The sequence below is a fragment of the Furipterus horrens genome, unplaced genomic scaffold (genome assembly GCF_987537825.1).
Source record: "Furipterus horrens unplaced genomic scaffold, mFurHor1.1.pri manual_scaffold_5, whole genome shotgun sequence".
In the NCBI taxonomy this organism is placed as follows: domain Eukaryota; kingdom Metazoa; phylum Chordata; class Mammalia; order Chiroptera; family Furipteridae; genus Furipterus; species Furipterus horrens.
The window spans coordinates 51,034,271-51,167,296 of NW_028327175.1; the positions used below are offsets into that span (position 1 = coordinate 51,034,271).

The window sequence follows — 133,026 nt, forward strand, 5'->3', positions numbered from 1 at the left end:
TAAATAAGTCAGACAGATCTACTGCATAGTGCAGTGGACATAGACAAAGTATTGGACAACAATCATCAAACTTGCTAACAGACTAAAAATTATCCCAACCAACGAAAAATAAAGGATAATTAAGCAATGTGGTAGAGGAGCTAAACAGAGATACAATAGCCATCATATTACAATATGCAGGATTGGACAAAAGTAGATTTACAACTAAAAAAGCAGAGACATAGAATAAATTGTGAAAGTTACGAAGCACCTGAGAGAGTCTAGCCAGATATACACTGTGGAAATGGACTAGCAGGTGCGGTGCCCTCTCTTGCAAGTCAGAGCCTGGGATTTTTTAATGTTTATACTCAACTTTAGCATAGTGACTCCAGTCCCTATTAGAGGTCCATTCAGGTTAGTAAGGTCCTCATTTGAATCATGTTAACGTCCTAGGAGTCTGAGCCATCAGTCACTAACTGGGATGGATTCCATTGCCTGTCCTCCTCCTGACTTCTTTCTGAGATCACGGTTCCTCAGGGGATGTAAAGTGTGATTGAGAAACAGATATGTGACTGTAGGGGAAAGGTTGTGCCTAGGTAGAACCCCAGAGGATGTGGGGAGAGATCTTGGGACACTGCGGTATCAGGAGAAGGCCCCAGGGCACAGGAGCAGGTGCAGAGAAGGGAGTGGAGCACCTTTTGCCTACACCCAAGAAATTAATGGAAGCTCTTCTTTCTCCCTGCCTAAGATATATTCCTATATTTCAGAATTATTATAGGTAATAGTCCTTAGCTTAATTTTGGTGCTGGGCTATAGAATCAAAGAGAATGAGAAAGATGCAGAATCCAGTCACCTATTACTCAAATATCTATAAGCACTTTTTATGGCCCAGAACAGGAAGATAACTCAGAATATACTCAAGTAACAAAAAAAAGAATCTGATCTGCAAGTGAGGAAACCTAATAACTAGGTCATTTATCACATGAATCTAGGGGCGTGAGACACAAGGTGCTCCTGTTTGGAGGGGATACACTTGGGGTCCCTGACAACAGTGGAACAAGGAAGAAGGGCTTGATCTTTCCTTTGGTTTCATGAGAAAAAATACCCTTCAGTGTCCACAGCTCCAAACCTTACACCCTTGCCCAAATCTTTGATTAATAAATGACCTCGGTACACTGAGAAATTCTCCCCAAATTTCTTGAGTCGGTATAGTTTCCTTAGTGGACAAGGGTCTTTTATTCCTGAGAAAACTTTAGAATTAATATAGAGATGCTGAATTCATTGTGATTCTAATTAAAAATGTATAATTGAGTACTTGATTTTAGATTTGTGATTTTAAGATAAAAAATGGAGAATTTGATTGAACATATAAATAATTGTGAGGTGGTTAAGATAACTTATAATCCACAATATTATGTTTGTTATATTTACTTAAGTACCTCAGTAGGTTTTGTCAAACAAATGACAGAAAAATTAAATTTATAAATGAGAGTTAAACATTTGTAATATATTACAAAGTAACATAGTATTTTATTGTTATAGATTAATATATTAAGTTTATAAATGTAATTTTAAATGCTTAAGGAAACTGAATTAAGTTTTCAAAAAGGACTAAACATTAATCTAAAGCTAAAAAGCAATTATAAACTTTGTTATAGAGTATACTCTATATTTATAGAGTATAGTAGACTAATAATATTTTAAGTTGAGTTTATAAACGTAAGGTTTTGCAATATGTGTTTTTAATTAATCAAATACTCGTCGGCAGCCGTCCGTCTCGAGAGACGATGGTGTAGCTTCTTAAGAGTCTATCTGCACCGCCGAGAATGGCCGTGCAGTCCGACTCGGGAGTGACACGGTATCTGTCTCCTCCCATGTTGAATCGACATCTTGTGATGACGCTGGAGTGTCCTCTCCAGTGAAGCTGAAACTACAGAGCCTGGGCAGGGTGATATGGAGGGTCTGCTGTTGCCCATGCAGCAGACCCCCCCTCTCTTCGCAGCTGAAGGGTCCAAGGGAAAGATGGAGTCAATACAGCTTGGCTTCAGGTGCGCCGCAGGAGTTGCCGGTGTTGACTACAATGTCAAACCGCCTTAGGGACTCCGGCTCTGGATTTTCTGTTGGGGTTTACTCCCTTAGCCTTTCCCCTGAAGAGGTATGCCACAAGGCAGCGGAGGTTTTTTGGAGTCAGAGTTTTCCTTCTCTGATGTGCCCTGACTGGAAGATCGAACCAGCGACACTTAGCTCGCAGGCCGACGCTCAATCCACTGAGCCAAACCAGCCAGGGGCTAATCAAATACTAATTTTAAAAAATCTAAGGTAGCCATAAGTTGTTTTCTGTATACCAAACTACCCTCATAAGCAAAAAACAAAGCCAGCCAAAAACAGTCCAGTGACGGACAGGTGACACTGATAGGATGACCTCATTTTTGAGGAGCCAGGGAAACATATCTTCAATTCCAAATAAGCGGCTGACAGTTGTTCCAGAGCACAGTGACCACACAGAGGGGAAAGGACCTGGGTGCCGCTCTCCTCCCTGCAGGGGCATCACCAAGCGGCCAGCTGCCACCTCACCTGGGTAGTCCTGCTCTCAGCCCTCAGACTCCCCATTTGCTGGCACAGGCCCCAGGATTGCACTAGTCCCAATGTGGGCCCTGTGCAGGGACATGGCAAGGAGCACCTCCCCTTCCTCCCCGCCTGTGTTAACCTTACATGCCTTGTTTCTGGAGGCCGGAGGTGACTGAGGCCAACTGGATGCCTGGCTGAGGAGTGATTACAGCCCATTCCTTAGCTCATCATAAAAAGGAATGAAAAGTATTTTCCTCACACGGCCCACCTCCTCAGCCATGTAGTGGACATGAATCAGGCCTTGAACTCAGGTTTGCGAGAAAACACCATTATTTCCCAAATTTCAACTTGTTTTTCTTTTGAGAGCTCATTCTGCCAGACTCAAAAGAAACCTGGCTCCAGTCTTTCTTGGGGTTTTCCTCCTTCTCCCAGGATCGAGACTCTGGGATGCCTTCTCAGTATGAAGTCAGGGGGCGGGGGAGAGGGCATGTCTATCCACACAGATTGCTCCGACATGACCAGGGTCAGCACCCACCTCCCATTCTCTGAGGCTGAAAGACCACAATTGCGCCCCCAAATCCACCTGCACCTGTGCAGCCAATTCTTGACTGGCCCCCACCTGAGGCGCTGCAGGAGCCCTTAGGCCTCCCCTCCCTTTTCTCAGTCTCCCTCTGGGAGTGGGAGAATCTTTTCCTGGTCTAAGGAGGGCAGCTGCCTCCTCCTCCTCCTTGCTTTTGGCCAAGAAATTACATCTGTTTCCAGTCTTTCTTCACTCACCCCCCAAGCTCCACACATCCCCTAAGACTGAGTTTTCAGGAACCTGCTACATCCCCTCTGAGGCAATGAGCTCAGAGTCCACTCTCTGCCTGAATGGGAGGGCTGGGGAAAAGGAATTATGACAGGACAGGGAAATGGGTGTCTCAAGGAACTGCCCCCCACCCCACCCCACATGCTAACCGACCTCAAATGTAGGTGATCGAAGGTGTAGGATCATGTCTGGGTGTGGAGTGTTACCTGAAAAATTAAAATGGCCAGCAGGGATCCTGTGTGGGAAAGTCAGACTTAATCAAGATGAAACTGGAGTTGCTCTAGAAACAGAAAGAGAAAGGAGAGAGCGGAGCAGAAGGGTGACAGCATCTGGTGTTGTCCCACATGCTGTGAGAAAGTAGGAGGGGCCTCTAATGCAGCACCTGTTGGCAGCTGCAGACACTTAGCCCTTGCTCTGGAGCACAGGCCAGGGCTCCCAGGAGTCAAGTCTGCAATGGCAAGCAGGCCCATCTTGAGGTGCACCAATGTGTCCATCCTGAAAAAGCCCCCCTCCCCTGTGCTCTGGAGGACCAATCCCCACAGAAACATCCAGTAGCCGAAGAGCAATGATAGAGGTGGTCACTGCCAAAGATAGGGCCTAGTCTCATCTTCTGAAGCCATGCAAGCCCAGAGATTCTGAATAAGGATGTGGAGCCAAAGAAGTTCCCCCAGTAAGGGCTGACCTAGGAGGCTGGCTGAGTGTGAGGGCAGGAGGACAGAGTGACAGCAGAGGGGAGCAGACGGAAGAAAAGTCAAGAAAGGGAGATCATTAGGGCCAAGGCTAAAGGGACCTGCACTCAAGGAAGCAAAGTGGACCACAGGGGAGCGAGGTCCTGCACCCCTAACTCCAGAAGGTGTCTCCGGTGACACTGCTCATCCAACTACTAGTCCCCAGAGGCAGAAGCAGGCAGCCTCAGATCCACATGCAGAAACAGGGGGGCATACAGACACTGCCCTACAACTTCTGTACTTGTGTTGTTTCTATAAGAAAGAATATAATAGTCTCAGAATTAAGAAAGTGTCAAAGAAACCAATGAGCAATTTAAATAGGTTCAGCAGAATATTAGCTAAAAGAAGTATGGGTGATTACATGATGTAAGTGGGAAAAACTAAAATGGAAATAAAACAAGCAGCCTTGGCTTTGTCTCCCAACTCACACCACTAAGGCTGGGCCACAGCTCAGCTCCCTGAGCCACTACAAATCGGACCTGGACTATCCAGCTCCTACTGTTTGGATTTATTCTTAAAACTTAAAGATGCCACATCCTTCCCTCTGGAAATTCCATAAACAGCTCTGAAGAGGCAATGAAAGTTAAGAAAGAATGAAGTGGGAGATATCATGCTCCAAAATTTGAAAGCAGTATGGTATTGACATAAAAAAGACATATATAGATCAATGGAATAGAATAAAGAGCCAGAAATAAACCCTCCTTCATATGGCCAATTAATCTATGACAAAGGAAGCAAGTTTATACAATGGGGTAAAGACAGTCTCTTCAGTAAATGCTGGGAAAACTGGACAGACAGAAAAAAAAAGAAAAGTAATTTGACCACTTTCTTACACCATACACAAATATAAATTCAAAATGGATTAAAGACTTAAATGTAAGACCTGAAGCCATAAAATTTCTAGAAGGAAACGTAGGCAGTAAACACTTTGACATCAGCCTTAGCAATATCTCTTTGGATACGTTTCTTCAGACAAGGGCAACAAAATAAACAAATGGGACTACATCAAACTAAAGTTTTTGCATAGTGAGGGAAACCATCAGAAAAACAAAAAGCCTACAGAATAGGATAAAATATTTGCAAACAATATATCCAACAAAAGGCTAATATCCAAAATATACAAGGAATTCATACAACTTAACAATGAAAACAACAAACAATCCAATATAAAAAAAAATGATGGTCAACATGTATATGAAAAGACACCCAATTTCTCTAATTTGCCAGAGAGATGCAAATAAAACCACAGTAAAATACCACGTCACACCTGTCAGCATGGCCATCATAAAAAAATCAACAGACAACAAGTACTGGTGAGGACATGGAGAAAATGGAACACTAGTGCACTATTGTTGGGATTATAATTTGGTACAGCCACTGTGGAAAACACTGTAGAGATTCTTCAAAAAGTTAAAAATAGAGCTACCAAATGACCCAAAAATGCCACTTCTGTGTATTTACTCTCCCTGGGGGGAAAAAAACACTAACTCAAAAAGACATATGCATGCCTCATTCATTGCAGCATTATTCACAATAGCCAAGATATGGAAGCAACCTCAGTATCCATTAATTGATAAATGGATAAAGAAGATATGGTACATATATACAATGGAATATTACTCAGCTGTAAAAAAGAATGAAATCTTCCTGTTAGGGTATTGTGCTAACTGAAATAAGTTAGAGAAAGACAAATATCATATTACACTTACATGTGGAATTTTTTCTTTAACAAAACAGAAATAGACCTATAGATATAAAGAACAAGCTAATGGTTGTTGGGGGGTGGAGGATATATGAAAAAAAAAGTTAAAAATGATTTTTAAAAAACTAAACAAGAAATTCCACAGCTGAATGCTCCAGATGGGCAGCAGAGTGTGGGTTCCAACTCTGCCCTGCAAAGTCTGAGCTTCAGTTCAAAAGATCCTGAAAAAAGGGTACTCTTTTATCCAGGCTGTGACCAAGCATACAATTCTCCCCTTCACTAAACTTAATTTGCTAAGTAATATGAAATGTATACATCATAAACACAATAGGGCCCTGACCAGGTAGCTCATCTGGTTAAGAGTATTGCCCCCATACACCAAGGTTGCAGGTTTGATCTCAGGTCAGGGCACATATAAAAATACAAAAAGCAACCAATGAATGCATAAATAAGTGGACCAACAAATCGATGCCTCTTTCTCTTAATAACTGCCCTTCTTCCTCTCTCTCTCTCTCAAATCAATAAATAAAAATTTAAAAAACATAATAAGAAATCACTGTCAGGAGCCTATGTGTCCAAAAAAAAAAGGAGTTGTCCAAGTGGGTACATCTCTTGACACATTTTGGGTTTTTTCTAAATAGTCATTTATTAATTACTTATTTATAGCACCCATTAGAGTAAACATTAGCAGATAGCTAATGTCTAAGAAAAATGTATGAGAAGAAAATTGTCATTGAAAACTTTTTCTACTAGGTTGTTTATAATGAGTGATCCACTCACAAGTCCATGCCACTCCCACCGAAATTCTGAGGATCAGTGGTTGAGAACTAACATTTCGAAAGCCCCTCTATGCTTGTGGTTTCTATGAGATCCTAGAAGATGAGGATTAAACAATATTCATCTCCATACCCCACCTTCAGCCTCTCAATCACATCAAGTATTTGTTGAATTGGAAAAACCAAACTGTGCAAGACCGATAGAAAGCTTCAAATTCTCCAAAGAACCCACTAGGAGGCAGAAATCCCTTAAAAATGGCCCATTTCTCAAAGTCACCAAGTCAGCCCAGAAAGACTGAAGGTTAAATGAATGTTATTTCCAATACCTTCTACCCCAATCTTAATCAGTAATGGAAGAACAGTTTCAAAACTGTTCATCTCAATTAGCTGTTTAAAAGCAAAAAGCTGGTTAATGGTCACAATGCACTGTAAAACCTTTCAAAGGAAAGGAGAATGTTTTGTGGACCATTTAGGTCTTTTTTGTGTGTGTGGCAGTTTTTAAGTTATTAGTTATTTAAATTAGTACTTTTATTTACTTGTTTGTTTATTAATTTTAGGGAGAGGGGAAGGGAGAAACATCGAATTGTTGGTCCACATATTTATGCATTCATTGCTTTATTCTTTTTTCTTTAAGATTTTATTTATTTATTTTTTTAAAGCTGTTATTTATTTTTCGAGAGAGGAAGGGAGGGAGAAAGAGAAGGAGAGAAACATCAATGTGTGGCTGCCTTTTGCACGCCCCCAACTGGGGACCCAGCCCACAACCCAGGCATGTGCCCTAACTGGGAATCGAACCAGTGACCCTTTGGTTCACAGGCCAGCCCTCAATCCACTGAGCCACACCAGCCAGGGCTATTTATTTATTTTTAGAAAGAGGGGAAAGGAAGGGAGAAAGAGGGAGAGAAACATCAACAAGCAAGAGAAACATAGATTGGTTGCCCCTCGCACGCCCCTAACTGGGGCCCTGGCTCACAACCCAGGCATGTGCCCTGTCTAGGAATCGAACCAGTGACCTTTCAGTTTACAGGCCAGTGCTCAATCCACTGAGCCACACCAGCCAGGGCCATTGGTTGATTCTTGTGTGTGTCCTGAACCCGCAGACTTGGCATTTGGGGACAACACTCTGACCAACTGAGTTACCCGGCCAGGGCAAAATCAGTACTTTTTAATGGAAACAACTTAACCAAAAACCTGTCACAGAATTTTGAGACCCATTAAAACAAAGTTTAATGAGAAAAAAGAAAAAAAAACCTATTCCAAACAAGCTGCTCTTTTTTAAGCTGACATGATTACTAAAGTTTATTAAAAGTAAAATAACAAGTACAATTTATTAAACACTTACTCTACTCCTAGTACTATGTTAACAGCTAATTGTCCAGTGCTTAAGAACTCTTATTTACCAAAACATGCAATGAAACAAAAACACATCACCACCCACAAGACAACCTAAGTTTGAATTATTGTGAATTATTTTCTAAATGAACACTGAACCCTCATTTTCTTTATTTTCTTTCAGGAAATGCCTAGAGAATTCTTCTTGCTTGTCCTACAACCTAGATTCACTGGATGATCTTCTCTGTGAGCCAAGCAAAGAGCTATTCATCATTCACTCACTCGCTCATTCATTCATTCATCAAACACCCACTTACAATCACTGTGTGCCAGGCACTGTGCTGGGCACTGTGAGGGATGCAAAAGGGTACACAGATCCAGTGGACTTAGGTCAGGCTGCTGTGTGAGTGAAAGCATTTTTTATTTTAATACTGGTCATAATTGCAAAGGTATCATTTGTTTCAGAATTGGGTCTCTAGACACCCTGCTCTCTGACTCTATTCATAAAGCATATGTCTATTGGGAAAAAAACCCACTTATTTAATCCCAAGAGTTTTTAGCTGGGTCAAAAGAGCCCCTTCTAATGTCCCACCAGGAAGAATGATTTTCCAAGGAGCAGAGGGCAGCTTCTCAGGCCAACATAAGTGCTTGCCAGAAAACCGTTCAGCCTGTACAATGTTTTCCTTGTTGCTGGGCTTTTGTTGTTGTTTGTTTGTTTTGCTAAGTTGAACAAACTTTTTTTTAAATCTGGATTTCCAGCTTCTGTTTAAAAATCAAAAGCTCTGGCTCCACTATCTACATTCCTGCACAGGGACCTTGAAGAGAACTATGTCACTTATGTGCCCAAGTCCCCTTTCAACCTTCCTCAGTCATTAAGCTCCTGCCTGGCCCTTCTAGGTGACTGAGTCTGAGACCCTGTACTCGGGATGTCCAAGGCTTTCTGCAGGGAGCACCCCTCTGACTGGCAGCCTGTCAGGGAACTTGTCCCTAGTCCCACAGCTAATGAATGGCAGGGCCTGGACTCTAATCCAGCTGTCCTAACTCCACAAGAAAGAGATGGTGTGCTCAAATGGGGTAACTGAGAAGAGTTTAACAAAGGGGCCATTTAAGGAGGTGAAGGGAGCACAAGAGGGAAGCCGTCCCCACCCCTCCCTGCCACCCTTGACTGAGAAAGTGGAAAGAGAAGTAGGGGTTCCGTGAGGGCCAGCCAGCAAAGCTGTGGCCGTGTGTAGAGGGGCACCGCCACCCTGCAAAACCCCGTGGAGAAGAAGCCCAACCTCAATCCCCTCCCCTCCCCAATTACTCAAACTCAGCTAGAGCTGGGGTGCAGGCGAGTCCACTAAGGCACAACCTTCATGCCAGCCCCTCCCAACAGAAAGCAGAGCAGAAGCAGGCGAGGAGTGGGCCCCACTTTTGCCCCAGCACAAAGGGACAGACCGGTGCAGCTTAATTAGGCTCCACCACAGTGCTCTCCGCCTCAGGGCTCTCTGCCTCAGATACCAGACCAAAAAAATCATCATCATCATCATCATCATACTGCCAACCAAGACCAGGAGGAAAAAGACTAACAGTAACAGTAATGGCCCAGACACTTTGCACACATCACCTCTAACCCTGACATCGATCCTGTAAGGGCAGGGAAGGGGGTGGGGGGCTGCGGAATGAGGGAAGAGAAAGAGGATTCCCTGTTTGTAACTGAAGAAACTGAGGGACTTGCCAAATAACACCGGCTTTATAAACTGCAGAGGCAAGACTCAAACCCATGTCACTGGCTCTGAAATTATCCTCTAGTTATAGAAAATATTCATCCATTGTGCCAAAAAGAGTTAACATGGCAGGCCTGGACTTCTAGCTCTTGCAAAGCCCCCTTGGCCAGCTGCCTGATGAAGCTCACAGAGCCAACAGCTTGACACAGAGGCCCTGGTTAACCTCAGGCCTGGAAGAGAGCTCACTGAGCTCCATCTTGCTTCCCAACGCACACGTGGCCTTGCTCACACCAAGGAGACTTTTGTTTCTGCTGCAAAACACTGTGACAAACGCTTCCGGTGGCCCGTCCTTTTCTCGTACCACTAGTCAGTCACTGCCGTCAAACGGCCAGCACCTGCAGCGCTTTGTTTCAGAGCATCCTCAGGTACTGACGCCACTTGCTCTGCCCCAGTGCCAAGCTGGCAGCGCAAGGGAAATGAAAGCCCTAGAAACGTTCCCAGCTGGCCCCTCGCCTTGTGGGGTAATGCCTGAGTCATGTACTGCACATCACCCCAGCACAGTGGCCTCAGTGGTGATTACCTCCCCATCCTGCCTCACTCCCCACTCCCCTACCGAGGGTTCCTTCTAAGTAAGCAAGTTATACTCATATCCTTGTCTCAGGGTCTCCTTCTGGGTAGGCCAAGCAGAAGTCAACCTCCCTCAGCACTAGCCCACTCAGATTTTATTTACTCCAGAGCTATGGAATCTGAGATTTGCATGGATACCCTATCCTCGTGAGTGCGCGCACACACATAGAACAGACATTTCCAACTTCTCTCTGAACCAACCACCCCGAAGGCATTCATATCCCTCAGTCACTTAGCTGGGCTTTACTGCTCCTTCAGGAATAGCCCACAAGTCCAATAAGTAAAATAAAAAATGAGAACAATGAGGAAATAGTGGCAGAAAAGCCCATGGGGCTTGGTAGGTACTCATTAAATATCTGTTAATCAGAGAAGCAGGCAGCCTCTGCTCCACGATGCCCCATCCCCAACCCCTACTGTGTTACCTTCCTGAGCACCAAAGATGACTCCTTCACCCCTACTCTCTCCATGCATAGTGGTGCAGAAACTGCACTTGGTTTTCTCAAACTATTCCTCTGCATCTTCAGGAAAGTGTGCCAGGAACACACTCTTGAAACAGCCTGCTTGTTTATAAGAACAGCTCCATTTAGCAAGCACAGCTGTCACTCCTGCTGGTGGCCTGCTGGCTCCTTAAGGGCAGCTGGTCTCACCCCTGCCACCTGCCCAACGGGAAAATTTAATTCACAGAAACGTCCTCCCAATTCAGGGATCCTCTCAGGAGTCTCCCTCACAGTTGGCATCCATTTCATGAACAAGTAACAGGGAACTCACTACTACATAAGGTAGCCTGTCCTGTGGTTGGAAGGTTCTAATTATTAAGTTTTTTAATAAGACATTTATTAAACATTTACTATGTGCCAGGCCCTGTAAATAGTCCTTTAGCTGTGTAAACTCATTCAATCCCCACAGCAACCCCATGAAATAGCTGCTGTTATCATCCCCAGCACAGAGACGTGAACAGTCATTTGCCCCAGATCACAGAGCTGACAAGTGGCAGAATGAGATTTCAAACAAAGGCAGTCTCACTCCTGAGTCTTCTTATATTACCCTCTTCTCCTTTAGGGTGGAAATCTCCTACCATATAACTTAGCCTTTTTAGATGCAGATTCTTGTGAGACTGTGAAGAAAGCCAAGGACCCTCCCCTTACTAATGTGCATATGGACACAAAATTTTGCATCTAATTTCAGGGAGTCAACCAACTGGCAAAATGACACAAAGGTTAAGAACCAAACAGAATATGCTGCTTTTGCATCTGTCTGGCAGTCCCTTCCTATATCCTCATGTTCCCCCAGGCTAAATTTTTTACAGTTCCACATGAAGGAATGTTCAACCTCACCAGCAACCCAAGAAAAAGAAAATTAAACCATAATGAGATTCAAGCCATAATGAGTGTTATTTTGTACTTTTGAAGCTAGCAACCATAAAGACCCAAAAATCCCTTGCTGGACGGGTTGTACTCATTTGTTGCTGCTGACATTGGACCTATATTCGCTGACTTTAGAAAGAAGTTTGGCAACACACAGGAAAGAGTGATGAAAGTACCCACAAGCTTTTGACCTGATAATTCCATTCCCAGATTCCAAGTCAATGGATGGATGGAAATAAAAGCCATATGTGGAAAGATACTATGGCAAACTTACCTCTAAGGGAAAAAATGCAGTGCCCCAAAAAACAATTGGGAAGTTAGAAGTAAATATGATCATTAAGATAATGGAACATATCAAACAATGGAAAGTGTTACAATAATATTCAGAGGAAAAATGGGGACAGAGAAGACAATATCAGGACTGTTGCTAATTAAGGGGTGATAAGGTAGGAATGACCAGGAAGCTTCAACTTGCTTTCTAGTGCCTCGTTCTGACAGGCAAGCTCCTCACAAGACTGGGCACCCTAATGGGGCTCTGAGGTGGGTCATTAAATGGCTGTGAGAGCCTAAGCAGAGCTGTGTGCTAGGAGCACATCACTCAGCACACCACCTCAGGGAACCTGACACCCCTGGTCACCCACAGGAGGGCCATTAGCACCCCTTGTTGTTATTTTTTGACATATAAGATAATATTAATTTCAGGTGTAAACCCTGATTCAATATTTGTATATATTGTGAAATGATCACCACAAAAACTCTAGTTACCATCCATCACTACATATGGTTTACAAGTGTTTCTGTTTCATTGTGAGGACTTTTAAGACTTCCTACACACTTAAGAACTTTCAAACATGCGATCCAGTGTTGTTAGCTATAGTCACCAGGCAGTACCTTACACCCCATGACCTATAGCATGGAAGTTTCTGTCTTTTGACCCCCTTCACCGATTTTTGTCCAACTCCCACCCTCACCCAATCCGCACCTGTGGCAAATACCAGTCATCTATCCTTCTCTTCTCACCTGGCACACAGGGGCTGCAGGCAGGTTTGATCAGGCTGTGGAAGAGGAACACACTCTTTCCCAGCTGGGAAGCCAGACAAAGCAGAAGTTTATGCAGTTTTTTTCTTTGTTTATCTGGTTTCTGTTGTAGTTTTTTTTTAAGTCTATTTTATTGATTATGTTGTTACAGTAGTCCCAGTTTCTTTTCCCTTTGCTCCCTACTTCCCAGGAACCCCCTTCCCTCCAGCAATCCCACCCCCCTTAGTTCATGTCCATGGGTTGTGCATATAAGTTCTTTGGTTTCACCCTTTCCTATATTATTCTTAACATCCCCCTATTTTGTACCAAACAATTATGCTTCTTAATTCCTGCACAATTTCCCCATTTCTCCCCCTTTCCCCTCCCAGATGATGGCCCTCCAAATGATCCCCATACCTAGGATTCTATTCCTATTCTAGCTGTTTGCTTAATTTATTTTGTTTTTATTTATTTTTTAGATTCAGTTGTTGATAGTTGTGAGTTTGTTGTCATTTTTTCATAGTATTTATCTTCTTTTTCTTAAGTAGTCCCTTGGACATTTCATATAATAACTCGGTGATGATGAGCTTCTTTACTTTTACTTTGTCTGGGAAGCACTTCATCTGCCCTTCCATTCTAAATGATAGCTTTGCTGAATAGAGTAGTCTTGGTTGTAAGTCCTTGCTTTTCATCACCTTGAATACTCTTGTCAGTCCCTTCTTGCCCGCAAAGTTTCTTTTGAGAAATCAGCTGATAGTCTTACAGGCACCCCTTTGTAGGTAACTCTCTGCTTTTCTCTTGCTGCTTTTAAGATGCTCTCTTTATCTTTAGCCTTTGGCATTTTAATTATGATGTGGCTTGGAGTGGTCCCCTTTGGGTCTAGCTTCTTTGGGACTCTCTGTGCTTCCTGGACTTGTATGTCTATTTCCTTCACCAAATTTGAGAAGATTTTCTTCATTATTTTTTCAAATAAGCTTTCGATTTCTTGCTCTTCCTCTTTTCCTTCTGGCACCCCTGTGATTTTGATGTTGGCACGTTTAACATCCTAAGCCTCTCCTCATTTTTTTCAATTCTTGTTTCCTCATTTTGTACTGGTTGACTTTTTTTCTTATGTTCCAAATCATTGATTTGAACCCCGGTTTCCTTCCCTTCACCATTGGTTTTGTGTGAATTTTCCTTCGTTTCATTTAGCATAGCCTTCACTTCTTCCCTTATGCATCTGGCATACTTAAGCATATCTGTCAAGCATACGAGCATCTTTATCACCAGTGTTTTGAATTCTGAGTCTGTTAGGTTGGCTATCTCCCGTCACTTAGTTCTCCAACTGGAACCTTGATTTGTTCCCCCTTTTGGGCCATTATTTCTCTGTCTCCTCATCTTAACAGGCTCCTGTGTTTGTTTGCCTCTGTGTATTAGGTAGAGCTGTCACACCTGTTATGTTGTAAGGGGCAGAACCTTAGGGATTCTTGAGTACAGGGCAACCCATTTCACCACAGTTGTGGAGCTGTATGTCAGGGAGGGGTCTCAGAGGAAACAATGCTGCTTGCTTAGCACTTGCTCCTTTTCCAGGCACTTCTCCCACTTCCTTATGGGACTGGTGCCCCTCTAGCTGATGCCCTGGCTGTTGTTTCCAGAGTGGGTGAGTCTGTGGACATTCTAGGACTGTGGGGGCCCTTTAAACAAGTGGAGTCTGGTGAGAGACTGGCAGTTTCTGCCTCTGCCCCAACCCCTACTGGTTTGCACAGTCAGAAGCAATGAGGCTTTATTTTCCCCTGTGCTGGAACCATGAGCTGTACAGTCTGGATTGGTGCTGAGAGTGCTCCCCAGGTGTCCCTCCTGACTGTTTTAAATGTTTGACTGCACTTTCTGCCCACCTGCTGCTGCTGCCGCCACCACCACCACCACACCATGTCCTCTCCGCCCCTCCTACCTGTCTGGATGAGTATTTCTTCTTTATAGCCTTGTTTGTTGGACTTCCATGCAGCTCAAGTTTCTGGAACTTCTGGTTGTCTCTAGTTTTGAGGTAGTTGTATTCCTTCTTAGTTGTGGAGGGAGATTCAGTGTGTCTATCTAGAAGCTCGTGCAGTTTTGAGAGTCCTAAACAACTGATACTTTGTGGGGAGCAGCAACAGACAAGACCCCAGTGTGTCCCCAGGATGAGAGCAGTTATATTGCATTGGCCAAAAAATCCATTATGCTTTTTTCCATACGATGGCTCTAGTAGTGCTCAGTTGTCTTCATTTTAAACAATTTTGTTAGATTGTATCATGACAACTGTCATATCAGCATACATTTTTAAAAAGTTATCAGAATTGGTGAATTTTTGTGCAGCCATTTCAATACTGAAGATGGAAGAAAATATGCAACATTTTTGGTGTATTATGTTTTATTACTTCAAGAAATGTAAAAACAACTGAAACGCAAAAAATATATATTTGTGCAGTGTATGGAGAAGGTGCTCTGACTGATCAAATATGTCAAAAGTTGTTTGTGAAGTTTCTTGGTACTATTGACATTTTGGCCAAATAAGTCTTTGCTCTGGGGCTGTCTCACGCATTGGAAGATGTTTAGCAGCACCCCTGGCCTCTGCCCACTAGAAGCCAATAGCAGGAGATAGCTGACATACTCAAAATATCCAAATCAATAAAGGTATTGGTGAAAATGAAAAAAAGTGTCTTTTTTTTACAGAAAAAAAGTAACAGACTTTTTGGCCGTACCAGTACAGAGTACGTGGACTGCTGGGAGGTTCCGCCACATGGGCTGTGGCTGGCAACGCCTGGAAGTGCCCACCTGTCTTTTATGTCTCTTTCTCCCTTACTCCTTTCTTTTAAAACGCTGACCTGGACAGAGAAGTTTTCAGCACTTAGGAAACATTCATTGCAACTCCATCAAATGTGAGATCTCTATAAAAGTTCCTGAAGTGGGTCCCAGTTTCAGGTCACAACTTTGGGTGCTCAGAAGACTAACATTTTCTATCACTGAATTTAATTTGTTTTGATCCGTATACCTGTGACTTAGCAGAAATGTAATCTTAGTTTGGAATGTACCCACCCCCTGAACCGTTCCCCAAGCTTTGAGAGATGGGGTCTTCAATGTCTCCTGGTTGTCCATATGTCTGGAGGGTGTCACCATTGTCACTTACTTTGTGCCCTGTACAACCTCAGGTGCACCATCCAAAGAGTTGCTGTTGTTGCCGTAGCAGATTACCAAATGTAGCTGTCTAAAACAATACAACTAAATTCGCTCACCGTTTCTTTAGGTCATAAATCCAACCCGGGTTGCACAGGACTGAAATCAGGTGCTGGCCCAGCAGGACTTCTATCGTCTTCCAAGAGCATTCAGGCTTTTCGTCCAATTCAGTTCAGTTCAGTTCTCAGGGACAGAGGTCCCCATTCTCTTGCTGGCTGTCTGCCCAGGTCACTCTCTGCCATTAGAGCTCTCTCTCTCTGGGCCTTGCCCACAAAAGGGCCTCTCAGCTCCAGCAGCGAGGCAGCAAATCCTTCCCACACTTGGAAGACCTCCGGCTGCTCCTTCTGCTGCACCACTGAGGGACTTCTGCCTGCCTCTTCTGCAGGTTCCACTGGGCTCACCTGGATATTCAGCCGATGTCCCTATTTTAGGTCAGCTGACCAGTGACCTTAATTCCACCTGCAAAGTTCCTTCCCAGCTGTCCTAAATTGGTGTTTCATTGAATAACCAGGGGATGGGAGAAGGGTGCAAGGAGGGGAAGGGATTTTAAAGTTCAGCCTACCACATAGACCCTGCTATGAACATTCCCCCTGGGGGTGCAGCGCAGCTGCCCGGCACGACCAATGCTTCAAGGTCATGGTCCTCTTAAGGGTGAAGCTTGGCTGCCACTACTGTGGCTGCCTCTGGAAGGACCTCCCTCTGCTCTGAATCACACTCGGATGAGAACCACTAGAGGCCAAGGAGTCATCTCTGCCTGAACACACCACACAAACTGTTTGCTCCTGGGGTCTCCCAGGCTCTTTCCAGTCTCAGAGCATGGTATACTTGCCCCTCACCCTAGGAACCAGCATTTCTGTATTGTCTTGGTTTTTCTTCTTCCCTTTCCCTACCCCAGAGGAATCATTCGTGTATCCCAGGGAAATCACTGTCTCATCAAATCCTGCCTGTCCCAAAAATGTTGGCTGGATCCAGAGATCTGACCATGGGGTTGGGGGACAGAGGTGTTAGGCTTTTAGTGTCTGAGGCCAGGTCCTCCTTTCCTACCACATTCCTCACCTGGGCAAAGGACCTGGGAGTCAGCTGCTTTACCGTTTAAGGGTGGGTGTGGGAGGCAAAAGCAGGAAATTTTTGAGTTACTATTTCAAACATGTTTTCCTGCCGCTCTCCTGACCTGGCCTGGTCTTTAAAATGCCCTTGGTGCTTAATCCATCGCAGGCTTCTGTTCTTGGTGGCTAAGCTAGCACTGGCATCGCCCTGCCCCAGGCTTTACCTTCCAGGGCCGGACCTAGAGGGGCTGTGGGCAGCCTGCACCAAACTTGTGAGTCTCTTCTGTTCACTCTTCCCAGCCTAGCTCAGAGATCACCTCTCTCCGTGGACTCTCTTACCTTCGCTCGCTACCAAATCTTGGTACTCTGTTATGGCAGCTCTAGCAAACTAATACAATGTTAAATTTATACCCACATTGTATGTGTTTTTAAACATTAATTTTAAATGCAGATATGTACATAGACAACAACATTTCAGCCTGTTTTAGCATTTCTGCATTTTTAAGCTATTGGAAATGACCACCATCCCTCAGAAAGTGGCCAGGGTGTCTCTATATGTGTGAGCATCCCCAGTGAAGAGCCGTGGCCACGAGGAAATCCAGCGGCCCAACTGACAGCCCTCTGGAGAGCTGGAGTGATGGTGCCGGGACACAGCCTTCGGATCAGCCCGAAAGCCAGCTGGCACCATTAGACAAAGAAGGCTCTGAGCTTTCTCATTAGGCTGGCAGCATCCCAGCTTCCCTCCTCCCAACCCCCATAAAACCATCTGGAAAATGAAAATAATACCTTCTGCGTCCTACCAAGCTCCAGGGACCCTGTGAGGAACAGGGAGAGATTATCAGCTAAGCTCCCCACATTCCTAGGGAAGGTTGCCCTGGAATACGCTATAGTTGGGCCTCATGTGACCTACATAGCAGAAGTAAGACATTAATCAATGAATGCTCTCTACAGCTGCCCTGGCCTCCGGTGGTGCTTCTGCATTTTACCCACCTGATTGAAGGTGAGTCGCCCATGAGGCTCCGACGCAGCCTGAGGTTCATCCACCTGAGAGGTGAGTTGGCAGTACTATGCAGACTCAGTGAGCTCTTGAGTCACTTGGGGATTTGTTAGCATTCAGATTCTGATTCAGCCAATCTGGCCCAAGGTCCTGGGCTTCTGCGCTTCCCCCTGGAGATGCAAATATTACTGGTCAGAGTGGAAAAGCGCTAGACATACAGCAGGAGGGAACTCTGTCTCAAATGCGTTTTGGCAGAAACCTGGACTCCCAAGCAAGCAGCTTGATGGTTGTTTGGAGGGAAGTGTGATGCTCTTCCTGTGGGCTCAGATGGGGATATAGATGCCCGGAGCTCTGTCAGCCCAGCCACATTTCCTCACATTTCAAAGCCGGTACACAGCCCCAGAGTCAAGGAACAGGTTAGCAGGCTTTCAGTCCAGCACCAGCAATTAACCTTTAAGTTAGGGCCCTGAGAATCCAGGGATGTGCACAGCTCAATGTTGGATTGTCCCTGAAAAACAATGCTGCCCCTCTCCACAGGGGACTCTTCTCATCTTCCCTCACTGCAGCCCTGGCTGGCCAGGCCCCAGGGCAGATTCATTCTGGTTAATTGCACTTTTCCTGGCAGGGCTTTCAGGTTCATGAAATCCATCTCTGGCCAAAGGCAGAGAGGATCAGCAGGCAAAGGGGGCAGGGGGGAGGGGGGAGAGGGGGCTGCAGCTAATCGGGTGCAATCACCTCTCAATGACATCTTTCCCCGCCCCCCCCAATCATCAAAGTCATGCAACTCACTTTAGAAAATCAAGAAAATGTTGAAAAGTATGAAGAAGGAAAAGGTCCTGCATTTCTACAACTCAGAAATAATCTGTTTTAACACTTTGAAGAATATTCTTCTGATCTTTTATATGCTGAGTGCAATTGGTATACCGTTCCACACTGGGCCCCTCAAATTCTTTGCAAGCATGATTTTCGGTAGCTGCATGACAGTATTCCTAAATAGACTGAACAAGTTGAAGGCAGGATCTGATCCTTTTTATATTTCTAGAATTTGACAAACAGTAGGTGCTCAACAATATTTTGTTGAATAAATAACAATTTCCTACGTTTACTGTTTAGTTCATAAAAGACTATACATTTTTGCTATTTTACATTTACTTCTAAGGTATCAATATGCTGAAATTTGATAAACATCATTTTAATCACAGCTGAATCTCTGAAGGTTTGGTAAGGGTCTAACAAAAAATATCAGTAGAGGTCAGGTGCAGTTGCTCCCTGCAAGCAAGGCCGTGGGTAACTCTTTGATGGCTCTTTACAACCTTCAGGGGAGTCCTGCCCCTGCTGACAAATGGGGAATATTCTTTTTATAAAAAGGAAATTCTTGATTAGGGTGCTTAACGGGATGGTCACAACATTAATTCAACATTAGAAGGGACAGAAGATGTCAATCCCACACAAATGCAGCAGACATCAACAATCTGGCCTCATCTGGGAAACCTGTGCTGGGGGAGACTAGGGCCAAGAGGTGCAGGGTGTGGGGAAGAGCAGAAAGCCCCCTCTTTATTGCAGCAACACCACATCAGCTCCTTGCTTTTGGCCCCTCTGGCACTTGGGCTGTCTCTCTCCTTCTTAGACAAAGCAAATTCAATTCCATTACCTTTACAAACTTCAAAATCAGGCTTTCTTGTCAGAGTGAGGGCCAGAGATTTTCCATTCCCCCTTGTGCCGAGGATGTTTTCTCTGGGCCTTCCATCTGTAACATTGATAGTTTCTGGGAAACGGAGAGAAATGGGTTATCCAGCCTGCATACCCCTCCTCTAACTGAATGGAGGTGAACAGGCCCAGTCAGTCCAGATGACTACAAATGTCATAAGCAACTCCAGGGCAATTTCCCCATTTCTGTCTCTGGGACTGGCGTGCCATATCTCCATGCTCTGTGGGTGAAGCAGGGAGGGCAGGGGGCTACTCACCTGCTTTCTCTAATACCGTGTGCAGAAGCTCAGCAACAGAACTCAGAAACGGGTGGCTTACCTCCAAGAGGATGTCGTATACTCCCCAGTGGCCCTGAATTAGCCAGAGCTCAGCTGGCATCCCCTCCCAGCTATTAACGCACTGGTTAACAAACATCGCAGAGCCAGGCTTCCTCTGGCCTGGTGGGGGCTACCATCTACTAGAGCAGCGATTTTCAACCATTTTCATCTCGTGGCACACATAAGCTAATTACTAAAATTATGCAGCACACCAAAACATATACTTTTTGCCAATCTGACAAAAATAATTAGGTATAATTTTGATTTATTTACACAGACTGGGAAAGGCTAAGGGAGTAAACCCCGACAGAAAATCCGGAGCCGGAGTCCCTAAGGCGGTTTGACGTTGTTGTCAACACCGGCAACTCCTGCGGCGCACCTGAAGCCAAGCTGTATTGACTCCGTCGTCTTTCCCTTGGATCCTTCAGCTGCGAAGAGAGGGGGGGTCTGCTGCATGGGCAACAGCAGACCCTCCATATCACCCTGCCCAGGCTCTGTAGCTTCAGCTTCACTGGAGAGGACACTCCAGCGTCATAGCAAGATGTCGATTCAACACGGGAGGAGACAGATACCGTGTCACTCCCGAGTCAGACTGCACAGCCATTCTCGGTGGTGCAGATAGACTCTTAAGAAGCTACACCATCGTCTCTCGAGACGGACGGCTGCCGACGACGACACAGACTGCTATTGTTTGGTTGACTGTTGTCATTTTTTTATTTGACAATCTAAGTAAGGAAAAGAAGGTCAGTGCCCTTGACTAAATAGCCAGGTATTGCGTGTTTTAAAATTCCTCTGGGCCCTGTCCAGTGTTGCTCAGTAGGTTGAGCATCGTCCTGCAACGCAAGAGGTTGCCAGTTCAATTCCTGGTCAGTGCAGATGCCTGGGTTGTGGGCATGGTCCCCGGTTGGGGCCATATGAAAGGCAACCAATGTTTCTCTTACACATTGATGTTCCTCTCCTTCTGTTTCTCCCTCCCTTCTCCTCTCTCTACAAATAAACAAATAAAATAAATAAAAACCTTTTTAAAAATAAAAATTCTTGCGGCACACCAGTTGAAAATCACGTTCTAGAGGACTCAGGTTCATAGAGACCATTACTCATTCCCCCCACACTGGCTCTGGCCACCTGAAACAGCGGAGCCCTTAACTACAATGACTAAGCATGAGTGTGACTACTAACTGAGTGAGAAGGTGACATAGGGAACTGCTGAAGCTGAGACTCAGGAGTAAGACAGACCTTGTTCCCAGACCACTTCCACTCTGAGGGCCAGCCCTACCGCGCCTTTTGAGTGTCAGGCGACCTCCAGATCCTTGACTTGGCCAGGAAAGATTTCGACGATGAATCGGAATGAGAATAAAGCAAGTTTTATTCGAGTAGAGGAAAAGATAGAAGCCACAGTGCAGGCACCACTGTGAAAAAAGTGAAAAGTATGCATCTGAATGGACATGGGCCACCTCTAGAGTGAGCTGGGCACATGGTCAACTACTTCTTAGGATTTTATGTGTTTCTAAGGTGTGAAAATCAGCTGTCTCAGCAGTGGTCTGAAGCCTGCCTCAGCTATACCCTTGAGGGTCTTGTACTCCACCATTCTGAGTCTCTTAACAAGTGTCTTGAGACCATTGGTAAGTTGTTGGGGAATTCCCAGTGGTCTTATCCTGGGGTATTCCACCTCTACAGACATCTCTGTTCAGGTCCCATGTACAGATATCTTGAACACTCCACCCTGCCAGGCATGACTTAAGTAGTTTCCTTCTTGAACCGAAGTGTCAACTGTCTTGGCTGACATGAGTGACACCATTTTGTTTCATATACTTTATCCTATCTTTTATTGGTCCTGTTCTCCACCAAAGGGTGGTGGGCGGTTGTCTCCAAGCTTTGTGGCACCAAATTTTGACTCTGCCTTCTAGTTAGGAGTGGGACCTTGTTGTTGTGACTTCCAAGACCACCGCAGGGGTTTTCTGCCATTAACTGTTTCCCTTTGATCATGCCCAGAGGTGGAGTTTCTGGTGAGAGGATGTGAGCTCTGCCTTCCTCACTCCGCTGGTCAGGATCTTTCCCTATCTTCTTTTATCCTGCCTCAACCTGAGTTCCAGTTCTCATTCTGCCACATATTTGCTGTACAACCACAGGTGGGAAATCACCTCTGAGCCTCAGTTTCCCCATTTGTAAAATAGGGTAATAATGCTAGTACAGTGGAACCTCAGTTCTTGAACTTAATTCATCCCAGAAGGCTGTTTGAGAACTGAATTGTTCAAGATGGGAGATGTTCGAGATCCAAGGAATGACTGTACTGACCTCATAGAACTGGTGGGAGGCTTAACAGAGGTGATGCAGGTGAAGCACTGAGTATGGCACCTGGCACATATCAGGTGCTTGGCAATGTTAGAAACAATAAAGGTGATGGTGATGTAAGTCTGACACAAACAAGAGAAAGGAAAAGTTACTGATAATTGCATAGGGCCAGCTGACCGTCCTTCCTTAACCAGGCAATTTAAGTTTTTTAAAAGCTCCCAGTAACGGAGGGAGATACAGGCATCACTATGAGCTATGGAATATACAAATGGATAATGGCCAGCCTATACATACAAACAGAACTTTGGTCCACAACCTGCAGCAGTGAGTCCAGGAAGCCAAATAATAACTTCTGTAGCAATCAACCTAAAATGGCCAGGACTTGATTAATAACTGACAGCTTTCCTAATTTTTGCCGCCTTAGGACTAACTGGATAAAGCTAAATATACATTCTAACCAATAATGTGGGATGTTCCACTGCTATTTAACCCCTCTATAGCTACCCTGTGCCACCAACATCCAATCAGAATATGGCTGAAGTTTTCCTTTTTTCCTACTATAAAGCTTTTCCATGTCTCTGCCTGCCTTTGAGTCTGCCAAGTGAAAGTGATGGTGGCTGATCCCTTGCCATATAGAAAGCTCTGGATAGCCTTTATTGTCCTCATTTACATAGTCTTCATTTCCTTCCACATACGCATTTTTCAAAGAGGAAGAAAAGAATGCTTTGGGTTCATTATTATGAAAATCCAGTTGAATATCTTGAAAAGCCAAAATGGTGGGGGTGTGGAGAGAACTGAAAATCTGAGTTAATCTTGACCACCAAGTAGAATTGGGGCAGAAAAACTAACTAGGCAGAGATCCAATATGGATTATAAAATGCTAATTTATCAGTAAGATCAGTACTGACTATAAAATCAGAAGCAAATGAAAAGTCAATTAAGCACAAAAGTTTTGCTGTAACAATATGCAATGAGATCCAAAATGTATTAAATATGAATTTTCCTGCCAAGGAGAAATACAATCTTCCCTATTGGCAAAAGTCAGGATTTCATGACATCAGCCAGATAACCACAAAAGAATGCATCTTGTAATATAGGCTGTTGTTAAGCTATCATGAGACCATGCTCTCCTGAGCCAACTAACCAACATTCATCATTTACTGATTTAACAAACACATTCCATTTCATAGCTACATTTCTTAAAACAGACAGGTTTAATAGAGATATACCTAAAAGACAAGCTCAGTGATGTGGCTCAGTCGGTTGGGCATAGTCCCACAAAGTGAAAGGCGGCTGGTTCAATTCCCGATCACGGCACATGCCTAGGTTTTGGGTTCAGTTCCCAGTCCAGGCTGGTCTGGACAGGAGGCAGCCAATTGATGTCTCTCTCCCTCTCTCTCTCCCTTCCCCCTCTCTAAAAAATAAATTAAAATTTTAAAACAAAAAGAAAAACAAACAAAAGTTTATTAACATGTGTACCTCATATACACAAGAGAAATACCCAGGAAAAAGAGTAACTCTTAGGAGTGGTTTAGGACTCAGGCTTATATATCATCTTTAGCTGAAGACAAAAGTTGTGAGGGGCCAGTTTTGGGGAGGTAACCAGGGAGTGAGGTAAACAAGAATAAAGTTTATTTTGCAGATTTGAGGTAGTGCCTTCTACCTTGATAAGGGTTTAAAGTTGCCTCCAGGGATTAACTTTTTAAAAAATACTTTATTTATTCTTAGCGAAAGGGAAAGGGAGGGAGAAAGAGAGGAAGAGAAACATCAATGTGCAGTTGCCTCTCTCACACCCCCAGCTGGGGACCTGGCCCACAACTCAGGCATGTGCCCTGACTGGGAATTAAACCAGCAACCCTTTGGTTAGCAGGCCGGCACCCAATCCACTGAGCCACACCAGCCAGGGCCAGGGATTAACTTTTGTCCTTCCCATAGAAAGAATAGGAGGGTCCACCTTTGTAAACTTATGCTATTTCTGCTTCCAGTCAAAATAGGGGGAAAGCAGAGAGCTTTTATTGTATCTGTTCCTTCTTAATTGCCTCAGTTCAAAATAATCCCTCTTCCAAGTGGCCTCTATGGCAACACTTTATCAGCATCAGTCTGGCTCTCAAAGGGAAGGAAACTCAGAGCAGAGCTACAGACAGACTACAACAGACATGTGACATGAGTAGGAAGTGAACTTTAGTCACTGTAAATCACTGAGGCTTTGGGAGTTGCTTGTAACATAGCATAACTATAACTTAGCTGATACTGACTCATATACCTGAGTGTCAACTGAGTTTTCCTTATGTCTGAAGAGCACTTTCACATACTGAAATAAGTTGTCTCAACTTATATTTTATATATTTAAATTTCATCTTTTCAAACATAGTTTCAAAGCCTGTAAACATGTTATTTTATTTACAAATTGAATAAATTTTTTGTTACTACTTCATTCAACTTTATGTTATATTGATTAATGCCTTGTTGGCTTATAAATTTGATAAAGTATACCCAAATGTTTATCAAATTTTTTAAATTAAAATTTGGAAATTTTACCATGTGATCTTGTTACCAGACAGGGGCCTGGCCCTGAGTGGGTCTGCCTAGGGCCAGCTGTAGTGTATGGGGTTCTTGACTTCATGTAGGAAAGATTTCACAACATGAGTCCAGGTGACTATGAGGCTATATTTATTAAAGCTGGGGACAGTGAAACAAGGAAGGGCTTAACATAGATGAAGGAACAGCAGAGCCTTGGCTGGGCTGCCTTAGCTCACTTGGAAGTCAGAGAAAGGGGGACTTTTGGGACAGGTTCAGGGGATTACCCTAAGACAAGCTGCCAGCTGCCCATTGCCTTAAGAGTTTAGGAGAGGCCTGCCTGTGCGGAAAGAAGTGGGGGGAAGAAGGAAAGGGAGAACACGTGCACTGGATCCTTTGTCTTGAGACTTTTATCTCTTTCTTGCAGGCAGGAATCTTAGGGAAGGTCTTGGGGGAGAGTTGCATTAGAATATTCATCAGTTCTCCAGATGTGCCCTTTCAGGGTCATGGTCTCCACTGATTGGTCAGTGGGAGGGCAGGGGGGTCTTTAGTCATTGCAATTGGTCCTGGCTTTGCCCACCTGGTTTTGCTGGCTTTCTGGACCTGGAGCTGAGCACAACTGAGGCCTAGATGTTATCTCCAGGGAGGAAAGGCCAGGGGAGAAATGGTTACCTTGGCGTGAGGTCCTTGCTTTCCCAGCTTTCCCCTCTCCCAGGCCTTCCACAGCCCCAGTGACCAGCTGCACCTGGCTGTAAATTGCTCACCATTGTGTTCGACTATTTGTCTCAGTTTCCCCATTCAATTTGCCAAGGAATTTTCCTAACTTCTCACTATCCTGACTCAATCTCACTTATAAGGGGAATCTAATGAACAAAATAAACTAACAAGCAAAATAGAATCAGAGGCATAGAAACAAGGAACAGACTGACAGTAGCCAGAGAGGAGGGGTTGTGGGGGAGTGGTTGAAAGAAGGTGAAGGGATTAGTCATAGAACATATATGCATGACCCAGGTGTTACTGAACCCTGCCAGTGGTGTTCTGGAACAGCCATGGGGTTCAACTGCCTGCTGCCAAGAAGCATGACTCCCAATGCAAAAGTTTGGTGAAAAAGGAAAGGGGTTATTTAAAGGTTATATGGGTTTAGAATACTGGCAGAAGTCTGATGTTAAGTCCTGTTCTCTTTAAAAAACACATAGTCCTGCCTGCCTCTGCCAAAACAGGCCAGTTTCAGAATACGCCACTCAGAAGTATCATCTTTCAGAAAAGCAGAAGTCGGCAGCTCAGCATTCCCGGTCACGGTTCAGCTCCAAGCATCTCTCACAAGTATGGGTAGCTAGGCAGGTCCCTGCAGCACTGTCAGCTCTGCCGCCATCTTTTCCAGGCAGACTTCCAGCAGACCTCCCAACCTCCAGGCTCCCCTTTGATCTCCAGCCTGCACTAATTTAAATGCTCAACTCTGGAACCTTCTGTGTGACCTCATCTCTGGCCCTCCCTATGGTGCATTAGTGTCTTCGAGCTCTGCAGTGTCTTTGACCCTCTTTTGACTGCCGTCTTTAGTCAGGGCAGGTGCTCCCAGTGACTCACAGGCTTTCTGTGAGGGCATCCACCCCCCTGGCTATGTCTCAAGTCATTTTGCATTCTCACAGTCAGGTACACAATTCTGCAGCTTCCAAAATCTTCCTTTCAGAAAGGCACAGCTATTAACTTGCCTTTGTTATGCAATATGTCTTAAAGGCTGTGCCATCCACTCTCCCTGCCTCCAATCCTGCGTGTAGCCAGGATTGTGAGGGTGCTATCCTACTACCCGGGGAACCATGCTCTGTACCCCTTTACACTGGGACATGGACAATGGTGTGGGGATTGACCGTGGGAAGCGGGTGACTGAATGGAAAGGGGCAAAGGCAGAAAAACTGGGACAACAGTAATAGCATAAACAATAAAATATTTTTTTAAATAATAAATTTTGGAGATTTTAAAATACAATCTAATTTTAATACATCTGATTTTCTCAAGCCCTTCAAACACCCAAGAACTCACATTTCTGTAGACAAAATCTTTTTCAACAGTTACATCACACTAAGTCTAAAGTTTAATCTTATAACTGTAGTCAATTATAACTTAAACATTAAACATTGATTTCAAATTTAATTACCTTATCTTCTTTTGAATTTTTATTAATATTATGACATAGTCATCAGTCTCTTCACTCACTCCAAAAGGCAGAAAAACACACATGAAATACTGTAACTATGACAAACCTTATTTCTAGATGATATTCATTAGTAGACATAATTTAGCTTGTCATCAAAGGGGCTTTGAAAGTATTCTTATTTTCTGGCAATAACAAGACACTCCAGACTCTCCTATTTCCTGCCTTAAAATATGCAGCGTGCTTCTCTCCAGGGAGCCCTTGGTCCTTCCTTGGTCTTCTGCCCGGAATGTAAATCAGATGGGTCTGCAAAGCAGCCCCTAGAGGCCAAGAGAGAAAAGCCCGTAATTCACAGTAAATGTTGGTTCATATCCTTGAGATGTGAACCAAAATCCCAGGTGTTTAAGTTACTGAGGTCCAGTTTCTGTTACTCAAATGCAATTCCTTACTGATATAAGTTGTTATCCAAATAGAGAACCAATAGAAAGCTCTACATAGGAAGAGGAATTATTGACCGAAAGGGGAAGATCTTGAGAGGGGGTGAGTGGGTGGAGGGTAGAGGTGGTAAAGAAAGGAGATGGGAAAGGGGTAGAACGGTGAGACTTGGCAACCTCTGTGAAAACAATTACATTCAAGTCAGGATTTTAACAAATTTGCTTTTCTCCTTCATGTAAAAATGAAAATCAGAAAGGACAGTAACATCTATAGAATCACTGTGAGAATTATGCCAGATATGCATCAAGTGCTCAATAAAGTATCATCACTATTTAAGTTGGGCCACTGAAATGGAATAGAACTGGGTGTTACAGGATGGGGTCCCCAAAATTCCTCAGAGACTGCAGTTGGGGAATGGAGGAGGTGACAGTTTTCAAGATACCTTTGCATATCTATGGCTGGTAGCTAGTGTCTTAGTTATGCAAGTGATTTGGTTCTTCCAAAGCCCCAGGAGATGGGAGGGGTTTTGACCAAGGAATGGTGAGGAAAGAGCATAGGGGCCTGCGCAAGGTTCTGTGAATGGTCTGAACTGGTTATCATGCCCAGTGAGTCACAGACTGTGCTCAGGATTTAAAAATAAGGAGGCAGCCATTTGCAGGAGAGAGCCATGTGGCTTTGAAAGGAAAGGGAGAACTCCATGTGGTTTGCAAAGAGGTAGAGGGGAGAACCATGCGGTTTTGGAAGGATGCAGAGCCATGCAGTCTGAAAGAAGGGAAGAGGCCGTGCAGCCTGGGCTAGTAAGAAAGCTGGCCTGCTGCTGCTGCTTTAATCATGCCGACTGCAGCGTACTCCAAAGCCTGGACTTTTAAGACTTTCGAAACTTGGGACAGGCAGAAAGAACTATTAAAACTGGGACTTCACTATGATCCTGTGCAACATGGCACATGCTTTCCTGCACTATTATACGGAGGCTGATGACATCGTACCCCAGATCCTGAAGGAGAGAGCCGACAGATAAGGGATGGGGAACTTCTGGGCATGGTTTTGGCTTCTAGCCTTTTGGGGAGCAAGGGAAATGCTGGGTCCCATGGGAGGACAGGGCTCTGAGTAGGAATGTTCACAGCCCTCCCCAGGTTGGAATATTGTAAATAAAGACCTGTTTTCCTCAACATGAGTTGTTGGGTTTTACACCAAGGCGCCATTTGAAAGAACCCTCTTTCCATTAAGTAACATGGGGACTAGAACACCTTAAGAAATTCTCTCTCTCTGCCCCCCTTTTCTCTTTCACAGCTATTCTGCACAACCGCTTTAATCCGATGTCTTCATGTAAATTGGCTTTTCCTGTGCCCATAACACCTAAAATAGTCACTACAACGTCTTTTGTTTCCCAACTCCTTGGTGCAAGACAACAGCCAGTCTAAAGCTGTGCTTTCAGTTCCAAGTCCAAAGTTCCAGAGAGGTTGAATGCCCAGCTTAGACACCTGAATCAATTACTGTAGCTATGACAATTCTGGGGAAAGAACTCAGCTGCTCCTGCTGTAACCATGAGAAAGATTCCAAGAATATGGAGGGAGAAAAGCAGGGTGGGATGCTGCTATGCAAAACAGTAGGCGAACACTTCGGTATATGTTCTGAGTGGGCAAGTGTGCATGTGTTCCGACCAAGACCCTCACCTTGACCAAGCTTCAGTAACGCTCCTCTGATTACTCATCTTGAATAGGCCTGGACCTCAACCCTTCCATGTCCATTCTGCCCTTATTGTTATGGTGGCCAGCGATGCAGGCTATGAAAGAATTCACAAAGAGAAGAAAATGTAGACAAAGTTTTTATTCACTCTCCAAGAAAGGGGAGGGGCATGGTGTGAAGAGATACACCAGCATTGAGGGGTGGGGACTTCGAGCTTTTTTGGATTATAATTGGATTAAGAAAGGTGGGGGGGGGGGGCGTTGCTGTTGTGTGGCCCCTGGGCTGTTGCGGTGTTGTAACAAGAGGCTGCAGTTTGTTCCAATGTCATCTTCTGCCTGTGGCTTAGAGAGCAGTTAGTTCTGTTCTTGCTTTCTATAATTTCTAGTCCTGGGGACATAAGCTCAGAAGAGTAAAATGGCAGTCATGTTTAACAAGGCCATAGGCCTGCTCAGCAAATAGTGCCACCTTTATCCTTTCACTTACCATGCCTGCACAGTCCGGTCTTTGCAAGATTCCCCCTATTTTACCCTTGAAATCTGATCAAGTTCTTCATTCCCCACCTTTGATGTAAAAATTCTTGACTTACCTTTAGCAAGAATCCCCTTACACTGATGTCTCCTAATTTTCCATCTATTGGACCCCCTCCCTCTGCTTGTCAGCTATAAATTCCCACTTGCCCTTGAATTCAGTGTTGAAACTGAGCTCTCTGCCCTATTACAAACCCCCAACTGAAAATAGTCTTGAATAGTCTTACTATTAAAACAACTGTCAGAATAACTTGAATAGTCCAAACACACAGGATTTGGATCACACTGTATAGTTTTCTAAATTATTTATTTAACAATACATATGAAATATTCAGTGAAGTATTTTTCAACACTTATTAACTATAATACTTATCATTTCTAAGATGCCACGGGTAAAATGTGACCTGAGGTTAAAATAATAATTTGGATATATTATTTACATTTTTTTTAAAATGTAACCTTGGGGTCAAGATAAAGCCCCTTGTTAAGATCTCAGAAAATTTTAAGGAAATGCTTCTCAAATACTCCTGGCTAGAAAAAAAGTTTCTAAGAATCTTAAAAGTATGCCTTATCTTCTCAGCCAGACAAAAGAGCTTATGCAAGAACCAAGGTATGATCACACTCTGACCTGTAGGTCAAAGTAGAGGGGGCTGTATCTGGAAAAGACTGGTGGGGTGGTTTTTATCTAACAAAGTGAAGAGTCACAGAAAACACAATGTTTTTAAGGGAACTGAACTAACAAAAACACAATCAGCTCACACTAAAATGGACAGTTCAAAGGGAAGTCACTGGGCTCCCAACCACTTATGGCTGAGAAGCAGGCTAAGCAAGCTATTCAGCTGCAAACCAGGCCTTTTAATATGGAACAAGTTAGGATGACTGAAAAGGTGGAACTAAGAACCAAGTCAGGTCTAGTAATGGGTAGATGATGTTTCCAGGGATGGTACCTTGGGTGTGGTTCTGGGCTGCAGAGATTTGATAAGAAGTTATCTGCCTGCCATGACTTTAAGTGTGACGTGAACAAAAACAGAATTACAATAATCACTTTCAAAATGTCAGGATGACTTACTCTAAACTTGGCTGGTGTGGCTCAGTGGATTGAGTGCTGGCCTACAAACCAAAGCATTGCCAGTTCAATATCCAGGGCACACGCCTGGGTTGTGGGCCAGGTCCCTAGCTACTGAGGATGTTGGAGCAACAAATTGTTTCTCTCTCTTTCTTCCTCCCTTTCCCTCTCTTTATAAATAAAAATCTTTAAAAACAAACAAAAAACTTTAAATTTAAAAAAGAGAAAAAGACTCTAATTCTCATATTTAAGACAGTGTGTCACGAGCATAAGAAAAAGGAAGCGGAACACAGGGCTTTCAGCCAGAGAAGCTAAAAAGCCTGGGTTTTCATGTTTGTACTTTTGTTCTCAAGAACTACAAGAAGACTCTAAGAAGCTGTCGGGAGAGCTGATAAACATGTGAAGGTAATATCTTGGAAAAGATAACCTGGAAGACTTTAATTACAAATGTATCCAATAGAAAAAAGAAAAAAACAACACAGTTTTCAATTTTAAATTTTATTATAGTACAGAGTTAACAAGTTTTGAGTTTTCTACATAGGGAAAGACTGGTCAACTCAGACACTTCATAGAAAAATTAGCATTCAAAAACAAGTATGAATCCATAGTTGCTTCTGTGACTAAAGAGGAAAAAACTATTTAAAAAGTTACCAAAACACTAACCATATCTGAGACCATTATAAATTTCAAACAGTAGATTTACCACACATATTACATCTTCAAAATTCTAATATTGCAAACCATAACCACATAATTTGGCTACAGCTAATTGTTTCAGAAAAGTTTTAAAAATTGACAAAGTTATGACTATAAAATTTTTGTAAAGATCTTTTTTGTAAAGTAAAAAAAACAAAACCCTTAAATCTTTAATTATGGAGAACAAAACAATCCTCTTAAATTTCTTATAAATAGCTCTCAAGACATATATTACACATCTGCTACAATTCTTTACCTGAGAGAATTTCCCAGGATCCTTCACGCCAAAGGATTACCTTCAAGAATTCTTCCATCATTTTACTCACATAAATATGATTAAACTCCTATAGAAGTGAATTTAGACATATGCATTCTTAATCTACCCTTCCCCAATTAAGTTTTTGCTGAAAAAATTTTACAAAACAAACAAACAAAAAAAAACCTCTTTGGTAAAAATCACATATTCTCCCCTTTCGAAATGAACACCTCTGCAAATGATTTACTAAAGAAGAAAAGAAAGATCTTGAGAATGTCTAGCATTAGTCGGAGGAATTGTGTAAATAGCTGTCTAGTCCTGTAAAGTAGGTCTAACTTTGGAGAGTCCATCTCTGCCTGAAATGCAACACTGTATTAAAATATCTGAGTCCTTACAATTATATTAAAAGTGGCAGGAAACATGGTGGCCTTAAGAACAAAGCCACAGGGAGTTAGTGCTATTGGCAAATTAAGAATGCCCTACAGAGAAGTCCGTAAACCAAGTGGCTGCTGTACTTTCCCTGGTTTAAGAAGGCCCAGTGTTCTCTCTGGGCCTACAGGTCCTCAGCCCAAGGTCACACCCTTCTTACAGGATAAACCCTCTTTCATTACGAAGAGGGGTACAACAGGGATGCATGGCAAAATGAGAGGCTATTTAGAAAGGCAGTCAAGGGAGGAAAAAACCCAGGCATCTTAAATACAGGCTCTGGAATTCCCTTTTTTGCAGATAAATGAAGCACCAATGGTAGTAAACGTCTGGCCCAAATTAAGCACATAATTTTAAAAGGCAGAGGGTGACAACTGGGATGGGTGGAATCAGCATGACACACAGGTCATCCATACTGAAGGAACCTCTGAAAGCTGGAAATAAACAATTCTGTGTGGGAGACCCTGCTGGCCACTTCTAATGGGCACCAGAACCTCAAGCCCCCAGTAACCCACCCTCCCACAGCTCATAAGAACACAGTTCATTAGATTACAGAAGAGCTCCCAGTACTTCCTGCGACCAAGACCTTCAAGCCCTTTCCCAAGAAACTGTGAGGACAAAAGCAAAACCAACAAAAGCAAGACCCAGTAAGGACAAAGCAGGGTGTCAGGAAGCTCTGACAGAAAAGTGTCTGGTCTTCAGTCAGGAGATGCGTCTAGGTATATACAGCAGCACTCTCAAAAGAACCCCTTCCCCCACCTAAGTCTTTTTCCTCATGGAAATGAAAGGGGAAATATTTTCCACATCAGATGAATAGCCCAGAGGAAACATACACACAGAATTTTTAAACTTTTTCAGCTTTCACTGCTACAGGAATCTGACCAGCAGCTTCTTGGAACGCATTTTTTAAAAAGTCATGTACAAAAAGTTGTAGGAGGCCGAAGTCTATTATTTAACAAAAATTTATCAAATGAACAGTATCATTATAGCAACTCAAAACAATTGGCACAATTTTTCCAGTCTCTTAAATCACAATAGCACAAAAATGTAGGTTCTTTAAACCTACAGCTGAATGTTGACTCATCACCTGAGTGTTGTTTATTACAATTAATAATAACTAAAGTCAACTTATGTATATGCCCACAGTCCTCAGAGTATGTCCACATCTCTATTGATCACTCAGATGAACCTTGTGTAAATTCTCAGTTGAGAATAAAAACCAGGTGACTGTAACTAGTCCTCTTGTGTTAGACCAAATTTTAGAAAGGAATTTCAGGCCACAAACCAAGTCTTAAGCACCTGGAAACCATGGGCTGGCTGGGCAGGCTAAGGAAGGAAGCTCCCAGGGCCCTGCCACTGGCAATAGCCTTTCTTTTGTGTTTCCCTGAGCTTCTTTCTGCAGTGAAGGGGGTCAACAAAGACCAGCCAAAGAACACCCAGCCTTGTCAGCTTGACCTTGACCTGCTGTGAGGACAAGTTCTAAAGTCACACAGCTGGCCACCAGACCCAGCTCACAGGAAGAAAATATAACAAAACTAGTTGCTGATACAAGCCAAGTTCTTGATCTGCCTCCCCTTGTGGTCTTTCCTGAAGCCGATCTCACTTACTCAGAGCCCTTTGTCACTGCACCTGGTAGCCACTGCAGGGGCCTCTGCCAGGGAGCTGCTGCTGCCCAGACAGTCCCACTCCCGCAGCCTGTTCCCACCCAGAGCTCACTCCCACTGGCTCACTGAGCACGAAGAACTCCTGGCCTAAAAAGAGACTCCTTTTCTCACCAGTACCTTTAAAGATGGAATCTCAAGACACCATCATTAAGGCACATTCCTAGAGGGTTCAGAAATTGCATTTGTTTTCTTTCCTTGTTTTCTTAGGAAGAGGGCAAAAAAGTAGACACAATAAATTTGAATAATTTCCAAAGCCAGCATTTTGGCACATGGGAGCCCAGCTTACATGGAACCCAGTTCTGCCCAACTCATACATACAGTAGGGCACAAGACAGTCTTTCAGTCACAGGCCTTCTCTGCCAGGGAGATTGAGGAGTCCTTCCATCCCACATGAAATACTAACACGGGTGTCCCCATTAGTATTTAGAGCCTCCACTGGAGTCTCTAAAGGACTTTCCACTGTGTCAACACTTTCCTGACTGAGAACAACAGCATCGCAAATGGACATCTTGTGGGGCAGCTGCCCAAAGTCCAATATCTCATGAGTATTACTCTATAAGTATGTATTTTAAAAATATCGGTGGATGTTATTTATGACTTAATTAAATACCCCCACAGTCCGCCTTTCCTTCTAGGTGTATTTGGTCACTTCTACAACTGGTATGACAGGTCTTATCTGGTCAGCCCTGTTTCAGGTGCTGCCCGTGATCCTCACCTCAGCAAATCTACTCCAAGAAACCACAATAGACATTAACAGGATGGTCCCATTACAGATCCAGAGATCCAAAGCCCTCTGCCTCTACCATTCTGAAGGCCTCATGGTGGAAGAGAAGCTGGGGGGCTAACCTTAGCTGAAAGAGGGTGCGGCAGGTCTCAGCCAGAAAGCAATTTTTCAAGTAAGGACCTGAAGTATTATTACTACTAACAGCACAAACAAGTAAGAACTATGGCTCCCCATCATTTAGACAAAGAAAACAATTTGGAAATTGTTCTATGATCCTGTGAATAACTCCACAAATAGGTCATAATTATTGCATTAACTTGGATCAGGTGGTGACAATACAGTGGGGGATCACAGGGGTGGTGGTACCAAATTCTGCTTTTTCACATTATAACAAAGAAGCTGAACCCAGAAAGGAAGAGGGAACCTCTGGGAAGGGGCACAGGAAGACCACGGCAGATGTGATTCCCAGCATTGGGACGTCAGCGGGGGCCAGGAGGAAGCAGCACACCGGGAGCTAACAGTAGGTGCCTTCCTCTTGTGCCCTGTACCTACCAGGGGGCTGTGAGCAGGCTCCTGCCGCAGGGGTGTGGCAAGGGGTCTGCATTCTGCCAGGAGCTGAGGGCTCAAGATTCGGGCATGTTTTCTATTCCAAGGATAGGAATGATAGGCCACACAAGGTAAATTTCTATCCCTGTGAGAAGATGTCGTACTCCAAACTCTGTTTTGGTAAAAACATGCAGAAGAAAAATACTAGCCTAACTACTATCCCAGTTTTTAAGGGCAAGACACATACAAAATATATTATCACTCAGGATCAGCCTAGTAGAATATTTCAATTCTTTTGGGATAATCTGGTAGTTTCTTTTCAATTTTTAGAATTAAAAAGCTAATCGGGTAAAAATTTTTTTAAGCCGTTTCAAGCACACTCCAGCCAGGGGATGCCAGCTTTTCGAAAAGCACCAGTCACTGCTCAAAACTCTGGGACACTTGTTCAAAGGACGTCGCTTCCAGCCTGCAGGCCCGCTGAACCACAGGAACTGCTCAGATGCTCACACATAGAACTGTCGAGTAGGACAGCAGAGGGGTGCGACCAGCGTCCACAGGAACAAGAGCACACATATCCAGCAGGAGGCCATCTTGACCCAGAAGATGGACCAGCTCCCGCTGAAGAAGGTTTCAATGTTGGCGCTTTCGTAACTGTGAAAACAAGAGAGTCATCTGTGGTCAGAGCCGGGAGAGAACAGGCGAGGAGAAGGTCTCTTCTACCAAGTGTTTCCCTGCTTCTGCCCCCTCCAGCTTTTCCCTTTTGCCTAACAACTGAATTCATCTATAATTCACACCTGTTTGATGTGCACAACCCAATGGCTTTTGTTATGGGCATAGACTTGTGTAGCCATCACCACAATCCATTTTACAACATTCCCATCACCCCAAAAAGAAATCCTGCACCCTCAGCCACCCTCCAATTTCCAGCCCTCACCCTAGCCCCCAGCATTCACTCATCCACTTTTGGTCTCCATGGATTTGCCTATTTGGGACATTTTCATTTTCATATGGAATCATGTGGCTTCTTGGGACTGGCACTTTTCACTCAGCGTAATTTTTTCAAGGTTTACCCATGCTATAGCTCTTGTCAGTACCATACTATTCCTTTTTATTGCCGAGTAACATTCCGTTGTCTGGATACCACACATTTTGTTTATCCATCATCAGTTGATGGTCATTTGGGTTGCTTCCACTTTTTTGGCTACTATCAATAATGCTGCTGTGCACATTGTGTACAAGTTTTTGTGTGAACACAAACATGCTTTCTCTTGACTTGCGTATACACTTAGGAGAATTGTTGGATCATATCATAACTTTATGTTTGACATTTTGAGGAACTGCCAGACTGTTTTCCAAAGTGGCAGCACCATTTTACAATCCTACCAGGCTTCTCCCATTAGAATGTAAGCCCTTCCACCCAGAACAGACTGGCACATAGAGGCCACTCAAATATCTGTTGAATGAGTGAAAAACAGAAAGCACCGTGAGCCAAAATGTCTATCCTATGTATATCCTAATTTATAACAAACTATGATCTAACAGAAACTTTGGACCAAAGAATGAACCAAAAAGAATCCATATGATTCAAAAAGAATCTCTTATGTTTTCACTGCCAAGTTAAACAAAAACAAAACAAAAACTCAAAGGAGGGATATGTAATCATTTATGTTAAAATAATTACATAGATTTGTCAATGCATAGAAGAGGAATAAAAGGATATACACCATATTTTCACAGTGGTTATGCGAGAGAAGTCACTGTTCCTTTTTATATTTGCATATTAATTTTTTGTCAAAGGTGTTTTAAACTTCTATAATGAAAGTGTAAAGAATAAAGACAAAATACAAAGTAGAAAAGGGGTATTTTCTCTTTCTTAAAAGCAGATGGGGTAGAGAACACATAAGGCAATATACAGATGAAGTATTATAGAATTGTACACTGAAACCTATATAATCTTATTAAGCAATGTCACCCCAATACATTCAACAAAAATTTTACAAGCAGATGATTACTTAAGAATTCCAAGTGCTTCCTCCATTACTATTATTAATACTATGTTCTATAAGACTGCTCATATGAAGTTAACCCTCCTTTTTTTCAAACTTGCAGTAAGCCTTGGCAGTGCCAGGGTTAAAGCGTGCCGCTAGACTGTTAGTAACCTGAACCATTTCTGTAGAGTTGAGTACTGCCTGACGTGGAAAACAGTTTAGCTGACTCCAGATTTGATCTGTGTCTCAGCACATTAAAGAATAGGATCGATATTGCTTTTTCAAAAACTGCCCCTCCTGAAACATCTAAGAAAATGAGCCACTCACTTGAACCAGTTGGTAACGGTCATCATCACATAGAGGGAAGCCAAAAAGAACACACAGTGGAAATAGGAATAGCTATAGACGGTGCTTTTCTTTTCGTCATAAATGACACCCGGTCCCTCTTTCATGTTCTGCTGCTCTTCAGCGTCTGTGAACCATAAAGCCAGTACAGGCCCAGTGAGCGACCACATGCACAGTGACCACTTTAGCAAAGACACACTCACTTCATCCCAGGGGCTGTTCAGTAGAAAAGATGTCAGATGCCACTTGTACCCTCAGGCAACGCACCCCCCCCCCAACCCCAGAGCCTTCCTGCACAGGATTAGTTGCCTAACATCCCACTTAGTTTAACAGAGACAGAAGAGAGCCATTAAAACCACAAAACTTATTACAAGTTCAGAAGAAAGTGAGAGAGAGCAGACCAGGAGTTCTCAAGCCCCTGGGATCCTCCAACCCAAGAAGAAAAGTTAAGTTAAGGGAAAGAAATAGTCCAAAGAAGGTGTCAGGATCTCCTGGTATTTTCCAAATTTTCATTCCTTTAAAAAAATGTATTTTCTGCTTCTTTAAATCTCACTGCACAACTTAACTCAAGCTCAAGCATGAGTCAATATATGAGACTGATTTCTCACCTGCTAGAATACCAAACAAACAAACAGAACCCAACCACCCTCTTGGGGAAGAATGTGAAAAGTATACACACAGTAAACTGGCTTTGGAATAAAAGTTTCCCCTCACCATTCAGTTATTTGTACCTGAATCCCCAATGCCTACAGACTAGAGCTACAGGTGTGTAGGGCCACACAGATACACAGGGACAAGTTCTCTACTTACCTTCTCCATAGGGACCGAAGCAAAAGCAACACCGAGCTACCTGGGAGAGCAAAAGCAACAGTCAGGTGGCTTGCTTTCTGCTTTTCTCTCCGTATCAGGAAAGCACTAACAGCCACCACATGCCAAGCCCTCCCCGTCTGAGTTACATCCCAGATCCTGAACTGTACACTTTACCCCTTCAGAGGGTTTTATCTAAGCATCTGTTCTTCCCAGATGCTCTGTGTGCTGGTGATAGAAAATACAACGGACATGGAGGCGAGCCGCCAGATCCCCTTCACACGTACACACTCAGTTACTACGACTGCTGTGAGCCAACAGACCCTAAATCGCAGCTCCCAGGCTTTGCCAAGTGGCAGAGTCACCATGCCAGGGAGCAAGCCCTTCCTGGGCAACCTGCAGGAATGAATGCTCACAGCAGAGGTGTAAGGGAGCAGCCACTGACCCCTGTATTATCCTGTTTACAGCTGAGGAAACTGAGGTCAGGCATGTTAAAGAACTGGCCTGAAGTCACACCACTAGCTTAGTGATGGAGCTGGGACATGAATGCAGGACAGGAACTTCGAGGTCCATAATTCCCAAGAGGCGGCAGGTAGCATGTGATATCTGGGAGCTGCTGGAGCCGGCAGCACCAGAAATGGTGAAGCTAAGGAATCTGGAGTAAGAGGCCTACCCACAGTTCCTGTAAAAGTCAGGCTGCTCCCCTGGCTGTCTCTATGCACTGGGGTGCCGGGACAGGCATGGGTGCGACGCTTCCTTTGAAGAGTCTGCTATCATTTCAAGTTTCATACCATGTTTCTAACCTGCTCAAAATAATACACATAATTTAACAAATATCAGATTATAAAAAATAACGACATGATTCCAGAAGGACTCTCATAAACAAATAAGAAACCCTACATGTACCAAGACGGTCTGGGAAGGGCTGGGTCCTTGGCACTTTCTGGCTGATAATATTTTTACTACAAAGAACAGTGAGTCAGGGACAAGGACCTGGGAGGCTGACCCTTCTCCCCATTTATACACTTCAAGGGCACATCCTTGTTTCCCTCCTACATTAAGGGGACTTGTGATAGAGAGACTGGCCTTGACAGAATCTTGGAACAAGTGACACAAAGCCTCACAAATTCCTTCAGGGGGCCCAAGACATGATGTGCTGGGGTCCTAGTTCTTTTGCAGCTTAGGTTACCACAAGAAATTCTCTTTCAAAGGTGTATTCTGTGAAACGTGATGCAAAAAGAGCAAACCAACTTCCATCCTGCACACACTCCATTTCCGAAGGAAACACTGGGACTTTTTCCTTAGAATAAGAAAAACATCCTCTCTTAAATCTTCCTTAGAGACTCGCTGTTTTTTGCACTTTAACTCTGTGCACAATAGGGACATTGAGGTACCACCTCAGCAGGTGGGCACCCAGTCGGTGGTGACAACAAACATTGCCTTCTAGAGACCATTCTCTTCTGCATAATAGGCAGTAACCTATTCAGACTCAGCACAGTTTTCTCCTTTTTTAAAAAAGTGACAGAAAGAACTGGTGAATGACGCTGGCAGACTGACAACCCTTCACAGCGGTTCACTCTCCAGGTCAGGTGCAGGAAAGACCATCCCCAGAGAGGCAGCTGCAGAAAGAAGCGCCCATCGGATATACCAGGGCTCTTAAACCCAGGAAAAGCCATTGGGATGCAGGCAGGATGCGACACCAGGCAGGGTCAGCAGCCCAGCCCGGCCAGGAGACAGTAGTGGAGCTCCTGGGTAGCTGTGGTTAGGAACACGAGCTCTGGAGCCAGAGTGCATGGTTTACATGCGGGCAAATCAAAAGTTTCAATGACTTTACAAAACAGAGATAAAACTCTCACTGGGCTTTTATGAGGATTCAATGAAATGACATATGTGGTGCCTAGAACAGTGCCTGGAACACAGCATGTGCCACAAGTCTTGGCCATCACTGGGACTTCCCATTCTCTCCATTCTTGGGGTCAGAGCTGAGTCTTCTGGCTGTCTCCATCTGGTTAGCCTTTTTAGACCTTGGTGGATGTTCCACGGAGGGTCCCAGAAAAACACTTTTGCAAAAGGAATAAAATAAGACACTCTTCTGAGCGACTGGCATCTGCCAACCACCATGATTCTTTGGACACCTAGTCACAATTCTTTACCTGATAAAATGCCCACCTGAGGGAACTGATGCACTTAAACGAGCATTTAATGTACAGACAGTGCTCAGCCGTGCGGCACACAGCAGATGCTGCTTCCTGCCCTTCTCCAGCATCTTCTCCTCCTTCAGAGCAGCTATTATATGACCTCACAGTTGTACTACATATGGAGGGCACAGACAGGTATAAAACAGAGGAATGGACTAGAAGTTAAAGCCACACACGTGCATTCCATTAGGACAGAAGGAAAGAGCAAAGCACCCTGGGCTGCCTCTGCTAGGGGGGCAGCAGGAAGCCACACAAGAGGCCCATTTTATGGGAGGAAAATCAAGGATTTTAATTCCATAGTAAATACAGGACATTTCTTTCTCTGTACAAAATTTGTATTCTTGAGATCATGAAACACAGATCAATAAAGATGCAAATAAACATAAAAAGCCTTCCCCAAAAATGGGACTTCTGAGATAAAGCAGGACAAGAGAAGGAAATGAACTTACCTCCTGTTCAGGAGCTGCGTATCGCCCCTGCAGAGCATCAGAACTCGATCTTGTTGTCGATGTCAAACTAGGAAACAAACGAAAAGGTCAGCAGAGCACAGTCCCGTGTGTTACAGGGCCTCACTAAACCAACAGTCCTCACTGCTTCGATAAACGCAGTCTACTTCAACATCCACTTTAGTCTCGAACTGGCTTGCCGATTCGATAGGTGATGTCGTTTTACATGAATTGCGTTAGACCATTTTGTGCAAAGTGAAGTTTGTACAGGAATAAGATGTCTTATGGTCCACCATCTTGGTTTCCACTCTTAGTTTTTGCCTTTCCTCCCTTAAAGGCCAAAACAACATTCTGATGTCACTTTTCAGGTTCCCCGCCCTTTGACTAGTCTCACCAAGCAGGGATCGAAAGCAATTAAAGAGCACTGAGGTGACAATAAAAAGCAAGGGCATGAAAAGCATAGGTCACAGTTACTTACTGCAATAATTAGCCTATAGCAGAATAAAGTTTTCTGTTTAGCAATTTAATATAGAGTAGCTGTCAGAGTGATTTTAAAAAAATTCTTCCAGCCACTTTCCTCGTATCTTGAGAGGCAAAATGTTAGAAAATTTGACTTGCGGGGGTACAAAGGGTATTTGTTTTTCCCGGGAAAAAGGAGGGAACATTTTAAGCAAATAGAAATATATGCAATAATTAGGGTTCCATCTAACTGTATAAATTTGTTTAGCTAATATTTACTGAAGGCCTATCACGCATCAGGTTGTGTTCTAAGCACTAAAGTCTCAGTGAAGGCAATCCCTGCCCTCACATAGCTTCTGTGCCAGCACGGAGACAGGTGTGTGCGTGTGTGGGGGGGGTGGGGAGGGGGGTGTTGGCTAGTGGAGAGGCAGGAATTAACAGGCTCTTTTGAACCAACTAAACCATATGAGGCAACACTGCCTCCCTTTTTCATTCTCAAACTCTTTCCCAAGGAGGGATCAATGAGATGCAAACAAACAATAAAAAGCTTTAGCCATAAACAGGTCCTCTGGGATCCAAGCACATTGCTTCTTTTGTGGTCTACTCAAGTCCAATAGCATTACTTTCATCTCTGCTTTGAACTGATGGATGCTAATCGAGGCCCATTCCACTCCCACTTCCTGACTCTGAGCTTGGTCAGGGGAATGACAAAAACATTTCAATGGCTGTACTCCCAAGAAAACACATACACCTTGCTCCTGCATCTAAGAGTGTGCTGTATTTTGCCCTGACCAGTGTGGCTCAGTTAGATGGGTGTCGTCCTGCAAAGCAAAAGATCGCTGGTTCAGTTCCCAGTCAGGGCATGTGCCTAGATTGCTGGTTCAGTATCTGGGCAGGGCGCATGTAAGAGGCATCGATGTTTCTCTCCCTGCCTTCTCCCGTCTCTCTCTCTCAAAAAAGAAACCAACCTGTATATACTCATAAGTGTCCTATATTTTGTGCCTACGAATTATGATGCAATACAATATACATTTTCCATGGGGGGAAATACAACTTTCAATTTTAGGGAGAGATCATTACCTGAAATTTTCATCTAAAAGATGATATTCATACTTTAAAGGGAGTAGGATAAACATTCCATTTCATAAATTCTTTGTAATAAACAGTTTCAGAAAAACAAAGCTTATGATTCCGGCACTTTTACAGCTTCACTGCCACCATCAGAGTACAAAACAGGGAAACTTTTATCCTTCTAAAAATACCCATGTTCAGTTCACTAGTGACATGTGACCTCTACGAGCAGATGTTACTGTAAAATAAGGTCTTTATTCAGTCGTGGCCTTTTTCTGCAAAACACTCTTCTTGGAATTATGAAGAAAATACTGTTTTTAAAGCTCCTAAAAACACATAGGAAATTTTTACTGTCAGCACTCTGGCTATAATTGACCCATCAGCACAAGACAAGTTGTATAATAATTCCTGGATTATCCATAACCTCTTGTCACCTAGACCTATGGTATGAGTGATGTTAAGCAGGACTTCCCGTCAGGGTGAAAGAGACTAAAAGTAGTTGGTTGGGACAAGGCTCGACTATACAGAGAATGTCCAATACACTGTAGCATTATTGCTATACCTGGTCCCCAGTCACGAAAAGCCGGCAGTGGATTACAGTCCCTGTGACAGCCAGAAAGAAAGACCCCTCCCATACTCCTGCCCAGGAACCCCTGCCATGCCCACAGCCTCTTCCACATTGGCAGAGGGATTCCAAACACAGGTGCCTTCTGCACCCACTTCAGTTGCTTTTGGAACTGCCCAAACGTCCCCAGATGACACAAAGTCTAAAAACCATGTCCAGACTTCCCTACTGCAGACCATAGATTCTGCTTCCCTGACCAACTTACAGGGCAGGCCTGTGAGAGATCCCTACTACTCCCCAGCCTCTGTGTGACGTTCCCACTGTGCCGTATGACTGGTGGCCCACAGCTCCCAAAGGAGACCAGAGTCCTGCGTGACCGGGGGGCAGGCCTCCCATGCCCCTGATACAGAGACGTGAAAATTTCTAGCTGGTAGGTAAGAAAGTGGCAGGATTTCCAAAATAAAGATACAGGAACCAACTCCCCTTTTTTGTTAAATTGGAGTATCAGGCATAGAACACACCACAAGAACAGATACCCCTCCTTGACTTACCAACTTTTTTCTTTTTAAGCCCATCTCTCTCTACTGCCAACACACCAGACTTGTACATACCTATTTTCACATAGTATACCTTACACATTGCTGTGAATGTCCCATTTTGAACTAGCAAGTTTGATATTTTATAAAATTCTTAACTTTTCCAATTTTGTATTCAGTTTTAGTTATGCTTAAGGGAAAATATAATTATATTTTTATGTACACTGTCTAGGAACTTGAAGTAGCCAGGGGAGGTTTCCTAGCACAAGTGCCTCCTGATAAGATAGGATAAACTAGTCATCTAGCTTATCTTTCTACCTCAGTGAAGAACGGACCTATTATTCCAAGCCAACACAGGGGGAAAAAAATCACCTGCCTCTCCAAATACCCCAGCAAGAGATTCAAGGAAAAGGATCCCCAGATTGGGGGTGGAGAGCTACAGGAATAGGCTCCATGCCTCAGTTTCCTTTTATGTACAATGAGGGGACTGAACTTGATTGACTCCGGGCTCCTCCTGTCCAGTCTGACAGCTTGAACTTGAAACAAACAGAACAATAATCTCAAAATCCAGAGGCCAAGGAGGGAATTAAGGAATAGCTGGGAGAAGCTGGAGCCTGTCACAGCAAGAACTCCTGCATGGGGTCCCAGCTGTGACACTTCTTCACCACAATAAAGCTGGGGTGCAGCAGAATGGGGTTCTGGTGAAAGCGTGGCCTCAGTCAGAAAGCTGGGGGGTGAGTTGTGGCTGAGCCCGTCTTCCAAGTTGAGACAACAGAAAAGAAACAACAAACCCCTGGTGAGTGTGTCAGAGCAGGACTGGGAACAGAAACTGAGGGTGGAGGTCATCATGAGAGCCCTTAAAGTGGTGTGGGGGGGGGGGGTGCAGGGGGTGTCCTATACATGCAAAGGTGGGAAGAAAGCACACTGAACCTTCTATGACCTTACAGAAAAGTCAGCCCCAGCAATCTTGGACTGTCATTGAAAATGGGTGATCTCTTCTCCCTTTAATGTACACGCGACCCAGCCTTTTGGCTTCCTACAATTTCTATCAAGAATTCTAGAAATCCTTGCAATTGTGTTCAAATGACAGTTTCTACCTAGCCTCTTTTTGTTACATCTTCCAAACTTTCATTCCTCTGAGTCTGGGAGGAAAACATAAACTCTAGAAGCCAAGATTTGAAAACCTCCTGATTGGACCACCTCCCACCCCTGGCAGAATTCCTCTTTTTCAAGGCCTTGCTTGGCCTGAACTCACTTCCCAATGAGCTGACTGCCCACCGGCTGCAGTGGATAATCACAGCAAACATCAATCACCCAGCCCCCGCCCTGGGGTTGTGCTTCACACAGCGTTACCCGTGTTACCCAAATACCCAGGCACCCCTCCGTTACACTGGGGGTGTGGCTGCTGTTTCCCATCTCCTCCTCCACTGGGCACTATGGTTTTGCAATTTAAGTACTAGCATTTGATAACATTTACTACTGGCATTTATACAGATTTCAAGTAGCAGCTGTCAGCTTTGAAACCTGTTATCTTTGGGGAACTATCAGCCTAGACCATACCAACTTCCACTACAGTGCCTCTAAGGTCCGGGAGCGGTGAAGTTTTATTTATCAGCACTCACTCAAGGGGGGTGGTGAAAACCTGATAGGGTAAAAATTCCATGCTGCAAAACAACGTCACTTGCAGCAATTCTATCAGCACACTAAGTAGTTTTTGCCAACTTTCCACTGGTAGGTTTAGAGCAAATCCAAGCCCTGTTTTATTCCTTTTAGGCATCTAGCCACCCACAAAAACATATGATTTTACTCTTTCAAACATCTTTACAGTTTTTTATTTTTCTTAAAATTGATTTCAGAGAGAGATGAAGGGAGAGAAAGAGAGCAACATTGATTTGTTGTTCTACTTGTTTATGCATTCATTGTTTGATTCTTGTCTGTGCCCTGACTGGGGATCGAACTAGCAACCTTGGCATATCAGGACAACACTCTAACCAGCTGAACTACCCAGCCAGGGTAGTTTGTTTCCGATGATGATGATGATGATGATGATGATGATAATTTAAAAAATGCTAGCTCACTGTAAAAATATATCATTTTTAAAGGAAACAGAAGAACAAGAAAAAAAATACGTCACCACTATTACAAGTTCGGTTTATTTCCTTCTATGATTTTTCTATATATGTAAACACAACTATATTTACCTTTTAAATGGAATACTCTATATTTACAGTTTAGTAATCTACTTTATCCTCTCTTGACTTACCAGTATTCTTTGTACGCTAATTCAGAAAAAAAACTGAGTAAGAAATGAAATTAGCCATGTTGCTGCCATTTTCCCCTAAAGCCCAACAATAACAGACTCAGGAAGAAAAAGCTTGCTCCAAAAAGGAAGAGTTGAGAATCAGGATTCAAAGCTTGGGTGCCTTTATGTTTTTTCCTGAAAACACTCATTGACTTGGGCCCAAATTCTATTTCTTTTTATATAGTAGGTACTCAGTGAACAATTATGGAATCAATAAAAATCAAAGGCCAGAAAGTGGCCACCATGTGTGGAGGAGATGCTGTTCCATGATGTGGAAAACTTTCTGTTTCGCAAGCTGGACCCAGGCCAGAATGGAGTTTGCTTTCTGCAAATCCCTCTTAGAGACCGCTGATTATAATTAATCTTCATTCTGGCGTAAGGCAGCAACCCTCCCTTGACTCCTGCTACGAGCTTGGTTCCTGGAGCAGGTTGCTGTCTTGACCTGATCGAGCATGTAAAATCACTGCCACCCCCGGCAGCGTTCACGCACTGTCCCGTCCTTTACCACAGAGAACGCTTTGGCACCTGCCAAGAGACGCAGGGATCCGTTCTGTCGTACAACCATCCAACACATGCACCGTATGTACGTTTCCCTCAATAAACTCGACTAATTAACAGACTCGAGTGGCCAGTCTTTCTTTAGTCTTGCCCTGCCCTCCATTTATGGAAGTCGAGTTTCAGTCTAGGGGCTTCTCCCTGGGTCTTTGTGTGCTAACACCATGGTCCCTGTGGCTGCAACAAGGAGACTCTGTCACTACGTCAGAAACAGAGTGAGCATCAAAGTCATACATCCTTCACTGTAACACCACTTTGAACACAAGTAAGCATTTGAGGGCTGGATGTGCGGTTCTGAACAAGTACCTGGTACCCTGCTAGGGTTAGGGGCTGTCAGAAGCTATAAGAGAAAATGCCAACTTGCTCAGAAAGACATTTTATTTATACAAAGCAGCACCATCAGCATTGTTTCACTTCAGCCAGAGGAAGATTATAATGTGCTTAGGACAAGCTGGAATTTTTATACACTGAACCATAACAAATAAAAATAAAACACAGAGGTAAAACCTAAACATGGACAGGTTACTGTCAAAGACAAACTTAATAACCGGTGAGCTATCTACCCAAAATAAGAAACAAACCATTTCTATCATTTACTTTTCTCTCTCTGGCAATCTTTTAAACATTTTAAAGGTGGAATAAAACCCACCATAAGCATCTGAAATGCAGCCTGCTTATGTATCACACCTACTTTTAACGGCTTTGTGCGTTTTAGCATAAAAAGAAAAGGGGCATTTCCTGTCTTTCCTAGACCAAGCACGAAACGAAATCACCCTGTATGTAGTGCTTTGCACTTTGCATCAGCAGAAGAACAAATGTTATATCCCTTGGATTAGAAAGTTTCCCAAACATACTGACACAAACCATCTCTTCCTCACTTTGTGTTCCCTTGCCCTCCAATAATGCTTTAGCAAGTAATAGTCAACCGTCTTTTAAAGGGTTGCAACACACCACATACTTATGTACCTCATATAAATACAAGTAACGTAAATGAAGTCCAAAAATCTATTATTTCTATTTCCCTTCTTCCTCAGAAGGTATTTGTTTTGTTGCCTTAGAGCTGCTAAACCTTATTTAAATTCTTCTCCTGCATATTTAAAGTCTGCAAAGATGGCCTCCAGTAACTCCTAACACTTACCATGAGTATAAGATGCATAGAACCAAGAGAGTGGTACCCAGTCCAGTAACCAAGTTTTCGTCTCTGTACAGTTCCTGACCCAAGTCAGGCGCACAGATTGTAATGTTCTTGCCGTGTTTATCCAGAACTAAAAAACAAAATAACCACAGTTAAATTAGAAAAACCTGTTGTAACTCAAGACTCATGCATTTTGGGAAAATTCAGGTAGCTTAGAAGAGTGAAGACTTATCCCTGAGAGCTTATGCTCTATAGTCTTATTCGACTCAGACTAACCTGTTGCTATTTCAAGGCACGCCCTCCCACCTCAGCACCCTCTGAGAACAAGACCCTCAAATTCTAGCTCAGTGCTACAGGGTTCTTCAGTCCAGGACCTTGTAAGAGTCTTGCTCTTTTTCAGTACTATTCAAATAGTAAAGAGTAAACTTAGATTCATTTTTCAGCTGATTTGGTGGCCTCTGAACGGAGATAGTGTGCGGACAGTGGAGTGCTCCTGTTACAGAAACAGGGGAGTCCAAAAAACCCCAGAGTTTGCAGCTGGGGGATGGGGAGAAGGAAGCAACTTTCAGAATGCCTCCACATGCCTGAGGCCGGTGGCTAGTGTCTTTTTTTATGCAAAATGGCTTTAATGCATCCAAAGCCTCAGGTAGATGGGAGGAGTCTTGAACCAGGGGATGGTATGGAGAAAGCACACAGAACCTGCGTAAGGTTCTGTGAATGGTCAGAACTGGTTACCGCACCCACTGCATCAGAGGATGTAGTCAGGGATTTAAAAATAAGCGGCAGACATTTTAGGCGGACTGTGCGGATTTAACTAAGGTTAAGGCGGACTGTGCGGATTACAAAAGGACTAACTATACAGTTTACAAGGAGGCTGAGAATCCATGAGGTTCTGGATTAAAAGCTGGTGGACCCCATAACACAGACGAGGTCTCCCCAATCAGGATTGAATGATTGGCAGCTACTGGTAAAGCTGAACTGTGTTTGGAAAGTAGGGAAAGGGTTTCTCTGACTTTCCTAAAACTAGCCTGGTTTGGTAGGGGGGAGGCAAGGATATGTGTTTATGGGTGTTTTAAAGAACATAAGACTTAACAACAGAAATCCGCAAATAACTAAATCTATATAACTGTTAAATAAACTATTCTTTTTCTTTTCACTAAACTCTGGTATTGAGAGTTATAATTTTGGCGGCGGGCAATCGGGCCCCTAACTAAAGAGCCCGCGGGTTTGTTTTCAACTGGAGCAGCCCAGGGGTTCTGTAACACTCCCTCTACGTCCACCCTCTCTGGAGGTGTGGTGAGAGTGCTCACCCACCAACTGTGCACCAGCAACATAACAGCCATCTGCCCACAGCCTCCACCCCGCTGAGAAGCCATTTTACTGCCGGTGATGGGATGGTCATGACATCTTTCGGGCTGTAACCTGGGAACTTCCTGAGGTGGCTCTATTTTTAAAATATTTTGAGAGGCTACATAACAAAGATTTCTGTAGTATTATCATCGGTGGTATTTGTTGTTGTTATTTTTAATTTATTGATTTGAGAGAGAGAAACACTGATTTTTTGTTGGACTTATTCAGGCATTCATTGGTTGCTTCTCATATGTGCCCTGACCTGAGACTGAATCTGCAACCTTGGAGTATCGAGGTGACACTAACCAACTGAGCTGCCCAGCCGGGCCCAAGGGTAGTTTATTTTTGGTCTAACACAGAGCTTTCAATTTTGAACACCCATGTTAAGTCTGATTGCCGACTCTGCCCAAAAATAAGGGAAACAAGAAAAATAAACCATTTTACAAACATGTGCATTCTAAGTGTTTGAAGTTGGACTAAAATTATTACTGGTACTCGCACTTGAAACAGTAAAACATAACTGTGTCTGCTGTGGTTAATGGAATCTTTATTCTTAGGCCAATGAAAAATGTTTTTCTTTAAAGTGACCAAATATGAATTTTGCTATTTAAGTAGTACCACCTAAACTTAAAAATAAGTATTTTTTGTTTTTAAGTGATACCTGCCATTAAAAAGAAAATTACTGTTAACCAAAACCCCCATTAAGTTAAAACCAGAGATTAATACATAAAGTCTTAGAGACTAGATTTAAATAAATTTAGAGTCAAGATAGAGCTTTTTAAAAAAAAACAAAAACAATTATATCCAGGAGAGACTATACTTTATATAAGACTAACAATTATATCAGTTTGCCCTATAAATAACTATAAAAATAAGACCCATATACAGTATGCACATATATTAAACCTTTCAAATTAATCTTTGCCTTTGCTTCCTAAATTTAAAAAAAAAGGAAAACGACTTCAAAAAAAATTTTTTGGTAGATGAACAACAAGTTTAATATCATGATAATCATAATGCTTACTTAAAATTTATAAATAGTCTCATATACGAATGAGCTGTAAAAATTAGATCACATATTCACTCTGCAAAGTATTAATAATTCCCATGGTTTAAGAGAAATTCTAATCATATCTAGGTGAAAACAGTACTAGTTTTTAGAAACATAAGTTTTTTTAAAAACAATTTAAATTTTTTATTCTTGAGAAAATGGTACATTTAATTTGTATGCGATCAAATGTACCCAAACATATACAAATATATATACACTTTCATATAGCACAAAGTGATCAAAATAATAAATTTGGTGTTTTACTGGCAAGGCCCCGGTTCTCACAGAACACCGTATAATAAAATACAATATAACATAATACTTTTATAGTTCTCAAATAATCATTGCGACTATTCTACAATAATAATAGGTCACACTTATATAGCACCTACTATGTGCGAAGAACTGGGAATTCTTAAAAACCACCTTATAGGCCTCTCAGTCCAACTTTTTACTGCGGGAGGCGCTGTGTCAAGTGCAACCACCCAAAGCAACGTCCTGTACTAAGATTTCCGATTAAGATGGCGGCACAGGTAAACACAGTTCACCTCCTCGCACAACCACATCAAAATTACCACTAAATTATAGAACCACCATCACTCAGAACTGATAGAAATCAAGTAGCATGGAAGTCTGACAACTATGGAATTAAAGAAATGACATCCATCCAGACTGGTAGGAGGGGCTGGTCCCACATCCACATGTGGTGTATAAAAATTCAGGAGGGATATCTTGGGAGAGGAGTCCAGGGTTCCAATCCCCCCCGCCCCCCCACAGTCCAGGGTTCCAGTGCCAGGGAGATAAGTCCCCATAACTTCTGGCTGCAAAAACCAGCAGGGATTGAGTCAGTGGAAGAAACTTCTGGAGTCCCAAGCAGTTCCTCTTAAAGGACCCACACACAAAGAACTTACTCAAACTCAGTCCCTCTGAGCTCCAGTACCGAAGTAGCGACTTGAAAGAGACCAGTAGCAAATAGGGAGGAACTAAAGTGTCTGGCATCAAGGTGAGAGCTAGGGGACAGCTTTCTCCCAGAGAGAAAGGTGGGCAGAGCCACAGAGCCAGCAGGCAGGTGCCATATCTGAGGCTCCATCAATCTAGCTAACACTGTTTGCCTTGCCCTGGAGATCTTCTGAGGCTCAGTCCAACACAATTTAAAGCTGTTAACAGTGGCTTTTCCAGATGTATGGCTGGTCTTGGCTAATATGTTACAACTTCCTATATCCTTTCAAACCAGCAACAATTGGCTTCAGTGAGCCCCCAGCTCCTGTACTCTTTGCTAAGTGGCCCCAGGCACAGGACAAGCAGCAGCCAGCCTAGATTCACAGCTTGGCTTCCCTTGGGAATCTCCAAGCCTAGCACAAGTAGCAGCCATCTCAGATTGCTTTACAGCTCAGGCAGGGTGGCCCCAGGCAAAATACAGGCAGGGGGCTGACCTTGGCCTGCACTACCTGGGAAACCCCAGGGCCTGTGCAACCAGTGGACAGCTACAGACCATGTCAGAGCACCACCACCCTGCCCATGCACAGGTAATCCTCCACGGAAGGCAGAGGTTGGCAGTCAGTGGTCACGGTCAATCCTTGCAACTGACTGGCCTGAGTAAATCCCTCCCAAGGGATTTACTTGGTTGTAGCAACCAAGGCTCAACTACAAAAGAAGGGTGTTTTCATCCCACATGAAAGGCACACCTTGAGTACCCAGCTTGGATAATAGGGGAGGCTGTGCCACTGGATCCTACTGGACACCTACTACTTTGGCCACACTACCAAGACAGGGAGTCATAGCAGCTCTACCTAATACATAGAAACAAACACAGGGAGGCTGCCAAATTGAGGAGACAAACAGACATGGCCCAAATGAAAGAACAGATCAAGACTCCAGAAAAATAACTAAAGAAAATGGAAATAAGCAATCTATGAGATACAGAGTTTAAAGCACTGGTTACAAGGATGCTCAAAAAACTTAGTGAGGACGTCAGCACCATAAAAAAAGATGCAGTCAGAAATTAAGGATACACAAATTGAAATAAAGAACAATTTGCAGGGAAACAACAGGGGGGTGAATGAAGCTAATAATCAAATAAATTATCTGGAACATAAGGAAGCAAAAAACAACCACCCAAAACAAGAAGAAGAAAAAAGACCCCCCCCCCAAAACAAGGATAGTATAAGCAGCCTCTGGGACAGCTTCAAGAGGCCCAACATTCGCATCATAGGGGTACCAGAAGGAGAAGAGGAAGAGCAAGAAATTGGAAATCTATTTGAAAAAATAATAAAAGAAAACTTCCCTAATTTAATGAAGGAAACAGACATAAAAGTCCAGGAAGCACAGGGAATCCCAAAAAAGATGGATGCAAAGAGGCCCACTCCAAGACACATCATAATTAAAATGCCAAAGGTTAAAGATAAAGGAACAATCTTAAAAGCACCAAGAGCAAAGCAATTAGTTACCTACAAGGTAGTTCCCATAAGACTATAAGCTGATTTCTCAAAAGAAACTCTGCAGGCTAGAAGGGACTGGGAAGAAATATTCAGTCATGAAAAGCAGAATCCTGCAGCCAAGATTGCTCTACCCAGCAAAGTTATCATTTAGAATCAAAGGGCAGATAAGGAGCTTTCCAGACAAGAAAAAACTAAAGGAGTTCATCATCACCAAACCATTATACAAAATGTTAAAGAAACTTATTTAAGAAAAAGAAGATCAAAACTATGTACACTAAAATAGCAATAAATACATATCTATCAACAATTGAATCTAAAAACCAAAGTAAATAAGAAGAACAGAGACAGAATCATGGACACAGAAAGGGTTTTGATGATTGCCAGATTGGAGGGAGGTGTGCGGTAATGGGTGAAGAGGTGAGGGGATTAAGAAGTACATTTCAATAGTTACAGAATAGCCTTGGGGATGTGAAGTACAGTAGTAGAAATGGAGAAGCCAAAGAACTTATACCCATGACCCATGGACATGAACAATTATGTGGGGATTTCCTAAAGGAGTGAGGGGTGTTGAGTGAGAGGTGTTCAGTGGAAGGAGTCAAGGGGGGGAAAATTGGGACAACTGTAAAAGCATAATCCATAAAATATAACTTAAAAAAAAAACCACCTTATAAAACAGTAATATTATTTAATTCATCTTGTTAAATTAAGAATTAAAATTCTTGTTTTAAAGTCAAGATGTCTAGGCAGAGAAAGGTAAGTAACTTTGTACAAGTTACTTAAATATCAAAACCAGGCTACCCCGGCATTCCAACTCTAAAGCTCATGCACACTGTGTTGTCTCTGTAAGTAAATGTTATTTAAGATGAGGGTTTCAAGGTCACACAGCCAGCAAAGGGTACCGCTGGGCTCAAATCTCTTCTTGTTTCCCACTCCCAAGTGTTTTCCACTCTCTCTGTTTCAGTCAGAGAAATGACCACCTGAAGAAAAGGAAATTAATATCCAACTAAAAAAACAAAGCAAAATAAAATCATTCCTTGAAAACAGAGTGGGAAAACTGCAGATTAGGCCTAAAAGCAAATTTAACAGTCCTCTTTTGTTCAGGTCTTTCCTACACAGCAGGAAGACTAGAGAGAAGGAATTTTCGCTTTCATATTCCACCTTAAGAACTTTATTTAATGAAAAGTCTAAATCATTTCTCTGTTTTGATTTATGTCAAGTGAGGGGCATAGCTCAGTGGAAGAGCACATGCTTGGCACGTACGAGAAACTCCCAGCACCTCCACCTGCAACTCAGCCTTCAACAGCACTCCTGAAGAAACACAGACTCAGCTTGATTTACTGAATCCCTGATACTTAAACAATAGCTCACAGAGACATATTTCTTCCTCCACAAATAAAAATATTCATACCACAAACACGTGCTCCCTAACGAGGCCAGCTTACCTACTTCTTCAGGTTTGCTGGAGAGAGCTGAGAAAGTGAGGTATGTGACATAGCAGCTTATGACACCCGACTGCAGTAGCCCGGAGTGCGGCTGTCCTGGAGAACGACAAGAGATGGGTTTTACGACAGTGTTTTAAATTTCAACAGTAATAATGCATGTGCTTAAAAAAAGAAATAGAACTCCCCATCCCCCAAATGATATTCCTCAAACCTGGACTTCCGCCTTTAAAGGAAAGAAGAGGTACATAATGTGTTTCTCAGATAACACTAACAAGATTTGGGGGCGGAGAGGAATGAGGTTAGACACTGAGCCTAACTGCTATTTTAGAGATGCCAAGTTCTGTCAAGTTCTCTACCAACACCTTATTTTGATAATAACTACAACTGTACTTAAACATACTGCCTGGTCCCTCTGAGGTTCATAACATTAGTTCTTAAATCACAAGGTCTCAGAAGCACATTTACCATTGTTATTTGGGAGATCACATGGCTTAGTGGAGTAAACAACAGACAGACCATGGACGGACTCCTGAAGGCCAGCAGACACTTACAGTTGTTGTAGCCTTTAAATTAAACTCAGTGTATGGATCACTGAGAGTAATCAGGATATAATAAAAGTGATTTATATTTTTTTGGTAAAATTTTCAACTATCTGTTGGCATGAAAGGATTAAGTTTTAACCCATTCTTCTCTCTGGTTGAATTTGTTTCCAGAATTATATTTATTAAATTACAATGACCAATAAAGGTACAGAAATAGGTACTTTTATAATGTTGTTCTTTTGGTATAGGAATAAGATTTACCTTAACAACTAACAGCACTAAGCTAAATACTTCAAAATATTATAACTATCTCAAAAGTAGGATTTAACCTCAAAAATGTTTTAATCTGAATACTAGTAATGCTTTAGGAAATTCTTAACTGACCAATTAAAGATTTTAATCTGAATACTAACAATGTTTTAGAAAATTCTTTAAAAAAAAAAAAAGATTTAATCTATTTTTTAGAGAGAGGAGAAAGGAGAAAGAGAGGGAGAGATACATCAATGTGAGAAGAGAAACATAGTTTGGTTTCCTATCGAATGCCGCCCACTGGGGTCCTAGCCCATAACCCAAACATGTGCCCTGCCTGGGAATTGAACCAGTGACCTTTTGGTTTGCAGGCTGGCACTGAATCCACTAAGCCACACCAACCAGAGCTAGGAAATTCTTAACTGGCCAATTAAAGAAATATGAAGACTACTACTCTCAATTTCTATAACAGATTTGAAATTTTTAGTACAGAAAGCCTTTTAAATTATTTGATTCCAGCTCCTTTTTAAATCACCATTTTAGAAAGGATTCAAGGAGCTATAAATTTACTGGCCATATTTTCCTTTTCCTATCTAGAAACCCGAATGTCATGCGCTTTTTAAAAATCACCTGTAGAGTAAGATACCTACAAGAAACATGAAACCAGGGACAATTCTCTCTATGACCAAAGAGAGAGCATGCTGGCTTAAGATATCAGAAGTTACTTACAAAAGACAGTACTTTCCAAAGCACTGTCAAAACCCATGTCTCTTCCTTTTGGCTTTGAAACAACCACAAGAAAGGCCAGGCTCACATGTTTCTGTTGGCTTTGCTGAAGGACTTGGGTCTGGGGAAGGTAGCCCATGGGGCCAGCTGCTGGCTGAGCGGAGATCGGATTTTCTGCTTCCTCACTGCCAGGCCACACTGTCCCCACCGTCCCTGATTTCTGGTCCACAGGCCTTGAGTTAAAGAAGAGCCCAGAAACTGCTCCTCCTGGAGCCTTCTCTTTGACTTTTACACAGAGAATATAGGTTAGAGCTCAATATACACTAAGGGCATTTCCATTTAAAGACTCCTTGTGGTATATTATTTAATAATGACAAAATCTATCTCCTTATTTTATTGATGTCAGAATGTTCAGTTCTTCCTTGACATGAGGCATGCTTGACAGTCACATTCAGCCCGAGTGTGGGATATGAACAGGAGACTGGAGCCCCACCTTTCCTATTGTTGACTCCTCCCTGGGAACTAAGAAATGACCCTAATTTTTTAAAATTAGGTTTTCTCAAAGACACTTATACTATAAATAAGGCAGGACAACAACAACAACAAAAAAAATCCACTGTGCTTACGATTTTGGACCCAGGGCGAGATGGCTACCAGTGAAATAAGCAGACACAGGCCTCCGTTCACACCGAGAAGAATTTTGTTCTCCGTGCAACCATCTTTCTGTGTGTAAAACACTGCCATCAGAATGAAGCCTCCAGCGGCAATGGAGTACATGGTGAGGGTCACCAGGGCCAGGGCGGCGTACCACAGCTTGTTGTGAGCTGTGCCTGCAGTCCTGGTTCCCAGGGAGTGGGTGAGAGGGAAGGGAGAGAAGAGAGGTCAGTAACGGCCACGACTGATTCTGACATTTACCGTCTCTGAGGCATTAGCTGCCGCTGTCAAGCTCCAGGTTCATCACAGCCTGGTTGTCCAGGAGACATCATTTTACCAATGATCATGCTTCTCCAAAGATAGAAGGTACAGGTAAATATGAAAAAAACTTACAGGGTCAAGCTTAGAATTTTTTCTAAATACTGAAAAGAATTGTTTTTGACTCAAGTGTATCCATCACCGTAGTGAATATCCACAGACTTAACTGTAGCTTCCCCACTCTGAGTGTGCATGACCCTAAGACAGGCTTTGGCAGTCATGAAAGCGGCTCTTTGCTGGAGCTCACTTCCAGTTGTTCCTATACAGACACTGGAGGTGCCACAGTTTCTACTCCAGGTGCTGCCAGCAGCTCCTGCTGAAGCTCATCTTGTCTTTAAGGAAAGAAACAAATTAACTTCACTCAGAGAAAGAGGGGCCGGCCTCAGCCCTTTTATCCCAGCACTGAAAGGGAGCATCTGTAATAGTTCTGCTTCTCCAAAGCAGTGCCAAGTATGATGAAGGGAAAATATGACATTAAATAAAAGTGGAGAATAAAATCAGCCAGGGAAAGAGTAAACATTTTAAGGGGATTTACAGTGAAGAATGTAAAAGAGGAGATTAATGAGCTTTCTAGTTTATATAACTAGTAATGAAGGGATGGGAGACATAGTGGTGGTTTAACAATCTATAGAAATTGTTCAGAACAAAGAAAAGAGTGCTTATAAACGCTAAATGAAGAGGACAGAACAACGGAAGAATGGCTTGAATCACTGTCATCTGCCTCCTGGTTACAATGCCCTTTGTAACCACATTCTCACAAACCTTCAGAGAAAGCATCTTGCTTCAAGTTTTCACGAAACTGGAAAGTGTTCAAGCAACCCAGCTACAATGTTTTAATAATGAAAAACTTAATGCAACCAGAAACAAAGAAAATAGGGAGGGAAAGGCCAAAATGACAATGACCATTATATTCCTGAAACAGAGCCAGGCACTCCAATGACCACGGAATTATTCTAAAGTAAAAGGCATGCACAGGAAATGAAGAGAAAAATGAGACTTGAGAAAGGGGGGACCAAATCTAACAGCCAATTAGTAATTCATGACATACAGAGAATGAATTATGTAGAAAAGAGGAAAACATCACTGCCAATGTGTGGGTGGGGTCCAAGTGTCTCTCCAATAGTCTTTTGGAGGATCTTATTAATATAAAAAGGACTTTCTTGCAGCTAATTTATGTTTATACTCCCACAGTTAAATCTTCAACCCTAACTGCTCCTCAACCCCAGACTCATAATATCCAACTGTTCCGCATCCTCACGTGGAGGTCTAATCAGCATGTCCGACTTAACAAGTCCAGAAGAACGTCCCAACAGTCAAACCTCCATCCCCTAAACCTGCTCTTCCTTGATCTTCCCAGCCTCAGAAAATGACAGTTCCATTCCAGCCTGGGAGGGGCAGGGGGTGGCAGGAATAAAGGCCCGACCTGTAGCGGCTCTTCATTGTTCTCTCCGCTCCCCTACTGCTGTGCCAGCACCATCAGCAAATGCTACTCATTCCAAGTTCAAAATATACCCAAATCTGACCGCTGCCAACATCTGGCTCTAAGCTACCTCATCTCTCACCTAGATTATCTCCCACTGGCCTCCTTACTTGTACCTCCAACTCCATCTAATTTTTTCTCAACTTAAAAATATATACTAGATTATGTCCCTCTAGTGCCCTTCTATTTCATACAATAGCCCCAGAAGCCCTACACGATCTGGCCCAGCACCATCTCTGACTTCATCTCCTGCACCCTTCCCTTGCTGCTGGGGTCCAGCCTCAGTGGGCACCCCTTTGCCCCTCCAACAATCACAGCAAGGGCAGAGCAGTCCTGCCTCAGTCTCTCCCTGCTCCCTCACACCTTAGAGCAAAGCCTGTTCCTTCCCTGCTCTCTCCAGCTCCCACGCCCCATTTTCTTTTTCTCCAGAGCACTCTCCACCATTGAATCTATTACTTATTTGCTTGATCAATAAACTGAATTATCTCCCCTACCCTCCCCGTAGAATTTAGCTCCCCAGAGCAGGATGCAGTTGTGGTCACAGCTGTTCCCCTGTTGGAGGGGCTGGCAATAATAGGCACTTCCTAAACACTGGTGCAGGGGCTGTCAACTGCTAAATAAGAACAGAGTGACTACTATTCTGCTGCTCCAGATTCAGCTGGTCTTCCAAATACGTGCCATGATTTATCTTTACAGTCCTGATGCCTGCCACACAGGAATACTCCACTGTGAGTAAATGCTAAATGAGAAGCACTTGCACGGAGATTAGAAAAGGACCAGAGTGCCTGGATGCAGCAGCAAGCAAATCCCAGGATGGGAGTAGCTGGGCCCAGGCTTGGGCGTCAGGGTGGGGTCAATAAACAAAACCCCAAAACAACATAAATTGAAAATGGGTGCTCATTAGAAATACCTGAATATACTATCTACTCGTTATTTCAGTTTTGATACAAAACTGACCCTTCAAATCACAAAATTTCAACTAGAAAGTATTAAAAACAAGGCAACAGGCCCCAAATGGAGAGCTTTATGCTATGACACCAAATCAAGACAACCTAATTACAGTTTCAGCTCTTCTAGAAATAGAATCTTAAAACAGTCAATCAGGAATCATCTGATTAGCACTATTAGGGAATCTGCCCGATAGACCCCTGCCACCCTCTTAAAGGAGAGTAAACCTTGTAATAACCAATGCACTTTTTCCCTAGTATAACTTCCTTGTCCCCACTCCCTTCTGCCTATAAGTCTCATTCTGTACAGCTCCTTGGAGATCCTTTTTCTCTGCTAGATTGGATGCTGCCCAATTCAAATTGACTTTTTGCTCAAATAAACTCTAAAAATGTTTAATATGCCTCAGTTTATCTTAAAAAACAAACAAACAAACCAGCAACACATTAAACATCTAGTCCAAACAGAGCACTTCACAGGTGTGAAAACTGTCAGAGAAGGCAAGCGATGCGCCTGAAGTGAACAGCAAACTAGAGAGTGAGGGGCATTAAAATCTGCACTCTCTTGGCCCTTGATCTTTCTATCCCATTGCCTTTGGGATCTTCTCCTTCTCAAGATCTTTATGAAAAGAAAAAAGAAAGGAAAAGTACTTTGGTTGTTCCATGAAGACTGACAGAAATATTATATTTTCTAGACTAATCTTATAAGCAAGAGACTGTTTAAAGACAACGAAACTCTAAATTAGATGAATTTACATTAAAAAAACAATATTCGTGTCCTGGACGGGTGGCTCAGTTGGTTGAAGCCTCATCCCACACACAAAAGGTTAAGGATTTGATCCCTAGTCAGGGCACATACCTAGGTTGCGGGTTTGATCATTGGTCTGGGTACATATAGGAGGCAACCAATCAATATTTCTCACATCAATGTTTCTTTCTTCTCTCTCTCAAATCAGTAAACATATGCTTGGGTGAGGATTTTAAAAAATAAGAAGAAGAATATTAGTGAGCTTCCTAGCTTAATCCTAATTCTAGGCAAACCAACCAACCAACTATAAATATGTTGACAAAAAGGATTTTGTTGGGATATTGGCCTCAAAGCCAGGACAACAGCAGCACTGTTTGTTGCAAAGCTCTTAAGCCATTCTTATTGAGTGGTTTCTGGAAAGTTTTTAAAGGAACCAAACTCTTCCAAAATGCCTGCTGAAAGTTGGCATCAATAATTAGTCCCAGAAAATGGCTTCAGAATCAATCGAAACATTAAAATCAGAGTGAAGAAGCACAAGTATTCTCAAGAGAACATACAATTTAATGGACAAATCAGGCACTCAGTGTCAAAAACATTAATATTTTACCAGGAAATTTCTTATCTGAAGTATATTTGTGAAAACATTAGGGAAAATTTAGGATGATGTATTTACTTTGTCTAATAAAAAATTCAGAGTGAATGTACAGTAAGAATTATGGAAAGAGTGACATGTAATTAAATTAAAATGCATTTCCAATTTATTGTGCACAACTGAGAAAATTGGATCACATTAAACTATAGTTGCCTATTTAACTTATCTTCAGGAAAATTTTGCTGCCTAAAAATAAGGTATAGTGGAGACCCCAAACATAAATAACTAGGTTTCAGAGATGACTTAAAAAAGCAGGACAGCATGCATGAACCTGTATATGAGCACTTCTCAGACCTAGAAATCTGTACTATTGCAGCGATTAAGACTTGATATAATACCAAAACATATCTGTAGTGCTGCTTATATGGCTATCCAATGTGCTGTAAACATTTTAGAAACTGGCCATAAGTGTTTGCATGCTTATTCCAGTATTTACCAAATAATAAAATGATTAACACCATCTTTTCACTCATGCATCTCATGATTGATCTTTAAAAAAAATACCAAAATAAAACAGCAATGACTACTATTAAGCTACGAAATATAATCAGAATGAAAGGTATTTGGGGAGAATTTGGACAGTATATTTTGTTTTGTCCAAAAAAGAAAATAAAATTCACATTCACCTAAAACTTTCTAAATGCCCCCCCAACACACACACACAAAAAAACAATATAAAATAACCTGATGCCTACAAAATCTATAAAATAACAAAACCTTACTGGGTACAGAAAGCAATAATCTTCATTCATATTTTATAGGTAAGACAGAGAGCAGCTAAGTGCTTTGTCTAGAGTCACAAAGGGAGTCAACTTGGCCTCAGGACTCAGGGGGTTGGATCCTTGTCTGGCTGTCATTTTTTCCCTGTAGCTCAGCAAAAATAAAGACTAGCTATTAATAGTTCAGCAGTTCCCACTTATCCTGGGATATGAATTCTACTTTCAAGGCACTTAGAAAGAGTCTATGCTTTTAAAATGCAGGACAGTTTTCTAAGGTAGCACAACAGATCATCCTAATGAAGGCATCCTTCCAATCTTAAGCAGTTGAGAACAAACAGATTTCTTTTAAAGGAGAGAACTATTCCATTGCATATTCTTTGCAGAAAGTGAACCTCCTGTTCCAAAGTATTGATATTTTTTATATAAAATATATAAATAATATATATATATATATATATATATATATATATATAAATTTAAATCTCCTAAGGTTGGAAGCATAAGATAAAGCCTGCGCAAGTTCTCAACCACCAACACAATCACACAGCCAGGGCCTAAAGGTGCCAGCAATGGAGTTGGGTGTGGTCAAGTCACACCATCAGTTGACTGAAGACCAAATGAGAGAACACAGGGAAAAAGAGAGCCAAAAGGTGAAAAGAAATGCAGCGACAGAAGGAAAGATAGAAAGGATCAAAAAATAGTATGAGGGAGAAGTAAATGCCGAGGTCCAAAGAGCAAGGGAGAAGGGAGAAAGCCAGCAACCACCGCTGCTGTAAGCAGGCTGCTGACCCTGGCTAGTACATCTCAGTGTGGAGCCTTTAGCACCACTGTGCTGTGGGCAGTGTCTCTGTGTCACTGAGTAGGTTCACTCGGAAGCTTTCCATAAAGGCACATACCAGTTCTTGTTCCATTTATGTGCGCATTCCACAAGCAGGATGAGCTGGATGCCTATAAAGAGGAAGGCTCCAACGGCTCCCACATAGCGCCAGGCTGAAAAAAGATACCACCCCAAAGGAGATGACATGATTATTTCAAGTGTTAGCTCCAAAGAGAGCAATGACTACAGTCCATTTTTGCTGCATGTTCACTGTACCTGCAACACACTTAATTCCCACACAATTGTACCACTATGAGACCCACTTTATAGATGAAAAAAGCTGAGAGTCTACATAAGTAGACATAGTCCCTTAGTCAGTAACAGATGCAGCTGAGATGTGAACACAGACAGTCTGGCTTGGGAGCATCCAAGCTTAACTTCCATGCTGCAACTGCCAGATATTCTAACAGACGTAGTAATTCATAGTCAACATGGCCCACAATTTAAAGTAAAAACACACACTGCCAGAAAAATCAAGGGCTCTAATTTTATTCGATAGGGAGCCACCAGTGTCTAGTAAGGAAATGAGGTTCAGACTTGGGGGCCAAGGACTCAGATTTTACCCCTGGCTCCGTCACAAAGAAGCTCTAACACTGGATGAGCTGTGTCACATCCTTGGGTTTCAGCTTGTCTAAAAAAGTGACTGGGCTAGACTAGAGGACTGCTATATCCCTTCCTGTTCTAAAGATATTATTCCAATACATAAAAGTATGTCTGTGGGGAGAAGAAAACCAGTTAATAAAATTTTAGGTAAAAACAAGACTTGGATATAACTTCTTTAAGGAGTACATAAAATTAGTATGATCTTAAAAAACCAGCAGGACCTTTATACGTGACTATTTGAGGGTCTATTGCTGTTCCTTATGGATAATGTGAATACTCTTACCATCTTATTTAGGAAAGTGAATTCATTTGGGTTGAACAGTGTTTTGAACCACTGAAATTTGGACATTTTTTCCTCCCTAGCTTATATGAAGGGCCCCTAGTTTCAGCTAGGATGAAAGGCTTCATATTAAATTAATTCCGATAGGTTCCATCAATAAGGAACATAATTCAATGTTATGCAGTTTCATGTAAGGTAAGTTTAGATGCAGACTGGAGGATACCTCTTTCACCCCATTATAGCTTCAGTGGATTAAAAGCTTCTGAGAAGCCCTGTGTTGTGCAGTACTCAGAAAGAACAAGGTCTCTAGGGTCTCTTCAAACATGGCTGATAGTGTCAAGCTGATACGCTAAACTGATTTTCAAACAAATTTTAAGTGCTTCATTTTCCCTTCAGGCCAATAACCTGATTGAAAACTATTTCAATTCTTCAGCCTTCTGAGTAACTAAAGGTCCTCCCATAGCCTGCCAAGAAGGGTAAGGAGGAAGAGCACTGAGGGGGAGAGGGAGTAGAGAGTGGATAAAGTGTGGGCAGGTGAGGAATTTTTTTTAAGCCACAAGGAAGTCAGTAATTCAAAATATCCAAGGCAGTCTGGACTATGCTTTTGAACAATTTTAGAAATGAGTAAAAATGAAATAATGGGAACCCATATGTACCATTCAGAAAGGTCTCCTGGTCTGGAATGAAGAAAGCTCCTGAGCACATGGCCCCCAACAGCAGAAGCTTGAAGAACCAAAAGCTAGAAAGGGGGAAAAAAAAAGAGAGGAAATGTATTTAAATGATATTCAAGGAAGGACAAAGGACCCCTTAGAAGGGAAGCATGTCACTCCATGATTCTGCCATGGGTACTGTTCTCTCCAAATCGAGGGGAAGTAATTAAGTGACTGGAGACTGCCTTTTCCCATAATTAGACAGACTCAGAATAGCCTCTGATTGTGCAAAACACCATTTTATTGCAGGGGTGGAAATGACCTGGGGTTTAAAGGTCTTGGTACATGAAATTAACTCTTGTCTTCATTGCCTTTCTCATTATGGTACCAGTGTTACCACCAGGATTCTTCTAGTTCTTCAGCCACTGTGTGGCGACAAATATTAAGTCCCACCTTCCCTAAAATCAGTGTCAGCAATTTCAACCAGAGGAAGAGCAGTTAGAGGGTCTGATGATTAGAAGTGATCCTGGATTACTGTTCTCAATATAAGGCAAGGGGAAATGAAGACTAAAGACTCACCCATTGTGAATATAGGCTCTGCAGCTTTTGCTGTTGTTGATATTGAAGGTCAGGAGGCAGAAGACAAAGAAGAAACAGGCCATTCCAAAACAGACTCTATAGACCGCAGAATACCCCACCAGCTTCTCACAGGTGTCACCAGCTTTAATGCCTTTACAAATGTCTTCATAAAAAGGAATCTGAGGAAAAAGCGAAAAAAGTCATCTGTCAAAACTGGGCAAAGAGGGATTGTCGTGAAGCGCTCCTTCAGCCTACAAGTCCCAGCCACATGTTGAAATGCACCACGTGTGCAGAGGAACAAGTACTGAGAAGAGAGGTCCTCTTCCACAGGCCTTTTCTCCATGTCCTCTGAGTCTTCTGTAAAGATATAGTGCTCAGAATGCACCACTCAGCCTTTACTTTCCCCAAATGAATTTTGAAATCCAGCATCAGAATTTTAATTACACTTGCAATTCATGGGTACAGTTTTCTTGAAATGCACAAATATATAGAATAAAAAGTGAGAGACTTTCTTCACTCCCACCCCAAAATGTCCACTGACCTCTCTTCAGGAGAGTTAACAGTTTGGTGAATCTTTTTATTCGTTTACATGTATCAATGTGTGTGTGTATGTGTATGTATGTATACATAGCCCCATACTTATATACAACACACATGTACATACACTTGTATAGTACCATATACATTACACGTACACAAACAGCTTTATTAAGTTAAAGAGTATATATATTGTTCTAAAATACTTTTTTTCCCTGATTAACAATAAGCTGTGAAGATTTTTCCCTATTAATACATAAAATCCTACCCCACCCTTTTTAACCACTATATATTTTATAGTAAGGCTAGATTAAAATTGATGAGCATCCCCACACTGGTCTTGTAGGGAAAGGCTTTTGTTTTGTGTGTTTATTTTTTCGTATTACAAACGCTGATGCAGTAACAGTGCTGTGCATGCCTTGTTGTACATGTGCCATTATTGATGTAGAACAGATTCCAGACCCAGAAATGGGATCAGTGAGTAAAGCAGTATCTACATTTTAAAGTTCCAAGAGATAAAATCAAACCTCACGTTCAAAGGCTGTACCAATTTATATCTCACCAGAATTTCCAACACTGCTCATGTTCCCAACCTGAACACCCAATTTAAAGATTAGAAACATCATTTTGTTTCAATGTCCACCTTCCTCATTACTAGTAAGGTTCACTTCTTTTCTTAAATATATGGCTACCTGTATTTTTCTTTGTGAATTGGCTATTAAGTTTTTTCTTGATCCACTGGAGTTCCTTATATATATATGCATCTTAATCTTCTGATAAAAGTTGACAATGGTTTATTCTAGTTCAACTAGAAGGTTTCGATGTAAAACCTATTTATATTATCAGAATAATTAAAATCTTACATAATGAGGAAACGCAGTACATTTCTGTGAGCACAGAAAATAAGGATTTAGTCAGTGATTTAAAAACTTGCTTATCCACATCAAAGCTGCCCATTCTTCAGAACAAAAAAAAACGTTGACAACCACATTATAACTATAATTCACACGACAAAAAAAAGGTAACACAGAGGGGAAAAAATTGACACAAAGCTGGAGATAAAAATGAAGCATGATAATTTAGTTTCTTCTCCAGAACAGATATTAAAGAAATAGTAATAACTGAGACTATTAAGATTTCCATAAACAAAAGGAAGACTCTACTTAATTGGAGTTCATCTTCCTAAATGAGGATTCCTTCTCAGAAAAGGTCTGCAGTCATTATTACACCTGGATCTCAAACAGGGTTTTCCTAAACAAGTATGTTTTTCAAAATTACTGCCTTGGGCAAAAATACATTGTTACTGAGATCCTATTAATATAGCTCCATTTTCATAAACAGAAACGAAAGAGTTCATAAATGTCAAATGTTTTTGTAGTCAGCACATTCTGTAACTGTTTTTTTTTTTTTAGGTCAGGGCAAGATGTCAGTGCATAGAGACACTACTGTACTTTTGGCCAGGCTACCAAACAAAGTAACACATGTGTGGGGTTGCCAGATAAAATACAGAATGTCTAGTTAAATTTAAATTTCAGATAAACGATGACTAATTTTTTAGAATAAGTATGTCCCATACAGTATTTGGAGCATACTTGGACTAAACGTTACATGGGACATAGTTTTACTAAAAATGTATTCCCTCACAGGAGCTGAAACTCAGAAGAAGGCAGGGTCTTATCGGGAGGGGTCAGATGTATGTCATGCTAAGAACTCTGGCCCTGTCTGTGGGCAAGAGGAAACAACTACTTAATCTGGAATGCCTTTTTTTTTCCCTTTTCTTTTTTTCTTATATTTATTGTTTATTTTTGGTTTTTTAAGCTCGAATACCTCTGGCTGCAAAGTGGAGGACGTTGCAAAGGGGACAGGTCTGAGCCAGGGGAAAGCTAGTCGGGAAACTGGTTTAACAGCCGAGGTAATGCATGAAGGTAAACCAGTTGCAGGGATAATAAAAATCCTATAGGTAGAGTCATAGTTGGTTGGACTGTGTAGACAATAAGAATTAAGTCAAGGATTGGGGGAGGGTTCTCTTCTGCTTTAATTCGTTGCTGTTTGGGGTGGAGGAGAAGTCAGGTCAGCAGAAGGCGAAGAGTGGACCTGGAAGAACAGATCAGCAGTTTGTTTTTAACAAACAGAATTCAGGGCATCCTGGATCTTCCCAGTGAGGATGCCTGGTCCAGAAACTGCTTCAGAACAACAGCGAGGACTAAACACACAGATACAGGAAGTGGCCCCAGGCAGGTATTGAGAGAAGTCAACAAGTGCTTTCTCTTCAGAAAATTTTTTCACAGTTAAAAATCTTCAGATATTGAAGCATGCAGGACCGCACACAAAGTGAATGTTTCAGACCCTCTCACTGGAAACCAAAGCTACACCCATCAGTAATGCCAGTAACAAGGAGGTAATACTGCTTTAAATCTCTAAGAACTAGTCACTCCGCCTCACTGAACAGGCGGTTTTATTTATATGAGATTTATTGCTCTATAGTATTCATTCAAGTCTTTTCTACCCGCCCTTTTCTCTTCCACTCATCAGCAAAGCTAATTTCTCACACGCACCCCCCAACCCCTGCGACGCTTTCATCTACCCCCGCCCATCTTTCACCCTCAGGCTCTGCTCCACCTCCTGCCCCAAACCCACTTCCCTCCTGCTTCTAAAATCCAGTTTATGACCAATGCTAATGCCAGCTAGGCCTGCGCTCCTAGCCAATCACCCCGCACAAATGCCGTCCTCTGTTGACTCCCAGGGGCCCTTTGACTCATTAAAGGGTGAGTACGTGGCATGGCATATTTCACCCAAAATAAAAGTAGGCCAACAACCCTCTGCTCCCAATACTAAGGCCTGCTTTATGCTCTGCGGGTGACTTAGTCATCTATCAATGGCTTTCAGAAGGAAGGGAGTATTTTTAGGCAAGAACCTAAAGTTGAACAAGCTGGCAGGATTTAGCAAAGGGAATTTGCTCTGATTAAATATTTGCTGTTCCAAACTCCATCCCAGTTTAGGAAAAAGAAAATATACATCACACACAGGTTCCACACTGTGGGGTGAAGGGGACTGGCCTGCTAAGGGTGTTGCCTCTAAAGCCTGGCTCTGGGCATCCAAGGACACTGCATCTGTGTTGTTTCCGTACAGACCTGAGGGCCAGGGGCTTCCTCCCTACCCTTAAGGCAATCAAGCTCAAAGCCACAAACTACCAGTAAGAATAAACAGCTCACTTCCAACCCTAACTCCACCACTAAGTTGGGCAAATGACATACCCTCCCTGAGCCTCAATGACCCTTCTCATACAATGAAACAATACTGCCACCCTGTACACCCAAAACTAATATAAAATATTGCACTTGAACTGTATTTGAAAAATAATTTTATTTTTAATTTTTAAAGAATACAGCCACCCACCTCATGAAGTTGTCCTAAGAATTAAATCAGTTAATCCTTGTAAAGTACCTGGCATAGCTCCTAATCCATAATATCCATTCAGTAAACTTCCTTAATTCTGAGGTACCATAGTCCCTCACTATATCGCGGTTCACTTATCGCAGCCTCACTGTATCGCGGGATTTTTAAAAAATATTGTATTTAATTATTTATCGCGGATTTTTCGCTATATCGCAAGATTTTGTGGTACTGTACGGTAAATACTAAGATAAATGTAAGGTTCCTACTTTGCAGATTTTCACCTATCGCTGGCGGGGCGGGGGGCCAAAATGTAATACCCGCGATAAGTGAGGGATCACTGTATTATCTTTTGTTTTTTAAGATTTTCTTTATTTATTTTCAAAGAGATGGGAAGGGAGGGAGAAAGTGAAGGAGAGAAACACCAATGTGTGGTTGCCTGTCGCTCGCCCCCAGCTGGGGACCTGGACTGCAACCCAGACATATGCCCCGACCAGGAACCAAACCAGCAACCCTTTGGTCCACAGGCTGGCGCTCAATCCACTGAGCCACACCAGCCAGGGCAGTACTATCTTTTTTATAGAAAGAACTTTTGGGGAAGGGAGTCGGGCACAGGGCATGAACCACTGACTGGTTGATGCATTCTGATTTAAACGTGGTGGGCAATGGGCATCTTAGAACACACAGATGCTCTCTGTTCACCTTACCAAAGGATTCATTGTGAAAGATACAGTATTCACTTACTTATCTTTCAAAGAGCTAGTCACCACCCAAAAGAATATATCTCAACTTCCAAATCCTGGAAGAGATGTTCAAAACATCCATGCAAGTATTAAAATTCAAAAGGATGGGGACTAAGAGAAAATCGCATAATTTTCTCATAGAGGAGAAATGCTAGTTATGCCTCCAAACAACTTCCATCAGAGGCGAACAAATATACAGAAATAATAAATACACAGAGCTACAGAAAGACCTACAGATCTACTTGGCCAGGAGCCTCGATGCTGTGAACCAAGAAATAAAGTATAGACTTTGGGAGTGATTCTTATGGAAATGGAGAGGAGAAAGATGAGAGTCATGTTCCTATAATATCAAAGTATTATTTGGGAGAGATGAGAACTTGGCATATTACCAAAGCTAATGATTTTACATTATATCAAATATCTAGGGCACTGATGAAATTAAGATGCGAAGAAAGCTTTGGGCAGCTCAGCATGAGTAATGTCATGAAAACAAGAAGAACTAGATCTGCACATTCTGTTTAATAACCCTTACTTGAAAATGAATTTCAGTAGTGAGAGCCTTTCTCAGTCTGCCTCTCCCCTTTCTGATATTCTAACTTGTCCTCCAACTTTCTAGGACAATTCCTTTTTCTCTGTGGGTCCATGTCAGCGATGTCTGTCGGTTACCCACCAATGGACAGAAGCTGAGAAATGGAGATCGCTAAAATCAGCTTCCATACGCGGCAAACAGCCTCTAGGGAAACAAGGCTCATTTCTCACTAAGTTATTATCTTCGAGGCCCTTTGAGGGAAACAACCAGCACTTGATTCTCTTTTGTTTGGGTTTCTAAACATTTTTAAGAAGAAGTCTACATTGTGTCATTATTAAAAGCCACAAGAGGAACAAAAATTCCTCAGGTTGGTTTCATTTGACCCTGCTACCTCCGAAATCAGGAACTTAATGCTCCCAAACAGTCCCCACAGTCTTGAAAGCAGACTCGTAGCTCCTCCACCACGAGCATTTTATCACGATCCAGCAGCCACAAATATGATGAGACAGTCAGAAAACAATTCTAATCAAACTTTAAATAACAACGTTTCATTCTGAAGACAACTCAGAGGACTGACTCATTATGGTGGAATGAAGGACTCTCCCACAGAAGGGGACCAGGGATCAGCTAATGTCAATCTGTTTACAGAATCAAGTAACATCGAGGGCGGAATGTACAAACAAGAGCCACGCCACTTACTGATCTTGAAGGAGATCTTGAAGAGTTAAGTTCAGTGAAAACATACGGAACTCTTCAATGAGGCAACAGCAATGGGGTTTGGGGGCCGTGGAATGGATAGATCCTGCCTGCTGATTTGATGTGGCCTATGGAGGTATAGACTTCGTTTTAGCTAGAAAATACGGTTTTTCCACTCCCCTACCCCCTCCCACAGAACATAGGGTCTGATGAAGGACTGACTCTGTGCTGCTCTGAAAGGAAGAAGGCCAACTAAAAGATACCCCTTAAACACAGAGATGTTGAGGTTTCTATAACAAGAGGACTAAAAGTATAAACAGGCAAAGCTTTCTATTTGGATCACTTAATCAGGCAGAAGACAGTGAGCCCCAAATCAGCTTTCTTCTTGAATGTCTAAATCTGGCATACAGTGGTGACGTGTTAATATGCAAATTCAACTATGTGCATGACTGTCTTCTATAAATAATTTTTAAAAACCCAGTGAAATTAGTTTGCATGTACATTCTTCATTCCATACTATACATTATCTGATAACACTTAAACATATATTATAGCACAGATTTTGATCATTCACCCCACTCACTCACATCAACTATGTACAGGTATTGTTCTAGGTTATGGGGATATAAGCAGTGAATAAAACAGGTTAAGAAAATCCATGCTAACAAGGAGTTTTTTAGTGAAATGCTATAGCCAGAAAACCATGTGTGCTCTATCTACTTCATGGATATTTCAAGCATTTTCATGGTTAATTTTGACTATGCATGATTTTTATCTTAGGTGGAACATGAGAATCTAAAATCGCCTAAAAGACTGTACCCTACCGTACCTATAATCTCATTATTCCGAGGGTCCCCACTTATTTGTTCCCCAATCCTAGTACTGAAGACCACGGTATGCCAGGCATTTAGGTTTCTGGCCCAGCATCTTTCCCATTTTACCATCTATTGAACTTGGAATAGAAGGTCCCCAGCAGCAAGAAAACTAGGGTACACACACATTTTTCTCCATTCCTACTTCTTCCCAATTACAAAATGCTTGGTTTGGTTACATAAATAGAATACTAATTATCTTCACCTGAGAATGATCTCAAACGGCCACACGGAACAAGACATATGCTCAATTTATCCTTCTCTAATCAACCCAGTATGTGATTCACACAGCCCCGTGATCTGCAGCGTAAGCAAGTGGTCTCTTATCCTCAGCACAAAGTTTAGGCCACTGAAGTTTTCCCTTTAGAGAGAAGGGGAGAACTTAATGGCATATGACACACACAGAGCCATGAAGGTCTAACACGGCAGTCAGCAAATGACAGCCTGTGGGTCATATCCTGCTTATGTAAATAAAGTTTTATTGGAACACAGCCATGCTCATTTGCTGGCATATTGTCTTGGCTGTTTATGTGCTACAATGGCAGAGTTGAGCAGTTGCTAGAGACCACATGGTCCTCAAAGCCGAAAATGTTTTCTTAGCTGGCTCTTCACAGGACAGGCTTGCCCACCACGGGACCACCAGGATGAATAGCTGAGAACTTGTGCAGAACTGCTGAAGTATAAATTAACATCTCAAAGGCAAATGACAACCGGTGATAACTTACTCTACAGATCAAAAGCCAAAGGACCAGCGGAGAGCACAGCAGCTCCTTTGGACAACTTGGGAGTGTCCCAGCACTGAGTTCCACCTTCTTGTCTCTCAGACTCCTTCCCATCTCAGCAGGGCTCACTGCTGTCCCCAAATCGAATCTGTGCTTTAAATGAATCCAATTGTATTATACATTTCCCATGTCACTGCGAGTGCAGCAAATAAACTATTTTATTTATCTAGCTACACAAGGAATTTCTTGGAGGGGTAGTGGAGGGACGGGGGGAGGACATCCCTGTGAGTGTCAATGCTTTTTTTTGTGGGTTGCAACCCTCAACAGCCCTAACAGAAAAAAGTCCTCATGTCTGTTATGCAAACAGCCTGTGGAACCAAAAATAAAATCACACTGATGAAAGCGGTATGTCAAAAGATAATTTTAGACTTATTTTAAGACTGTAGAAACAGCCTCACTGAAATTTAACAACCACACCCCCAAAATAACCACCAAAAGTGACAGCTGAGCTGACACCCCCATTTCCTGTAGTGGCTAATGAAGTTTTTAGTTTTCACGCAAACTGTGTACACACCCAGTCTAATGGTGGGGGCTCCTTCTGTATACATAGGTTGGGGCAAAAGTATGTTTACAGTTGTGAGTACATGAAATACAGTTTATTCTTATATTATTATTTATTAATTATTGTATTATTGTCTGTACAAACAGTGGTAAACCTACTTTTGCTCCACCCTGTAGTTACCATACTGTTCTCATTTTCCCCTACCTGACATAAAAGCTCTCTAAGAACAAAGATTTTATCCTACTCGTACCACATCCCTGTTGTCCACCCAGAAGTGGGATCCATTCGCCCAGCACCTTCACAGCCAAATAAACTGACATCAGGTTGTAGTAAAAAAAAAAAAACAGAGCATATACTTCAAAGGTACCGATGAAAAGAGAATGAGCAGCTGATGCTAAAAGACCTGAAGTCCCCGATAATTTGCATATGGGGTCTTTAACTGGTAAAAGTCACCAGTAAGGGATTTAGGGTCCTGGGCTACGCTGATTGGTCAATTCTGATGTAAGTTGCCATGGTTTTCCTAATCTATTTCTCCCCTGGTGTCATCTTTGTCATCCTGTTTGGGGTCTTCATTACTGGGGTCAAGAGGTCTTCCTGTTTCCAAACAAACCAGAGTTCTGCAGCCCATATTGGGAGTGTAAGTCAGTTATGTTACCTTAAGAGCAGAACAACAGATCCATCCCTCTTGGGCTTTACAGGACACATCCTTTCCTTATGTCAAGCAGTATATTGCCGGAAACCTGCTTCACAGGCAGATCTCCAGGTTCCCGGACATGGCTGTACTCTTTCGTAATCTTTAAACAGAAATCATGACAGCCAGCTGTGGGGGCAAAAGCTCTTTTTCCTCTCATGTGTTAAGTTCTTCTAGCTGGGCTAATAATCAAATCAGCAGAGGCAAATTAACAGGATAACGAGTACAATGTCTATTACATGAATGTCTATTCGGGAGCATTAAGAATAGTGACCCAAAGAAGTATTGGGCAGCTGAGGTTTATATGCCATTTCCAAGCTAAGAAGACAACTAGGTAGTGATGGGACTTCAAAGGGCAGGAAAGGCATACCCATGGTGATGGAAACGCAAATGTTTGGTAAACAAATGTTTGCTGACATCTGGCCCTCCTGGAACAGATCCTCCATCTTAATTCCTTTTAGGCAGTTAAAGGGGGGTGGAGAGAGGGAGATGAAAGGGTTTTTCTGAGTCTTTTGTTTCCCAATAATCAAACAGCTTGAAATCAATATCCTAAAAGGCATATTTTGGGAGTGGCAAAAGCTGCTTCCCTTCACAGTAGAGTTACGACTCTTCAGAGAGCTAGTTTAACATGTTTAACTAAAAGTTAAATTTGAGTAATTTTTATAATTTGCTATGGGTTCCATCCTCAGCACCTCACAGGGTCTTGGCACCTACCAAGGAAGGAAGGAAGGGAAGGAGGGAGGAAGGAATTACATGACTTAGAAGATTTTTTTAAACATGAACTCAGATTACAGTTCACCCAAGTAACACTATCACCTACTTTTAAACTCTGCGTAAAGTATCAAGATTCAGCTATTCACAATATTTATGTCTCCTGCTACCAAGCTTTCTGAGGCTACTGTCTCTTAGTTCATTTGTGTTGTGCCATTTGTCTGTTCCCTCTGGCCCCATGTTTATAACGACAAAACTTGTTCACTTCTAACTGTAAGCTCCTGTCTGTCCTATTTATCTGCAGAGCACTCCAAGGCCCTGTCTGTGGACAGTTGTTTAACAGATGCTTTTGATGGTGACAGAAGAAAAGGGCAAGGAAAACGTCAGTTCTCATATCTTATCTTTCTCCCTCTCCCACAACCAAAGCCATCCTGAAACAGAGATCCTGTTAATGTCTGATGCCCCCATCCTCATCCCCAAAAAGCTTCTGGGTAATGGATCCTGCAGACCAAGGACAATAACTATTGTTTCTTGTTTTCTGGTTCCTGGAAACCTCACTATTGCTGGACAAAGATCAAACCTCTGTCTTCGGTTCAGACTCAAAAAAAAAAAAAAAAAAAGACTCTCAGCAGGATATCCATTAGTTCAAACCCCTGCCTTTAGTACAAAACTATTTCCCACCATCATTTCCCAGCATTCACTTGTGTGGAGGGTGAGGCCCAGCAATGAAAGAAGCCAAGGACAGGAGGGTTGCAGGAGCTCCGTCTTCTCCCACACTGTGTTATTCACCAAAGATAAAACTGTTTGGAAACCCAGGAGGATTTAAGAGGTGGAACCTCCACACAGGGAAACTCCGATTAGGCCACAATGAGAACTTCTCCTCCATGTCCTACAAAGGCCTTCAAGTTTAATGGCCCGAACCCCCTCCAACCTCAGAAATGTACTCATTGATAAATCTGGCACATGTAAGGAACAACCAGTGCAATGAACTCAGCTGCTGCTCAGAAAGAGAACTTTTGAAAAGTACTCTATCTCCGCTGACTTTTAAAACAATGCATTAGAATCAAGGAACTCAGTGAGGCACTATATATATTTGCTAATGCGACACTTGCTGTAACACAAAAACATAAGACACCAGCTAAGAATGGAGTTCTACTCTAGAGTTCAACACTTTATAGTAACACCTGATGCTAAGTCTCGGGTATACACTTCTCTTAACATTCGACCAGTAAATACCAAAATCAAAACAAGAGCCTGACTTTCCAGCTTCAGCCTAAATACCTGCCAGTCTATGCTGGGACAAACTACACAGTATTTTGGATTAAAGAGGAATATTTTTCATTGCTGACGTTTGTTTACTTTAAGAAGGTGGTTGTTATACCAAACACAGTTTGAAGGCAGGTTCTATTTTACATGCAAAGCCAAATAAATAAACCGCAGATCTGTGGTTGCCCCTATTTTCTACCAGACTATCAGCAGTCCCTTAAGCCCAGCTTTTGGCCTTCACAACAAGAAGGAAGCAGATGGGAAAGATAAGCTAAGAAAGTGCCCAAAGGTGTCAGGTGGTGCCGTTACCAGAAGAAATACTTCTCCTTCACCACAAACTCCAGAAGAAAGATTAGCAATCAGGCGGAAGGATAAGCTTGCTAATAAGCCTTTTCCTGTTACGTCTATAAATGTCTGCACAACCAAACTTAGTCACACAGGCAGAAAAAGCACCTGTCAGGCAGCCGGCAGTCCTGGTTCTAGTGCCACATCCAGCTACTGTCAGAGCCTTAGCCAAGCCACATCTCCATCACCTGTCCAATAAGAGGGTTGTTCAGATTATGAGTTAAGATCGTTCCACTTAAAACAAAATTCTACCATTTATTCAAATTATACTCTAAAAGGGATCATTACTTTCTCTGTTTAACACTGCGTGATATTTGCCATCTTTTCACAGGGCAGAACACAGAGCATAAATGTGAGCTCCATCCTTTTTCCCATTTCTTATCTCTTAACTAGATCCTTTAACTAGTAACTCTGTCCCATGTGTTTTGGTTGTTTTTGTTTTTGTTTTGTTTTGTTTAGTCCTCCTTGATTAGCACAGGGAGGGCTTTCCCACAAACAATACTTACTCTAATGCAGATATACATACAAACAGAACAATCAAAGCCAGAAACAAGGGGAAAGCCCTAGAATGAGAAGAGCATTTGTTCTGACAGATGGATAACAAGATGAGGGTGTGGCCTTGAGATTAGACTGGCTACAAATAATCCTTTGACTTTCACTTTCATTTGCTTGCACATAATCTTACATTAATACTGTAATACACACGAATCTCCAATCACTGCATCTCCTCCTTCCTCCTCCTGATGAAGACAATGAACAGTGAAAATGCCTGAGCAATACAGACCAAAAAGAAGTTGATATATCACCTCTAGGGAATGTGTTGTGTCAGACCAGGTTTTCTGAATAAATAGAGAAAAATCCTTTAAGCCCATCTGCTACATTTGTTCAAAGAGCCTAAACCCAGTTAGCCGCCTCTACAGCAATCCTTTTCCTACTTCCCAGGAAAATGTTGGACTTCATGATATGTGCAGATTAGAATTTGTACTTAAGATTTTAAAGAGAAGAGGGGTAAGTGATGAGTTTAACTTGGGGAAAGAGGAGCCTGGTTTAGATCCAAGTTGGGGTCCCACCTCTACCCTACATTACTGTAGTCCTGAAACTGAGTGATCCACAGAGCCTAGTGGACCACAGTGATTAGAACAATTCCTAAATAGTTACCAGGGTAAAAATGCCAGAGGGGTAATAGACTGGTTACAGTAGAGACGGGTTTCTGAGGTCTCAGCCTGGGGCTCTGCAGGTAGATTTATACAGACCACTCTAGCACACTCAGCAACTTCCACACTGCCCACCAGAATGAGTGAGGTAAGAGAGCCCTCTGTTCATTTTGACATTTACAGCCCTTTCAGAAGCTTGTGAACTCAAAGGAGTTAAACTGTTTTGGGAGTTGCAAATCCAAATGCCTTGGGGAAGGGTTGTCTGGTGAGGGAAAAGGTGTGAGAGAGGCTATAAGTAAGCATCCAGAAATGGGGCATGCTAGCCCTTCCAACGGCAGCCAAATTTAATTTTTTTTAATTGCCCAGACAAAAGCCTGCAGGCCCACTTATAACTCCCTAAAGGAGAGTCCGGGTGTGGCACTGGCTAATGGGTGGGTCCTGGGGCCGGACCACCTGCTTTCATCAAGTCCAGGGAGAAAATGGAATTCAGGAGCTGCTTTCAAGACGGAGGAAACTGCAGCCATGAGTCAGTCCCCCTCCTGTCCTGATCCTGTTAGATCTTGTCCCATGTCCCTTTGAAGCCCACTCTACTCTGCAATGTTAGCACCCTGTGCTGAAAAGAACCAGAAAGCTCTTTCATCCAGGGAGAGAATAACCATCAGAGGGGGGCAGTTTCCACACTACTACTCACTCAAAGGAAATCTGACCCAGACCCAGCAGAGCAGAAAATAGTGTCAAATGAAACGTTTCCTAAAGAGATCAAGTAAGATTAGCAACAAAACATAAAGCTCTCTAAAACAAGTGAGGGAACAAGAAAGAGCCCGCTACCCAGTTAAACATCTTGGTCGCCTCTTTTCCTAATACAAGGAATCATTCTTCAAAATTTAAACTTAAAACAAACATACAATACACACACAAAAAGCAGTCTTCCACATTGTGGAACATGTACTTTGGGTCTGAAAAAATTAAAATGTGAAGATTCAGCCCTCTCAGGTACTACCCACTACCCATATCAATGAATTAGAGCAGCCCAGGGACCAAGGAACATGGATGACAAAAATGGATTTAAGATGCTTCAGGTTAGGAACATGTAAGGCTCTTCCCACCTTGGCCTGGAATACTGAGCTCACAGGGAAGAAGGCCTCAGGGCCGTAAGTCACCTTTCCTCCCTTTTCCAAAGCAGGCTTGGTTTTAGAGGCCCCTCTTCCACAGAAAACAAAAAGTCCTTTCTTCTCCCTCCTCAAATGCCCCTGTAGCTTCCCAGGGTGCCCAAAACTCAATGTGTCACCTGCCTCCAAACCTAGAAGTGACATCCTGATTTAGTGGTGTAGGTCAGGAGGCCTAAATCTCTCACTCTTCTTTTTTTTGTATTCTACATTCTAAAATGGATTTTGAATCCCCCAGGCATCAAATATCTCAAGACTATATGACTTGAATGAGTTGGTTACAGGCACAAATGACTTGCAATCAAATGGCTCCTACACATTTTGAGATGGGAAAATGCTCCAGAAGACAAAAACCACACCATATTCAAGCAGCACAGTGGAGCTTTCTCTGAGCCAAAGCTCTCATGGAAAAGAGGAGTGTCCCTAGTGAAAAAAAAAAAAAAAGCAGGGTGAAGTTTGGTCCAGCAGCTCCTTGCAGTTACCTCTTATTCAAACTTAAACACAGGGCGCATTCTGCAACCAAGGAAAAAACTGAAAATAAGTGAAAGGACTGCTTCCCTCGTGTTCTTAACCCACACAGCAAAGGCCCATGTGGCTCTGGACAGAACCCCGTCCACTGCACATGAATGCTGGGTGGGAGTCAATTACACACTCTGGTCCGTGCCGTTACAAGCATACATGTTCTCTCCTCTTCCCATGACAACCTCCAGCACTTCCACAGGCCAACAATGAGGGGGCGAGGACTGCAGCAGAGCCCAGTGTGCCTCCCTATAAGGGGACCTTTCAACACCCACCCTCGAGCTCCGCCTGAGGATGAGATCAGACTCTATTCTATAGGCCACGAAACAAGCTGACTTTGTGACCAGCTGGCCAGCCCTCCTGTGAGGCCCTAAAGATGGAAAAGGATTGATTTCGCCCACAGGGACCTCATTCCCTATGCAGGAAGCCTAGCCAAACCATTTAAATAAGTACATTCAGGGAATAGGCAAAGCAACATTTGTAAGAGCCTCTCTGAGGCTCCCATTGATAAGAACCCTTTCTCTCTCCCCTCCCTCCCTCTTTCTGCTCTGACCCCAAATTACACTGTGCACACACCATTGCTGGGCTCACCTCCCTAAATATCCCTGTTCCTCTGATGACAGCCTCCTAACCCAAGAATCTATAAGGGCTTCCCATTTGCCATCAGACTATAGCCAAATGACTCACCTTAGCACTGCAATTCCTGCAATACCCAACAGAGAGCTTCAAAGGACAATGGATAAGAACGTAACAAGTGTGTTTAAGAAAATGGTTGTTTTGACACACTTGATTGTACTTAAAACAGTCTGTAGTTCCAGAATAAGGTTGGGGAGAAGGAACACTCCCTGGTAGTTGCTCCTGGGAATGCCATCTCCCTTAGGGGAGGGGTTCCAGGAGCACAGAGCACTTAAGTCTGTAAGGGCAAATGGGGCTTGCAAAGCTCACCTTCCTGTCCCCCTTTCCCTTAGAAGGAAGCTGCCCCAGGAAGCAAGACTGTTCCTCTTCCCAGCAAAGTCTTCCCCTGTTGATGAAGGCTGCCCTGACCCAGGTGCACATTCCAGGTGGGTAAGCCTGACTCATTTTGGGGATCAGGAGTAGGAAACCTACTTCCTTGCAGATACAAGACAATGTGACGTGAGCCACATTGTCTCACGTCAGCTCTGTGAGGGACAGAGGTGATGTTTGACATGTACCTGCTGACACTTTAGTCTTTTTGTCAATTTGTTTAGAACCTGGGAGCGGAAAGATGGTGTTATTTATTGGACTCCCTCAAAAACTCCAAGAGTTCCTCCCCCCATAACCTGGCTGATTAAGAGGCCTACTATGGGGAAATTTCAGAAAGGTCCTATATGTGTCTCTACCAGCATCACATACCATGCCTACTTTTACAGACTCTTCCCGTGCAATGGCTGGAAATCCATGCTCACCTCTGTTGACACTCACCCTACAAATCACCCTATAAGTAACATATCCAGAAAAGTAAAAATCACCCTGATTATCTACAGAATTATCACAGGCCTTATCATACAGGGCAATTTAAGTGTTCATAACAGCTGCTTCCTGAGATATTGACAACCATCATTACAACAAGGGGAAGATACGAAAGTCTACAAGAAAAACCTATACATCTAATCAGAAACAGCCATAAACAAAGCTAAGAAAAAGCACACAATCCTCTCCACCAAAAGCACTGATTGCTTCCGTACTACTACTAAAGTTCAAGACGTTAAATGGTTCGCCTGCTCAGCAGAAAAGCATGAAGGGGCTTCCCTGAGGGATCAGAGAGTGAGTGCACCCGAAACCACACTGGGGTGGGAGGATCTAACCACTAAACTGGGTGTTTCCCACACACACTCATCAACCCTCAGAAATGAGGAGAGTTGAAATGGGGCCTACTTACGTGTTCTTTCATCTTGTTAGCCACAGTTGGTGACATCATGACGCAGCAGAGGACAACGACGAGAATAAAGTACAGTGCATACATGAAGCGGGTACTCCGGGACTGTCGGATCTTGGGGCAGCAGCCACAGCAGAGGGAGCAGCCAGCAGACCCACAGCAGCAGGCCAACTAGGAAAGGAACACACAGCATCCTCTTAGAGCCACGGCTTTACACATCTGCTATCCCAACCCCATCTTTCCGCAGATCAATCTTTCAGGCTACCATGTTTCTGAGGCATCCTGCCCACAGAGCATGCTGGAACAGTTCAGTAGTGAACAAAGCTTTCAGGTGAATTGGTCTAATATTGTCCTCAATGATAAGCATTAAGACTTGGTTGATGCCCAATACTTAAACATAAAAGGTACAATTCACCTGAAGCATGACTCTTAGGCAACATAAAGATTTCTGGGATCAGCTAAAAGCTAAAGAAGCCAAGAACTAGAAAAAGGCCAAAGTGAGGTGAGGAGCACATGAAAAACAGGGAATCGGGCCTAAGAAAAGGACTTGTTAAAATCTGAGAGCAAAAGAATGCACTCAGTGTATGAACAGCTGGGGACATGTAGGTATGCTGGCATCCATCCTCCTTCACAGGAAATAATGGGAGCGTGCGGCTTGAATCTCAAAAGGAATAAATGCCTCTTACCCTGGCATTGTTTACTACAGCTTCATGCCACTAATGGTAGGCTTTTAGGCTCATGAGTGGGGCCTGGGCGCAGAGGAAAGCACAGTTCCTGCTGTACCACTGAGAGATAGCACACGCACCTTTTATTTGGGAAAACCAGCTCTTTCGGGGATGGGGGGGGGTGCTTTAGTGGTCAATGCAGCTAGACATAATTTGAGGATATTGAATAAATAGGGACTAGGTTTCCAGGTTTGGGTCTGGTGTTATTTTATTTTATTTTTCTTTGTAAAGACTACCTTTTAGAGTAGTTTTAGGTTTACAGTAAAATTGAGAAGGCAGCAGAGATTTCCCACATATTCTTACTCTCACACATGCATAGCCTCCCCCATTTATCAATATTACTCACAAGAATGGTACTTTTTTTAAACCATGGATGAGCCTACGTTGTTATATCACAATCACCCAAAGACCATGGTCCATCTAAGGGTTCACTGTATATTTCATGGGTTTGGACAAATGAATAATGGCATAAATCCATCATTATAAAATCATATAGTATACTTCCACTGTCCTAAAAAGAAACTAGATCTTTATTAAAGCATAGGGAATAGAGTGTAGGGTTAAAAGTTCAAGCTCAAAGTCACATTGCCTGAGTTTGGGAATTGGGTCTGCCACCTACTAGCTATGAACCGTGAGCAAGTTACTAACCCTTTTAAGACTCCTCATTCATAACATGGGGGTGGTAACAGTATTTATGAATATGCTGTAGTCTCTTTGACCTAATCAGACACACCTAGCGTCACAGAGGGATTTCTACAAGAGATTACCATAAACTGCAAATAACAACTAAACCTACATGTATTACACTATATGCTATATAAAACCTACAACCTAACAATTCTGTCTCTTAATTATGATTCGGAAGCTCAAGACCTTGCATAACTGCAAATCAAGCTTTAATTAGAATGCCACACTGTAAACATCACTTAGAATGAGATCATAGGACAACAGGTAGTAGACAGGCTGTTATCACAAGGATGTTATGACTGATCTTGGAAATATAATAATTTCCCAAGCTGTTCCGTCTACTTCATGAAACTGCCATTGTTTGAGGCCGTGGTATTCTGTACTATTTCATGACTTTAAATTTTTACTAATTGTTAGAAGGTATTTTTCAGATGTTCAGCCAGTAGGATAATTAGCTGGACTTGGGTCCCGGGAACCAGACCCCCACGGCTACATACTCCAACCAAGCAGAACAAGGAACTTAACCTGTTATTCCTTTGAGCAGTGACCTATTCCTTTGAGCAATGACCTGGGAAATAGTGGAAAATTTTTGTCTATACAAGCTGTATTACTGTCCAAGTTCCTGCACCTGCAGGAACAGGAACGCACCTGAAACGCTTTATAAGCTCCCCAATCCCTAGGGTCGGGGCTGTTCACCTAAGTCCGGCTTGTGGATGGGTGGACAGTCGCTGGCCAGCTAAAATAAATGCCACAATTTGAAATTCAAATTGTCTCGGACTCTCTATTCTCGTGAATGCACCGTAACACTAACATACTTTCTCCACCTTCCCTCAGTTTTCTTTTCTTTTCTTTAAATTATTTGTTTGTTTGTTTGTTTGTTTGTAGAGAGGGGAAAGGAGAAAGAGAGGGAGAGAAATATCACTGTGTGGCTGCCTCTCACTCGCGCCCCCAACTGGGGACCTGACGTGCAACCTAGTCGTGTGCCCTGACTGGGAATCGAACCAGTGACACTTGGCTCGCAGGCTGACGCTCAATCCACTGAGCCACAGCAGCCAGGGCATTCCCTCAGTTTTCTAAGCCATTACCCCCCGCCCCCCCCGCCAAAAACTCCTCTTGCTTCATAAGGGTAGGCCACTGCTTTGTAGGATTAGTTATTTTACTTGGGCTGAGCTAACAGATCACACAAGTGGGACCCTATGTGGTGTTCTTATGGGTCACCTTCCTTTACAATTCACTGACTCATATTTTCTATCCCCAATTTTGTGCTTCCCACTCACATTCCACTCCCCCTCTGGCCCTGCCTCCCTCCTCCTTAGCCTTCCAAATTCTTTTGAGACCGCCTCCTTCACTGGTGGCTAACTCTTTAGTTCTATGGTCTTACGTAACCAATCTTACTGTATTTCAAATTCAAATGTGTTAAACAAAATATCTTATTTGGGAAAATAAATATTTTAAAGCAGTTAGATAGAACTTTCCCACAGTAGAATCAACACGAAAACTTATTATCTCCACAGAAGGAAAAAAATGAACAAACATGTGCATAATGTGAGCCTCACTGGTCATTAAAAGACAGATAAAACAGTGATAGAAGAGTGATTATGGAAAGTGTGAATAAAAATCATACTGGTTTAATCCTACTCTATTATTAAAGTCATGTGGCAGTCTAAGGATCTGACTTTTCAAAGTCTCCTTACTTTCACTTTCATTGCCTATATAATTCTATGGTATGATTCATAGATAAGACAGACACATAGATCTACATACACACACTTAATTTTAAAATCCAATAGCCTTTTTCTAGTAGCCTAAAAGTTATTTATCAAAGCAAACTATGCCAACAACCAAGGGTACAGTGCATATCTTTAGCTAAATAAACATTGCTAGGAACAATAAGCAGAAGTTCACAACAGCATCCATAAAATAAATTATTATATTAGCATCTAGAAAAATCTCACAGCCCTGCTGACTTGCCACTTCTTTCTGGAAAAGCAAGTTAGAATGAAAAGGTTCACATCCAGCCCCTGCCACTTACGGCTTTAGTACTCTGAGTATGTCACTGCCCTGACCCTCGCCTTCAAAACTGGAATAATTCCTGGCCAGCCTGACTTCCAGGGCAGTCCCAGGATGGAGGAGTGCCAGTGTCTTGTAAGCCCTGGCTCCAGAGGGCCAGAACCATTTACTGAACACGTCAGGGAATGTAGAACACCAGGAGTGAACCCTATTATAAGCTATGGCCTTTGGATAATAATAGAGTCACGATAGGTTTATTAATTATATGTACCACTCCGGTGAGCGGTATGGCTAATGGGGGAGGACTGCACATGTGTGGGGCAGAAGGTAAATGGGAAATCTCTATACCTTCCTCTCAATTTTACTGTGAACCTAAAACTGCTCTAAAAAGTAAAGCCTACTGCCCTGGTTGGTGTGGCTCAGTTTGGTCATGGTTTGATTACTAGTCAGGACACAAGTCTGGGTTGTGGGTTCAATCCCTGGTTGGGGCATGTACAAGGGACAAACAATCGATGTTTCTCTCCCTCTCCTTTTCCCTCCCTTTGCCTCTCTCTAACGTCAATAAGCACATCCTTGGGTGAGGATAAGTAATAATAATTAAAAATAAAATAAAAAGTAAATTCTATTAAACAATAATGACAACAGAGAAACAAACAACACAGTGCCCATTAATAGCTCAATAATGGACGCTGAATGAACAATGTACTATAAAGTCATAATGGCAACACTCCTGAAAGAGGCTGGCAGCCCCACTCCACAGGGCCACATGCACAAGTCATGTGGCACACTCTGCATTTCTCACACCAGCATTGTACCACAAAGTAGTAGGGCTCTAATTTATAGAGACTGCACACTTTCCTTTTCCAGAAGAAATTATTATACGATCAGGAAGGACCCAAAACAATCTCTTTGGAGGGCAATGCTTGAAATTCCTCTAGAAGTTCATCATGCATGTATACTTGCACAGGGGCACAGAGATTCTGATACAAGGTTGGTTGTTCACTACAGGCATGAACACAGTCTTATTCTCCAGATACACAAGAACTGGATAAATAAATTATGGGCTATCTATACAATACAATGTAGTTAAAAGGGGTAAATTGCCCTAGCCGCTGTGGCTCAGTAGATTGAGTGCTGGCCTGCAAACCAAAAGGTTGCCAGTTCAATTCCCAGTCAGGGCACATGCCTGGGTTGTAGGCCAGGTCCCCAGTTGGGAGTGTGGGAGAAGCAACTATACATTGATATTTTTTTCCCTCTCTTTCCCCCTCCCTTCCTCTTTCTCTAAAATTAAATCTTTTTTTAAAAAGAGAAAGGAAAAAATAGAGTAAATAAATAAGGGTTAAACTGAGTTATCCTCCCCACCCCACCCCCAAGATACTCACATGTTGAAGTCCTAACCCCCAGTATCTCAGAATATTTGGATATAGGGTCCTTAATAACATAATTAAGGTTAAACAAGGTCACTAGAGTAGGCCCTAATAACTGGTGTCCTCAGAATATTAGATTAGGACACAGATACACAGAAAGACCATGTACAGATACAGGCAAAAGATGGCCTTCTACAAGACAAGGAGAGAGGCCTCAAAAGAGACCAAGTCTTCAATTCCTTTATTTCAGACTTTTGGCCTCCAGAACTGTGAAAGCTTAAATTTGTTTAAGCCACCCAGCCTATGGTATTTTGTTATGGCAGCCCCAGAAAACTAACACAGTTGTTATTCCCTGATATTTGTGTGTGTGTGTGTGTGTATGTATGCCTATCTTTATGTGCAGCGTGTGCATATATGCAATGACTAACATCAATTATTGCAGAGTGGGCCTAGATGTGGGGAGGAAAAGAAGACACCTACTTCTCACTGTTCTGCTCTCTGTGTTTTTACTATGTGCATGTATTACCGTCATAATTTTTGTTAACAAAAAAGGAAAAGTGACTAAGAAAAGCAACAAAATTTGAAGGTATTGACATAAAAGCATTTGCCAATGTGGCACTGGCTCATGTGACTCTTTTTTTCTTTCTGAAGAACCTTCCCCTCCACAAACACAGTGAAAAAGAAAAATCTCAAAGAGCCCTTCACACCCTCCCTCTAGCCAACTTCCTTTGAAATAGCAAAGGCATGAGTAGCAAAGACTTTTCTAAATACAAGGTGCTTTGTTCTTGCCAGGGCAGTCAAAATGAAAGGATATGCCAGCTGCTTGCTGCTACCTGGAGCTGGGCCTCACTCCCAAGTGTTATTTTTCTCTTCCCATCGAAGGACCCCCACAACACACACACACTCGCTTACACACACCCCACAATAAATAAATAAATATCATTCTCCCTCTCTGTCCTCCCCACTGGCCATGGGCGCAGATAGTTCTCAGGACTGATCCCATCATGTGAAGAAATAATCACAGAAACACAAGCTAAGGCTGGTAGTAACTTCCCAGTTCCTCTTCTGTCAAATTAAAAAGCACAATTCCTTTATTACCTAGAATCCGCAACTGGCAACAACACCAGCAGGAAACAGAAAAGAATCAGTAAGAAACCACATGTCATAGACAGTGTGAGCACACCACACACCTCATGTTATCTTAGTCATAGGAGTCCCATCATATCTTATTTTCACAGTGCCAAGAGGCTTGGATACCAGTTTCTTAAGCCCACAGGGACTAGAAGGGACTAGCTGGTGGGAAGAACGAAGGTCCAAGAACCCTGACCTGGATTCTAACTCTGCGTGGCTCTGAGTAAGCCACGTTCCCTCGCTGGGTCTTGGTTTCCCTCACTGATAAACTGATGGAGCCTGGGTGACAGACAACATGGATGACAAGTACATAGGTGTCATCTCACATTCAGCTCAACGTGGCAGTGGCGTCCTGGTGTGCTGTGCTGAGGTGGGCCCTAAGCCTGAATGTCTCAGTAGGGAAAATGCAATGGTCAGCAAGTACCATCTGCCAGAGGCACGGTGGTATCTATGCTTCATTCTTGTCATCCCTGCAAGGGGGGATCTGACATCCCTACCATCCATAAATTCTTAGATGTTAAAAACAAACTGTGAGAGGCAACCACGCTGAGTTAACCCAAAAGCAAGAAAGAAGAGGGGAAAATCAATCAGGAAAAGTAAGGACTGAAAAGTGCAGCAGTCAAAAGCTCTCCAAGCACTTCACCATAACGTGAGCATCACTCTAATTGCTTCATGGACTATGTTCTGCAAGGCCCAGCGCCCCCAGCAGTGAGAGAATTCGTCTATGATGACGGCCCAGGCATCCATGAAGTCTTGTCTCCTTGGTTTCATTTAGAAAGGCAGCAAAGTGCACAGGACACTTCTGCCATAAGAATCATCCCAAATGTGGGTCACACTTTTTCGTTTCCATGCTTCCGTTTGGGGTGTGTAAATCCCTTAGCAATGTGGAAAACATTCATTCTGAAAGACTTATTCTTTGAGGGTTGTAGAGAGCCAAGTTGGCTTTAGCGTGTCTGAACTAAGTCCAAACTGCACAAGGAAAAAAAGTCTTCAAGCCTAGCACCGCCCTTCATCCAGTCCCTTTTCCTGACTTGGAAAAACAGGATCACTAGCAGAACTGAGGAAAGACAGGAGACACTTTTTTTAAACTACTTTAATTTTAGTACTGTTCCTTAATAAGTAGCAAGGGGAGGGGCAGCAGTAAGGAAGTTCCTCAAAAATAAAAGCTGCTGAAGCTGTCAGAAGCAGAACCCAGGTGTTCCTGGGCATGCTCGGTGGTTATAACATCAAGGAAATAAGAGTAAAAACACTAAAGACATAAAATTGGATTCAAAAATTTTCACTAAATAGTACTCGCTATACTTTAATGATATTTAGATTTCCATCTTTCAGTAGCATACAATACTATTCATGCAATGTCACAGCCCACTTTCCTTCTTTAGCCTTTGAGGCTTTGGGATTACCTATGAATCAATCATGTGTGGTTGGCAAAGAGGCAATGAATAATTGAGTCTACTTCAATAACGATGTTCATTTAAGTTCTAGATTTGACAACCAACATTTTGCAGCTCATTCTCCTCACTCCAAGCCCAGAAACAGCTTCCCATTGACTTATACGGACTTTTTTTCCCACCACAACAGAAAGGCAGTAGTGGCGGTAAATAGCAATTCTTGCCATTGCCCCCACCCCACTCCCTGTGTGCCAGGTGCTGTCCTTTACTGAGGACTATGCAAGGTGCAAGGGACTGAGGGGACCTGAAAGCCAGGAGAACAAGAACATGCAGGTCCTCTGCTTGATAAAGCATTATCTTCCCATACCACTAGTGGAGTTGCAGGCAGTCCCTAACTTATACAATGATTGTGTTTCAAAAAACTCAACACATATTATATCTGTTAGTAAATTGGTTTGTATGAGTTCACAGTGGACTTCTCCCTACAAAAGAATATAGAGCCACCTATTAGATCACTTAATCCACAATATTAGCTAACAATGTACACAGTAATTTATCTCTTACTCTCTGCAAGGCACAACATTATTATTAGTTATTATATCACCCCCACTTTACAGAGCTGAGACAGAGGCTCAGAGAAGTTAGGCAACTTAAGGTCAGAGGAAAGCTGGTAGGTGGCATAAAGAGGGTGAATAGGGCAGGTAACACTCACTTGAAACCTTGGTTTCCTACGGAAGAGAAACTAGCTATGTGGGAAGGAGGAGGCAAGAAAGAAAACAGTTTTTCTCTGCTGTCCTTGGGTGTGCAGTAAGCAGTTAATCTGGAGAAGCCATTTCCCTTGCTGGGCCCCTTCCTCCCTCCCAGGCAGCCTCTGGCCTCAGTGGAGCTGGGTGACCTCTATTAGAGCCCTGCCCCAATCACCAAGCTCCCTTCCTCACCATCAAGTCCTACCCCATATTAAAAGCCCTATTCCTAATCCTTTGAACATAACCAGACCATCCATTCACTCGACTATTATTATATTACATACCTATTGTGTGCAGTGCTAACTCCTGGGAACGCGGCAATAAGAGATTTTGTTTCTCCCCTCACTAAACAAGAATACAAAAATATACATAAGAATGGCCATCTATGTGTTGTTTAGAAGATAAAGGAAACCTGGATGTTCAAGGAAAAAGTAATAATCACTCAATACAATAAACCTACTGAAATAATACAGATTATATAGAAAAATTCACTGCCATGGAAAGATGTCGACACTGTGTTAACTGAAAATAGTTAACAACACAAGTGTCTAGAGAAGGACAGCATTTGGGGTAAAAATATAACAAGACATATAGATCAGCAATAACAACAAAAAACAATCTAGAAGGATATACCAGGATGTCAGCAGTAGTTAACAGAGTTATAGGATTATGAGTGACTATGCTTTTTCTGCATTTTCTGAACAAGCCCTTATCTTATAATTAGAAAAACATTAAAAGTTTCTATATTGTAAGAAAGCAAAGCCACATTCTTGTTCTATCTCCTATTTGGTAAGCACGTAAATATTTGTTAAGTAAACCAGCCATTAAGTAAATGTAATCCACTTCAGCTATGATTGGTAGAAAACAGCCAGAGTGAACTATCATTGGAACCAAGGCATAAAACTAGAACATTTTTACTGTATGTGCCTCTAAATATGGTTAAGATGGAAAATTTTGTTTCTTTTTTTACCACAATAAAAATTCTTTAACCCTTGTAATACGTTTTAGTTTTATTTACATAGCTACACCTTTACTTCATAGAATTTGAAATGAAAATGAGAAAAATTAAACAGCTACCTATAAGTTCAAGGAGTTAAACAAGCTATATATTTGCCCAGTCCAGAAATTAGTTCTTATATGTATTTCCTTCATCTCTTTCTTACATGTTTTTCTTTTTTGGGTCTAAAGAATCCCTTAAAACTCCCAAGGTTTTCACAGTCCTTCCCATAGCCGTGGCAACAGATTCTGGGGGTTTGTCAGAAAGGAGTTTCTGACAGATGTTTCTCACACAGGTTTCAACACTCTAGAACAAGTTAAGTTTCTACAATCAGCGGCATTCCCGTGAAAAGCAAAGGTGAGGGTCACTGTCCTTCTTCCTTAAAGGACACTCTGTAGCCACAAGGTCCGAATCTGAAATGGGGAATGATGGACCGTGAGCACCCTCGGTGCTTGACAATGGGACTGGGACAAAACTCTCCTGGTGGGGAGTCCCTTTCTCAGGAGGTTAGGGTTACTTTCAGCACTAAAGAATGTTGATCAAGTTCTCTGTTCTCAGACAGCAGTTGGATTCTTTGAATGATTCCATCACACCACCCTCCACATGTGATACGTTTCAGTAGGTTTAAGGGTGAAAGGTAAACGAACTCCACTTTCTGGCAGTTCCACAGAAAACAAACATTCCTGGGAGGCAGATCGCTTACAGCAGGTTGTCAATCTCAGGCCCGTGATATTGAGGGCCCTATTATTCTCTGTTGGAAGCTATCCTGTGCACTGAAGGATATTTACCAGCCCCCTTGGCCTCTACACGCAAGATGTCTCTACACCACCCCTTGGGCCTCACAAGTGGTGACAGTCACAAATGCCTCAGACAATGCCACCCCACACCCACCCCCACTGCCCATCTGCTGAGAATCACTGATTTAGGGCTTAAGAGCAAGAGCTATGGAGTCAAGTTGTCTGCATTCACACCCAGGCTCAAGCTCAAGTACTGTCTGATGATGAGCATTGAACCAATTCCCTCTCTCAATTACCTCTTTTGTAAAATGGGAATAAAAACACTTCACAGGGTTGATAGGGGGATTAAATGAGACAATTCAGGCAAAGTTCTTAGCATAGAGCCTGGCACAGGGTACACACCCCGCCCCCAAAAGCCAGCTGTTATCATCTGTATCATATCAGGTCAACATGGGAAGACGATGGGAGGGGGAGGGAATCAAACCATAAGTACCTGATTTATAACACTTTTTTTTATTTTTCTGCTCTAATGTGGATGATAAATAAATATGTTGACGGAAAATAATAAAAAAATAAAACTCCTAAGATGTGAACCCAAGGGAGCATCCTAGCCACTTGGAGAAAAGCTGTTCCGTATGTGGCAGCACTTCCTACATGCCCAAAGGCTAAAGCCACCTTCATTTCCACCAAGGAGCAAACCAGGCAGCTGGGACACTTATTTGCTCCCACAGAAGCCACAAACACCTGCCGCAGAACCAGGCTGAGAAAGGGGGAAGTTCAGCAAGTTCTAGATGGGGGAAAAAATGGTGTAAGAAAGTGAAACCTTGAAATTCAAAATGGAAAAGTGTAGAATGCGGGGAGAAAAGTGCTTATGTGCCTTAAATCACTTTTTAAAGTTACTTTTAAATCTCATCAAAATAAGAAGAAAACAATCCTGCTTGGTTACCTTTATGAGAGCTTATCAACAAGCGGTTAATGAAATACAAAACCCAAAATTTGCCTGATTTTGTCGAGATTATGAGACAATGGAGAAATCTGCCAAGTCCCTTCGGGGAGGTGCTTTATGCCAGTCCAATGCCCAAATGCTGCCAAGCCACGGAATGCTTTCCAGCCTGGTGACGGAGGCCACAGAGCCAACCACCAACTAGATCCAAGAATGCTCTGGGACGGAGGTGTGGGGGTGGAAGAAACTGTCCTCTACTCGCCTAGGTTCTTTCGGCTGGTCTAATAATTAAGTTGACATGAGACAGATAATATCAACAAGAGAAAATAACCCATTTATAGTGCACGCCCACCGGAGAGCTCCAGGGACAGAAAGTTAAAAGGAGGTGTGCCTGGCGTTCTGAGCTAAGGATGAGGTAAGGTGCCTTGGGGCTTCAGAGGGGAGGAAGGTCATTCACAGGGTGAGAAGAGTAGCAATTGTTCAGTCACTAGAAGTTGGCCCTGCCCCATAGATAGGTCATAAAAAGTTATTTTCTGGTGATAACTGCTATGGGCAAGCCCCCCTGCCCCACACCATTTAAATCTTTTAGGGAGAGGTAAAAGTTGATCTTGGGACCATAGGACCTCAGTTGCTTTCAGCTCAAAAGGATCCACATGCCAAAGTAGCACATCTTGGGGACGCCTGTTCTGAACCCCTTCAGAGAGCAGATGTGAACTGTTTCACCAGCTCAGACAGTGTGAGCAGGCAGAACCTCAGAGCTCATCTGGCCAGGAACTTCAAGGGCTCAGCAGTACACTAAGGTCAAGTGAAATTCTATGTACAACTCCAATGTATAAAACATATGGATGCACTATAATAATACAAACACTTATATATTCATACAACAAAGATTTATTGAATGTTTACTAGTGACCAGGCACAGTTCTAGGAGATAGTAGTATAGTCTCTGTCCTCATAAAACAAACATTCTAAGTGAGTTTATATCATGAAACTCAGCATCCCAAAATTCCACCCAAACTGAAACATGTCACAGCACCCAGGCTGAAAGTCTCTGATCCGGTCCAGTCTTTTCACTTTCCCGATGCAAAATTTGAGGCTCCAAATGGTTAGGTGATTTGGCTCAAGGAGAAATCCAAAATAGGCATTAGTGGCCAGCAAGAAATACACCAGTTGAAACAACTCAGCAATCTGGAAGGATAAGCTAGCTAATAATAACTCAGCTTTGGGTCTCAGACTTCTGTTATCTACAGTGCAGCAAACTTAAAGGCAATCAAAACAAGTAAATGAAGTCACCATAAATAGGTTTAAATACTGGTCTGTGGACCCTAGTAAGAACGCAGTAAATGTCTAAGTGTCTGATGCAGTTTGAAAGGTTTCCATCTCAACACAGTTAAAATGAAAGGCTGGCTGCTGCCCAGTGAGTTAACCCTGGGGTGGCCATAAACGGAATGCTCTTGGACAACTACAGGGTACAGTAGTCCCTCTCTATATCATGGTTCACTTATCACAGCCTCACTGTATCGCGGGATTTTTTTAAATATTATATTTAATTATTTATCGCGGATTTTTCGCTATATTGCGGGATTCTGTGATACTGTATACATATGGTTACATTGGTTTAAGGGTGTAGAATATGTTTAAGAACATAAGCAGTGTTTATAAAAGTGTGGAAATGGTTAATAAGGGAATAAGGGAATGGGAAAGGTTAATAAGGGACTGGGAACGGTTTATAAGTGTGTGGGAAGGTTTTATAAAGCCTTAAAATATATATAAGTACTAAAATAAATGTAAGGTTCCAACATCGCGGATTTTCACCTATCACGGGGGGGGGGGTCTAGAACATAATACCTGTGATAAATGAGGGAATACTGTATATTGCAAATGCCTAATTCCTGATGTACCTCCCCACTTCTGAAAAGCAAAGAGCAACCAAGTCCCTACTCCCACCCCACGTACAAGGTCAATTGCTAGCCACTCTCCCTACCCATACCACGGAAAGGTGTCACTCCTCAAAAGACACCTCTGGCTCACTACCCGGTGACAGGATGCCTCTCTGAAGGGTAGTCTAGCTCCAGTGGTTCTATGCAAGGGAAAACTTGCACACACCACCTACCTTGAATTTTTCCAGCAGTCAGGATTTTATATAATTCTATTCTTTGTCATGCACAAAATGCCCAATAAAAGGTGACACTTCAAACGTGTTTTCTTGTAAATGAATAGACAAACTAGAAACAAATGTCAGATAGTGGGCCTGGGTTGGTAAACCTATGGCCATCTGTGGATGTCATGGATGGAAGGAAAGGCCCACATTCACTTAGACTCCTGTTCCCCCTGGGGAAACAGAGGACTCACGACACTCCCACAAGGTCACCCTCAGCCCTCCCTCTAACACACTGTCCTTCTGGATGAAAGCCTGGTGGCCACATGAAAGGTCCTGGTTTAATAGCTTTTGCAGGAGCTGAAGTAACAATACAGCTGAGGAAACACTTTCTCACAGTTAATTCACCATTCATCAGTCCCTCAAGCCTGCAGGAAGCCTCCTTTCCAGCCTTCTTTTCCTTTCATCCTTGAAATTTAACTCCTTCTCCCACTTTTGGCCTGAAGAGGAAGGAATGGATAGGTGTGAGCCTTTCCCCAGCGAATGTCCACTCGTGATTGCCTTTTCCAGCTGAAGTGCTGCCAGATGCCCGGTGGATTTTATCAGCATCCACTCAACCCTTCTCTAACCAGGTCCCCATGACAAGGCCAGCTGGCACCGATGAGGATGTTTGATTTAGGTGTGGGCTGCCTCCATGGCAGGTGACTTTATACACATGTGACTCCCCCCTTCCACTGCCCCCCTCCCCAGCTCAGAAAACTGGCTAATGTTCCTGAAATACAGTTGCAAAAGGAACCAGGGCCAAATGAAGGAGTCCCTGAATCATATTTTTTTCCTATCAAAATACCAACAGAAATGAAAATATTCTTATATAGGGGCCCCCACCGCAACTTTCACCTCTTTTATTCATCAGGGTATTTGCCTATGCAAGCAAGATGGGTGGGCAGAGGGGAGTCTAAGGAGAGCTTCCCCTGAGGCATTCCTTTTAAGGAAGTAACTTGGTTTGGGAGTGATATTCCCTCTGATTTTTAAAACTATAAAGATAGAGCTTTTATCAGCCCTAGACTGCGAAGACCAGCACCCCAGCAACAAAATCAAAAACAATGGACCACAAAGCCAGGCTGATGCACACACTGAATGAACTGCTGTCATAAACAGGCCCAAGGGGTAGGCAGTTCAGGAGATAAACCTTAATTACAGTTATTTGTTCAGTCAAACCTACCATTTCTCAGTCAGCTTGGTGGAGTGGATGTTGGACTGAGCAGAGGGCTCCTTTGATGCCCCTCCTTCCTCCCCCAAGAGCCTAAGGAGCAGGAAGCAGGTTGGGGACCAGGCAGAGATGACAGGCAGAGGGGCCCTCCATGGAGAGAAAGTAATCAGACAGCACTAGGCCTTATCTCCCAGAGAGGAAGCTGAGGGGTGAGAGGAGGGCAAGAAAGTAGGAAATAACTAAAAAATCTTTCTGGCCCCTGACTTGGGGAAACTTTAGAGCGGAGCAGGTTTGGCAGGAATGTGGGTGTGAGCCCAGGAAAAGCTGGAGTCTAGAGCAGCTTGGAGGAGGTGATGGAAAAAGGAGGTGGAGCCAGGCCCCCAAAAGACCAGCCCAGAGCAGAACAAAAGCAGGAATTGCTTCACAGCAAAAGCAGAAAGCATCAGGCAAATTCTGCAGAACCTTTCCAAGTGTGATTCATGGGCCAGCCATGCTTTCGGGTCCAACCCCAGACGTACTGACTCAGAATTAGAATATGCATTTTAATAAGCTCCCCAGGTGATCCATGGCTGGTTCAAAGTTTTACCCAAGCTCAGGTGCCATGGCAAGTGTTTTCCTTCTGCAGTGGCAGGGCCTTCTGTTCTGAGTATCCAGTATCTAAAACAAATCCATGGCAGGTGCAGGTATGTAATTCAGATTGAAACTTTAAACAATCCTGTGCTTAAAGATGACATTCCATATACCCGAAAGCAAGTTTCCCTAGCTCCTCATTCAGGACTCTTCAGGATGGCAAGTAATAAAAGCAAGTTTCCAGTGGGATCAAACACTACTTCAACGCCACCAGATAAGGGAATGACAGAATGAAAAAGATGTCTTTAAATAATTTAATATGCAAAAATGTTAATGGAAACTGTCAGAACACAGAGGCAGCTAGAATGCACACCCGGACTTTTGGTATATGCTAATCAACCTGACCCTGGATTTAGCAGTTCCCAAAGGATATGCCGAGGGACTGAACCTGTTCCCAGGGACATGGTAATGGACCTAGCCCGATATGTTAACTAACCTGGTGTGGGAAAGGGGGGGTGTGGCGCATGAGATGTAAATGACCTACCGAATATGTTGATAAGCAAACTCACCCTTACCGAAAGGTGTGTTTCACAAGTATAAAAAAGGGTGCCTGCAGAAGTGCGGGTGGCAATTCCTATGGGCCCACGAGAAGGACTGGGAGTCACCCTTCCCCTGCTTCCCTTGCTCCTATGGGCCATTGAGTCAGTCTGGGAGTTGCCTCTCCCTTAAATCCTTTTGCGCCTTCCTTTGGTCCCTCAATAAGTCAGTTATTTGCTTCCACAGCGGTCTCTGGGTGATTTCTCAGAGCAGGGCTGCCCTGACAGAAACTTCCTTGGAGAAAGATAAATACACTAAAATATCAACCAGAGTTGTTAAGTTATACTATCTCTTCCTTTATCATGTCCTGTTTTTCCAAGTTTTCAAAATTACCATAAACTTCCTAAGTTTTCTAAATCAAGAGAAAATTTTAATTGATGGTGAAAAATCAAAGAGTAGAAATCTTCTGATCCAGAAAAAAGTAAAAGCCCATTTAATTTGCTACCCACATGTGTTATGTATGACTTGCTATTTTATTTATAAAATTCACTTTATTGGCATCATTAAATAGCAAGACAACCTTGGCAAAATCAGAGTATCAGAAGAGAAGAAATTCTATAAATTGAGCTTCAAGGATAGCTTCAATAAAAATGGCCCCAACCCCACTCTCTGGGGTAAGCTCCCCTGGGGAACATCCTACTGTACTCTCCTCTGGGAAGAAAAATCACCTGACCAAGTAACCATGGCTGGATGCACCTGTTTTTAGGTGATTTCTGAGAGGCAGGGCAAAGCTTTATGATCCACCATCGCTTGCCATTACCTTTCATCAACACTAGCAAGTTTGGTGTCTATAAGGAGACTTAAGAATTTGTGATACTGTTACAGAGTGGGGGTCTCCAAAAATCCCCAGAACCTGCGGGTTGGGGGATGGGGAAAAGGGAACAGCTTTTAAGATGTCTTTGCATGACTATGGCTAGTAACTAGTGTCTCAGTTATGCAAATGTTTGGTTCTTCCAAGGCCCCAAGGAGATGGGAGGGGTTTGACCATGGAATGGTGCAGAAAGAGCACACAGAGCCTGCGCCAGCGTCTGTGAGTGGTCAGAACTGGTTACCACACCCACTGCGTCACAGATGCAGTCAGGGATTTAAAAATAGGTGCAGACATTTTGGTGAGGATAACACCATACGGCTTTGAAAGGGTAAAGGGAGAACCATGCATGACCCAGTGCAACATGGCACATGTTTTCCTGGACTGTTATAAAGAGGCTGATGACATCGTACACCAGATCCTGAAGGAGACAGCTGACAGATAAGGGATGGGGAACTCCTGGGCATGTTTTTGGCTTCTAGCCTTTTGGGGAGCAAGGGAAGTGCTGGGTCCTGTGGGAGAACAGGGCTCTGAGCTGAAGTGCTCACTGTCTTCCCCAGGTTGGAATATTGTATATAAAGACCTGTTTTCAACACTAGTTGTTGGGTTTTACACCGAGGTGCCATGTGAAAGAACCCTCTTTTGCTCTGTAACAATACGGTGGTACCTGTAAGAATAAAACTGGGCCACATGGGAACAAGACCCAAAACTGTGGCCTTATCCACTCCAAGCTAGGAGTTCTTACACCCTGCTACTTTAGCACTCCTGTGTCACACCTGGACCAAGGGGTCCATCACTGAAATTAAATCGTGGTAAATTTCTCCTAATTTACAGGAACAAAATCTAATATAGTTATTTTCTGTATTCTTGATGCTCTGGCATCTGGGCCTTGCTGACTCAGGAAGGACTGCCCCTCCCAGGGCTAGCCAGTTCCTAAAGATAGCAAATTACTCTCCTATGAGTATACTTTTCGTGTGCAAACCAACCAATCCAGGGCCAATATTCTGGACCACCTCTTCTGTCTGGTTCTTAGACTCAAAGAGGTAATAATTCTCAGGACCAGATACCAGACAACTAGAAACCATCCCTATACCCCAGGGCGCACTGAAATTATTCACACCAGCCACTTCTAAAGCTGCTTACCCTGCCTTGCCTTGCCTTTCCCAAGGCAAAGGCGCCCGCCCATGCGTTCCCCTGGCTCCTCTGCCTCCTGACTGGCCCTGATGCTTCCCAGTGCGGCCCTGCATGGGAACTCCTTCTTGGGAACTGTGAGTAACAAACAGCAGTTGTCTCTCAATCTGCTTGCTTTGCCATACCTGGATGATAATAAAACCTATATTTTAAAACGTACTGCCAAAATGGCTTCATTTTTCTTAATTTTCATTTTTTAATCCTATAAATTTTCCTTACGCCTTCACCACGTGCTCCCAATTACATATAGCCAGACTGCAAACAGAAAAACACATCACAATATTAATGAAAAACTAGGCATTAGATGATGATGTTTAGCTTGCTTTTTAATGAACAAATATGCTTGGGATTTTACGGGACATATATAATAATGATATCATGCTATAAAACCATATATAGTTCATATCACTAACTTTCTCATGGTACTGAGTAAGAAACACCATGCTTTACAAAGAGAACAAGTTTGAAAGTCAATGTTCTAATGAAATTAAACTTAGAGACTAAATTCCTGGTATCCTTAGGCATACAGAAAAACTTGAAATAAAGTTATTTATTATTTAAAATTTTTAGAGCAAGAAAACAAAACCAAAAAAACACTAAGACTGAATGATGATGCAACATCCCACTCACCAGCTGGAAAGTAAGAAGGGCCTGCTGGCAGGCATTTTAGCCAATATCCAGTCTTCCCAAAGAAGTCAAGGAAGAAATTGGGGTAGACAGGGATAAATGTGGAACAGTGGGCCAAAATTAGACAGCAGAAACAACAGTAACCAAAGCAACAACTACGAACAAGTTTGTAGAAACACAACTTATTGAGCACCTATTTTCTGCAACAGATACTTTACTAGATTCCTTTATATACATTATAGAATTTAATGTTCATCATAACCCTGTGCTGTTATCGCCAACCTCTATTACAGATTTTAAAAAGCTGATCAAATAACAAAGACACACCAAGTAAGTGGAAGAACTGGGACTTCCACCTCAGTCAGGTGCCTCTTAAGTAAACATTATAAAGTAGGGGGAAATGTACTGATCTGCACAATGCTTCTTTTAGAGATGTGGCAGGGGGCGGGGGGGGGGGGGGTGTTGCCGCAGGAGCTAAACACTGCCCCTACTAGTCTAAACAATGCCTTTCTGCAAATTAAAAAAAGGCACAGCCTGAGTAAGCAACCAAGAACTGGATTTCAGCTCTGCCCGCCCTCTTAGCTGGTTCCCTTCCTGCAGTCCATAAACTGCGACCTTCTGTGGCAGTCCGAGCACTAATGCTTCCCCACGCTGCCTCCTGACCTGCTTAATCCTCCTGCCTGGATTAAGTTTCTTTTATAAACCTTAACTCTATCAAATTCATCACAATTGGAATTAGGTATTTTGGGAATGATTTCTTTAAAATCTGTCCCCTGCATTAGACTATATTCCATCAAGGCAAAGACCGACCATCTTCTTTTAGGCTGTATCCCTGGTGCCTGCAACAAAATGGGTGCTCCAATGAATTAATTAACCAATTAATTCATTGGTTAACAAATTAATATATATTCATTAACCAATTCAGAAGCTCATTGTCTACCAGGAAAGATAGGGCTCTTACTGAAATAACTGGCATGGGGTGGACAGGCACAGAGCTAAATGAGTGGTGCATGGTGCAGCCCAAAGAGGGAGATGTGACTTCTAGCTGAGATCATCCTGGAATGCTCTCGGCAGAAGTGGTGCTTTGTTTCTTCTTGAGGGTTTGTTTGTTTTATAAGAGTCCAATGTCTGCACAGATCAAAGGAAATATAAAACCATTTCTACCATCTAAGAGGAAGCATTTGCTACCCGGTTTTTCTCTTTACATTTTACAGATTATAATGGTAAGTATGCCCATTACAGGATTAGTGAAATTGTGTGAGTTCTACATTCCAGAAGCCCGTAATCTAACTTCACACACATGAGCTGAACTCTCTGAGGAGGCTTGCACTTCTCTCATGAGACTACACTCTTCCATTTTCACACTCCCATCCAAGTGTAACACTTTGATCATGCCTTCGCAAACTTCCTGTCGTTCTAACCTGATAACCACCCTAGCGATAGGCAGGAAGAGCAGCGTTACCTCTTCCATTACAGAGATGAATGTGAAACCTGGATAAGTTATTTGACTTCTAGAATTTATTTTTGTTTTTTCTAATCTAACACCCTGCAAGGGTAAGATTAATGAACAAAACCTTAATAGTGCCAAGAGAGAGAGACTGGTAATACTAGAAAAGACAAAGACAGCCCTGGCTGGTGTGGCTCAGCTGGCTGGCGCATCATCCCATAAACAGGAAGATCATGGGTTCAATTCCCAGTCAGGGTACATGCCTGGGTTGCAGGTTTGGTCCCCAGCTGGGGCACATGCAACCAATCATTTCTCTCTCACATGAAAGTTTCCCTGGCTGTCTCCTTCCCTTACCCTCTCAACGAGCATGTCCTAGGGTGAGGATAAAAAATAATTTTTTTTTTAAAAGGAAAGATAAGACAGTAGGTTTGCTACCTTGATACTGCTTTGAAAACACAGGCTTATTCTGTATGCAAGCATCATATGCACTTGCACATACATGTGTACCCAAGAAGAGCAAGCAAAACTCCAGAGACAGAACAAAGCTCAGAGCCCCAGCCCTACTTCAAAGCATCAAGCTGTGCAGAGTCCCAGTTTAAGAAGGCAGGAAATTATATGCTGTACTGCCATCAAAACACCAAAAATTACAGATGGGTGTGTCAGGCAACCAGGAAGGTCCCTATACCCAGTAATCATTATAAATAATAGTTACCTACCATTTCTCAAATACTTCCTCTGATCAAAGCACTACACTAAGGTGCTTCCAAAACATTCTTCCATTTAATCTTCGAATGGGCCCTACGATGTATCACAATTCCCATTTTACAGATGATGAAACCTGATTTTCTGACTGCAAAGCTCATCAGAATTCCAAAAAGTGCTAGTGGGAATACAAGATGCAGCACCCTCTTTGGAAAATTATCTGGCAGTTCCTCAAAGGTTAACTATATTTACCATATGATCCGGCAATTTCACTCCCAAGAGAAATGAAAACATGTCCACATAAAAACCTGTAGCAAATGTTCATTAACAGTATTATTTAAAACAGTCCAAAAGTAGAAACAACCCAACTATCAATGCTAAATGGATAAGTAAAATGAGGTATATTCATAAAAAAGAAATGAAGGAGTGACACATGCTACAACATATGAATGTGATTGAAAAGCATGAAAAAAAAAAAAAAGTGAAAGAAGCCAGTCGTAGAAGACCACATACTGTACAGTTCCATTCACATGAAATTTCCAGAACAGGCTAATCCATAGAGTCAGAGCTCTGAGGAAGTTTGGGAGGAAAATGGGAATAACTGCTAATGGCCTCGGAGGAGATAACAATGTCCTAAAATTAGACAGCAGTGATAGCTGCACAACACTGTGAACATACTAAAAACCACTGAACTGTACACTTTAAATGTGTGACCTATAATGGTATGTAAACTTTATCAATAAAACTAATTTTATACATTTTATAAATCATTTCTTTAATTACAAAACGATGTAATATAGTCCCTTATGGACAAATAAGCAAGTGTCCAAAAACAAAAACAAACAAACAAAAAAAACCCCTCAAATAATAACTTTAAAAGGTTGGACACTTCCGCTCAAGAGAGAAGTAAAAGGTTAGGCATTTCTCCAATTCCACTTTAAGAATAAAAATAAAACTATGAGATTTTTTGAACACCTGTTAATTTAAACAGGAATCAACTGTCTCCAAGGGCAAATTCCCAGCACTTAGGAGCTGAAATTGTTTCATGTGTTTCCTAAATTATTGGTCAGCTATAAAATGCTTTGTAAAGTTTACATAAAATATTTCATGGATCTTTCAACAGTTAGTTTTCTTAAGAGACTACACATTGAAATGGCTGAACCTTGTACTAGAGCTGCCATTTCTCGAACCATTTTCTTGTCTTGTACCAAAGCAGCCCTTTCAATGCCTCCTCATAACCTACGGCCGGCTAGAGTCCTCTGACAAAGATTAATCATCCTGGCACCCGCTTTTACAGGTGGCATACTCTTTATTCTAGTTCAGCTCAGTACACTTGAGTTAAAAATGTTTTCATTTACATATGTAAATTGTGGATAACAAAGATAAAAATAAATTACACCACATATCAGCTGTGCAAAAACAAACTGATAACCTCAGTTTCCTGTCTTAATGCAAAAATGTGCTAAATCTGTTATATACAAACCCACTTCCTAAATACATAATACAAACACCACCACCAGCACCATCAACATCTACACCATCACCACCACCACCACCACCAACACCATCAACACCTACACCACCATACCACCACCATCACCGTCAATCACCATCATCACTACTACCTCCTCCTCAAAGGTCAAAGGTAATATCGAAATGAAAACAGTGCCAGAAAATGCAATTATATAACATGTTATATTTCACACATTTAGGTCTGTTAAAACCTAAAGCTTACTAAAACAAGCTTGAAACTTTTAAAAGAAGTAGCCAACACGTGCTCATGATAAATTCAAACAGCACAGCAAGGTTTCAAATGAAAAGCAAATGCCACCTACATTATCCCCTACCCCCAATCTCCTGTTTTTACTCCACTACATTAACCACTGTTGACAGTTTCCGGTTTATCTTAAAAACTCACAAATATATACATATACAAGCATCTTCATATATAACATGTGGCTATTCCTTTTGAAAGTTATACATAGGTTCATCATACACATACTGTTCTCTAATCCCTACTAAACACTATACAGTATATTGGAATCTTTCCTCTGCACACACAAATTTTCTTCATTCTTTTTAATGATGACATAGTATTCCATTGTACAGAAGGCTAATAATTTATTTTAAATTAGTCTCCACTATCAATGATCCATGAAGATGTTCTGCATTTATTTCTAATACAAAAAATAGTAAAACTGCGAGATCCAAGAACACAAGACATATTTAATTATGATTCAAAGAGATTATGCTAAGTGAAATATTTTTCCAACGATGAAAAAACATGAATCCACAAAGGTAGATTTTTCTATCACCTTGTCAGCTCTGGGTATTATACTTTTTAACTTTGCCAATCTGATTAATGAACAATATCTCATTTTGAATTGTATTTTTAAATTATGGGTAAAACTAAATAAGCATCTTCTCACATGTTTATTGGCCATTTGCATTTTCCCCTTTAACTGTCTATCCCTGGCCTTTGTCCATTTTTATATTGTATGTATTTTCTGTTGATTTATAAGAACAATTTTTGTAAATTAAGAAAAATAGATCTCTCCTATAAATTACAGTGTATAATTTGTGTCTTGACTTTGTTTATATTTTTCTATGGGCAAGTTTCTAATTTCTACATGGTCAAATTCTTCAATTTGACTTATGTATCTTCCATCACAATTAGAAAAACCTTGCCATTACAAGATTATTATTTAAAAATTTCACTCATACCTTCTTAAGTTCGTTACATTTCTTCCATACAATAGCTCTAGTAGTGCTTGATTGTCTTTCACTTCATTTGAACAATTCTGTTAGATTATAGTGTGACGGCTGTTATATAGCATGCATTTTTTAAAAAGCTTATCAAAATTGGTGAATTTTTGTGCAGCCATTTTAATATTGAAGATGGAAGAATACATGCAAAATTTTCAGCATATCACGCTTTATTATTTCAAAAAAGGTAAACATGCAATTGAAGTGCAAAAAAAGGCTTTGTGCAGAATATGGAGAAAGTGCTGTGACTGATCAAACGTGTCAGAAATGGTTTACGAAGTTTCTTGGTACTACTGATATCTTGCCCAAATAATTCTTTGCTGTGGGGCTGTCTTATGCATTGGAAGATGCTTAGCAGCATCTTCTAGTGGCCTCTACCCTCTAGAAGCCAATAGCAGGAGATAGCTCACATACTCAAAATATTCACATCAATAAAGTTATTGGTGAAAATAAAAAATGTGTCTTATTTTACAGAAAAACTAAACGAACTTCTTGGCTAACTCAATAAGACTTTTTATAGACCCACTTTTAACCCATTTTAATATTGTTAAATATTAGAGCTATATATTATTTTAATGTAAAGAGCATAGATCAAGCCTCAAAATATGTTTATTCACAACTTACTAGTTGGGTACTGCTCTCTGTCCCAACGGAGAGTGCCAGCCCTCCCCATAACAACTAACATTAATGAACCCATGTTCTGGGCCAGCTACTGTTCCCAGGGCAAAATCCTATGAAGATACTAGTCATTACCCCATTTTACAGATGAGAAAACTCAAAGACAGATCAAAGGCACACCACTGGCAAGGGGCAAAGGCTACTCTGGCCGCCCATCACCACAATCAGCTCTTAACTACTCAACTATAGTGCCTCTAAACTACTGTGGATAGAAAATAGGGGTTCTATGGAAAGTAACTTCACTAGGTAATCTGATCATAAGTCCCTAACTGGGCAGGTCATGATGGGTAGTCACTCCCAAGCCTATTAACTTCTTTAGCAAAAAGTTTTAAGCCAGCCCTGTCCATTATTCTTGTGCATCTAGGTTAACACAGCTTTGAGATACCAGATCGTATCGGCAGCCGTCCGTCTGGAGAGACGATGGTGTAGCTTCTTAAGAGTCTATCTGCACCGCCGAGAACGGTTGTGCAGTCCGACTCGGGAGTGACACGGTATCTGTCTCCTCCCGTGTTGAATCGACATCTTGCGATGACGCTGGAGTGTCCTCTCCAGTGAAGCTGAAGCTACAGAGCCTGGGCAGGGTGATATGGAGGGTCTGCTGTTGCCCATGCAGCAGACCCCCCCTCTCTTCGCAGCTGAAGGGTCCAAGGGAAAGACGGAGTCAATACAGCTTGGCTTCAGGTGCGCCGCAGGAGTTGCCGGTGTTGACTACAACAAAGTGAGATACCAGAATACCTCTGGAAAGGGTATTAACAATCAAGAGCACATAATCTTCTTAACTAGTCTGTAATCAAATCCCCACCTTGCTTTCTCCCACCTTCATCTAATCTTCCTTGTTGCCTCCATAATTTCAAATGCATAAAAGCTGCAAAACTGTAAGTCTCTGAGCATTTGAGATATTGCTCCCCAGCCTAAGTCATCAGTTTGGCTCAAATAAACTTTCATAATAATTCTCTACAGGTTTGGATATTTCTTACATCAACACTATCAACAATCACCAAAAAAAGGCCTAAAAATGCACACCAGAACTATGTCTAAGTGAATTCTCTCACTACAAAGCATGTTTTTCTCCTTTCCTTTCAAACACATAACATTAGCTTAGCTTAAGCACTAAAATCTTAATGATACTTGTGAACAACATTTAAAGTAAACTACTGTACGTGCAAAGTACAGCCTATGTCCTTATGTCAAGTTTTGAAATCATATTATATACATCCAGGTGGTGCTGTGGTGAATCCTCTACCTTGCTTACCTATGTCCGTTTCATCTCCCCAGCTATGCACTACTAGATGTAGGATTCAGACCATTTTTTGCTGGAGTTCTAAACTATATGAAACCATTACCAATCCCAGATCACTCAGTGGTTCTGATCTGGGCAGCAACATCCCATCCCCCTGGAACGTGAGTCACAAAGGTAGGGGCAGTGCTTTCACCAAGACTGGTGAGTGCTACTGACATTGGAGGTTATCAAGCACGAACAGTTTCAGCTCTCCCAGGACTCCCTTCAAGAGCAGGAACTGCCCCACCCAAAACACCAACAGCACTGCCCTTGGGATGCATTCCTCCCAAAAGCCACAGCTGAACAGGCCTGTAGCTTTTTCTTTATCTCTTCCAATAATAGCCTCATAGTATCATAGAATTGATACTTTTTGATCAGAAGCTCTGGGCTTTGTTTACAGTACCTGACCTTCATAACTCTCAAAATCTTACAAACACCTGAAAGGACAATGTTGAGTAGAAGGGGCAGGGGCTGAGGAGGGCAATGCATTCCCCTAATATCTGGGAATACTGTACCCTCAGAATCCCCATAATGAGGGGCAAATGGAATGAAGGCATTGGCCTTCTACAGCACTCTGAGCCCTGCTTTCTTTCTGCCGCACTATAGCAGAAAAAGTCAAAGACTCAATTCTGCTGAACCTCTTGTTTCCAAGAAAATGCAATCCCATGACAACCCTCATCCCTCCTCTCCCCCTATCATAAGGAAATAATTTACTTCTTCATGCTTTCCAAAGCCTGTAGCCAGAAGCCACTGCTGGGTATAACAATTTGCATAGAACAGCTCATTGGCTAACCAGCTTTTTCTAAATGGCCTAATACCCCTTACTCAGCAACCTGCAACTTTTAAGAACTACTTCACTTGGTTAGAAAGCACACTTTTTTTTTTTAAGATTTTATTTATTTATTTAGAGAGAGGGGAAGGGAGGGAGAAAGAGAGGAAAACACTGATGTGTACGAGATATATCGATGGATTGCCCCTTGCACACCAACTGGAGGCCTGGCCCACAACCCAGGCAAGTGCCCTGACCAGGAATTGAACCGGTGACATTTTGGTTCACAGGCAAGTGTTCAATCCACTGAACTGCACCAGCCAGGGCAGAAAGCACATTCTTTAAAACCGCTTTCTATTAAATCATACACTCCATAGGCAGAGCAGGATTTTCTGGACAGTAATTTTAAACAATTGCTTGGGAGCTTACAAGAATGGTGTCAAAAGGTTTAGATTGATTTTATGAGAGCAAATACAGTTTAAAAAATGAGATTGCAACCGTGAGATGAGGTTTAAAGTCTGTAGCCATGAGCTCTTTGCTGAACTGCTCTGCAAAGATAGCAGACATTGTAAGGAAAAAAAAAAAACGAACATCTACCCATTCACTCTTTTGGCATTTATCAAGAGTCAACTGTGTACTGGGCACTGGGGCACATGGCAAAGGCCAGGGGAGCCTGGTGGCAACCGCTGCTGGCAGCTGATTAGCTGTGTGGCCTTGGAAGAGGCCCTGTCTCTGGGGGCCTGTCTCCTCCCCAATAACAGAAGGTGGGCATTCTACTCCCTTGAGGATCCTTCTAGCCCCAGAGGTCCACTGTGTGACTTCCAGGGTTCTCACATAAGGCATCTGAGAATGGTAACCCACCACGAGGAGTGAGGTATCACTCCCATCAGAAACCTCAGTCAGCAATGAGACTTTCTCTGGCTTTCTCCCAACCAAGAACTTCCCAAGATAGTTTAATTTCAAACAGCCCGACCATTATCCTGAAAAACTATTTGAGTGCGCTAAAAGCTCCCAGGTTTGGGCTTCCAACTGACCTTTGTCATCCCAGAGGCACAGTTTTCCTCTGTCAGCACGTCTCAATTTTCAGTTTACGGTTTGGGTAGACACTAGCGATCCTCAAAACCAGAAGCAGTAGCATCAACCCAATTGTGGTCTTCGACGGTCCAGGAGCCACAGGCCCCAGCCACCTGAGAGGCTGCCTGCCTCTTCTAACTACCATACAAAACTACTGCATCCCTCTCCAAGACATGAGCAGAAAAGTCTAAGTAGAGCTTAGAGCTGCTTTTGAAGATAGGAAGTTCCTGTCTCTGGAGTTAACTTATTATGGTACAAGAAATCTGAGCACACAGAGTCTCAGGGGCAGAAGACTTCTAGCACCAACTTTCTGGGAGTTAGTCCAAAGTGCGGGGGTGGGGGAGTAGACAGCGCCTCCCTCACAGCTAACAGGGGTGAGCAAGGGTCAGCCTTTCTGAAGGTCTGCAACGTCCAAGGCTTCTGAGCTATTCATTCTATGGTTGGTTCAACTATACAGTACTTGCTCTGAAAATGTACAAGTAAATATGTTCCAACAGGATTGACATTGAAAGAGTTCAGAGCATCTCACCCCAAAATATGCCACTTTGGCATATTGATTATTTTTACTTAAAGGCACTTGAAAAACAGCAGCTGCAAAAAGGGCACTCTGACCTCCCTTTTCGTTCCTGAAAGCAGGAGATAAAACTCCCACATGAAAGGAGCCCTCCCTGTACCAGAAAGACGTTATCAAGAACAAAAAGTTGAGGTTGAGAGAATTCTATACAAACAGACCTTTTTAAAATAATACTTATCTTCCCTTTTCACTTCCCCACAGTTTAGTCACTTTTCCACAACTGCTTCTTTGTTCAACCTAATATGAAAGCAAGTAGGTTTCACCATCCCTCATGAAGGTGCCCAAGTCACATAAAATTCATACACTAAATAAATGGGTGTGCTTTCCTCCTGTTGATCAAATCTTTGTCAGTTTAATATTCCAAATCCAGCCAGAGACCCTACGAGGGCCAAGGAAAACTTTTTCCTCTTCCTACCATGTCAAGAGGACAATTCACGCATAACAGGATGTGCAATTTTGTCTGTGAGAAACACTGACTGAAAGCGGAAAAAACTGCGCCCAGCTGAACTGAGCTACGTGGGAATATATGAAATGTCCACACCTCAGTTCAAGTGCATTCTGTATGAGTCACAATGAAGTACCTCTGGTGTTACAACTCTCCATTCAGTTTCAGATAACCCTCCTTCCACCACTTGATGTCCACAAGCTGCAACTCTCCCAACACCCACTTCCACAAACAAATTTCAGGTCTTTTTCAAGGTCAAGTGCCAATTTCTTTCAAATGTAAAACTAATACTATTTTACTAGGTTCTTTTTTTTTTTTTTTTTAATGTGTTATTGGCAGTTTTTGAATGCTGTGCTCAATGCCATCTTTCCTATAATGCCTGTGGTTTTATTGTATGATTTTGTGTAGTTTGATTTTTAGGATATGTATTCATGCTGTGTTATAGCAGGACTATTTCCAAGGCTCTAAACTAAAGTAAAAGGCATGAGTGTACAGAAAAATTGCATAGGAGTTATTTATAATACCTTTTAAAAAAGAAATACATTAAATTTCTAATAAAATAAAAATAGTGAAATAAATGTTGATATGATCAATTAAATGTAATATAGCCATTAAGATGTTTCTTTTTAAGAATTCTTATATTTGAAACTGTTTATGTTGTTCTGTGAAAATAAATTAGGGTATAAAACAGTATATGAGTATGGTCTAATTTATTTATTTATTTTAAGATGTTACTTACTTTCTGAGAGAGGGGAAGAGAGGGAAAGAAACATCAATGTGTGGCTGCCTCTTGTACACCCCCAACTGGAGACCTAGCCTGCACCCCAGGCATGTGCCCTGACTGGGAATCGAACCAGCGACCTTTTGGTTCACAAGCTGGCGCTCAATCCACTGAGCCACACCAGCCAGGGCTGGTCTAATTCATTTTTAACATGAATGAAATACAATCGTCGGCAGCCGTCCGTCTCGAGAGACGATGGTGTAGCTTCTTAAGAGTCTATCTGCACCGCCGAGAATGGCTGTGCAGTCCGACTCGGGAGTGACACGGTATCTGTCTCCTCCCGTGTTGAATCGACATCTTGCGATGACGCTGAAGCTACAGAGCCTGGGCAGGGTGATATGGAGGGTCTGCTGTTGCCCATGCAGCAGACCCCCCCTCTCTTCGCAGCTGAAGGGTCCAAGGGAAAGACGGAGTCAATACAGCTTGGCTTCAGGTGCGCCGCAGGAGTTGCCGGTGTTGACTACAACGTCAAACCGCCTTAGGGACTCCGGCTCCGGATTTTCTGTCGGGGTTTACTCCCTTAGCCTTTCCCCTGAAGAGGTATGCCGCAAGGCAGCGGAGGTTTTTTGGAGTCAGAGTTTTCCTTCTCTGATGTGCCCTGACTGGAAGATCGAACCAGCGACACTTAGCTCGCAGGCCGACGCTCAATCCACTGAGCTAAACCAGCCAGGGCTTAATGAAATACAATAAAACATTGCTAATAGGATTTGTTCTCTCTGGGATTAGAAATAATTTTTTTTCTTTATACTTTTCTTCATTTCCCAAATTTTCTATAACTATAAATCATTTTTATAAAGCAGAAAACACTTTTAAAATTGGTTTTCATTTAATGTTACTTAATTCATCATGGGCTTCCATCACTAACAGTGAAATTCTGATGCTTATCCCTCTTCAAGATGCTACATACTGTAACCCTAACAACATTTTAAAAAATAAAAAGGCAATAGAGAAAATAGAATACTGAAAAACAGTCAATGAATGCCTTTCCCAAAAAAGATTAAAAAAAAAGAACAGAAGGGGAAATGGAAAGACCAACAATATATAACCTCCTTTGGTGCAAATATAAATAATTACATTAAGTGTAAATGATCTAAACATCCAATTAAAATGCAGATATTGTCAGACTATATCAAAAAACAAGTCCCAACTATCCATTGTTTATAAGAGAGACACTTTTAAATATAAGACACAGATGAGTCGAAAGTTGAAAATGTGGTAAGGCCATCAGGCAAAGATTTGAAGACAGAGCACATTACCAGAGACAAAAGGGATCATTTTAGAAAAGGATCAACTCATTAAGAAGACGTAACAGATTTGACTTGGGGTCGTAAACACACAATACAATATACCGATGCTGTATTATAGAATTGTATACCTATATAATCTTATTAACTAATGTCACCCCAATAAATTCAATAAAAAAAGAAAAGAGCCCCGGCTGGTGTGATTCAGTGGACTGGGTGCTGGCCTGTGAACCAAAAGGCTGCTGTTTCAATTCTCAGTCAGGGCACATGCCTGGGTTGCAGGTCAGGTCCCCAGTTGGGGGCATTCAAGAAACAGCTGATTGATTTATCACATCAATGTTTCTCTCCTCCTCTTTCCCTCTCTCTAAAATAAATGAAATCTTAAAAAGAAAACATAACAATCTTAAATGTGTGTACACCTACTAGAGCTTCAAACTATAGTAAACAAATATTGTCACAATTAATGGGACAAAAAAAACAAAGATAACCATATTTGGAAAATTTAACTCCCCTCTCCCAGTAATTGATAGAATTAGATACCACCACCACCCAAAAAAAATTAGTAAAGATGAATATTTGAGCAACACCAGCAACCAACTTGAACACTATACCCAATAATTATAGAATATGCTATTTTCAGGACATACAGAACACTCACCAAGAAATATCAGGGCCATAAAACAATAGGTTTTAGCCCTGGCTGGTGTGGTTCAGCAGATTGAGCACTGGCCTGAGAACCAAAAGGTCACCAGGGTTCGGTTCCCAGTCAGGGCACAAGCCTGGGTTGTGGGCCAGGTCCCCAGTTGGAGGAATTAGAGAGACAACCAGTCGATGTTTTTCTTGCACATCGGTGTTTCTCTCCCTCCCTTCCCTTCGCTCTAAAATAAAAGTGATATCTTAAAACAAACAAAAAAAAGAAAAAAAAAACAATAGGTTTTAAAGAAATGAATATATACAGAATATGTTCTCTGATCACCATAAAAATAAGTTAAAAATCAACAGGAAAAATACTCCTGGAAAATTCTCAAATATCTGGAAAACAACAACACACTTTTAAACAACCCATAGGTCAAAGAAATCACAAGGAAAATTAGAAAATATTTTGAACTAAATAATAACACAACATATCAAAATATGTGGGATGTAAAATATGGCTTTAAATACTTAGTTTAGAGAAAAAAGAAAAGATTTAAAATAATGGTCTTCCCCTCCATTGCTATAGTCTTAAAAAATAAGAGCCTACCATCCCTGGCCTCAGTTCCCCAGCTCCCCAGTACCCTCAACCCGCACTATTGTAGCTTCTGTTGCCTGGAAACCAAGGCTGCCAAACCACCACCATCCCCCACTATACCCCCCAGAAGCCTCCCTCTTACTACCTTCTCTGTGTCATCCACAAAACCAGCAGCTCTCCTCCACCTCCCACGCCCCAGGCTTTCTCTCACCAGGCAAGCTGTACCCTCCCTCAATTTTCTTTTTCTTTCTTTGCCAGGGGAACTGTCTGACTTTCATATGAATATGTCTCCCTTGTTGGTTTTCTCCTCATTCTACATTGGGGTTTGTTTCGTTTTGTTTTACATCCGTTTTTTTCCTGGGATCATAAGACTTCTTTGAGAGGCTGAGAATGGTTAAGGACTTTCTTCCAGAGAAGTGTTCAGAATACACCTAGACACCACTCTGTGTGGAACTGCAGCGCTGCATGGAAGTCCTGAAACCCATTCCCAGGGACTCAGCTCTCCACGCGCTCCTCTGAGTACGCTCATTTATTCCCAGAATGTCTCTCCCAAGAGACACTCTGCTTCCATCCCTTTCCCAGGCATAAAAGGTTCACAAAGCTGAGGTACACAAACCTCAATGGGATCTGCCAATAAGTTCTGCCCCAGGAGAAATCTTATACTAAGGATATCCAGCATCAATTCACTAGTTGCTCCCAAGCATAAAAATTAGCCTAGTTACTGCCTTCGGATCATATTATGCTAGGTACCCAATGAATATTTATCAATTGACATATCACTTTAGGGGTTGTTAGATTTTTTTTCTTCCAAGAGCAAATAAAGTAAGTCAACAATGTTTTAGGGTCCTTATGATTAATGCTACCAAACCAAATAAAATTCATATCGTTAGAGAATGCTGTTGCAGAGAACAGTTACATTTCTATGGTTACAAAACATTGCCATTATTTCTGAGATGTTACTGGAGGAGTTCAATGAGCACGGAGTCAAGAACAAAAGACTGAATTCTTCCCCTATTTTGGTGAACCACACAAGCTAAGGATCAGAGATTAGGAAACTCAGCCTTCTGTAAAATTACTGAAATATAATGAGAACAAAAAAATGGAAAATAAATCCCATAAAAATCGCGTGGGCTTTGTTTCAAAGTGAAGTTGGCCAGTTTATTAAAAAGTGATCAATAGAAGTCTGATTTTCCATCACTCCTGGTTATCTTTGCACAAACATGATTTGTGTATATATTTTTCCTCCTTTTGTTCTAACTAGACAGTTTGCATGGAAGCAGGAGGAGGCTGCTGTCTAATCACTATATAATGTAAACCTACTTCAAACCCACAAATTGTTTTAAAATTTATTCTGTGATAAAAACTCACCCTAAGTTTTTCCATAACAGCTGCTTTCCTTAAACATTAGCTCAACTTTAATCTCACAAGGCAAACTACATAAGAAAAAACAAAAGTAAAATCCTGTTTCCTTTAAAATTCAAACAGATGTTTTATGTAATCAAATCAATCCAGTATTTGAATTTCTTACAACACACTACACTGACTCTCAGATTATGTTCTAAAATTTTAAAAAATATCATTAATACACAAGCTAGAAGATAAGAGGATATCCCCATTGGAAATATTTCAAAATACATTTTAACTAGGGTCACAAAGGTTTACTTTGGACAACTTGTAAAACCTGATCGTGAGGAACAATCTGTGGTTTAGATTAGTAACTTGATCAATACTGCTCTCAGCATCCAATCTCAACCCTAAATTTAACTGACAACAGCAATACGTAATGAAAATTTACTAACAGTGCTGCTCAGGACAGTAAAAGAACACAGGATCTTTATTTATAATTACAATTTAAAGTACTGAAAATAGCTTAGTCAAAGGATAAAATGGAATTGCATCCAATGGCTCGTTCTGCTTATATGAAGACTTCCTTTTTAAGGCCAAATTATCATAAATGAATTGGCCATGTACTGCTCTGAAATCTAAGTAGATAATGCCATCATTACAGCTGTACACAATCTCAGGCATCTAAATGGAATTTACATGAAACACCTGGGAAGCTGAAAAGCTTCCATGTCTCAGAATCAACTCACTCCTAGGTATTCACTATCCGTGGGAAATCTACAGGTGATATTTGCACAGAAAATGGATGGAAGGAAACAGTGGGGGAGGGAGTACTGTCTTCTAACTCAACACCAGAGAGATGAGTCAGGGGCAGCCTTCCACTCCTTACAGGTTGACCCACCCCCCCCAACCTCCGGCCCTCCCAGCAAAGTCATCCTACTCACTTGCTGCAGCCCAAAGCTATTTGTCAGCTCCCCCAGGTCAGCTATAAAGCAGCCCAAGAAAACAAATGTGAAGGAGCAACCAACGTGCAAACTCTCTATCTAACAGTGGTTCACTCTCCCTACTGTTCAAGGTAAATGAGAGACTCATCTTTCCAATAACCTGAACTTAACTACACAAAAACATCTGCAAACCACTCTGCATTATCTCACCAGTTCAACAGAACAACACCAGCTGAATCAGCACCTTCGTAAATGTGGGAGAGCCATTATGTGCACATTTTACTGCATTTTGACTGTTTTATAAAAATGAATAGAAAAAGAAAAGTGCCAATACTAGTGATACAAAGCACAGATCTCAAACTTAACGTAACTGAAACAAAAATGGGCGCCTTCATACCGAAGGAAAACAGTGACTCAAACACCATCTAGACAGACCCATCTGTAGAAGTAACCATAAAGAAAAAGATCAGCCCTGACTGGTGTAGCTCAGTGGATTTGAGCGTCATCTGCAAACCAAAAGGTCGCCAGTTCAATTCCAGGGTAGGGCACAATGCCTGGGTTGAAGGCCAGGTCCCCCCCGATTAAGGGCGTAAGAGAGGCAGCCAACTGATGTTTCTTTCCCTCTCTTTCTCCCTCTCTTCCCCTTTCTCTAAAAAATTAATAAAATCTTTTTTTTTTTAAAGTAGAGATCTCAGTTTTATTGAGAAGCAAAGACATTTCAGGGAAATCATTACTCTTATGTGGTGTGTAATTTTTAATCTTTAAAGAAGTCTTCGCGGATTCTGTGTGCACACACACATGCGTGTGTCTATTTTAAGCCACAGTCTAGAGGTGGTCAGTTGCCCTGATGAGGAAAACCCTTTTCAGCTAACATTTAACATTAACTCAGAGGCCACACTCAAAAGTCCTCTCCTGCATGGGCTTCTGGTACCTCTAACTTGGATGACCCTAGGTTTTGTCAACCCATGAGAAGTGCAAGAACCCTTAGCACATAGCAACTGTGCCCAAATCCCTGCACAGAGACCTGACCAGACTTTAACATGGCCTCTAGCAGCCCAAAGCTGCATGCTTGGGATTGATAACCAAGCCATCTTTTGCCTTTTGGGTTCTTGTCTGAAAAAGCTCAGGGCTGTCAAAAGAAATTTACTGTTTGTTCTAGTCAACACATGAGATGGGCCTCCATTTCTTAGAGCATTTATCCAAAAGAGCTTACAAACGTTAACCCGTCCCTGTCACAGGGACTAAATCTATTTCCTACAACGCAGGAGTGTCTTTCTCAAGGACCCAAAAGCCATTCCTTAGAAATGCAATCAAGAGGACAGGACCTGTCTCCTAGTCTCTGTGGAAGGGGAGAATCTTAACTTGCCAGCCAGCAGACACAGCTGGCCCAATGACATGTACACTGAACCAGCCCTTTGTAACTTCGCATGTCCCTAATGCCACTTGGGCCCCCACTCACTTGTCTTCCCTACTCCCTCATTCTCTCTGTAAAACTCTGTCACCATCATGCTGATCAAAATGGAGCTAGGCTTTTCCCCCTAGTATTAGTGGTTACTCAGTAAAATCTGTTTTCAATGTTTTAACTAATGCCTGGTTTTATTTATCTTTGATAATGGATAGTCCCAGGTGGCATTAGCAGCTTTGTTAATTAATGTAACAGATATTAGAAGTGGGCTTTCACTGGGGAAAATCTCAGTGATCAGGTAATATGATCCAGCTGGAAATACCTTGGCCTGGGTATTCTTGCCCTTACATGAACCCGCTATGAGAGCAGGTGAGTCATCACCCTGAGACTGGCACCATGGACTGAATTCATCCATGTGGTCCTAGCAATCTCAGTCAAGTTCTACCAACTAACAGAATATTGCTCCATCTGTGTCAGGTGAACATGCAAGTTGTGTGTCTGTGCACCAAGAAAGGCAAAGAGCTGGAACTTAATGAAGTCTCAGATCAGGCTGCTGCCTGCCAATTATGTCTGCATGTATGGCAGAATTTGGTCTGATACTTGCTTTCTTTATAACTGGAGCAGGTAATGACGAAGAAGCTAAACTTCATCCTGCCATAACTACTGGCAACCACCAATATCTAACAAAACAGCCTAATAATGTGTATCCAAAACTGACTTACGTCTAGCTCTGGCCAAGTGGCTTAGCTGGTTGGAACTTCATCCTGTACACCAATGCGGGTTCGATCCCCAGTCACAGTACATACCTAGGCTGCGAGTTCGATCCCTGGTCAGGGCGTGTATGAGAGGCAATGAATCAATGTTTCTCTCTCTCATCAATGTCTCTCTCCCTCCATCCCCCTCTCTCTAAAATCAGTAAGCATATTCTCAGGTCGGGATTAAAAAAAATTTTTTAAAGAAAATCCAGGTGGGTGGCATAAGGGAGAGCAATGGGGGGAAAATGGGACAACTGTAATAGAAAAACAATTTTTTAAAAAAACCAACTTAGGTCCACTATAAACAACAATAATGAGCAAATGTTATTCATCATCATTTACGTACACTGTAATGAAAATAATCAGGATAGAAGTCAAGTGCTCCAACTCGAGTCCAGTGAACGCATGTTCCAAGTTTGACTCCACCACCAAAGACCAGTCAAGTGAATTTCTCTATCTGTTCTTCAGTTGCCTCACCATCAAAAGGAGGCCAATTAGAATATCACCCACCCCAGAGTCCTGGCTAGGTGGCTCCGTTGGTTAGAGTGTCGCCCTGATATGCCAAGGTTGCAGTGTTGATCCCTAGTCAGGGGAATGAATAATACAAATACACAACATAAATAAAAATAGCTCAATGCAGGTATGAAATAAATTAAGCTATTGTTCTTATTATCACTACTGCTCACACTTGCCTGGAGTACACTCTGCCAAGCCTTATTCTTGAATTGCCTTGAAAGGATTGTCTAGATTTTATTATACCTCTCATTTCCCCTCTGACAGAATGCACTGTCATTTTTTGTAGCTAGCTTCCCCCACACTTCCCTCCCTCAATTAGCCCCTAAGTTCCAAGACAGCAAGGAAGGTCTTGGTTCAATACCCAGTTCCCAGAGGCCTCCCACAGTGCTGGGTACCCAGAAGGTGTTGACTGACCTCTCTTCTAAGTTCTACTTCCATTAGCATCTATCAGCTGAAAGCCGAACCAAAACCTAAGTGTATATCACAGTCAGTGCAAAAATAAAATAAGATGAACTGAAGACTACCCAGGTACAGATGGATAATGGCCACTAACATACTAAGATTTGGGGAGTTCCTTATTCTGTGACAAACCCTGTACTAGAGATTGTCTGTTATCACATGCAATCCTTATAACCACAGGCCATATTATCACACCCATTCTACAGTTGAGAAAACTGAGGTTAACACGGAGCCAGTAGCATGTGCAGTCACACCAGCCTTCATTGTCCAGATTTCCCAAATCAAAACCAGACCTGAGTCCAAAGTCCAGGCTCTTTTCTGGGTTACACATTGTTCCTGATGGTCCTCAAAGTCTCTAAAAGACCAAAATTTCTATCTCCAAACTCAAACTATTCCTAACTTAAATATCCAACTGGTGACTTGGATATTTAATTTTTAATCAGCATCTCAAATGTAGCAGAGCCAAAAGAAAACAAAGGGCTTAACTTGCCAAATGTCGTCTTCCCTACCAGTCTCCTACCTCACCTCAGTAAATGGCACCATCACCTATCCAGCTGCTCAGGCAAAAAACTGAATCTCTCATTCCCACATCCTCCAACTCCCAGCAACTAGAATGACAACTGAGGGCAGAGATGATGTTTATCTGGCTCACTGCCATATCGCCAGCTCCTGGCACATAGTTGGTGCTGTTGTCTTGTGATATAAAAAGAAATTAGCCTTGGCTGGTGTGGCTCAGTGGATAGAGAGCCAGCCTGCAAACCAAAGGGTTGCTGGTTCAATTTGCAGTCAGGGCTCATGCCTGGGTTACAGGCCAGATCCCCAGTTGTGGGTGCATCTCGAGAGGCAACCACACATCAATATTTCTCTCCCTCTTTCTCCCTTCCTTCCCCTCTCTCTAAAAATAAATAAAATCTCTTATAAAAAAAGAAAAAGAAATTGTATTTGATCTTCATCCCCTATACGGAAGGCCCAGTACTTGTGAATGGCGGCTGAAATGGGGGTACAAGAGTGGAAGGATCCAGTCCTGTGGGACTATGCCCTGAAACTGTGGAATACTAACTCCTAACTCCAGGTGGTTAGTGTCAGAATAGAACTGAATCACTGGACATCCAGCTGGTGTCCAGAGTTGGGTAACTGGTTGGCTGGGGTAGGGGGGTACCCCATACATTTGACGTCAGAAGTGCTGTGAGTAAAAACAGTTCATAGGTGCTCAAGCAAACAAAAAAGACTTATTTAGCTGCTGTTGGTCTCTGAGTTTTTTTAATGAAAGCTTATTAGGCCCTCCATATGAAGTCATAGTGTCATCACCCACTCACTGCCTTGAGACTCATTGCAATGATGTCTCAAGCAGTTCTGAAAAGCAGAAGTTAAATTTTCTGTGATGAATGGCCAGGATTGGGTTCTTTCCAAAGTCTTGAGGAGGTAGTTTTAGGTGCAAGTCATTAAATTCTACCAAAGTATCAGCTATACCAATAATTCTTTTACAAGACCCACTTGAGTACTAGTGATAATTTTCAGAGCCATAAATTAGTTACTTGCAGTGACAGAATGTTTCAGGGAGCTTTCAAAGAAGTGGAGGAGATGCCTGGAAATATCAGTATTGTAATTACTATTAATGAAAAGTGCTGCATCAAATTAAAATGTATCTCAAAACAACAAAAGATCTGCAAAACTTTCTTGAGATACAGAACATTCAGAAAATAGCTTTTTTCCGGTCCATGTAGCTATCTGAAGCCCTGAAAAGGTGGGAAGCATCCTCTCTTCTTGCCTGATTCAGGGCAAGTCATTACACCTCAAGTTAAAAACCTCAATATTCTCATCCCTGAAAAGACCAGCTTGAATGCATGCCAAGTACAGTATGAGACCTCAGAAAGGAAACAATAAGTCCAAGTAGCCACTCCAAGAAAGTCGGATTATCTGCAGATTATTTGCCAGTACAATCCGAAGGTTTCAGAAACCTGTAGCAATTTAACCTCTACATCACTTAGGGGTGGGCCTCGGTTGTCGAAGGCTGAATGTATTAGGAAGCAAGAACATCTCTGACCCTGAATGCCACCGGAGTTAGACTCATTTGTGAGATGCTGATAATTAGTATTACAGGGAGGAGGGAGATGGAGGTCTGGAAGGCTTTACCTACAATATTTCGGCTTTTCTAACTCTGCAGGAAGGCGTGAGAAATGAGCATTAAAGGGTTAAAATCTAATTCTGCCTTGATGCACTACTCACCAGTAGGAGACGCCTACTCCTAATGTACATATATGTTTTAAGACACCATGAGTTTTAACAAGCGAGAGTTACAAAACAGGTTCGGGCAAATTCAGTTTAAACCGGGGATACGGAGGCTCGCTCACTATCCAGGCAGCCGTGTTTCTGCCCCGCCAGGGTTGGGTCAAGAAACGCAGGAAGCAGGGTTGTCTTCCCTAAACCCAGACCTGATCACTGTAGTTTGGAAACCAGGATTCGATACGTTCCCGAAGGTACAGAGCCAAATGCACTAGCCTTACGAGATGCCAAGTGCCACCTGCTTGAGCCATATGACCTGAGTTTTGTTCAGGGCATGGGAAAGGAGATGTTGCCCAAACCCACATCTCTTCCTGGGTTCAGCCGGTAGGCAGAGCCGGGTGGGCTACGAAGCCCAGCACCACCTATTCGGGCTCTGGGAGAAGAAGACGGGCTCTTTCAGGAGCAATCGGGATCTTCCGCCCGAGTCCTCCCCACCCTGCTCCAGGGAAGTCCTTAAGGCCGGACGTAAAGACCTCGGGGTCTCGGGCTTCCCCGAGTCCCTTCCCGCCCGCCTGCGGCACTGGATTTCCCCAAAAGCCCAGCGCCGTGCTCAGGCCCAAGGCAGTAACACAAGCGACGCGGGATCTGCCCCGACCGATCCACCACCCACACCACTTTCGACCGCGGAGTTGGGGAGCACACCCAGGGAACCTCGCGCGGTGGCTGGGCTTCCTGACCCGCCGCCCAATCCGTCGCTCCCCGCGTGGCACCCAGCCTCGCTCACCTGGCCCGCACAGCACTGCGCTGACATCGCGGCGGCCGAGGACCAAGAGCGCACTCGCTTGCTCCCAGCTCCCCTCCGATTCTCCTTGCTCCCTACAGCCTCGAGCGCCCCTGCACACACCAGCTCAAACCTCGACCGCAGGCAGCCCCAGCTGAGCGCCAGGTACTACGGCCCGGGCGAAAACAACCATAGCCAAAACCCGCCCAGCCTCCTCAGGCCCCACCCCTCTCGCCCTCCGGCCCCGCCCTTTCCACCCACTCCCGCCCCCTCCAGTTGCGCCTGCTCTCAGCCCCGCCCCGCGGCCGCCCCTTCCCCCGGCGCCAGGCGGCGGAGCAGGCTCCCCCTATGCTAGTACTTCCGCTGGCGTCAGGCGGTTGCAGTCGCCGATCACTTCCCGGTGCGGCGCTGGACTCGGGAGGCCGCCCAGCGAGGGGCCGGCGAGACTCTCCCAGGCTCCTGCGCAGGCTTGGCTGTGCGCCCCTGTTCCCTCGGTCTGGCGAAAAAGCTGGTTGCTGGAGCCTCTAGTGGAGCGATTCTCGAGTGTCCTGTGGTCAACCCGCGCAGTGGGCACCTATGGGTGCTAGTCTGCGTTCTGCCTCGTGTCTACAGGGATATCCACTGGATCCCTGTCCCAAAAATCTGTTTTCTTTCCTCATTTGCCAAGACAACCTACCAACTTTTGGGAAAGGCTCCTCTGCCCAAGCTTCTTCGAGTCTCCGCATAGGCTGTTCTGCTCTGATTCCCAAGGCTCTTCCGAGAATCCAGTGAGAGCCGTTTGCTCTCGTCCCTCTATATCAGCGGTTCTCAACCTGTGGGTCGCGACCCCTTTGAGGGTCAAACGACCCTTTCACAGGGGTCGCCTAAGACCACCGGAAAACACATATATAATTATATTGTTTTTGTGATTAATCACTATGCTTTAATTATGTTAAATTTGTAACAATGAAAATACATCCTGCATATCAGATATTTATGATTCATAACAGCAAAATTACAGTTATGAAGTGGCAACAAAAATGATTTTCTGGTTGGGGGCACCTCAACATGAGGAACTGTATTGAAAGGTCACGGCATTAAGAAGGTTGAAAACCACTGCTCTAACAAATTCCTCTTCTTGGGAAGTGGCTGTGAGGAGAGCATATTTGGGCAGGGAGAAAAACTATGGGCACACTCTCTGCTCTCTGAATGTAACAAGGAATTATTAGGGACCCTCTTTTTAGTTAGGTCGGGTGAGAGAAAGCAGGAATGGAAACTCTCTGGGCCAGGATGCGCTCTCAGGAGGATAGGGGAGTAGAGGCTGGAAAATAGATTAGTATAGAGCAGTGGTTCTCAACCTTCCTAATGCAGGTTGGGCAGGTTAGGAGGTGGAGACTAAGGAAAAGCAATTAGAGGAAGAGAAATAATGGAGCAGGCCCTACTCAGAGCCATTGAGAGTAATGAAGAGAGCTGACTCCAAAATTTTTTAAAATAATATATATTTTTTAATTTAAACAACATGAACAGTATCAGGTTGCTGTAGCAACTTGCATGGTGACAGCCTGTGACTCATGAAAAGACAAAGCTCTCACCAGGACTTCAGTGAGCTCCGTTGTTGGCTGCAGCAGTCACTACCTGGCCCAACTTCTAACCTGGGGAGATTAACTGGACACCTAGAATTTCCAACCCATGAAAAGAGCCAGGCAGCTTCCTGGGGAAGGGAAGGTATGAAATCTATATATGTTTGAGCAGGCTAGAACTCTGAGGCCTCTTAAGCTTTGACAGAAACTGGGGTTCAGGAAAGTAGAGAACCTCACCAGGAAACACTGAGCTAGAGGCAGAGCTGGTGGTAGAATTCAGACCTGCTGACCCTGAATCCTGGGCTCTTTTGGCCAAATCGACACCAATGTGCGAGGATTCTGTAACTATATCAATGTCAGCCTTCCAGAAAAAGAGAACACAATTCTTAATAACCTAGGGGTTTGTAGAATGTGCCACAAATTCTAAGAAAAGCAGTAATAGAAGCCTGAGCTTTCAGAGCCAGGAACTTTCAAATTTTAACTCTATCAAGAACTGGCTCAGTTTTATCATCCGCAAAAGGGAGCTGATAATACATTCTCCAAGGAGTAGATAAACTCACCCCTACAAACTGTGCAGTACAAGGCCTTGCCTTCTTAAGCATGACTAAATTAGTGGCCCCTACTGGTACTAATTAGCAAGTTTAAAAGATGTTAACTAATCTATAGGTTGATTCCCCTCTCCCTGCTGGAAGATCTCAAAGGAATGTGGTCTCGTCTGGAGGTTTAGCTCTCAACCACCTTCCTGCTTCATCCTTTGCATCTGTGGTAGGTTAACTAGAATAGAGGTAATGTCAACAGATATAACACAGAACAGTGGCTCCTTAATTTTAAGTACTCTGCACACTTTTTCAAGTAAGACTATTGTACATAGTGTTTCTCATATGTAGGTAGTTTCTCAGTCCATCTCTTCTGATGTGGATTTTTCAGGAACAAGCAGTAATAGACCTGTTTTAATAAGACTGTAGCTCTTGGTAGACCATGTACAATATTTCCCCCACAAAAATTTCCCTAAATTAACTGAATTAGCTCCTTTTATATAATGTAATTTTATATGTGTGACATAGTAGAAATAACCATCTTATAATTTGCCATTTCCTCTCTTGAAGTTATTTTCTGGTTTTTCCTTTTTAGGAAGGAGAATTCAATGTTGAATTTAAAAACACCACACCTTGAACTAAAACAATAGTAGTATGCATATGTTATTAAAGAAAAAACATAATCATAGGTACCCACTTTGATTTTACCTTTAATTTAGAAAACTTCATTACAAATTTAATTTCCAGTTCAAGAATGGCTTTAAAGCAAATAAAATTAATTATTCTACTTTCCTAAAGCATCAACTTTGAAAAAAGCCATGATATATTCTGTTGGTTTTTAAATATTAAAGAAGAAATTTCTCTAATATTCACTTATAAAGTCTCTGGAGACTTCTATCTAGTGGTGGAAGTTTAATTAATTTCAATTACAACTAAGTAACAAAGTATTCATTTAGAAACAAATACCTATAAATTTGGGCCCCAGGCAGAAAATAATCAGAGCCCTATAGTGCCCCCACTCCATTCCTGCTGGTAACTGAATTCTCCTTTATTTCTATTAAATTAATATATACACAATGTTTTTTAAACATCAAAATCTTTACAGAATATAAAATGAAAAATAGCATCTCCCTTCTCCACAACCTACCTTGTTATAGACCATGTGCGAGAACCAAATGGTTGGAGACAACCAAGTCAGAATTTAAAGAGCCTTTATTAGCTGGCCAGCGACTACCCACTCTCACTCCACGCAGGGATTCAAGTTGAGTAGCCCTGAGCCTCAGTACAAAGCTGCTTATATAGCATAAACCCACATCCTGGGTTGCTAGCTGGGGATTAGGAATACAACTGTTATAACTGTGGGCAACGCGAGTAACAAAACTACAGAGCAAAACATTCGTTGTGAAGCAGGGGTGGGGTAGTTATTCTACAGGTGCTATCTACACTTGGCCAATACATGACTTGTTTGGGGGCAACTGTCACCATGGGGCTTTGCAAAAATTTTCCACTCTAGTTCAAGCTCTAGTACACCTTATAGTGCCCTCCCAAGAGGCAACCATTATCAATTATTTTTGCAGTTTTCCTTTTATATTTTCAGATCTATTCTTACACTGTTCTTTCCTGATCTGTTGACTATATTTATTGTGTATTATCTTCTATGTTATGTTCCATGTGGGCTGAAAGCTTAACCCACTGAGCACTCCCATCTGCCACCTTGCCAGTCTATATCAGTTTTCATAAAATTAACAGTCAGCATTTATGTAATTATGGCTAATAAAAATTACTTGTTGCATAACCACATAGTGTATAATTGAAACTGGAAAAGGCAGCATTCATACTGCCTGTCACTACCAAACCCAATAAGTAGAGACAGGGATTAAGTGTTTCTGGGCATTTTATTCAGATGGCCGGCGATCTACAAAGACGGAGGGTTATATACCCTAAAAGACCATCTTACATTTCCTTTCAAGCCAGCTTTTTTTATATAAAAGGAAAATGTGTATAGGTAAGGGGTTTTGATTTCAGGAGGAAGAAAAGTTTAGGTAAGGGATTTGGAACTCAGGAAAAAATGCTAATCAAATAAAAGCTGCAGTCAGCAATTTCCCTGGCATCCTTTCATCTCTTGACCAGTGATTCTTTATCTGTGTCCTGGGCAATTCTCTTTCTCTGTGTCCCATTTCCTGTGTCCTGGGTGATTCTTTATCCATGTCCTGCATCCTGTGATCTCTCTCCCTGGGACACAGTGGCCCAGATACCATCTTGATTGCTTGTAGTCCTCCTGGGCACAAAGGTGGACTTGGTTGTGGTCTCCTGGAGTCAGGGTGGGTTATATCATCAGTTCCTGAAACAACAGCTTTTTACACACATTCATTACTATGTTTACTAACTATAACTTAGAACTAAAATTTTCTAACTCTTGAGTTCCCCCATCATAATGATAGCATTTCTTTTGTAATAGAATAGCTGTGCTACTGTTCGGGTAAAAGGCCAGTAAAAGAGCAGATGATACAGTTTAAGATACTTTGCATATCAATGACAAGGTGATAGCTGAGCCTTCCCTGAAGGCAAGCTGTGCTGGGTACTGCTTAAGATACTTTTTATGAGAATGAGGTATGGTGCTTCAGGTCAGCATTTAAAATTAGGGGGGGTCCCTGAGAAAGGGGCCCATGTGGTTTGAAAGAATGAAAGAAGGGGGTCTGCCATTGACGTCTGGTATGTAAGAGAGAGAGCCATGATGTAGCAGCTATGCAGTTTGTAGTCAGGATCTAGCCATGCAGCCTGGGCCAGTAAGAAAGCAGGTATGAGACTTCCGGCCAAGATGGAGGCCTAGGTAGACACGCTGTGTCTCCCTCCACAACTAAGAAGGAATACAACTATCTCAAAACTAGAGACAACCAGAAGTTCCAGAAAATGGAGCTGCATGGAAGCCCAACAAACAAAGATATAAAGAAGAAATACTCATCCAGACAGGTACAACAGCTCTACTTAAGACACAGAGGCAAACAAACACAGGACACCATCAAAATGAGGAGACAGAGTAGGGCCCAAATGAGGGAATGGATCAAGGTTCCAGTGGGAGATTTAAGTGAGGAAGAGATAACAACCTAACAGATGAGGAGATAGACAACTTAAGGGACAGAGTTCAAAACACTGGTGTTAAAGATGCTCACAGACTTGACAGATATGCTTAAGTACGGCAAACACAGAAAGGAAGAAGTGAAGGCTATGCTAAATGAAAAAAAGGAAAATCCACACAAAACCAATGGTGAAGGGAAGGAAACCAAGGTTGATTTGGAACATAAGGAAGAAAAAAACAGTCAACCAGTACAGAATGAGGAAACAAGAATTGAAAAAAATGAGGAGATATTACAGAAACAGGGGTGTCCCAAAACAAACCCCAGAGTTTGTGGCTGGGGGATGGGGGAAAGGAAGCAGCTTTTAAGACGCCTTTGCATGCCTGGGGCTAGTTGTTCGTGTCTTTGTTATGCAAAAAGGCCCAAGAGGATGGGAGGAGTCTTGAACTGTGGGATGGTACCGAAGGAGCCTACAGAGCCTGCGTAGGGTTCTGTGAATGGTCAGAACTGGTTGCAACACCCACTGCATCAGAGAATGCAGTCAGGGATATATAAGCAGCTGTGGACATTTTGGCTTGCGCTCTCACGCTCTCTCGGGCTCTCTCTCTCGTGCGCGCACTCTTTCTCGCTTGCTCTTGCACTCTCCCTCTATGTGGTTTGGAGGAGGGGGCTCTCCAGGTTGTTCTCTCTCTTGCGCTCCCTCCATGTGTCTTGGTGAAGGGGCCTTCTCCATGTGGTTTTGAGAAACTAGGTTCTCCATGCGGATTAAAGAAGCTGAGTTCTCCATGTGGTTCTGAGAGGGCTTTCCAGGCCGCTTTAAGAGGCTCTCACCATGCAGTTTTGAGAAGAAGAGATCCACGCGGTTTGCAGGAAGAAGGCAGTTTACAAGGAGGCTGAGAATCCACGCGGTTCTGCATTGAGAGCTGGAGGGCACCACAGCACAGAAAGGACCTCCCCAATCAGAATTGAGTGATTGGCAGCTACTGGTAAAGCTGAACTGTGCCTAGGAAGTACAGAAACGGTGTTTCCGACTTTTCTAAGGCTGGCCTGGTTTGGTAGGGGGAGGCAGAACCATGTGTTTGTGGGTATTTTAAAGAACATAAGACTCAACAGCAGAAATCCGCAAATAATCTAAATCTATTTAACTGTTAAATAAACAGTTATTTTTCTTTTCACCAAACTCTAGTACTGAGAGTTGTAATTCTGGTAGCGGGCAATCGGGCCCCTAACTAAATGGCCTGTGGGTTCTGTTTCAATCGGAGCAGCCCAGAGGTTATGTTACAGAGAGACTTAGGAACCTCTGGGACAACTTTAAATGTGCCAACATCAGAATCATAGGGGTGCCAGAAGGAGAAGAGGAAGAGCAAGAAATTGAAAGCTTATGTGAAAAAATAATGAAGGAAAACTTCCCTAATTTGACAAAGGAAATAGACATACAAGTTCAGGAAGCACTGAGTCCCAAACAAGCTAGACCCAAAGAGGACCATACCAAGACACATCATAATTAAAATGTCAAAGTTTAAAGATAAAGAGAAAATCTTAAAAGCAACAAGAGAAAAAGCAGAGAGTTACATACAAAGGGGTGCCTATAAGACTATCAGCTGATTTCTCAAAAGAAACTTTGCAGGCAAGAAGGGACTGGCAAGAAGTATTCAATGTGATGAAAAGCAAGGACCTACAACCAAGATTACTCTGTTCAGCAAAGCTATCATGTAGAATGGAAGGGCAGATAAAATGCTTCCCAGACAAAGTAAAGCTAAAGGAGTTCATCATCACCAAGCCATTATTATATGAAATGTTGAAGGAACTTATTTAAGAAGAAGAAAATCAAAACTATGAACATTAAAATGGCAACAAACTCACAACTATCAACAACTGAATCTAAAAAATAAATAAATAAAATCCAACTAAGCAAACCAGAATAGGAACAGAATCAAAGGTATAAGGATCATTTGGAAAGTTATTAGCCGGAGGGGGAAGGGGGAATGGGGAAATGGTGCAGGGATTAAGAAGCATAATCAGTTGGTACAAAATAGCGGGATGTTAAGAATAATATAGGAACGGGTGAAACCAAATAATTTATATGCACGACCCATGGACATGAACTAAGTGGGGAAGGAGTGGGATTGCTGGAGGGAAGGCGGGTACTGGGCAGAGGGGAGCAAACGGGAAAGAAATTGGGACAACTGTAACAACATAAACAATAAAATATACTTAAAAAGAAGAAAGAAAGCAGACATGTTGCTGCTTAGGTCGTGCCTGCTCTAGCTGACTCCAAAGCCACCAAGGACTCTGCCTTGCAGACCCAGACTGTCTCTGGACTCTTGGTACTCAGGACACATGGAAAAGAGACTCTTAGTACTTGTGCCTTTCATGTACTTCACCATGATCCGGTGCAACATGGACATGTTTTCCTGGACTATTATGCAGAGGCTGATGACATCGTGCCCCAGATCCTGAAGGAGAGAGCTGACAGATAAGCAATGGGAAACTAACCATAAGCTTGGTTATGGCTCATAGCCTTTTGGGGAGCAAGGGAAGTGCTGGGTCTCATGGGAGAACAGGGCTCCAAACTGAAGTGCTCCCAGCACCGCCAGGTTGGAATATTGTAAACACCTGTTTCTCTCAACACTAATTGTTGGGTCGTACACTAAGGCGCCACAGGAATGAGCCCAACGAGCCCCACTTTGCTCGGTAACACTTTTGCCTGTCATAATTATTTTCTATATAATCAACCTTGTCATATAATCTATCAATTTCATTTTCCCAAGAGCCCTCGCTGTCTCCCAGAGCTCTCCAAACTGCTCCCACCTGATCCCTGCAGGCTGCGCTGCCATCCTGGTAGACCTTCTTGCCACTCTCTTCTGTTGGATATCTGGCTTTCTGGAGTCCTCTTTCTCTCTTTACTCTTACATTAATGGGAGAAACCGATGCACTGAATACTTACAGAGCAGCAAGCCTGTTAGTGTGCAAGCACAGTTTATTGGTGACGTATTGTCATGGAAGAGAACATGCCTAGCTAAGGTGGGCGGTGAGAGGCACAGGTTCAGGGCAAAGCAGGGTAAGGGCTGCAAAGGTGAGGGCAGTCAAAGGCTGGGGTGGCTAGTGCCCAGGTGGCCTGAGGCCAGGTGGCCAAAGAGAGAGATAGGAAGAGAGAGAGAGAGAGAAAGTCCTTTGTTCTGAGGATCTATGTCATTGACAGGATGGGGGTGAAGAAGTTACATATTGATTGACAGGTAAAGGTGGTGTCAGCTTTGGGGTGGGGGGGAGTGAATATCCAAAAGTGTTAATGGCTTCTTCCTTTGGGCACTGGGAGCCCTTTCCAGCCTTTCAGACTTTGAGAGGAAAGCACAATTTCAAAGGCTTTCTTTCCCAGATAGAAAAAACAAAGCATAGAATTTCAAGGGCTTCCCTCCTTCCTGCCTTGGTTTACTAGTCATCCTACCTAAGTGCCAAAAGGTGTTTCCTGGTAACCAGGACCTTAGATGCTGGTCAGCAACAGTAGCTCAGTCTCAGAGTTCTTCCTATATAGCTTCTGCCTCACTCACTTGTAGTGAGCACATCAGCAGCTTCTGGACTACAGGACCCCTGCTTCCAACCCTTTATCAACTTTCCTTGAGATGCCCAACTTAAAATAAAAATTATTCATCTTCCCCCGGGCTGTTGTGGCTCAGTGGATTGAGCGTCGGCCTGAGAGCCAAATGTCGCTGGTTCGATTCCCAGTCAGGGCACATGACTAGGTTGCACATCAGGTCCCCAGTTGGGGGCATGAGTGAGAGGCAACCACACAGTGATGTTTCTCTCCCTCTCTTTCTCCTTTCCCCTCTCTTTACAAATAAATAAATAAACAAACAAATTAATTAATTATTTTTAAAAAATTATTCATCTTCCTTTTCAATACTAATCCTTCCATTGTGCCTCATCCTACGTCTAATTCCATTCACCTCCTGTTGCCTTGATTTTCTGTCTCCCAGACATTTTCAATCCCTCCTTTTACAGGGGAGGGGAAATTTTCCCTCTTAGTCTGTCTGCTTGACTTAATAATCAAATTGACATGAGACAGATGAACAGGAGAATTTATTATGTACCTATGGGGGTTCCATGAGAATAGGAGACCCAAAGGCAAATAAGGCAGTTGGGGCTTATGTGCCATCTTCAGCTAAGAAGAAAGAGGGGTAGTGATTTGGACTTCAAAGAGAAAGGACCCCTGGCTGATGTGAGTTGAGCACCAGCCAGTTACCAAGCAAAGAGGGCTCATTCACATAACGCCTGTAAAACCCAACTATTAGTGTTGCAGGAAACAGGTCTTTATTTACAATGTTCTAACCTGGGGGGGCGGGGGTGCTGTGAACACTTCTGCTCAGAGCCCTGTTTTCCGGGAGACCCAGCACTTCCCTTGTTCCTCAAAAGGCTATGAGCCAAAACCAAGGTCAATACTTCCCCATTCCATATCTGTCAGTTCTCTCCTTCAGGATCTGTGGTACAGTGTCATCAGCCTCCATATAATAGCCCAGGAAAATGTGTGCGATGTTACACTGGATTAAGGTGAAGTCCATGAAAGGCACAAGTCTTAAGAGAGTGTCCTCTCCGTATGTCCCAGGTTCCAAGAGTCCAGATAGAGTCCAGGTCTGCAAGGCGGAGTCCTTGGCAGTTTTGGAGTTGGCTAGAGCGGACACGATTAAAGCAGCATCATGCCTGCTTTCTTACTAGCCCAGGCCACATGGCTGGCTCCTGACTGTAAACTGCACAGCTACTTCTCTATGCATGGCTGCTACAACCTGCCTCTCCATCATGCTCCTTTAACATGCTCCTTCTATTGTGCTGCTTCTCATGGCTTTTACATCCTTTCAAACAGCATGGCCCCCTCCCTTATGGCTGGCTCCTTTTTTTATGGCTCTCTCCTTTCATTTTGGCTCTCTCCTTCAGGAAAGGTTCAGCACTCTCCTTGTCATTGTTATGCAAAGTATTTTAAACAGTATCATCTGCCCTTTTACTGGCCCTAGCTACCAGCCTGCCATAGATATGGAAAGTACCTTAAAAGCTGTATTATTTCTTCCCCATCCCCAAAACCATGAGCTATGGGGAACTTTGGGACCCCTCTGGTGCAGGCCTGCGAACCAGAGGGTCCCTGGTTCGATTCCTGGTCAAGGCACATGACTGGGTTGCAGGCCAGGTCCCTGGTTTAGGGGCATGTGAGAGGCTATGGATGTTTCGCTCCCTGTTGTTCTCTCTCTCTTCCCCTCTTACTAAAAATAAATAATAAAATCTTTTTATAAGTGGGGGGGGGGGGGTAGGTAATTCACAGATACCAGAAAAGGAGTGAACATTTGGTAAACAAATCTTTGCTGGGCCATTCAGAAACAATGGGACACAGGGGAGTCTAATGAAATACTTTGTTTGGTTCCTCCCTGTCAGCCACACTTAGTTCATATTATGCTAAAGTGACAGCTCCCTTCCTGAAACAGTTTTTTTTTAATAAATTATTTTAGACAGGTAAAGGGAAAGTAAAAGGCTCTTCTTGAGTCTCTTGTTTCTTAAAAATAACCAGCTTAGAAACTCAGTTACCCCTCATTTTCCAATACAATTTAAAAAAAAAAAAACTATTATTAGAGAGAGAGAAAGGAAGAGAGAGAGGGAAAGACACTGATTTGTTGTTCCACTTATTTATGCATCCATTGATTGATTCTTGTACCCTGCCCAGGGATTGAACCCACAAACTTGGGGTATTGGGACTACACTCTAATCAACTGAGCTACCCAGCCAGAACTCCTCACTTTCTATTAAATCATTCTCAAGCTACAAATATGGTCAAGTTTCTCCAAAATTAAACAACAAATGAAAACCTCTCTGACTAAGCTTCCACCTTTTCCCCTTTTCTTTCTCTTAAAGCTTCTAGAAAACAAAGTCTGGTGCTTCACTCTCCAGAACCCTCTCTGGCAGGCCTCTGTCCCTCCGGGCCACCAGAGCTGCATGCGCCCTCCTGCTCCTCCTTCCTTTAAGGAGGAATAACACCTTCTTAAAATAATTTTCTTTTTATCTCTTTATCCAAAGGCAGGAAAAAAAAATTGAATGTAATTCTAATTCTTATTGAAAGGAATTTTTAAAGAAATGTACTCTTATTTTTGCAAATTCATGTAATGACTGCAAATAAGATAATGTATCAGCTAGTTATGATTTTTAGAAAATATTCTTTAGGAAACCAGAGAGATCTTTTCTAATGATCACCAGTTATTCTGTATGTACAAAAAGCTAATGATTCTTCAGCATTCAAATGGTGCTTTAAGAGTTTGGCCTGGGTATTGTAAAGATTCTCTCTTTAATCCATTTCACATTATTAATTTGCTTGTCAAGTCCTTTGAATATAGATAATATTGAAGGGACCAAACTTTTGCCACCCTGAAACTGCCTTTTTGTGATATTGATTTTAAGCTGTTTACTAAGAAACAAGACTCAGAAATGTAAGAGACAGTTAAAAGTGACACTCAAACCGGTAAGAAATAATTAGCAGCAAAAGAGAAATGTAATTTATCACTTGGGAAATGTGGGGCTGAAGACATGAGACTAGAGACATAAACTGTCTGAGTTAACCGAGTGTGAGGGGCACCCATCACAGAATATTTATCACCTGCGAATTATGCATGGTCAGCGGGTTAAGGAAACTTATTCGTGAGTTAATTACTACCCTTAGTTGATTTAGTCAATCATTTTAGAGTGTAACTCCGGAGTATCCAGTAGGGAAAAACGGAGAGGAAGGGGAAGGGGAGGAAAGGAGGGGCTTTACCCGTATTAGGATAAAAACTTCCGGTTCCGACTTTTGGGCGCGCACCTTTTGATCTGGCTGCGCCCAGAGCTGCAGATCTGTGAATAAACAACTGCCTCGGTTACTACTAAAGTCCTGTGTCCTGGTGTTTTATTGTGAGCATTTCTCACAGAAAGAACTTTTGACTGTCCCCCTTTTCCTGTTCAAGAAATTCAAACAGAGAAAAATCTGCTTCAGGAAGATCTTGGGATGCTGCCTTAGCCGAATTTGAATTAAGAATGGTAAATGGAGCTAAGATGGAGGCCTAGACAGTCACGCTGCATCTCCCTCCACAACGAAGAAGGAATACAACTACCTCAAAACTAGAGACAACCAGAAGTTCCAAAAAACTGAGCTGCATGGAAGTCCAACAAACAAAGATATAAAGAAGAAATACTCATCCAGACAGGTGTGGCCATGGCTGGGTGGAGCTGCCTTGTGACAGGTGCAGGAGGCTTTCTGGGACAGAGGATCATCTGCTTGTTGGTGGAGGAGAAAGAGCTGCAGGAGATCTGAGCACTGGACAAAGTTTTCAGATCAGAGTTGCGGGAGGAATTTTCTAAGCTCCAGAGCAAGGTCAAGCTGACCTTGCTGGAAGGAGACATTCTGGATGAACAGTTCATGAAGAGAGTCTGCCAGGGCACCTCAGCTGTCATCCATGCCGCCTCTGTCATTGACATCTTAAACGTCATTCTGCAAGGGATCATCATGAATGTCAATCTGAAAGGTACCCAGATCTAGTTGGAGGCTTGTGCCCAGGCAAGCATGCCGATCCTTATTTATACCAGCACCATAGAGGTGGCTGTGCCCAACTCCTACAGGGAGATCATCCTCAATGCCCGTGAAGAAGAGAATCTCGAATCGACATGGTCAGCTGCATACCCATGCAGCAAAAAGCTTGCTGAGAAGGCTGTGCTGGCAGCAAATGGGTGGGCTCTGAAAAACGGTGGTACCTTGTACATGTGTGCCTTAAGGCCCACATTTATCTTCGGGGAAGGAAGCCCATTCCTGTATGGCTTTATTGGCCAGGCACTGAAGAACAATGGTGTCCTGCCACATAAAAGCAAATTCTCCGCTGTCAACCCAGTCTATGTTGGCAACGTGGCCTGGGCCCACATTCTGACTTTGAGGGCCCTACAGGACTCTGAGAAAGCCCCAAACATCCAAGGACAGTTCTACTACATTTCAGATGACACACCTCACCAAAGCTACGATCGCCTCAATTACAATTTGAGCAAAGAATGGGGCTTCTGCCTTGATTTCAGAATGAGCCTTCCTATATGGCTGATGTACTGGCTTGACTTCCTGCTGGAAATAGTGAGCTTCCTGCTCAGTCCAATTTACAACTACCAACCCCCCTTCAACCATCACTTGGTGACATTGACAAATAGTGTGTTCACCATCTCCTATAAGAAAGCTCAGCAAGATCTGGGGTACGAGCCACTCTTCAGCTGGGAGAAAGCCAAGCAGAACACCACGGAGTGGATTGGCTGCCTCGTTCAGCAGCACAAGGAGGCTCCAAAAACAAAGACTCACTGAACGGGGTGATGAGGGTGTGGATGTGGGTGTTGCTGGGGGTGGGGGGTGGTCAAGTTCTCTGCTCCCCCTTCCCCCCGCCCCAGCTTCACACAGAAAGTAACATGGGTCCGGGGCCTGTTGCGCACCTCTTACAAGATGACCATCTTACTGTCTTCCTCCTACCACTTGTCACTGGCCCAACCAGAAGCTTTCTGCCCTCCCCGCCCTCCAGAGCACAGACAGGTAGATTTGCTGCAGCTGCTGGTCCCAAAGTCTCAGTTGCTTGTTTCTGAGTTATTTGGGCCTCTTTTAATTCAAGCTTTGCCCATTAGTTCCACTTCCTTTGTTAGTTGCAAAATCTTAAAATTCCTATTCCTTCACACAGCTCAATGAAAAGAATAATAAATGTTTTAGTGCTTAATCTGAAAAAAAAAAAGAATGATAAATGAGCTCTGGCTGGTGTGGCTCAGTGGACTGAGTGCCAACCTGTGAACCGAAGGGTTGCAGGTTTGATTCCCACTCAGAGCACATGCCTGGTTAGTGGGTCAGGTCCCCAGTTGGGGGTGTGCGAGAGGCAACCACACATTGATGTTTCTCTCCCTCTTTTTCTCCCTCCCTTCCCCTTTCTTTAAAAATAAATAAACACTATCTTAAGAAGAGAGAGAGAGAGAGAATGGTAAATGAGAGGGCTTTAATCAGTAGATGTCTGTTAGCTAGAAACCACACATCCCGTTGTTTCTGAGTTGCCTAGCAAGAATTTTCCTGCCATGTGTGTTTTGCTCTTCCTCAGCTCCTGTAAATCACCCATTTTCACTTCTGAAATCTAATACCTTGTTCCCTGCTTTTCTTATATACCCAATGTTGCCTCCCTGACTTTGCAATTTTCGTGTCTACGTGAATTTCCCATGGGCAGTATCAAACTTTGATTT

General features: G+C 42.7%; 1 protein-coding gene and 1 pseudogene across 1 annotated transcript; one reads left to right on the forward strand and one right to left on the reverse strand.

Annotated features, from left to right (window-relative positions):
• Nucleotides 1–31,017: 31,017 nt before the first annotated feature.
• On the reverse strand, nucleotides 31,018–118,812 carry SERINC5 (serine incorporator 5). Its single transcript, XM_090276424.1, has 12 exons — nucleotides 118,615–118,812; nucleotides 79,363–79,530; nucleotides 63,557–63,735; nucleotides 62,984–63,066; nucleotides 61,464–61,557; nucleotides 55,679–55,890; nucleotides 53,536–53,631; nucleotides 47,258–47,384; nucleotides 40,635–40,701; nucleotides 37,991–38,030; nucleotides 37,163–37,307; nucleotides 31,018–35,498 (listed from the first exon to the last, which is right to left on the reverse strand). The coding sequence occupies exons 1-12, from the start codon at nucleotides 118,639–118,641 to the stop codon at nucleotides 35,351–35,353; spliced, it is 1,386 nt and encodes a 461-aa protein (XP_090132550.1). The 5' UTR covers nucleotides 118,642–118,812; the 3' UTR covers nucleotides 31,018–35,350.
• Nucleotides 118,813–130,996: 12,184 nt separating this feature from the next.
• Nucleotides 130,997–132,118, forward strand: LOC150008602 (3 beta-hydroxysteroid dehydrogenase/Delta 5-->4-isomerase pseudogene; annotated as a pseudogene).
• Nucleotides 132,119–133,026: the final 908 nt, after the last annotated feature.

What these genes read in the sequence shown, in the direction of transcription:
- SERINC5 (XM_090276424.1), bottom strand. Translation starts at nt 118,641, where the DNA reads ATGTCAGCGCAGTGCTGTGCGGGCCAG. An exon ending in CATAAATGGAACAAGAACTG is followed by an intron (nt 55,891 to 61,463) that starts GTATGTGCCTTT and finishes CCTGGGAACCAG; the next exon opens with GACTGCAGGCACAGCTCACA. An exon ending in CAGCAAACCTGAAGAAGTAG is followed by an intron (nt 47,385 to 53,535) that starts GTAAGCTGGCCT and finishes TTTGTTTTTTAG; the next exon opens with TTCTGGATAAACACGGCAAG.